Source organism: the organism of the source record quoted next, unplaced genomic scaffold, assembly GCF_019419815.1.
Source record: "Pyrus x bretschneideri cultivar Hongxiangsu unplaced genomic scaffold, Pyrus_bretschneideri_v1 Contig27, whole genome shotgun sequence".
NCBI classification, from domain to species: Eukaryota; Viridiplantae; Streptophyta; class Magnoliopsida; order Rosales; family Rosaceae; genus Pyrus; species Pyrus x bretschneideri.
This window is the reverse complement of record NW_025999579.1, coordinates 4558912-4703090: the sequence shown is the minus strand read 5'-3', so window position 1 is coordinate 4703090 and position 144179 is coordinate 4558912. Positions and strand designations below refer to the sequence as shown.

Genomic DNA, 144179 nt, shown 5'->3' with positions numbered 1-144179 from the left:
TGAAACCACTAAACTTATTAAGTAACGGAACGTAATTGCGTCCATTACAGGAGAGTATGTCTCCTCATAATCAATTCCAGGTCTTTGAGAAAAACCTTGTGCAACGAGTCGTGCTTTGTATCTTGCGATCTCATTTCTCTCATTGCGTTTCCTTGTGAATACCCATTTTGTAACCCACAGGGTTTACACTAGGCGGGGTTTGGACTACTGGTCCAAAAACATTCCGTCTTTCCAAGGAATTTAATTCTGCCTGGATTGCATCTTCCCACTTTGGCCAATCCTGTCTCTGTTTGCTTTCATCAACAGAGCGGGGCTCAATATCATTACTTAAGATGATTTCATTGGCTACTGCGAATGCAAACATATCATCGATGATTATTTCATTCCGATCCCACAATTCATTTGTACATGCATAATTTATAGAGATTTCTTTTGCTTTCATAGATTTCTGTCTCTTCAGGGACATATGTCTCATCAAGGACATTTTCTTTTTCTAGAAGTCCAGAATCATAAATTGTGGATGTATCATTTATTTTCTCTTCCTGAATGATTTTATTTGGATTCAGTTGTGCCCTCAACTTTCTCTTTCGAGGGGCTGAATCTTTTGAACCTTGGGGTCTACCATGCTTCAGGCGTGCACCAGATGAATCATTCGCTACCACTTTATTTTGTCCAACAGGGACATCAATTCTTGCAGGTGCATTTGCAGCTGGTATATGTGATTTTGTCACTTTCATAGTATCATTAAATGCATCTGGCATTTGATTGACAATGCTTTGAAGATGAATGATCATTCTCACTTCATTTTCACATTGAATGCTGCGAGGATCAAAATGAGACAAGGTGGGAACAATCCATGTCAGCTTTTTCCGTTCTTCTGGAACGGTCTTTTCTCCCTCTAACGACGGGAAAATTGTCTCATCAAAGTGACAATTAGCAAAATGAGCTGTAAACATATCACCTGTCAAGGGTTCCAAATATCTAATGATAGATGGTGAATCAAAACCCACGTAAATTCCCAGTCTATGCTGAGGTCCCATTTTAGTGCGTTGCGGCGGTGCAATAGGCACATAAACAGCACAACCAAAAACTAGTAAATGGGAAATGTTTGGCTGATGTCCAAACACGAGTTGTATTGAAGAGTATTGATGGTTGGCTATAGGTCTCAATCGAACCAATGATGCAGCATGTAAGATGGCATGTCCTCATGCAGAGACTGGCAATTTGGTTTTCATAAGCAGAGTGCCAGTTATTAACTGAAGCCGCTTGATCAATGCTTCTGCTAAACCATTCTGAGTATGGACATGAAGAACATGGTGTTCAACATCAATGCCCAATGTCATACAATAATCATCAAAGGTTTGAGACTTAAATTCACCAGCATTATCAAGTCGAATTGACTTAATGAGATAATATGGGAACTGTGCTCATAACTTAATTATCTGAGCAAGGAGTCTCGTAAAGGCTACATTCTGAGTAGACAAGAGACAAATATGTGACCATCGGGTAGATGCATCAACCAAAACCATAAAATATCGAAATGGTCCACATGATGGTTGAATAGGCCCACAAATATCCCCTTGAATTCATTGCAGAAATGATGGGGATTCAGCATCAACCTTTAGTTGTGATGGTCTAATTACCAACTTCCCTTGAGAACAAGCTTTGCAAGGGTTATCATTTGAGGTAGCAATGTGTCTGCTCATTAATGGATGTCCATTAGAGTTGGTAATTATCCTACGCATCATGGTAGATCCTGGATGACCCAGATGGTCATGCCAAAGTATGTAAACTTTTAAATCAATGAACTTCTGGTTCATGACAGTATGTTATTCAATTGTTCTTATGTATGTATAATACAATCCACTCGACATACCACGCAACTTCTCCAATATACGCTTCTGGGTATCATTGGAGGTAATGCATAGATACTCCACATTTTCTGCACTTTTTGTTTCAATATGGTATTCATTTAAACGTATGTCTTTGAAACTCAACAAATTTCGAGTAGATCGAGTAGCATACAATGCATTTTGTATGGAAAATATTGTTCCATTTGGTAACATAATCTGGGCTTGCCCTGAACCTTCAATTACATCCGAAGGTCCTGATATTGTTGTTACCCCTACTCTTGTAAGTATTAAGCTTGAGAAATACTTTCGATCACGAAGTATTGTATGTGTGGTTGCACTGTTTGCAAGACAAATATCTCTGCCACTTTTATTGAATCTGAAATACTATAAGTTCAGCATAATAAAAGTACATCAATGTTTTAATCGGACCGGTATACTTCATTTCCCCTTTCCACAATAAAGTCTGGAACATCTAGATGAGTTGTGTTCAACTGCCCTGATAAGTCAAACACTGGATCAGGTATATCCATTGGTCTAGCCTGGTCGAGAAAATTGGTCTCGATACCCTTCTCCTTGAGGGATGCTTGATACAGATCCACTAGATGTTTTGGGGTACGACAAGTACGCACCTAATGCCCATTGCCACCACACCTATGACAGACTCATTCAGAGTTTCTAAGAGCACTGTTCATATGAGCTTTGCCTTTGTGGTGATTCACATTTTTGAAGTTCGGGCCTGAATTATTCCTCGGAACCTGATTATGAAACTGAACTCCATGGTTTTTGCCTTTCCTATTCCATCGACCTCGCTTGTGGCCACATCGTCGTTTATGATTATCACCACCAGAGGATGTGGCGTTCACTTCGAGGGAAATGACATTCACTTTTGGGAATGGTGCAGATCCAGTAGGTCGGGAATGATGGTTTTTCATCAGGAGCTCATTATTTTGTTCAGCTACTAAGAGCACAGATATCAGTTGGTTGTATTCAGTGTAGCCTCGCGCTCTATACTGCTGCTGCAAAAGCACATTGGAGGCATGAAATGTGTTGAGAGTCTTTTCCAGCATATGTTTCTCAGTAATAATGTCCCCACAGAGCTTCATCTGAGAGGTAATTCTGAACAATGCAGAATTGTACTCTGCCACTGACTTGAAGTCTTGGATCCTCAGATGAGTCTACTCATAGCGGGCCCTTGGAAGAATCACCGTTGTCTGGTGATTTTATTTGTTTCTCAAGGCATTCCAGAGAGCTAACAAATCTTTAACCGTTAAGTACTCGCTCGTTAGCGCCTCATCAAGATGGCTGCAAATGCAAAAATTTTGGCTTTTGCCCGATCTTGAGAGGATGAGTTGCTCTCTTCCCTGATGGTATCTCCAAGATTCCCTGCTTCCAGATGGATCTTGGTATCCAGTACCCAGGTCAGGTAATTCTTCCCGGTAATATCCAGGGCAGCAAATTCAAGCTTCGCCAAGTTCGCCATTTTCTTTTTTGAAAGAAAATGAGATGTGTAAGAATTTGCAATAATATGTATTCCTGGAGGAATATGATGTTAGAACTTATGGTTCTTACAAATTTTTCATTTTGATCTTCAGGCCAAAATGATAAGCACTCGAAACTTCTGGCTCGAGATTTTCCGGGTGAATGAGAAGGACGATTGTACCGCACCATTCTCATTGAAATAATGTAATATAGAATGGGCGATTATTCCGTACCACTCAAGTAACAAGAAAATTAAATATGCAGAGCAGTGTGGGCGATTATACCGCACCACCTAAAATTGCAATGAAATTAAACAGCAGGTAAATTTATATATGCAGGGTAGGGTGAGCGATTATACCGCTTCACCTAAAATTTGAAGTAAAATTAAATTTGCAGTCCAAGATAGGCGATGATATCGCACCGTCTTGGATCGCAGTAAGAATAAATTTGCAGTTCAAGATGGGCAATTGTACCGTACCATTTTGGATTGCAGTAAAATTAACATAAATAAATAATGGGTTAGTAATCAATCTCTACTCCAAACAAGTAATCAAAGATGTATGTAACCGTTAGATTGAGAACTAAGAGCAGGCATGGAGCAAACAGTTCGTCGCGAAGGTATATCGCGTAGTTGAAGCAGAGGAAGAAGATGAATAGTAAAAACCTTAAAGGAAACATTTTTTTCTTTCTTTCTTTCGTTCGGCGAAGAGAGATGAGAGAATAATTATATTTAGAGACTCGTGCTGATAACGTGTTATAAAAATGTCAAAGTTAGAGGAATAACCTTTTTAATGGTAGGTGCAAGATAGATATAAAATGCCACACTAAAACTATAACACAAAAGGATAACAAATAGAAGGCAGAGAAATAGATGATGTTACTGATATTTTTCTCTCGTTCTCTTCTTCTTATATTTTCTGTAACTTGAAAACATACGGAGTGCTCTATTTATAGAGCAACTCCAAACTGATGCATTAAATGCATATTGAAACTTACGACACTTCCTTTGACAATACAATTTCTATGTATTTACATATTTAACTTTTACTTTGCATGGGCATTGAAAACTTCTGCCCATGCTGAAAATTTTTGCTAATATAATGTGGGCATTCATTACCCACCAGACTTTTCAACAAAAATCAAATTGTGTCACTATATGGTGATTGATTTTGCCTTCCTTGAAAGCAACGGGAGCAGGTAAACGTGTGTGAAAGTAGATGTCAACTCCATATTCTCTAAACATAAACCTTAATAATAATAATAATAATTATTATTATTATTATTATTATTATTATTATTGTGAAAGTTGATCATTAAATTAGGCATAATAATAATAATAATAATAATTATTATTATTATTATTGTAGTATGTTGCAATGTCATTTCGCAAGAAGTCTGCTTGCTTTCAGGATTTTCAATCTCTTTAAGTAGGAACACTGGATTCGCAAATAATTTCATACTGAAGGCTTCAACAAGTTCTTGTTCCTGCAATTTACAAAGATGAGCAGTTTTCTAGAAAAGTTGGTTTTAGTTGTTGCAGCATTGTATCTTCTTCTCTGTGTTTTTCCTGCAACCTCTTCATCACTTCCTCATGGTACTGATGTTTTTTTGTTGGTATTTTTCGGCTTTATTGTAAGTTTTAAAGGATAACTTTCTTGCGACTGACAATTTTCTTTCTTGCTGCGATTTTCTTGTGGCTGAAGGCAACGAGAAGAATACTTTATCGCACGTTGGCTGAGGAGATGGCTTGACGAACATAATTGGAAGAAAAGAAGTAAAGTGTGGATATCAAAGTGAGATTGTTAGCAAGAAAATTGTGCCCGTTCGGCGCAGCCTAAGATTAATCGTTACGTCGTCGCCGCCTTCACCCATTAAAAACGCACCAAAGTCACAGGACCGCTCTGCTTTTCCTCCACCTCTTATATGATGATGGCTATATATGTTTATAATCAGTGTTCTAAGCGTTAGGCAGTAAGGCACTGCCACGTATTCTATAGGCATTAAAAAATAAAAAAGAGTGTCTAGATCAGTCTAAACATCCGTCAAGGAAATAAAAATTTTATTTTTATTTGTTTAATAAATTGTAAGAGACTTATTGAATAATTGTTCTAGTATTTTATAATTTATATGTTATTTCATTTTGCAATTTATGTATATTAATACAACTATGTATTTTTTTAAGTATAAGTAGACATTTTTCTATATGTTATATAATAAACTTAGTTAAAATTAATAAAACTGCCTAGACGCTACCTCATGTTCGCAGTCCGACTAGCACCTATTAACCTATGGAAGTTTTATTTTCTTATTTTTTTGTCAAACGATAGATTTTATTATATTATATGTTAGATTAACCAACGATGGAGTTTGAACACACGTCGTTATGTAAGGGTAGTTAGTGTTTCAACTTGTTGCCTCATTTGCAAGTCCGTTTGGGTCTCAGACCATTCGCACGCCACTTTCGACTTAAACTTCAAAGCATGTCAATTTATTCAATTTAAACTTCAAAGCGTGTCATTGCGTTCGACTAATTTTTCGGTATATACTTTGTGTGCCGCCTCCTTTCTTTTTTTTTTTTTTTTTTTCTTTGAGAATCTTGACGGTACAAGAGAAATTTATTGATATAAAAAAAAAAGTTACATCTAGTTGAGGGGTCATAAACCTTACCCCTTATAAAGCAAGAAAAACCAAAAATACTTGATATGGAAAAACTAAGTTACATTTAGTCGGGGAACATAAACCTTACCCCCTATAAAGCAAGAAAAAAAAAAAACAAGAAAAGAGGGGGCTGGGAGGGGGGACAAACACCTTATCCCTCTTGAAATAAAAAGAGAGGGGGGACATACACCTTATCTCTTTTTGAAAAAAAAAATTACAAGAAAAATAGGGGTGGACATAGGACCAAACCCCTATAAGATAAAACCTTAAAGGTAAAAACCTACAAGATGAACTGCAAAACAAAAAAGGAAAATCCAAAAAATTAAGTCAAAAAAGAAAATCACATATCAAGAAGGAAAGACAAACCTGTAGGCCGGCATGCTCAAGAAATCTTAATACATAAAATGAAGAATCTCTATAAAATGAACGACATGCCAAACAAGTTCAGACGAAAGAAACTCTAAATTAGTGTGCCTTCTCTCATGTCAGTAGCTTTTTTCTTTCTCTAAATAAGGGATTGTTACTTTTTAGATTCTTCACTGTTGTTTAATCTCAAGAGTTTTCTCACATTTTTCTCACATTCCGGATACGTTTAAACTGAAATGTACCAACACATTCTATTTTCCGTATGCATTTAAATTGAAACTTAGCAAAACAATGTTATTTCCAAATTGGTCAATTTTTTTATTTTTTTAAGCTGGTACGTGACTTCGAACATCGGCCTGCGTTCTGGTGATTGAATCAAACTAAGGGGTACGATAGGGAACAATAAATATTGGGGTTAGGGATGGGCAACGGTTATGGCGGGCGGATAACTGCGATTATGCTCATACTTGTATAAATGTTTACTCGTTGGGTAATTGCCTAAACGGTTATACTCATACCTATAACCGTTTATAAATGGTTAACCATACTCATAACTGCATGCCCATTTAACCGTAACCGTTTAATACCTGTTTACCCATTTACCATTTTTAACCCGTTTATCATTTTATTTATTTTTTACCATTACCCCTTTTTCATCCGTCTACATGTTTTTTAAAAAATTGAAAATTAAAATAAAAAATTGAAAATTAAAAAAAAAATTGTCATATATATATATTTATTACAATTAAACACCGTTATAGGTACATTCATCATACATTTCCGTATTTTAATTTTTTAAGTTCTTATACCATTCCAATAATTAAAATAATAGTTTACGGACGATATTTTTAACTGTTACCAATTAAGGTGATATAATATTTGCTAAGTGTTCTTGGATTACGAAAACTGTTTAGAAGACAGTATTCTTGGGTTATTTAACCCATAATGTAAAGTATTAACATAATATATATAATTAGCTACATTATATAATAATAAACCTAAATGTTAATTTTACATATATAAAATAAATGGGTAAATGGTTACCCGTTTATAATAACGGTTAATACCTATAACTACCCATTTAAATTTCAAGGGTAAATGGTTATACCTATAACCGTTTATTTATCTAAATGGTTATCTATAACCGTAACTGTGAAGTTTAAATGGACGGATAATTGCATGTATTTTGCCCATCCCTAAGGCCTTCTCCAACCTTGGGCTAAAACTCAAATTTTCACTTCTATTCCCCTCAAAAACTCAACCTAACCCAAGGCTAAAATGTGGCCTAAAACCTAAAACTCAAATGAAAGCCAAATTTAGGGCTAGGATTAGTGGGGCCGGCCTACCATATATGTATATTTTATTTAATTTTATATTTATAAATTCATTGAATCCGACGGTTAAAATCTACTTTGATGAAATTCAACGGTAAAACTAAAAAAAAAGATAAAATTAACGGTCCAAATTTAAATCTAATGGCTAAAGTAATTAATTTGTTTTTTTTCATTTGTTTCATATTTTTTCATAGTGTTTAACGAGTTTCATGGTGTCGGTTAGTGATTTTTTTTCATTATTTGTCAGAATCTAAATATTTTTAGGTTAAAATGTTCATAAAATTAAATTAGGATACATAATTTTTTATTTTTAAAAAGTTACTTTAAGAAAAAAAAATAGTCTAAATTCATTCTTTAATAATTTGAGGCTAAAATTTTAGGCCAGAAGGGTTGAAGCAGAAAAGCTGTTTATAGGTTAAAACCTAAATTTTCTGGACTAAAAATTATTGATTTTAGGCCAACCCCTAATTGGGGGAAAAGAATCCATGATCCAAAGGTGGAAGACTAAAGTCAACCTTTTCAAAGTCCAAACAGAAACAGAATTGCAGCTAATTCTTCTTCTGCAAACCCCACTACTTCTAAGTCAAGTTTTTGATACTGTTATTCGCATTTATATAGGTGGCTAAATGTATTGCACATGGACTCCATAGACTTCGATGAGGGAAATGGATCATCTCCGGATCTCTTTCATCTAGCCTCATGATCCATGAATTCGGATTCTTGAAATTTGATCTAACGGCTAAAGTTATTATAACTTTAATGAGATCTCCTATTTATAACCGTTGGATCAAATTTCAAGAGTCTGGATTTGTGGGTCATAAGGCTCAGGTGAAAGAGACCCGGAGAGAATTGTTTTCCCTCGTCAAAGTCTATGGAGTCCTTGTGCAATGCATTTAGCCACCCATATAAATGCGAATAACAGTATCAAAAACTTGACTTAGAAGTAGTGGGGTTTGTAGAAGAAGAATTACCTGCAATTCTGTTTCTGTTTGGACTTTGAAAAGGTGGACTTTAGTCTTCGACGAGTGTAATTAAACCAAACTAATTTAACAATAGATAATGCTAGCAAGATCAAATTTTTGAATCAAATTTGCTAACTAAATGATGTGTCATCAATAGAAAATAAGAACGTTAATCAAGACTTAATAATTTAATCATCAACATCTACATTATATAGTTTCCAAAATTTGATTTATAAATTTGGTTTCTCTAACATTACCTTTTAATAACAATCAACTAGGGGTGGGGGTTGAGATCATAGTGCTTTAGTGGGGGTGAGCAAAAATACACTCCAATATGTATTAAAAATACATTACGAAATTTCTCAAATCTCTCAAAATCATTCACTTTTAAAGTTTTTTTATTTTTATTTTTATTTTTTATTTTTAATCAAGTGATCAATAAAATGATGTGGAAATAATTTGTAAAAAGATACAAAGAGGGTAAAGTCTCCACATGGCCACCACATGAACAAGAACAACTGGGAACCACCGGTATCAACCTACCACAATAGCGGCAGACAAGATAAACTAATACTGAGAAACACAAAAGTTATCACCAAAAAGTGAGAGCACTTCACTCGCTAAGCGGCATAAACAACTACACCAAACTAAACTGAAACCAATCTAAACCGAGAAACAACGAATCAACCATCAGCCCCATTTTATAATGAATGTAAAACAGCATCGTCATCACTTTTGGAGAGATTTGCAGTGACCAAACATACAGGACAGCTGAGCCGCCAAATATTGTCGCCCCGGGTGGCATTGCTGCCATATCTGGTTGAACAGGGTGGCAAAACTACCAGTTCTGAAAGTACAATGTGGCGTAGCAACAAAATTGGCTCGAGGACAGGATTACCACCATGAAATCAAGCTGACAATGGTGGCTTTGCCCACGAACAACCACAAATCCACCCCTAAGCTCGAATCAAGACCCAAAACAAAGAAGAGACCTTAAGATAGGTACGACCTTGATCTGGACACGGCTGATCACAAAATGGTGGAGGAGGAACCAGAAGAGGAGAGAAGGTGCTAAAAAAATCAGAGCAAGCCAAGAGAGACAAAGGGGAGGGAAGGCTGGGCGAGATGGGGAAGAGATGAAGAGCTAGTAGGAGAAGGGGAAGAGCTGCCACCTGCTAGTTTTTTGAGATGTAGAGCGACGGAGTCATTGAGAGATATTTTTCTCATTTTATGGACTTGTTTCCAAACAGAGCCTAATTCCTAATTGAATACACATATACTTTATAAATTCTTTCAAGTTCTAATTGAATACGTTCAAATTTCTGTGAGATTTTCATATACTCTGTTAAAATCAAGATTGGATACTTTTACAGTTTCAGAGAGTCATTTAATATCATGATTAATTCTGCCCCTAAAAAAAAATTAAAATTTAATATTTGTAAGGGAACATTTTTAAAATGTCATATGAATTTATACATTTTTTTTTCAATTTCAATTTGTCATATAAAAATTTTTTAAGCGATTTGTCATATCAACTTTTTTAAATCATTAATTTGTCATCTCACCCTAACTCCGTCAAATTTTCCATCTAAAATAAGTCACATGCTTTGCACATGACTTGTATTCAAGGTTATTTCTAACATTTCAACATTAAAATATCGTCTAACCTCACCATAGATTGGAGGCTTTGTAATGACTATATTTTTTTAGTCATCTTCACTTCGAAACACAAGAGAAGTGACTCCAGATTGTTCCCCTTTTTGAATGGCAAACCCTCAAACCCTCAAATCCTAGAATTATTTTCCTCAAAGGCAATTTATTACAAGGAGAGTAAGATGTTGAAATGTCTGAAATAACCTTGAACACAAGTCATGTACCTTGCACATGAATTGTTTTGGTTGCACACTTAACAGAGTTAAGGTGAGATGACAAATAATAATTTCGCAAGTTGATATGACAAATCACTTAATGTTTAGGTCATATGACAAGCTGAAAAAGTGTATAAGTTCATATGACAGATCAAAAAAAAATCCTACTTGTAAATAGTCAAATCCAAGACTAATAAGGTTCCACATGATCAGTTCTCTTTTAGGATATCATTGCAAGTGTGAAAGACAAATTCGTCAACTATTGAAAATATTAAAGCATGGAATTCTTCTTCATCCCAACCAACCATCCAAAGTCTATTAAAATCTTTGCTTCTCCCTGCGTTACGCAATGGACTTTTCTCGGTTATCGTTTTGGCTTCCAGTGATGAAGAATGGTTTCCCAGGAAAGTTGGTGGTAATTGCAGCACTAATGCTTCTTCTTTTGGCGGATCTCCGAGCAACTTGTGCATTAGTTCCTCATGGTAAATAATATTATCTTCCACTTCCACATGGTTATTTCTTTTTATGCTTCGCTATTTTCTCGACTGGATCATCTGGTAACAATTAGTTTCTTGCTTGCTTGGTGTGATTTTGTTGTGTTGTTGAAGGTGGTGATCCCCATTATAGTTTGATATCGCATGTTGACAATAAAGATGGCACGAGAAAGGTCACAAAAGAAGGTTGCTTTGGATGTCAAAATACGTTTAGCAAGACAACTACTATAATATTGCCCATCCGACGCAGCCTGAGACCAAACAACCTGCCAAAGCCACCTTCACCCACCAGAAATGGATTACACAGACATTTTGTTCCAGCACCGCCAGATGCTGTCCGCTGATGTTTAGTTGAGAAATCATGTGATGCTCTTCTTCCATTAATAAGTCAGTAGGTTAAGTGATTTGAATTTGAGATGCTTTTCTTCCATTAAGAAGTCAATAGGTTAAGTGATTTGAATATGAAGGTTTTTAATCCAAAGTGTAATGGTATCAAAGTGAACAATCTTTGGTTAGGCATTGCTTCTTGATGTGTTTCAGTGATTTGATTTGGATGGTGGATACTCCAAAGCGAACAATATTTGATGTTGTAAAAACTCAATCCAAGATATACAGTATGGAATAAATTCACCTAAGTCTCTCTTTTAGGATAGCTTTTAAGTGTGGAAAAGCTTATTGAGGTGGTACAGAGAATGAAAGTTTATTGGACTAAAAAGTCTAAGTTGAAGCCAAATGCGTTATTTTATTTTATTTTTTTAAATAAACGATCTTATTTATGTCAAGGGAAAGGAAGATGAGTTTAGATTCATAATGGACTAGCAATAATGTAGTTCAAATTCGTCTTTGGCGAGAATGAAACCTAAGACCTCTTAATTACAAGTGAAAGGGAATACCACTAGGCTGTTGTATCAATTGGCAATTCGTTAACCATTTTAGCCCCTCAAAAAAAACCGTCAACTTTTTGAGCAAGGGCCTCTTACATACCCTCTCAATTTTCGGCTGTTAGATTCAATGATTTGAAAAAGATCAATAGACAAAGTTAACAATGGTGTGTGAGAGGTAAAAAAGAGAGTGTGACTAACACTAATCTTGAAAAATCTAAACTAATTATTCAATCATGTAAAATTCTTCTTCATTCCCGAACCATGCAGAGTCTATAAAATGATCAACGTGAGAGGTCACACCTAATGTACATTGAGATCATTTGTGAAAAAAATCTCACACGTACAATATATAATTAAATTGAAAACAACATCAATGCTAAACTTAAAAATTTATCACATACATGTTGCGAGTTATATATTAGTTAAAAATATAAATAATAGTTTGTTGTCTCACATTAACGAAGTGCATATATAATATTAATTGTGACTCTTATATATTCCATTTTAAAGATTAATAAATATACAAGAAATTAGCAAATATTATCATATATATTTTTGATATTTACCATATTTAATTTGACTTGGTATACATTGTATGTACGAGTATTTTTGCTAGCGTTCTCTTTCTTGGAAATAGTGGTACCACGGCTACCAGTCGTGAGAATACTTAATTTCCATTGAAAATATGGTATCGACAAAGAAGCCTTTGTAGGGATTATCAATTTTACAGATTGTTGACTGTGGATTAATCTCAAGATTTTTCTCTCATTTTTTTGGGGTAAATTACACTCTATTATCTCAGGTTTGAAATCTATTACAACTTCATATAACATCTTCAAAAAATTTCACTTTCATACCTCACGTATTATTTTATTTTAATATAATACATCCGTTACATTTTTTATAGTCCGTTATGAACTGACGTGGCAGTAGTAGACCTCATTACACATCAGCCCACTCCCTCCAAAAATTGGACACGTCATCTGCCACGTCATAAAAAACTTAAATACAAAATTAAATTAAAACAAAATAAAAAAGGGCCCACCCCTTCTTCTTCCACCGCACAGGGCCTTCGTCTCCTCCAATCTCCATAACCACCAGCGCACCACCCCTCCTGAAAGCCCAAAAGCTCTGTTCTTCAACGAAGGTCGAACGGCCCAGAAGCTCCAAATGTTGCTCCGATCTACTACCTCATGACGTAGAATTCTCCGATAAATCACCTCTAATGCCATTTCCTGCGACATCACTTACTTCTCGTTGAGCGTCAAAATCTGCTTGGTGTCTGGTTTTGGATACCCCATTTCGGTGATATGAGTGGGGATAGACTGAAGGCTCGGAAAACCCCTTTGATTGAAACCAAATAAAAAACCCAATTGATTGAATCAAATAAAACCCCTCATTTGATTGAAACCAAATAAAAAACCCCCTTCGCACTCACTTGTATACAAATCAAACAACCCTAAATCAAAAACCCCATTTGATTGAAACCTAACCAAAAAAATTGAAAAATACAACCCAGATCAAGAACAACGGCAAAAATGATTAGTGGGTTTTATGGTTATGAAAATATGAAATAGTACCATGACCATCCGTACGGCCCTGAGTTCTTCCATGGAGCTTAGACTGGTCAGTTTGGTAGAAATAGCCGACTTTAATATGCTCGATAGCATCTGCAAAGTACCGAAAAGAAACAATCACATCTAAATAAATAAAAAATATACTGAAACGGAAATTATCAGAAGAAGAAGGAAGACGAAGAGATGAAGAGAAGGTGTTCGATGAAAGGAAGGGATGAAGGTGGCTGAAAAAAAAAAAAAAAACCAAAATTCCCAATCTTCATCCTCCCCACCCTAGCCCACCCCCTTCTTCCATCTCCCATCACCCACTCCTTCCCCCATTAATTCTGCACCTCCTTCTCTAACCCAAAATTCCAAATTCCTCGCTAGGGTTCTCGTGGACGCCTTTGTCGACAACAATGCTCCAGAAATTTCATGGATTTCGAAACCCAGGTCTAGGCGAGCACGATCATGACGTCGACTGAGAACCGGCCGATTGGGCCACAGACGGCAAACCTAGGTTTCCGAAAGACGAGATATTTGAGAGGCCGTCGCCGTGGAGGGAGTCGAGCTTGCAGCGGGTGTGAAGAGGAGAAAAGGGGTGGGGTGCAGAGGAGAAAGGGCTCGGGGAAGGAAGATGAGTTTTGTGTATTTTTAATTTTTGTTATTTTTTAATAGGGTAAATTATTATTATTAGATTTTAAATGCATAAAAAATTATTTTTTTGCCACATGATACAAATTTGACAGCCACGTCAGTACAAATATGGATCTCATATTTACCACATCATCACTTAACGGTTAACAGATTTTCTAACGGATGTATGAAATTGAAATAAAATGATAAGTAAATGTATGAAATTGAAATGTTTTAAAAATGTGTAAATAATTGAAATCCACTCCAAACCTGAGGGGCTAAAATGTAATTTACCCCACTTTTTAACATTCGGATTACGTTAATTAAATTGAAATATGGCAAAACAATCTGATTCATTTCCGAAATGGTTTTTATTTTTATTTTATATAAGCTGGGACATGAAACGTGAAATTTTTAGTCGAGGAAAATAAAATAAAATACAATGAAGCACCTAATGCAAGTGATGATTTATTCGTCCAGAGATGTCTCTCATATTTTAGTAGACTTGTGACAAGTGACTTCTCACACCAGTGCACTGGTGATAGGATTTTCAAAGTTACTTTTTCTGCTAGCTACCGGAAGTGGGTGGTTTTCCGGCTAAGTTGTCGGTGGTAATTGCAGCACTAGTACTATTACTTCTTGTGCAAGATTTTTGAACAACATGTATATTACTTCCTCATGATAATTAAGGAAAATAAATAATAAACATACACTCCTTTTATAGCCTTTCACACACTTATTTAATTATGTTCGTTGTCTTTATTTGATTTATTTAGTCTAATGACCAAAAGTTAAGAGGTGTGGTAAGAACCCATTTTAAATGTTTACAACCTGTCCTTGCCAGCCATCCCACCAAACGCCCCTTAGTGGATTTGTGAGTCAGTGAAAAGTTAGTTGTTACAACGCATATTGGTTGCACTAAATTGAGGAGCATGATAAGTGAGATTCTTTTATGTAATCAAGTTTTAGTTTGAGTGACATTAAATTTTTAAAGAATTAAAATGTACACTACCTTCAATGAACGTATGAAAAGAATGGAAGACTTAGAATAAATGAAAGCTAAATATGGGAAGAAAAGAATGGAAGACTTAAAGATCAACCTTTTGAAAGTTAACAGCATGTAATTCTCTTCCGAACCTCTGCAAGTTAAAGTCTATAAATATCATCGTTATTAACGTTTCGGTGACAGGATTTCCGAAGTTATTGTTTCTGCTTCCAATGATGAATGGTTCTTCAGCAAACCTGGTGGTCATTGCAACATTAGTGTTGCTTCTTATGGGGGATCACCTAGCAACTTGTGGACTTCTTCCTCACGGTAATTAATAATTATCTTCCTTATTTTTGAGATCTCTAAGTATTGGAAACTTTAATTGACTTTAGTTTAATTAAATTTAAATATCCTTCACCAAATTAATGCCTTGATTTTATTTGGTAACTAATTTCTTGCTTGTGATTTGCTCATATGGTTGAAGACGGTTGCTTTGAATATCAAAGTGATATTTTGGGCAATAAAGTAATACCCGTTCGCCGCAGCCTTAGGCCAATGACTGGGTCGAAGCCATCTTCACCTGATAGAAATCCAAGACCAGGAATGGGCCATTAGAATTTAGTGTTGTGTTGTAAGTTATCGGCCTAGTTTTACATTGTATTGGACTTGGGAGTCTTTGTACAAGCTACTTAGAGCTGGGTTTTATTTGTTAATTTAGTCAGTTTTTTCGTTTTCCTACGGGAGCTGAAAAAAATTGGGTTTCTTATGTTAAACAAAATTGAATATCCTTATTCAGTGTTTTCATGTTATCTCTCAATTATTCAAACCTGCAAAATTGGATATCCATATCGAGTGTTTTCATATTATGTACTTCACAGTTTTTGAACGTTTTGAATAAATAATATCAAGTTAAACTAAGAGCTAAAAGAAAAACTGTATATTATCAGAATTAATGGAACAAACCAACCAACCAACCAAGAAATTAAGAACACAAAATTAAGCCATAATATTCAAGCAAAATGACCAATATATATAATTGAAAAGCAAAAGGGCATGAAAATACAAGACTCAATCGACATGTTTATCAGTCTCTTACTTTCTCTGTTGTTTAGATTTGTCGTAGACACACTTCTTCTTGTAGTTTATGACTAAAAAGAAAAAAATTGTATTAAGCAGAGATTTCAATCGATAGGCACACTAAACACTTAACATTGAAACACATGTGCGCAAGCTCTCCTTCACATCGTATCACTTTACCCTAATATTTCTCTTGCGAGAAGGTTTGTAGTAATTATTTCTTCTTCTTCTTTTTCTCGCTCTACCTTCCTTGTCTTTTTTGGCCGGATCTCCTCCATCTTTTTCTTTGTTCGTCGGATTGATACCCTCCTCCTCCTCCTTCACATCATCACACGCCCTAATTACATCTCTCTTCCTTATTCTCTCTTTAACCACCACTATTGCTTCCTCCAAACTCCTCTTCAGCTTACACTCCCCACACCGATACATGTCATGGGATTTTCCTACATAAACGTACAACCCCGATACTTCTACATCCTTGATCCAAATCTTATGTTGCTCAGTTTCGCAACCCCGCTTCATAATCATATCCATTATATCATTGTGCAACTCACCATGCTCACCTGATCTTTCGATTCCAAATGACAAAACCGCATCCGAAAGAAGCTCCTCGTCAGAGCTCTTTAATTCCGTTCGGTCAAATTTGACTGGTTTCTCCTCTTGTTCATGATACTGGTCGATTAGGGTTCGACGACGGGTTCCAATATCGGCCGAGGAATGAACGTCGAAGTATGCGTGGTTGACATGGTAGTCAAACTTCACCACATACTGAACCGACGGCGAGGAAGGCTCGTAGCCACCTACGTTGTTGTAGTCAAGCGGTGTAATGTAAAAGTCCAAGCGACACTTTTCGTGATGGACTTCAATCCCTTCAATCCCTTTGACTGCCATGGCTGTACTCGACAAGCAGCTGTTAAATGAGCAATTGTATCTCTATTCAGAAGAATTGTGTAAACTAGGGTTTTATAGTTGTGTGGATCGGCTAACAAATATATATCGGGGACGGAAGAATTCAATTGTAATCCTACTTGTTTTAGGAAATAACTCCAGATAAGAGGGGATCTAGGTTATTTTCAAACTAATCAAAATACCATCCTAATTAGTTTAAAAGTTGTTCAGTCTCCAATCTAGTTTAGGATTCTAAAAATGTGGTAGTGGACAGCTTCATAGTTGATAGTTCATATCCCTTTGTTACGTCAACTTTGTATTATAAGAATATATAAATGGTGAACTCTTAGCTTTAATTAATTAATTAGCTTTTCGTCATGCGTGTGAAAGGCTTTTTTTAATCACGCACAACTTACAAACCCGAATGCTAAACGCAATTTATAAATTTAAAATCGCACACACTAGGTTAGGCGTAACTTACAAATTTTATTTCATTTTAGACATTTTTAGTAAATAATTTTTTTGTTGGACTTAGGTGCACATTAATTTGGGCCCAATAGAGGGGAGAACATGAATTACGTACGGTCGTGAAATTTTTCAGAGAGCTGACATCGCAGCCGCGATGTTGTAGTTTTAAAATGACATTTCAATGATTTGGTCAATCCTCAGTTTCAAACAATTCGTAGCGGGCTTTAAAGCACATTTTGTTGGAAGTAAGAATTAAAAATCCCATATAAGTTCCAAGTCATTTGCTGTAAATTTCCCTACTAATCTTCATTTTTTGAACAATTTCAACGTTTCTAAAAAGCACTTAACTTAATTGAGGGGGTAAAAGTAGAAACATAGACGAGTACACACACACACACACACCTATATATATATTTTAAAGACTACTTAGCTCAGATCTATAAGTCTTGCTTTTATAAGTTCTTGCTTTCCAAGATGAGCAGTTTTCTGGCAAAGTTGGTTTCAGCTGTTGTAACGGTATATCTTCTTCTTGGTGTTTTTCCTGCAACTTCTTCATCAGTAGTACTTCTTCATGGTAATGTTATCTTCCTTCTGTGATCAGATACGTATTTACATATTTACTTACTATTTTGGCTTGAATATATCAAAGTTTTCAGGGATCGAACTTTCTTGCTATTAACATTTCTTGATGTGATTTCATGTGGGTGAAGGTGCTGAGAAGGGTACTTTATTGAGTGTTGACTGAAGAGGTGGCTTGAGAAAGATAATTTGGAGAAAAGAAGGTAGCTTTGGATGTCTAAGCAAGATTGTTAGCAAGAAAACTGTGCCCACCCAGCGTAGCCTGAGAAAAATCGTTACATCCTCCCTTAAAAATCCACATAAATCACACCGTGGCTATGCACCTCCTCCACTTATTGCATGATGATGGCTATCTACGCTTATAATTTTGTCTATGTTTGTTGATCATTCCTTTGAAATTTATTGTTTCAACTTGTTGCCTCATTGCAAGTCCAATATTTGGCCTTGGGAGTCAATAGAAGATAGCTCCGTTGCTCTTACACGTACAGCTCGGGTGATATTCCTCCAAATCTCGAAGCTCGGAAGAAGATCATGCTGCCCTGTGCTTACATTAGGAAGTTTATTGGTGCTAATCCTTGTTTTTCATCTTTTTTCCTATTTGAATTTTTGCCTAATTGAATAAACATTGATGTATATCGGATTATTACAATATAAATTCATTGCAATTAGATGTTTATTTTAGTGGTTGCAGTAGTAGGTTTGAGATGTATTGTTGGCCTGTGTCCTCATTTTTATTTGATTATTAGCTAGGTAATTCGAGTGGAAGAATCCATCTCAAAATATATAACTTGTATTCTTCAATGGTTTGGTGCCCAATTTTGACGATGAATTTTGGATTTATCCATCTTCATATTGCGTATACTTTTTTTGAATAAAACAATGATGCACATTATCTTGACCAACTGACATAATTCAAATCTGCAATATCTAATTATCTTCATTCATCTTACTTTTCCCTTGTAAAGGTTCAAGATAGAGAGACAACGAGACTCCTTATTGAAAAAGGTGACAAAAGCAAAATTTTCAAAATCGACAGCTTTATTCATCATAAGCCTTTAGACCAGACCAACACTAGTCATAGTGCCCGCGCGTTGTTGCAGGTGTTATAAGTGTATAAAACATGTAAAAAGTTGGACATTAGACTACAAAATGAGGAGCAAAATTAGTGTCTTCAATATCTAAGTCTCTGCCAAAATGATCTTGGATCTTCAACTCATGTTGTAAACCTGGGTACTAAAACAATGAAAGTTATTGAAACAATGACAATAAATAATGTCACCTGAATTTCATCTAGGGTTTGATCTAGATTTGAACTACATGCTGATGATCTGAATTAAAGAAGGTAATGGTAACAGTAGAAATTGGTTTGAATTTCTGATGTCATGTGTCAGTGGGTTTTAATTTTGGGAGTTTTAACGAAAAATCCACGGTACTGTTCACTTTAACGAGAAACCACATTTTTACAATAAAAAATCAATCATAGTACTATTCACTTTATCCTTTATTTTGTCCTTATCATTAAAACTCAAAGTTTTCAAGTCATTTTCATTAGTTTTCCTTTTAATTTTTTAGACCACTATGCCTATTATATTTGTAGTAAGGAATGAACATTCACATATAACAAAAGGTTCAGGTTTTATCAAGACATTTTAACACAATAAACTATCTATGCAGAACTTTTAAATTAGTTTCCAAAAAGAAAAGTAACGCCTCGTTTCGAATTTTGTCATCTAAATCTTACCCTCAAGCAATTTTATAGTGATCCCCTGCAAAAGAAACCGGCAAACAAAGAAAAAAGAACAAACGATGAGCAATAAAACTCACAGACCATAATACACAAATTCCCTATAACGTAAATTGATAAAGCATTTTACCCAATCTAACGGCTAAAGTATTTATTTTTTATTTTTTTTTTCATTTGTTTCATATTTTTTCATAGTGTTTAACGAGTTTCATGGTGTCGGTTAGTGATTTTTTCATTATTTGTCAGAATCTAAACATTTTTAGGTTAAAATGTTCATAAAATTAAATTAGGATAGTCTACATAATTTTTTATTTTTAAAAAGTTAATTTAAGAAAAAAAAAATTAGTCTAAATTCATTCGTTAATAATCTGGGGCTAAAATTTTAGGCTAGAAAGATTAGAGCAGAAAAGCTGTTTATAGGTTAAAACCTAAATTTTATGGACTAAAAATTATTGGCTTTAGGCCAACCCCTAATTGGGGGAAAAGAATCCATGATCCAAAGGTGGAAGACTAAAGTCAACCTTTTCAAAGTCCAAACAGAAACAGAATTGCAGGTAATTCTTCTTCTGCAAACCCCACTACTTCTAAGTCAAGTTTTTGATACTGTTATTCGCATTTATATAGGTGGCTAAATGCATTGCACAAGGACTCCAAAGACTTCGATGAGGGAAAGGGAACCTCTCCGGATCCTTTCATCTCACAAAGGGGAGGGAAGGCTGGGCGAGATGGGGAAGAGATGAAGAGCTAGGAGGAGAAGGGGAAGAGCTGCCGCCTGCTACATTAGGTACATGTTTTTTGAGATGTAGAGCGACAGAGTCATTGAGAGATATTTTTCTCATTTTATGCACTTGTTTCCAAACAGAGCCTAATTCCTAATTGAATACACATATACTTTATAAATTCTTTTAAGTTCTAATTGAATACATTCATATTTATGTGAGTTTTTCATGTACTCTGTTAAAATCAAGATTGGATACTTTTAGAATTTCAGAGAGTCATTTAATATCATGATTAATTCCGCTCCTAAAAAATTAAAATTTAATATTTGTAAGGGAACATTTTTAAAATGTCACATGAACTTATACATTTTTTTTCAATTTCAATTTGTCATATAAAAAAATTTTAAGTGAATTGTCATATCAACTTTCTAAAATCATTAATTTGTTATCTCATCCGAACTCCTTCAAGTTTTCCATCTAAAATAAGTCACATGCTTTGCACATGATTTGTGTTCAGGGTTATTTCTAACATTTCAACATTAAAATATCATCTAACTCACCATAGATTGGAGGCTTTGTAATGACTATTTTTTTTAGTCAACTTCACTTTGAAACACAAGAGAAGTGACTCCAGGTCGTTCCCTTTTCTGAATGGCAAACCCTCAGATCCTAGAATTATTTTCCTCAAAGGCAATTTATTACAAGGAGAGTAAGATGTTGAAATGTCTGAAATAACCTTGAACACAAGTCATGTACGCTGCACATGAATTATTTTGGTTGGAAACTTAATAAAGTTAAGGTAAGATGACAAATAATAATTTTGCAAGTTGATATGACAAATCACTTAATGTTTAGGTCATATGACAAACTAAAAAAATGTATAAGTTCGTATGACAGATCAAAAAAAAATCCTACTTGTAAATAGTCAAATCCAAGACTAATAAGGTTCCACATGATCAGTCCTCTTTTAGGATATCCTTGCAAGTGTGAAAGACAAATTCGTCAACTATTGAAAATATTAAAGTATGGAATTCTTCTTCATCCCAACCAACCATCCAAAGTCTATTAAAATCTTTGCTTCTCCCTGCGTTCCGCAATGGACTTTTTCTAAGTTATCGTTTTGGCTTCCAGTGATGAAGAATGGTTTCCCAGGAAAGTTGGTGGTAATTGCAGCACTAATGCTTCTTCTTTTGGCGGATCTCCGAGCAACTTGTGCATTAGTTCCTCATGGTAAATAATATTATCTTCCACTTCTCATGGTTATTTCTTTTTATGCTTCGCTATTTTCTCGACTGGATCATCTGGTAACAATTAGTTTCTTGCTTGCTTGGTGTGATTTTGTTGTGTGGTTGAAGGTGGTGATCCCCATTATAGTTTGATATCGCATGTTGACAATAAAGATGGCACGAGAAAGGTCACAAAAGAAGGTTGCTTTGGATGTCAAAATATGTTTATCAAGACAACTACTATAATATTGCCCATCCGACGCAACCTGAGACCAAACAACCTGCCAAAGCCACCTTCACCCACCAGAAGTGGATTACACAGCCAGTTTGTTCCAGCACCGCCAGATGCTGTCCGTTGATGTTTAGTTGAGAAATCATATGATGCTCTTCTTCCATTAATAAGTCAGTAGGTTAAGTGATTTGAATTTGAGATGCTCTTCTTCCATTAATAAGTCAATAGGTTAAGTGATTTGAATTTGAAGGTTTTTAATCTAAAGTGTAATGGTATCAAAGTGAACAATCTTTGGTTCGGCATTGCTTCTTGATGTGTTTCAGTGATTTGATTTGGATGGTGGATATTCCAAGGCGAACAATATTTGATGTTGTAAAAACTCAATCCAAGATATACAATATGGAATAAATTCACCTAAGTCTCTCTTTTAGGATAGCTTTTAAGTGTGGAAAAGCTTATTGAGGTGGTACAACGAATGAAAGTTTATTGGACTAAAAAGTCTAGGTTGAAGCCAAATGCATTATTTTATTTTTTTTATTTTTTTTAACAAACGATCTTATTTATGTTAAGGGAGAGGAAGATGAGTTTAGATTTATAATGAACTAGCAATAATGTAGTTCAAATTCGTCTTTGATGAGAATCAAACCTAAAACCTCTCACTTACAAGTGAAAAAGAATACCAGTAGACCGTTGTATTAATTGGCAATTCGTTAACCATTTTAGCCCCTCAAAAAAAACCATCAACTTTTTAAGCAAGGGCCTCTTACATACCCTCTCAATTTTTTGCTGTTAGATCCAATGATTTGAAAAAGATCAATAGACAAAGTTAATAATGGTGTGTGAGAGATAAAAAAGATAGTGTAACTAACACTAATCTTGGAAAATCTAAATTAATTATTCAATCATGTAAAATTCTTCTTCATTCCCGAACCATGCAGGGTCCATAAAATGATCAACGTGAGAGGTCACACCTAATGTACACTGAGATCATTTGTGATAAAATCTCACACATACAATAGATAATTAAATTGAAAACAATATCAATGCTAAACTTAAAAATTTATCACATACATGTTGCGAGTTATATATTAGTTAAAAGTGTAAATAATAGTTTGCTGTCTCACATTGATGAAGTGCATATATAATATTAATTGTGACTCTTATATATTTCATTTTAAAGATTAATGAATATACAAGAAATTAGCAAATATTGTCATATATATTTTTGATATTTACCATATTTAATTTGACTTGGTATACATTGTACGTACGAGTATTTTTGCTAGCATTCTCTTTCTTGGAATTGGTGGCACCACGGCTACCAGTCGTGAGAATACTTAATTTCCATTGAAAATATGGTATCGACAGAGAAGCCTTTATAGGGATTATCAATTTTACAGATTCTTGATTGTGGATTAATCTCAAGATTTTTCTCTCATTTTTTTAGGGTAAAATACACTCTATTGTTTCAGGTTTGAAATTTATTACAACCTAATACAATATTTTAAAAAACTTTTACTTTCATACTTCAGGTATTATTTTATTTTAATATAATACAGTCGTTACATTTTTTATAGTCCGTTAAAAGTTGACGTGGCAGTAGTAGACCTCATTACACATCAGCCCACTCCCTCCAAAAATTGGACACGTCATAAAAAAACTTAAATACAAAATTAAATTAAAACAAAATAAAAAGGGGCCCACCCCCTCTTCTTCCACCCTACCACAGGGCCTTCGTCTCCTCCAATCTCCATAACCACTAGGCACCATCCTTCCTGACGGCCCAAAGGCTCCGTTCTTCAACGAAGGTCGAACGGCCCAGAAGCTCCAAAGGTTGCTTTGATCTACTACCTCATGACGTAGAATTCTCCGAGAAATCACCTCTAATGCCATTTCCGGCGACATCACTTACTTCTTGTTGAGCGTCAAAATCTGCTTGGCGTCTGGTTTTGGATACCCCATTTCGGTGATATGAGCGTGGATAGACTGAAGGCTCGGAAAACCCCTTTGCTTGAAACCAAATAAAAAACCCAATTGATTGAACCAAATAAAAACCCTCATTTGATTGAAACCAAATAAAAAACCCCCTTCGCACTCACTTGTATACAAATCAAACAACCCCAAATCAAAAACCCCATTTGATTGAAACCTAACCAAAAAATTTGAAAAATACAACCCAGATCAAGAACAACGGCGAAAATGATCAGTTGGTTTTATGGTTATGAAAATATGAAATAGTACCATGACCATCTATACGGCCCTGAGTTCTTCCATGGAGCTTAGACTGGTCGGTTTGGTAGAAATAGCCGACTTTAATCTGCTTGATAGCATCTGCAAAATACCGAAAAGAAACAAGCACATCTAAATAAATAAAAAATATACTGAAACGGAAATTATCAGAAGAAGAAGGAAGACGAGGATATGAAGAGAAGGTGTTCGATGAAAGGGAGGAAGGGATGAAGGTGGCTGAAAAAAAAAAAAAAAAAAAAAAAAAAAAAAAAAAAAAAAAAAAAAACCAAAATTCCCAATCTTCATCCTCCCCACCCGAGCCCACCCCCTTCTTCCATCTCCCATCACCCACTCTTTCCCCCATTAATTCTGCACCTCTTTCTCTAACCCAAAATTCCAAATTCCTCGCTAGGGTTCTCGTGGACGCCCTTGTCGACAACAATGCTCCAGAAATTTCATGGATTTCGAAACCCAGGTCTGGGCGAGGACGATCATGACGTCGACTGAGAACCGGCCGATTGGGCCACAGACGACAAACCCAGGTCGCCGAAAGACGAGATATTTGAGAGGCCGCCGCCGTGGAAGGAGTCGAGCTTGTGGCGGGTGTGAAGAGGAGAAAAAGGTTAGGGGGTGAAGAGGATAAAGGGCTCGGGGAAGGAATATGGGTTTGTGTATTTTTAATTTTGGTTATTTTTTTAAGGGTAAATTACACTTTCATATCTCAGGTTTGGGGTCTATTGCAATTCCTTATAACATCTTCAAAACATTTCACTTTCATACCTTAAGTACTATTTTATTTCAAAATAATACCTATATTACATTTTTCGTCAATTGATTCGTTAAATGCTGATGTGGCTGCCACATATATGCCACGTGGCTGCCAAATGTCTGCCACGTGGTAAAAATAATAAGTTTTTATTATTTTTTTAAACCTGAATTTTATCAACGGAAAAAAAAAAAAAAAAAAAAAAAACTGAAACCCGTCTTCTCCCCGCAACCTCCAAACCAATCTCCCCCATCTTTATCTTCTTCCCTATAACCCAGAAAGAAGAAAAAAAAAAGAAAAGAAAAAAAAAAAAAAAAAAAAGACCCGTCTTCCCTCTCTCTTTTTCCCCATCTTCATCTTCTTCTTCCTATCCCCCTACCTGCAACCCAGAAAAAAAAATCCACATCTTGTCTCGCCATCGCCGGGTTCTCGGAATGGATGTGGATTTAAGGAATGAGGGGTGTGTAGAGAAGGGAAGAGGATGGGTGCGGAGGGAGGGAGGGTCGCGGGTTGGGGGTGGGGTGCGCAGGGAGGGTTGCGGATGGGGGGGTGTTAATTATGTCTGGGTTTCTGGTTTTCGGGTGTTTCTGGTTTTAGGGTGAGGGAGATATGGGCGACAGGAAGGTTAACTTCAGTTTTTTTTTAATTAATATATTTAGAAGATTTAGGGTTTTCTTTAAAAAAATTAAAAAAGGTTTTTTTTTTTTTTTTTTTTTTTTTTTTTTGCCATGGGGCACACATTTGGCAGCCACATCAGCGCTTAACGGATCAATGGATGGAAAATGTAACGGATGTATTATTTTGAAATAAAATAATACTTAAGGTATGAAAGTGAAATGTTTTGAAGATGTTGTAAGGAATTGAAATAGACCTCAAATTTGAGGTATGAAAGTGTAATTCACATATTCATTTTCTACCGTATACCCCTCAATTTGGTTTTTATCACCAATGCGCTGGCCGGTGTTCGAAGTCACTTGTCACAAGTCTCGTAACATAGGAGAGACATCTTAATTTAGACGAAGAAGTAACCATCACTTGCATCAGGTGCCTCATTTTAAATTTCTTTTAGACTAAGGGCCAGTTTGAAATTGTTGTATTTAAAAAAAAAAATTGTTTTCTACTGTACTTTAAGAATAATTAGTTTTAAATGAACGTTTGGTTAATTGTATTTTAAAAGAGTGTTTCTGACTTTCACAATATTAAAGATTCGGCAGGTTCGTTTAATTGAGCGTTCCTTTAATTATATAAGGATTGTCGCTAGTCTCACAATTCATCCTATTGGAAGAAAAAGGTCACCCAAAGTTAAGGCTTGTATCCACCTACTGTGCACTGTGCAGCATGGCATCAGTGTTCAGGGCATGGCGTCCTTCTTTTTAGCTTGTAGGGATTCTTCTTGTTATTTGTTGCCCTTATTTCAAGGGATTGTATCTAGCTGTTTAGGTCTAGGAGTAAATTAAGGAGCCATAGGTTTCAGTTCTTTTTACTCTTGTACATATATTTTGTCTAGGTCACTTGTACCATTACGATTTGAGTGAATATCGAAACTCTCAATTTACAACATGGTATCAGAGCAGTGACCCTAATAGGCCTGTCTCTAAATATCTTTCTGATAGTTCTCTAAATTGTTCTTCATTCCACAACCATGGCTGAAGAAAGTTCTATAAACACTGAAGGAGACAATTCCCATGTTTCTCCACCTTTAGTTTTTTCTGATGTTGAGGGTAATCCAAACCAACGACTTAGTTCAATGCTTTTAAACGAGTTTAATTATCTTCCTTGGGAAATGGTTGTTACATTAGCTCTAGGGGGAAGGTCTAAACTCGGCTATGTCAATGGTACCATTCCAATGCCTGAAATCTCTTCTTCAAGCTATGAAGCTTGGTTGTGCAAGGACCAGCTTGTTATGTCGTGGCTGCTTAACTTAATGCAGTGGAAAATTGTTGAGATTTTCAGTTATGTTGAGTCATCCATGCATCTTTGGAAGAATCTCAAAGAAATGTATGGAAACCAGAACAACTTAGCTCATGTTTTCCAACTGAAGAAAGATATTTCTGGCTTGCAGCAGGAAGGACAATCCTTCGTGCAACATCTTGGGAAGCTAACAACCATATGGAATGAATTGAATGTTTATCATCCTCACACCATTGATGCTGCGGTGTTAATGAAGAGGGCTGAGGAAGACAAAATCTTCCAGCTTTTGACAAGTCTAAGTTCTGAGTTCGAAGCTCTTCGAAGCCATATTTTAATGAATCCTGATCTGCCCTTATTCTCCAGTGTTTGTGCTACTATTCAATGAGAGGAGGTGCGCAAAAAGGTCATGAACATAGAAGCCAAGCCTAATATACTAGAAGTGAGGGTCTATGCTTCTAATCATAAGGGTGTCGAGGAAAAGAGCTACAAGGGAAAAAAAGACTTAAAGTGCAGTTATTGTAATACGGGTAGACATTCAAATGGTTGGTGTTGGATTCTACATCTGGAATTAAGACCAAAGTTGCCAAGAGATCAAAAAGGCCCCTCAAAATTCTCTCACAATTCTCTTTTCAAATCCAATCATTCTCCTTTTAAAGCCAACCATGCAAGCCATGCAGATCATGCAAACCATGAAGATCATGCAGTTTCCTCATCTACAGATGGGATATCAAGCTTCACTTCCAATCCAACTGCATTAATCAATGAATTTGTAGCCTTTCTTCACAAGAAACAAGGAAGTAGTGACTATGAAGGGACAATCAACCATGGTGACAACAATCAGACTGCACTACTCGGACAATTTGCAGGTTTTTTGGCTGAAAATGAACGCATACCATCAAGAGACATCTCAGGTATCTTGAACTCATTTTCAACTGCTCTCAAAGTTGGTAGTATGCATGATTATTGGATTATAGATTTAGGTGTCACTGATCATATGACAAATAAATTTACAACCTTGCATGATTTTCAAAAACTGCCAAGTCCTTCTCATGTATCTGTTGCCAATGGCAAGGGTGCTTCAATTCTAGGAAAGGGAAAAGTGAATTTGATCTCTAACAACCTAGAGTCTGATGCTCTTTACGTCCCTTCCTTTCCCTTTCAACTTTTATCTGTTGGAAAAATCACAAAATTCACTAAAGTGTCTTGTTATCTTCTCTCATCACAATGTTATTTTTCAGGATCTAGCCACCAAGAAGACGATTGGTGAGGGTTTCTTTTTAAATGGTCTCTACTATTTACCCAAAGACACCCAAGTTCCCAAAGTTTTTCAAGTTAATTCAAGTATAGCACAAGAACAACAACTTTGGCACCAGCGACTAGCGCATCCCTCTGGAAGAGTTTTGTCCACTTTGTTCCCAAACCTATGTAAAATTACAAACCTTTGTGATGTTTGTCACTTGTCTAAGTTTGCTAGGTTACCATTTTCTTCCTCTATGTCAAGAGCTAGTAATCCTTTTGAAATCGTGCATTATGATATTTGAGGACCCATTTTGGAATCCTTTGATGGATACAAATATTTTGTAACCTTTGTGGATGATTTCACAAGGATTACTTGGTTGTATCTTTTGAAACTTTTGAAACTTAAAAGTGCAGTTGTGAATGTTTTTAAAGACTTTCATAAATTTGTCACCACTTATTTTTCTTCACACATTCATGTTTTAACATCAGACAACGGCACCGAGTATATGTCCTATAACATGTCACAATACTTGAGCAAGCATGGCATTCTACACCAAACAAGTTGTGTTGGAACACCCCAACAAAATGGGATAGCTGAAAGGAAAAATAGGGATCTTCTTGAGAAAACTAGAGCACTTATGTTCAATATGAATATCCCAAAGAAGTTTTGGTCCCAAAGAGTGCTCACAGCCACTTATCTTATTAATAGATTACTTAGTAAAGTTTTGGACTTCAAATCACCCTACGAAGTCTTGAAAGGAAGAAAAATCAATTTGGAGCATTTGAGGGTTTTTGGGTGTACATGCTTTGTTCATATTCAAGCTCTCATCCGTGACAAATTAGATCCCAGAGCTGCAAAATGTGTGTTTCTAGGCTATTCATCCACTTAGAAGGGGTATCGATGCTACAACCTCACAATTCAAAAACTGGTGGTTTCAAGGGATGTTAAGTTTGATGAAGGCACTCCCTATTTCTCATGACCTATAAACTATTCTTGGCAGGGGGAACACCTGTGTGACCTTTTTCGTATGTCATACTCTGGTTGTTATGAGCCAACTTTTTTTCCTAGTGCTCATGCATTGCCAATATCCTAACAAATGCAAGATGTCACCAATGCACAAGAAACACTTGAGGTTCCCGCCACTCCTATTAGTACTACCAATTCAAATCCTAAGGCTTCTTTAATAGTTCATTCCTTAGATCAACCCCAGGTTGTCCGTCGCAATCCTGCTCGAGAAAGGCACCCGCCACCTAGGTTACTTGATTATGTAACCTATACAGCCAAGTATCCCTTGACGAATGTCATTGATTATAATCAATTCTCACCTACTTATGCTGCATTTTTACGTACTATCACTGGGGCCCGTGAGCCACAAACTTTTCAAGAGGCTAATCTCCATATTAAGTGGAGAAAAGCCATGGCCGACGAACTTCAAGCTCTCCATGAGAATGGCACGTGGACGGTTGTCAAGCTTCCCAAGGGTAAGAAAGCAGTGGGAAGCCGTTGGGTCTACAAGACCAAGTTTAATTCAGATGGCACCATTGAGAGACACAAAGCACGCTTGGTGGCTTGTGGGTTCACTCAAACTTATGGTGTAGATTATAAGGAGACATTTGCTCCGGTTGCAAAAATGAACACAGTTAGGGTGTTGTTGTCAGTTGCCATTAATTATGCATGGCCTCTTTTTCAAATGGACGTCAAGAATGCCTTCTTGCATGGTGATCTTGAAGAAGAGGTTTATATGAAACTCCTTCTAGGTTATTCTCAATCCAATGACACAAATTTGGTGTGCAAACTTCACAAAGCAATCTATGGCCTAAAACAGTCTCCTCGAGCTTGGTACGTTAAGCTTAGTTTTGTTCTTGAACAAGTTGGGTTTCGTAGGAGTCATGTTGCTTCCTCAATGTTTGTTCGAACTAGCTTAGCGGGAAAATTGGTGGTGCTTATATATGTGGATGATCTTATTGTGACAGGTGATAACGTGTCAGAGATCACCTCCCTCAAAAAATATCTCAGCAACAAATTTGCCATTAAAGATCTTGGCAATCTCAAATATTTTTTGGGAATTGAAATGGCACACTCTCGTAAAGGTTTCTTCCTCAATCAGCACAAATATGTTCTTGATCTTCTTCAAGAAGGTGAAATGACAGATTGTAAGCTAGCTCGAACACCTTTGGATACCAATCTCAAGATAGAACCTTATGGTGATCAAGTTACTAATCTGAGCTACTATCAGAGAATGGTTGGCAAACTCATCTACCTGACCATTACACGTCCTGACATCTCTTATGTCATGAGTATTGGTAGCCAATTCATGCATTCTCCAACCATGGTTCATCTCAAAATTGTTCATCGCATCCTTCGTTATTTAAAGGGCTCTGTTGGATGCGGAATATTAATGAGAAATCATGGATATACACATATTTCTAGATATACCGATGCTGATTAGGCAGGCAACTCCACTGATTGTAAATCCACCACTGGTTTCTGCACCTTTGTGGGAGGTAATTTGGTAACCTGGATAAGCAAGAAGCAAAGTGTTGTTGCAAGGTCCAGCGCTGAGGCTGAGTATCGCGCCATGGCCTCTACAGCCTGCGAACTTATTTGGCTCAAGGGTCTTCTCCTGGATTTAGGCTTCTCCCATTGTCAACCAATGCCTATGTACAGTGATAATTAGGCCGCGATGCACATTGCATCAAATCTAGTTTTTCATGAACGCATGAAACATATAGAGGTTGACTGTCATTATGTTCGCACACAAGTTCAGTCCAAAGTCATCCACACATACTACACATGAAGACATGATCAGCTTGCGGATATTTTTACAAAGGGCTGTCTTTCACTGCATTTCAACACATATTGTTCAAGCTTGGATCAATCAATCCCTTTGATTCAGCTTGAGGGGGAGTATTGGAAGAAAAAGGTCACCTAAAGTTAAGGCTTGTATCCACCCACTGTGCACTGTGCAGCATGGCATCAGTGTTCAGGGCATGGCGTCCTCCTTTTTAGCTTGTAGGGATTCTTCTTTTTATCTGTTGCCCTTATTTCAAGGGATTGTATCTAGCTTTTTAGGTCTAGGAGTAAATTAAGAAGCCATAGGTTTCGGTTCCTTTTACTCTTGTACATATATTCTGTCTAGGTCACTTGTACCATTACAATTTGAGTGAATATCGAAACTCTCAATTTACAACAATCCCTAATTCCAATGCTAAACCATATTAACTAGTAAGAGCATTTAATTGTAGAGAGTAGAGGACAATCCTGAGATCAATCCCAACAATGTCTTAGAATTCAAGAGATTAGTTTTTTTTTTTTTTTTTTTTTTTTTTTTTTTAATCTTAGTTTATTCATCTGTGATCCTAATGTATTGTTAATATGTCGTACAGGTACCACATCTGATTTGTCTTAGCCTTTATTTCCAGCAAAACAATGCTAGCATAATAAAAACATATACTCGTAGTTTACAACGGATATGAGTATAGATGGTTACATATTTTGCCACAGTAAACCATGATGTCCTGGTCTTCCCTCCCCTGTTGCTCAGGAAATTCGATACGAGTTACGTACGTGTGTGAAAATTGCACCGATTAATTTACTATATACTGAAAATATTCTTGAACACAGTTACTTTTGAGTAGTTAGTAGCTTGTAGAAAGAACTCAAAGCCAAACGGACCTGCAAATGCGGAAACAAGCTAGTTGAAACATGTACTATAACTTCCCTAGAAGTCATCAACATCCATGGACTATATATAAATCAACATAGGTAGAGCCATCCATCGTCATATAATTGGTAGTGGAGGTGCATAACCACCCTTTGATTTTGGTAAAATACATAAAAACAAACAATAACTAAACTTCTACGCGTATCTGAATTTCTCATTAATATCACATATAAGTATAACTTTTCCATTTGATTGAGATATGGTCCATGTAACATTACTCATAATCTAGAGAATTAGGATCATCATATGGAAGTTCGGTGACGCAATAAAAAACAAAGGACGGGCAACAAAATTACTCACGTCCCTATTCGTGAATTTGCTTAACACGATTAAGCCTAACATTTGACTTAAGGAGGAGAAAACTCACTCTCTTTTTGGTTTAGAGCCCTTTAAATAGGGACATGAGCTATATAGATAGAATATATCTAATTATAAAGAGAAGAAATATTATAGTTACCAGGCAACCCCATTAATAAGAGAAGATGGCAAAGGTTTTAAGAGATGAGAAGTCATGAAAGCTTCAAATATATTTATTCCCAATGCATTGCATCATTCTCCTCTTCTCAAAAAGAGGAAAAAAAAAAAAAAAAGACACATGGATTTTTTTTTTTTTTTTTCACAATCTTTTGAATGACCTTTCAAATTTCTCCACAACAGCCACAATAGCAAAAGGAAATTCAGAGTTGTCAAGTTGTTCCATCCCATAAAATATTCATTTGAACTCCATTTCCACGTTATTAACAACTCGCAACTGTTCAAGGGTTGATTTCAACCTTAAGTAAGTTGAAATTAATCCACGGATTTTCTATGTTTCTGCTTCTACCCCTTCAATTAAGTTAAGTGCTTTTTAGAAACGTTGAAATTGTTCAAAAAATGAAGATTAGTAGGGAAATTTACAGCAAATGACTTGGAACTTTTATGGGATTTTTAATTCTTACTTCCAATAAAATGTGCTTTAAAGCCCGCTACGAATTGTTTGAAACTGAGGATTGACCAAATCATTGCAATGTCATTTTAAAACTACTACATCGCAGCTGCGATGTCAGCTATCTGAAATTTTTCACGACCGTACGTAATTCATCTTCTCCCCTCTATTGGCCCAAATTAATGCGCACCTAAGTCCAACAAAAAAATTGTTTACTAAAAATGTCTAAAATGAAATAAAATTTGTAAGTTACGTCAAACCTAGTGTGCGTAATTTTAAATTTATAAATTGCAGTTAGCATTCGTGTTTGTAAGTCGCTCGTGATTAAAAAAAAAATCTTTCACACGCATGACGAAAAGCTAATTAATTAATTAAAGCTAAGAGTTCACCATTTATATATTCTTATAATACAAAATTGAAGTAACAAAGGGATATGAACTATCAACTATGAAGCTGTCCGCTACCACATATTTTAGAATCCTAAACTAGATTGGAGACTGAACAACTTTTAAACTAATTAGGATGGTATTTTGATTAGTTTGAAAATAACCTAGATCCCCTCTTATCTGGAGTTATTTCCTAAAACAAGTAGGATTACAATTGAATTCTTCCGTCCCCGATATATATTTGTTAGCCGATCCACACAACTATAAAACCCTAGTTTACACAATTCTTCTGAATAGAGATACAATTGCTCATTTAACAGTACAGCCATGGCAGTCAAAGGGATTGAAGGGATTGAAGTCCATCACGAAAAGTATCGCTTGGACTTTTACATTACACCGCTTGACTACAACAACGTAGGTGGCTACGAGCCTTCCTCGCCGTCGGTTCAGTATGTAGTGAAGTTTGACTACCATGTCAACCACGCATACTTCGACGTTCATTCCTCGGCCGATATTGGAACCCGTCGTCGAACCCTAATCGACCAGTATCATGAACAAGAGGAGAAACCAGTCAAATTTGACCGAACGGAATTAAAGAGCTCTGACGAGGAGCTTCTTTCGGATGCGGTTTTGTCATTTGGAATCGAAAGATCAGGTGAGCATGGTGAGTTGCACAATGATATAATGGATATGATTATGAAGCGGGGTTGCGAAACTGAGCAACATAAGATTTGGATCAAGGATGTAGAGGTATCGGGGTTGTACGTTTATGTAGGAAAATCCCATGACACGTATCGGTGTGGGGAGTGTAAACTGAAGAGGCGTTTGGAGGAAGCAGTAGAGGTGGTTAAAGAGAGAATAAGGAAGAGAGATGTAATTAGGGCGTGTGATGATGTGAAGGAGGAGGAGGAGGGTATCAATCCGACGAACAAAGAAAAAGACGGAGGAGATCCGACCAAAAAAGAACAGGAAGGTAGAGCGAGAAAAAGAAGAAGAAATAAATACTACAAACCTGCTCGCAAGAGAAATATTAGGGTAAAGTGATGATGTGAAGGAGAGCTTGCGCACGTGTTTCAATGTTAAGTGTTTAGTGTGCCTATCGATTGAAATCTCTGCTTAGTACAATTTTTTTCTTTTTTGTCATAAACTACAAGAAGAAGTGTGTCTACGACAAATCTAGACAAATCTAAACAACAAAGAAAGTAAGAAACTGATAAACATGTTTATTGAGTCTTGTATTTTCATGCCCTTTTGCTTTTCAATTATATATATTGGTCATTTTGCTTGAATATTATGGCTTAATTTTGTGTTCTTAATTTCTTGGTTGGTTGGTTGGTTTGTTCTATTAATTCTGATAATGTACAGTTTTTCTTTTAGCTCTTAGTTTAAACGTTCAAAAACTATGAAGTACATAATATGAAAACACTCGATATGGATATCCAATTTTGCAGGTTTGAATAATTGAGAGATAACATGAAAACATTGAATAAGGATATTCAATTTTGTTTAACATAAGAAACCCAATTTTTTTCAGCTCCCGTAGGAAAACGAAAAAACTGACTAAATTAAAAAATAAAACCCAGCTCTAAGTAGCTTGTACAAAGACTCCCAAGTCCAATACAATGTAAAACTAGGCCAATACCTTACAACACTACACTAGATTCTAATGGCCTCTTAACTGGTCCTGGATTTCTATTAGGTGAAGATGGCTTCAACCCAGTCTCTGGCCTAAGGCTGCGGCGAACGGGTTTTACTTTGTTGCTCAAAATATCACTTTGACATTCAAAGCAACCGTCTTCAACCATATGAGCAAATCACAAGCAAGAAATTAGGTACCAAATAAAATCAAGGCAATAATTTGGTGAAGGATACTTAAATTTAATTAAACTAAAGTCAATTAAAGTTTACAATACTTAGAGATCTCAAAAATAAGGAAGGTAATTATTAATTACCGTGAGGAAGAAGTCCACAAGTTGCTAGGCTATCCCCCATAAAAAGCAACACTAATGTTGCAATGACCACCAGGTTTGCTGAAGAACCATTCATCATTAGAAGCAGAAACAATAACTTCGAAAATCCTGTCACTGCAATGTTAATAACGATGATATTTATAGACTTTAACTTGCAGGGGTTCGGAAGAGAATTACATGCTGTTAGCTTTCAAAAGGTTGACCTCTAAGTCTTCCATTCTTTTCGTCCCACATTTAGCTTTCATTTATTCTAATACCATATTCTTTCATATTTCATTGACGGTAGTGTACATTTTAATTCTTTAAAAATTTAATGTCACTCAGACTAAAACTTGATTACATAAAAAGAATCTTACTTATTATGCTCCTCAATTTAGTGCAATCACCAATATGCGTTGTGGCAACTAACTTGTCACAGACTCACAAGTCCCCTAAAAAATAAAAAAAATAAAAGTCTAAATTGAAGCCAAATTAGTTAATTTTTTTTTTTTTAAACAAACAATATTATTTACACTAAGGGAGATGAAGATAAGCTTAGTCTCACAATGGGCTAGTAATAATGTAATTCAAATTCGCCTTATATAATTAAAGGAGCGCGCCGACTCTCTAATATAGTGGAAGTCAAAAAAACTTTTTTAAAATACAGTTAACCAAACACTCATCTACTTTATTTCACGGCTGATTATTCAAAAAAGCACAGTAAAAAACAATTTTTCAAAAAAGCACAACAATTCCAAATTGACCCCTAGTGTGAAGAAATTTAAAATGAGTCACCTAATGAAGTGATGGTTACTTATTCGTCCAAATTAAGATGTCTCTCCTATTTTACGAGACTTGTGACAAGTGAATTCAAACATCGGCCGGCGCACTAGTTATTGAACCAAATTGAGGGGTATATGGTAGAAAATGAATGGAATGAATATTGGGCTTAGAGAATCCGTGTTCCAAAGGTGGAAGACTTTTGAACCGAATTGAGGGGTATATGGTAGAAAATGAATGGAACGAAAATTGGGCTAAAGAATCCGTGTTCCAAAGGTGGAAGACTTTTGAACCAAATTGAGGGGTATATGGTAGAAAATGAATGGAACGAAAATTGGGCTAAAAAATCCGTGTTCCGAAGGTGGAAGACTTTTGAACCAAATTGAGGGGTATATGGTAGAAAATGAATGGAATGAACATTGGGCTAAAGAATCCGTGTTCCAAAGGAGGAAGACTTTTGAACCAAATTGAGGGGTATATGGTAGAAAATGAATGGAATGAACGTTGGGCTAACCATTTGAAAGTCCAAACAAAAACCGGATTGCACGTAATTCTTGTGCAAATGCCAGTACGTTGAAGTCAACCTCTTGATACTGTTATTCGAATTTATATAGGGAACAGGATATTTATCGAATTCTCTTCGTGAGGATCCAAATAATCAATTAATAAAGTTCGTTTATCGTACATCATGTAATGTAATTAGAAATTATTTTAAATTTTTTATTTAAAATGAATATAAATATTACTTAACGAAAACTAACTGCACGATGTACGATAAACGAACAAAATTAATTGATTCCCATATCCTTACAAAAAAGATCCATAGAGGATCCTCGTCCTTTATATAGGTGGCTAAATGCACAAGTACTCCATAAATTTTGATGGCTGTATTTAATTGAGATTTTAAGGCATTTAAATATATTTATAAATTAATGGATTTTTCATTGGCAAGTGGCTTAGTGGAAAGGAATTGACCCATTACATGACGGTGTGGATTCAAACTCGGTCGATGGCTAATACTTTATAATCAATATGTCATTTTATTATGCACTAGTACTATTATTTCTTGATGTGTTTTTTAAGTGATTTGATTTGGGTGGCGGATATTCTAAAGTGATCTATGTTTGATATTGTAAATACACAATCCAAGATATAATATGAAATAAATTCACAATAGACTCTCTTTTAGGATAACCTTTAGGTGTGCAAACGCTTAGTGAGGGTAACAGAATGAAAGTTATGGGACTAAAATGCCTAAGTTGAAGCCAAATTTGTTAACCACTTTTAGCCCAAAATTCGTCAACCTTTTGAATAAGGGTCTCTCACATGCTCCTCTTAATTTTCGATCGTCAGATCATATAAAACTTTTTTTAAAAAAATCAATGGACAAAACTACCAAAAATGTGTGGAAGATAAAAAAGAATGATCCATTGAATAATCTAAACCAATTATTCAAGCACATAAAATTCTTCATCCCCCGAACCATTGAAAGGCTATAAAATGATCAATGTGGGAGGTTCACGCTTACTATACACTAAAAATTTAATTTTACACGTAATAATAAATAATCAAATTAAAGACAATCTCGATGATGTTAATGTCGGATCATGCCAGACTTAAAAATTTATCACATCCATTGTATCTACGAGTACTTTTGCTAGCATTCTCTTTCGTGGAAATAGAGACTACCACTGGTGAGAATACTTAATTTCCATTTGAAAATATAATATCAACAATGAATAAATTGATATCAATCACTTCACAACTTTTGGCTGGTCAACTATGGTATATGGCCTTTATAGGGATTATCATATTTTCAGATTCTTGATTGTGGATTAATCTCAAGATTTTTCTCTCATTTTTTTTTAACATTCCGAATATGTTAAAATCACTATTCTAAAAATCTCCGCTTAGCACCGTCTACGACCCGTCCTAGAGGGTTGATCACAGCCCCGATTAGTCCCTAGGCGTTCGAAAATTAAGTAAGTGTGCCTAGACCTGCTTAGGAGTCTGCCTAGGCGCATACCTAGCTCGCTTAAACCCACCTAGGCATCCATTTAGGTCACGACTCTCACTTAGACAGAAAATCGATAACTTTCATTTTGCACTTTAATTTTTCAAGAAAATGTAAAAGACTATTAAATACTTGGATGAACGCTTATTATATGCTTGTTCCCCGTGTTTTCAATATGTTATAATACTTTATAACCTATATGTCATTTTATTTTGCAATTTATGTATCTCAATACAATTATGTATGTTTTTTTTTAAGTATAAATACACTTATTTATACAAAATATAATAAGTTTACTTAAATCCGTCTAGTCTGCATATACCCCCGCCTAACCACCTAGGTGTTAGGCCCCATCCCGCCAAAGAATATCTTGTATGGCAGAGAATAAATGAAAGCTACATAAGTATGGGACGAAAAGAATGGAAGACTTAGGGGTCAACCTTTTGAAAGTTCAAAACACATAATTCTTTTCCGAACCCCTGCAAGTTAAAAGTCCATAAATCTTATCATCATTCATATTATGGTGATACGATTGTCGAAGTTATTGTTTCTGCTTCCGATGATGAATAGTTCTTCGGCAAACCTGGTGGTCATTGCAATATTAGTGTTGCTTCTTATGGGGGAATGCCGAGCAACTTGTGGACTTCCTCATGGTAATTAATGATTATCTTCCTAGTATGAGATCTCTAAGCACTGACCACTTATAGTGATTTTAGTTTTATTAATTTATATATCCTTCATTAATTTATTGATTTGATTATTTGGTAACTAATTTCTTGCTTGTGGTTTTCTCATATGGTTGAAGACGGTTGCTTTGAATATCAAAATGATATTTTGAGCAAGAAAGTAATGCCTGTTCGCCGCAGCCTTGGATTCAATCCGTGGAGTCCACCACCTCCACCTACTAAAGCTACACCACACCAACATGGCCGCTAAAGGAAGTTAGTGTTGTGTTGTAAGTTATTTGCCAAGTTTTAAGTTGTATTGGGGTTGGAGTCTTTGTACAGTCTACTTAGAGCTCGGTTTTATTTATTTAGTCAGTTTTTTCGTTTTCTTACGCGAGTTGAAAAATATTGGGTTTAGTATGTTAAACAAAATTGAATATCCTTGTCACCGAAAAAAAAAAATTGAATATCCTTATCAAGTGTTTTCATGTTATCTCTCAATTATTCAAACCTGCAAAATTTTATATCCTTATCGAGTGTTTTCATATTAAGTCCTTGTTTGGGCTCAAAATATTATTTTGGGCTGAGCTAGGAGTTGTTTTCGGCCCAGTAGTCTTCTAGAATTATCATGGGCCGTCTAGTCATCGTAGATCGACCAGTCAGGGTCAGCCAAATCCTACTAAAGGATGGATTGATTTAGATAAGGATGGAGTAGTCGAGACCTAGTGCAATGAGGAGACTTAAGATGTTGAGACTTAGGAGATGATCCTTGTAACGCCCCACCCCGAAATATTAATTTCGAGAAATGATATTGGTGACGGCCCAAAATAAACTTCGCTTTATTTAGTTAATTTTAAATCACGATTCTTTATTTAAAATTCCTTAATTCCTTCTCATTAAACATAAACATGTCTTAATTACCAAGGCATATGCTTAGATTTTCTTTTAAATCTAAAATTTCTTCTACTAACTCAACTTCTCAACAGAAATTAATTTTTGATTATCAAATTATGAGTTACCCACAAAGTCTATAACCCATCTCATTTTCCAAGAACATAAGGTATACGTTGTAAATTAATCTCCCAATTACTCTTCTTAGACAAATTCCAACGTATGATTAATCTCGGTTATTTAAGGCGGCATCTAACACTATTAGATTGCCTACGTACCCTTGAGCGGGATCAAGCCTTTCGTAGTTCACATTCCACTTTCTACTCATTATCGTCGACATTTCAATTATTAACAATCACAAATTCGATCCAAACAACTGATTCACATTAAATGTATTTTAAATATAGAGTCAGAACATTGAAATTTGCAAGAAAAAGGCAACGTCAGCCCACTGGCCACGCGCCGCCGCGTGTGGCAGTCGGCCGTGCCGAATCGCCGGAAAATCTCAATTATTTCCAAAAATTACTAAATTTTACAAGAAAGTAGATTTCAGTGAGGGGAACAATTTTCATACCTGCGGCCAAGTCCAATTTGGCCTGAAAAGCCTCAATTCCATTGAAATCCGTCAGAACCCTAGTAATGGTTCCACTTCAATTCGATATTTCTAGTGTTTTGTCGCCCCAAATTATGTTTGGGGTTTGTTCCTGGGACCAAAACAAGTTGACTGATGGTGGTACTCGATGGCGGTACCTGCAAAATTGACTGATCAATGCCACACCCCAAACGAACTCGTCGGTAAGCTCTAAGAGAAATCAAGGCCTATGTCACTAAATTTATGGGTGAAAAAGGAAGAAAAGGGATCAGGGGTGTTTCCCCAATATTTCCCCCGATGAAATTTCACCGGAAAAAGGGGCCGAAGGGACTGATTTGATCGTCGGGGTACACAGGTCGAAACAGACCCGATCCATTTCCCTCCTTTTCTTTCTCTCATTTCCTTCATTTCTTTTCCCTCTGATTATTCCCCCTCTCCCAATTCATTCCTTCATTTTCTCTTTTCTATTCTTTTCTATTAATCACAGTCGTCCATCATTTTTTTTTCATCACAGCCATACACATGGCACAACTCATTGCTCCAGATTTTCTGGAGCATTCTAAATGAAAGTAAAATTACCAAAACATCCTTGACTTTAAATGTTAATAACTTCTTTGTTATAACTCCGTTTTGTTGACTTTTGTGTTTTAGGTAGGATCCCTGATTGATATGTAATTTCGTGTATTCTCATGTAATTAGTTCTCTTTCCATTTATGTTAGGGTTATACACCTATAAGTACCTCTTATTGAGAAGACTACAATATAATTGAAAGCATTCTCTTCTCGTTTCACGAACGGTTTGCGCCTACGCGTTCGTGAGATCAGGCTCTATTTAAATATATAATTTCTGACCTCGAAAGGTATATGGATTTTAAATAATTAATTTCAGTAAGGGGAACAATTTTCATACCTGCGACTAAGTCCAATTTGGCCTGAAAAGCCTCAATTCCACTGAAATCCGTCAGAAGCCTAGTAATGGTTCCACTTCAATTTGATATTTCCAGTGTTCTGTCGCCCCAAATTATGTTTGGGGTTTGTTCCTGGGACCAAAACAAGTTGATTGATGGTGGTACTCGATGGTGGTACCTGCAAAATTGACCGATCGATGCCACACCCCAAGCAAACCCGTTGGCAAGCTCTAAGAGAAATCAAGGCCAATGTCACTAAATTTATGGGTGAAAATGGAAGAAAAGGGATCAGGATATTTCCCTCGATGAAATTTCACCCGAAAAAAGGGGTCGGAGGGACTGATTTGGTCGTCGGGGTACACGGGTCGAAACAGACCCAATCTTTTTCCCCCATTTTCTTTCTCTCATTTCCCTCCTTTCTTTTCCCTCTGATTATTCCCCATCTCCTAATTCCTTCCTTCATTTTCTCATTTCTATTCTTTTCTATCAATCACAGTCGTCCATCATTTTTTTTTTTCATCACAACCACACACATGACACAACTCATTGCTCCAGATTTTATGGAGCCTTCTAAATGAAAGCAAAATTACCAAAATATCCTTGACTTTAAACGTTAATAACTTCTTCGTTATAACTCCGTTTTGTTGACTTTTGTGTTTTAGGTAGGATCCCTGATTGATATGTAATTCCGTGTATTCTCATGTAATCACTTGTAATTAGTTCTCTTTCCATTTATGTTAGGATTGTACACCCATAAGTACCTCTTATTGAGAAGAATACAATATAATTGAAAGCATTCTCTTCTCGTTTCATGAATGGTTTGCGTCTAAGCGTTTGTGAGATCAGGCTCTATTTAAAAATATAATTTCTGACCTCGAAAGGTCTACGGATTTTAAATAATTAATTTCCAAACTTCAAACTTCAGAACTAGTTTAATTTAAAACTAAACTCAAATAAATTAATATAATTTATTGAAAAATTGTGACATCCCACATCGCCCAGGGGAGTGATCCTTATATGTATATTATCATCCCTACCTAGCACGAGGCCTTTTGAGAGCTCACTGGCTTCGGATTCCGTAGGAACTCCGAAGTTAAGCGAGAAGGGGGCTAGAGCAATCCTATGATGGGTGACCCACTGGGAAGTTGCTCGTGAGTTCCCAAAAACAAAACCGTGAGGGAATGGTAAGCCCAAAGCGGACAATATCGTGCTACAGTGGTGGAGCGGGCCCGGGAAGTGATCCGTCCCGGGCCGAGATGTGACAAAAATAACGTAAAATCTCAATAACACAAATACGTAAATTATAATAATTCCTGGAAACAAAACTTTAAAAGTTCCCAATTCAATTTTTCCACAACCATAAATCGATTTATTTTCGATTTTCTCCACATATGCATAATTATGAATATATAATTCATATATTTAAATTTTCATGGTATTACAAACCTGGTTTTTAAATTGGTTCAGTTTAAAGTCGTAAGGGAAATAGGATTGGCCGAGACCTTGAGAAGTTATAATCGAAGCATGATTATGGCCCGGCTATGAAGGGTTTTGCTGCTATAAATATAAAAGGTTGCATACATTCAAAGCCTCTCCAATTCAACACATAAACTGCCCTGCACAAACTCTCGCTCTACGCGAAACTTCTCAACAACCCTTGAGATTCTATCCTTCTCCTCTTTCTTCTGCCAACACATCTTTAGTAAGGATAAACAGCAATATGAAAGCAACCAGAGACATCTTCAATTTGGATAAACAACATTGGAGCCGTAGAATCAACCGATCAAGGAGCACCTTCAGTTTGGATAAATAGCACTGCTTCGAGACCAACTGGTTATTTATCCAAGTCTCAGTCGACAAGGATTTTCGAGTCCTTGTTGGTAGAGGTCATCTCATTTGCCTTTTCGGCAAAGTAAGTGATTGATGTTTTCCTTCTTCGTGCTAGAATATGTTTAGTATAATGGCACAAGTAAGGGTGTCGAATCCACAGGGACTAATTGGACCTATACAACTACTTGTTTTGCAAGAACTCTATAAGAGAAATAAAACTAATCAACTTAGGCAGATTTGTTGTTGTAACTTGAAAGCACAAGAAAATGAAGTAGACACAAATAAATGAATCAACAACTAATAAAATGAGATAGCACAAATGGAGATGAAGCTAGGGATTCGGTTTCACCATTGCTAAGCCAAGTCCATGCTTGTTGAATCAGATTATACTCATCCATCTACCTATTTCTTGGGTTTGTTTCACTTAGATATGATCAACCATATGATGTGTGGACTTGATCAAATGTTCCTAATCATGAACCTAAGTGTGATGTGCAACTTTGGTCCCTAATCAAGAACATGACACGCACAAGAAACTTTCATAAAACCAAAGGAAACACTCGGCAGGTTGTTTGCAAAGCATTCCCTTCATTCATTCACATATCCACCAAGAGTATGCATGATGTGTGCTTTACTCTTGGCTAAACAACCTGTGGTTAAATCAAATGGTGATCAAACATTAAAATCAACACACAAAGTCACAATTAAATCAGAGAATGAAACAAGAAATAGATGGATCAACTGAGCATTCTGAAATAACTACATGGCAATCTTGCAAGGCTACATCGAATCCCTAGAAAGAAATTAGTTACACTTCATGTTTACAGAATGTTTGATATAAAAATATACAACATGAATGAACATAGAATTAAGGAGAAAGAAGCTTTGAAGCAAAACTGATGTCGAAATCCCTTAAGAGTTGCCTTCGGTGTTGGTGCTCCAAGTGTGTTGTAAATGAAGGTGGAGCGGCTAAGGTTGAATGGTTTCTGCGAATGGGAGAGTGTATGGACAGTTTCTGCGAATGGGAGAGTGTATGAAATGGAAGGGGATTTGCGGCAGATTGGATGTGTTTGTGGTATCTTGTGTATGAAAATGAGATGTGTTTAGGTAATGGGAATGCAAGGGTATTTATAGGAGGAGTGGAGGTGTATATGGCTGTTTGTTTAAGGTGTTTGTGGCTGGTTAATGATGGAAAAACAGCTAGAAAAGCATGTGAAAGCTGGAATTGCATGTGGCAAAGTGTGTATGTGCTGGAATGGTGTGTGTATGCACGGGTTTGGGAAGCTTTCTTGCTGATTTTCTGGCTGCATGATGAAGAGTTAATAAATAATGCATGTAGGTGGCTGCAATGATAAAGAATGAGAGCTGGAAATGAAAGGGAAAGCTGGAAAGACATGTGAAGATGCTGGAATTTCAATGTGAAGTGCACGGCAAGGATTTTCAGGATGGGTCTTTGTGTTGTTTTGCATGCCAAGGGATGTGTGATGAATGATGAAGTTTTGCATGTGCTTAATGATTAAAGGGTGAGAGGATGCAACTGCAATAATGTAGTGGGAAGGCTGGAAGTTTGAATGAGGAATGCACATGCAAACAGCTAGGAAAAATTGTGGATTAGGTTAGAAATGTCAAGGTTATGCACGGCAAAGGGTGAATGGGAAGAGAAATGGGAGTGCATGTGTGTGAATGTGTGGCTGAAATGATGAAGTAGGAAGGTGGAAATGCATGTGGAATAAAGATGGAGAAGGTGGTGTAATGATGAAGTGGAATGGCTGAAAATGCAAGGGGGAGTGCAAGGCACGGCAATGGGTGTTTCTTGATGGTTTTGGGGTTGTGATGCATGTGAATGCATGTGGCTAAGGGTTGTTGATTGGGCTAGAGGTTTTGCATGGCTCAAAGGATTGTTTGATTGGGCTAGGCCCTTTGTTTTATGTCCAAAGTGCATACAAGGCTTTCAAATTCGTCCAACACTTTGGCTCCAAGCATATGCTATCCATTCCAAGCCTAATTTTGCTCCAAAATGCTCCAAAATGCATCTTTTTGCTTCCTTAGCCATATGAACCTAAAAACACACGAAAATGGCTTAAACTACTAAAACAACTATGAATTAACAACATAGATGCACGAAAACAAGCTAAGTAAGTCGCCTAAATATGCTCCTATCAGTAAGGTGTTACAAGTTACTACATTCGGCACATTGAAAGCCGAATTTGATATTTGAACTTTGCAGAACTAGCAGCCTTGTCTTTAGCCTCTAGAACCTGAAGGCCGAGACGTGTTCTTTCCTCGGTCGTAGTTGCGAGATCAAGAAGTCAGCAGCGCGCCTAACGCACACCAACATATTTTACTCCTCGATTGAGCTCGGCCGACAAGTTGGCACGCCTAGCTCATTAGTTACTCGGCCTACGCACCACGTAAACTTGGTAGTTTTTAGGGTCAACAGTACTTCACAGTTTCTGGATATATAATACGATGTTAAACTAAAGGCTAATTAAAAAGAAACTGTATATTATCAGAATTATTGGAACAAACCAACCAACTAAGAAATTAAGCCATAATGTTCAAGCAAGATGACCAAGAGATATAATTGAAAAGAAAAAGGGCATGAGCGAAACTTTGTCCACGTTGCATTCATGCAATCAGCATGTTTATCGATGTTTCTTACTATCTCTATTGTTTAGATTGCTGGTAGACATGCTTCTTGTTGTAGTTTATGATCAAGAAAATATTTATTAAGCAAAGATTTCAATCAATAGGCACAGTAAAAGTTGCCATTGAAACACATGCGAGCAAGCTTTCCTTCACGTCATCACTTTACCCTAATATTTCTCTTGCGAGCAGGTTTGTAGTACTTATTTCTTTTTCTTCTTTTTCTTGCACTACCTTCCTTTTCTTTTTTGGTCGGATCTCCTTCCTCTTTTTCTTTGTTCGTCAGATCGCTACCCGTCTCCTCCTCCTTCACCACATCCTCACTTGCCATAATTGCATCTCCCTTTCTTATTCTCTCTTTAACCACCTCAATTGCATCCTCCAAACGCCTCTTCAGCTTACACTCCCCACACCGATACATATCACAGGATTTTCCAACATAAACGTACAACCCCGATACCTCTACATCCGCGATCGAAATCTTATGTTGCTCAGTTTCGTAACCCCGCTTCCTAATCATATCCCATTATATCATTGTGCAACTGACCATGCTCACCTGATCTTTCGATTCCAAATGAGGAAACTACATCGGAAAGAAGCTCCTTGTCAGAGCTCTTTAATTCTATTCGGTCAAATTCAACTGGTTTCTCCTCTTGTTCATGATACTGATCGATTAGGTTTTGACGATGTGTTCTGATATCAGCCAAGGAATGAACATCGAAGTATGCGTGGTTGGCATGCTAGTCAAACTTCACTACATACTGAACCGACGGCAGGGAAGGCTCGTAGCCACCTAGGTTGTTGTAGTCAAGAGGTGTTATGTAAAAGTCCAAGCGATCCTTTTCGTGATGGACTTCAATCCCTTCAATCCCTTTGACTGCCATGGCTGTACTCGAAAAGCCACTGTTAAATGAATAGTTGTATCTCTATTCAGAAGAAGTGCAAACTAGGGTTTTATAGTTGTGTGGATTGGCTAACAAATATATATCGGGACGAAAGAATTCAATTGTAATCCTACTTGTTTTAGGAAATAACTCTAGATAAGAGGAGATCTAGATTATTTTCAAACTAATCAAAATATAATCCTGATTAGTTTAAAAGTTGGTCAGTCTCCAATCCAGTTAGGATTCTAAAAGATGTGGTAGTGGATAGCTTCATAGTTGATAGTTCGTATCCCTTTGTTACCTCAACTTTGTATTATTTGAATATATAAATAGGGACAATACTTGAGTCCTGAACAGTGAAAACTCTTTATACTGCCCAATCTATGTATCATAATAGAATTTCAACACGGTGTGAGAAAGGCAAAAGCGACTTTATGAGGATAAAAATCCGCTTTAACGTTAAGGAACCACTAATGCGAGGAAGGTTTATACAATTCCCTGATGAGGGGAAGGTCTGGGTGGAGTTTAAATATGAGTGCTTGCCAAACTACTGCCTGATCTGTGGAATTTTGGGGCACTCGACTAGGGCTTGCAAGGATAACACGGTGAGGGCTGGTATAGGGGTTGGCAACGGGATGAATGGGGATCACATATATGCTTTTAAAGGTCTTGATGCGATGTCCAACTTGCAAGGCAATATGCTTCATCCTGTTAATCGTAAAGTCTAGGGGTCGGGGGAAAGTAAAGGTAGCAGAAGCTTTAAAATGAAACAAAAACGCAAAGAGACTGATAGCGTTACAACGGGGAGTGAAGCCCATTGCGGCAAATCTCATCGAGGAGTCGAGGGGGATGATGCAACGGAAGATACTGCTAGCTCGCCAATAAAGAAGAAATCTAGTGATGTCATTGATAGTAATGGGTTGATGCTAGCGGAGAAGATCCGAGCAAGGAAGGAGCGGAAGGAAGAGGAGAGAAGGGCTAGGGAGAAAGCCCTTGATGAGGGATTGATTGGGCTAAGGGGAAAGGTGGTGCCGAGTATCGAGAATGTGGTGCTACTTAGCTTGGAGGAGGTGGAGGAGGGAAGTCCGGAAGTGGTGGAGACTGCAAGGGCTAGGGTGGAGATTGACCTAAACCTCATGCCGAGGGAGGGAGATCAAATCAGTGAGGAAAAGAAGGTTTGCCAGGCACCTGTGGGAAAACTGAACGATGGGGGGATGAGCGATCCGAGGCTTTGACACACCCCGATTCCGATATTTCCCAAACACCAGGATAGGCACATGTTGGCCGACACTCGAAGGTGACGAAAGCCATTTATTGAATGCAAATGTTGAGAAAAAGAAATAAATAAGACTTATAAATTTAAATATAATTAATATACGAATGAGGAACATGTTCAGAGCACATATCTAATCTAGAACACTAAAAGAAATAATATTAAAAATTGAATGAGCAAGGAATGGGTCCTACACCAAGAGGACTCGAAAATGCCGATGCGAATGTACCTTGACGCGAGAATTGTACACCTCAAATCTAAGTCCTGAGGGGGCGCAAAACAAACATGAGTGGACAAAGTTGATATATATATATATATATATACATATATATATATATATATATATATATATATAATACTGAAACAGTTATCAACATATTAACCCCCAAAGTTTAATGAAAACTAATAGCATAATATGTAATAGGTTTTACAAAAACCTTAGCATGCCATAAAACGTATCTCGTATATAGTGTGCTAATTAGTGGTATCAGTATCGCCTAAAGGCATATAGAACTCTTCCTTCATAAACTTCTTTCACAAGTATCAATCGCCCGTAGGCTCCTACAGCACCCAACCTGAAGGTCAATATAAGTATCAATCGCTCAAAGGCTCCTACAGCACCCAACCTAAAGGTCAATATAAGTATCATCGCCTGCAGGCTCCTACAACACCCAATCCAAAGGTTAATATAAGTGACCATTAGATAAGCACAAAACCATTGAAAATAATCTTTCGAAATGTAAGTACATATATCTCAAAAGCATCTTCATAGTATAAAGTCATCCATCATCTATACTATAAAGAAGTGTGAAAACATGTTCTAATAGTATATCGTCATCCATCAGATACCCTACAAAAACATGGGTTCAATAGAAAATATGGTATTCCAAAATAAGCTCAGTATAGCATAATAATCAATTTCTCATAAAACGTTCACAAAACGTATTCAGTAAATCATGATTTTCATGTATGTATTTCTATTAATAAAACATGCATTGGACACTCATAGATACTTAGCTGCCGAAGAGCTACGCAAACTAACGAAGACGGAAACGCCACAAAAAAAACACCTAAGCACATAAAGGGTCCAATTAATAAAAGTATACTCAAACAATTGAATTTGGGAAAACGGACATCAAAAATGGATTTAGGACATCGAATTACCCTAAGAAGGGTTCTAGGTAAATTTCGTAAAAGTCAACATAAGAATATTCTCTAATGGAATATTCCCTAACGAAATATTCCACATAAAGGGTTTGGGCCAGCTAGGGTATAGGGTTTTGGACTTGGGTTACAAGGATTTGGGTCATAGGGGTATACGGCTCAAGGCCTAGAAAAGGTTTTGGGTTTAAAAAGCTATAGGGTTGGGCTGCCCAAAAGGGCTGGGTTTTAAGCGTTTCTGATGGGTTGGGTTGGAGGGCAGCTAGGCTTGGGCCTGGTCTGCTGGGTTGGGTCTAGAGTTTAAGGGTTAATAGGTTTAGGCTTTAGGCTAATGGGTTTGGGTTTCATTTGCTTGGGCTTAGGGAATTGGTTTAGGTTAGGCTCGGCTCTAGTTTGGACTGGGCTACATTCGGCCAGTTCTTTAGCTCGTTTGTTATGTGGGTCGTCGGAACCAATTAAAGGAGAAAGCTAGATTCCGGCTGGGAGATTTCTCCAAGCTCCATTCAAGCTTGAAACTCAACTAAAGGTTGCCATTTTAGAACCAAAATAAAGGTAAAAAGGCGTAGGTTCGAAATATACCCAAAGGAGGCTGTGACACAGCTGGAGTTGGCCGTGAATCCTCACAAAATTCGCCTGGTTTTCTTACTAGGAACTGGGAAGTTCTTTCCCAAGCCATTTATGTGTTCAACAAGCAAGTATGACTTAAAATTTACCCCAAACAATCCTTAAAATACAACCTAGAGGATTCTAGGCACTTACTTACATTTGGGAGGGTGAGAGCCCACCGGGGAAAAGGATGTAGAGTGGCGTAGCCACTGTCGAGGCATTGAGACTTCACAGTCTTAGCTTGGGATCAAGATTATGTCTATGAGGATTTTCAGATGGTGATGCTGATGTGATCATTGTTGTATGTCTATGTGTGTGCGCGTCAAGCTCGGAATGAGAGGTGAAAGGGAGGTCCGAGAGAGAGACATGGGAGAGTGAGGAAAGAAAGAGATAACTGAGAGAGAAAAGAGATGAGAGGCTCGGGGAATAAAAATCAGGGGGTGGGCCGCTTGGGCTCACCAATTAAGATCCAAAAACAATTTTTAAATAAAAACCCAAAACTTAGTAAAATTACAAACTAAATTTGGGGAGGGGTTTTACAGGCTTGAGAGATGGTATCGGTGATGGGCACCCAAGATTCTGATCCCTTCAATTTGGGGCCAATTATTAAGGCTATCTCTCTCGAGAGGAAGGTGAAGAATAGGGGATTAACAGAGGTAGAAGGTTTCGAAGATTTAATGGCAATGAAGTCTAGGATTGTTCGACACTGATTGGTAAACGATATTATAGAGGCGGAGGAGACCAGCCTTGAGGAGTCTCCCAAGTCCCTATGAAGCTAATAGCATGGAACTGTCAGGGTATTAGGGATGACCTGACAGTTGACAATTTGTTGGAGCAGAATAGGCTCCATACCCCCAACATAGTGATCCTGTTTGAAACTAAGAATAAAAGCAAACGCTATGGTTAACTAAAAAAGAAGCTAGGAATGGAGTTTATGCATGCAGTGGAACCTAGAGGGATTGGTGGTGGTTTGTGCTTGTTTTGGAGAGATGATTCACATGTACTATTGGTGAAATATGCGGACTTTATGATTGAGGTTAAAATATGGGATGATAATCAACGGTGCTTTTTGAGGTTGTTTGTTATTTATGCTAGCACTGATGGAAAAAAAAAAAAACGGTGGAACCAATGGATGATGTTGAGTAAAAGGCTAAAGAAGGAAAGTGATACGTGCCTTTTAATAGGGGATTTTAATGATATTCTAAGCAACGAAGAAAAAGAAGGTGGCAACTACAGAACGAGGGCTAGAATGAGGGATTTTAGAGAGTTTGTGATGCTGAATGTGTGACATCCCGTCCCCAAAATTAGTATTTTATTTTATTCTTGACGTATTTCGGAGATTTAATTGAAACTAGTTCGTTAATTCTCCAAATTTCAGAAAATCAAAGTGAGGGCTACCTTAGTTATTTCTAATTTTCTCGACCTTTTCGTTCAACTCTTGAGTTGGTTAGGTAGAGTTTGATTTCATGAGCACGTAGGCGTAACAGATCCTAATTCCAAGTCAGAACGAAGAAGTTAGAGTCGTTTGAAGTTGGTGACATTTTGGTAATTTTACCAAAATGCTATAATTGGAGTGAAACCTCTAGAAAAGGAGGGAGTTTTTCTGAAAAATGAAGAGGGGCTGCTACTCACCCGTTTTAGGGGCTAATTGGACCTATTAACCCACAAACTTGACCCGCTTGTATCTCCATCTTGGTGTCCATGGAAAGTTCTTGACGAGCCCTATATCTCTGAAGTGTTAGATTTCCCCTTCTTTTTTTTTTGTTTTTTTTTTCCATCTTTGCAGTTCGAAGGCACAAAGCCCACGACTTTTCCTGCAATTTTATCATTTTTTCGGTGATTCCGACAACCATTTCATTCGAGTGACGTATGAAACTTCATCTACTCTTCATAATCTTCAAGTTGGTATGCTTAGTTTGTGCTTTCATATTCATTTTAGAGTTAGGTGTTTAGAACCTTAGAAATCCAGTATTCTCCGGTGAATTTGGATGGTTTCCAGTTAGAATTTATTGTCGGCCTAGTTGTGAAAAGTGTTTCCCTTGTTGAGCTCTAGCTACCACATAAAATTGAGCTCATCTAGTTAATGATAAAATTCGAGGTTTCTAAACCCTCTACCATGGCTACCAGCAAGTGTGGCGGTGCGTGGGACCGTCCATGATTGTTGTCTAAGTACCAAATACCTTCTAGTGACCTTATGAACCTATATCTAGCTCGGTTTCTCGAAATTCAATTGTTTGGTGTGGTGATCAAAATGGACCACCACTTGTTTGTGTGTTTGACGACAATCCGATCGTTGGATCGTCGTACAATTTTGTGAGCATCCTAGTTATCAATTGTTGGACCTTTAAGAACTTACGGATCGGAAATCCGATGTGTGGATCTTTTGGATTGAATAACCTTATATTGTTGACCCTAATGGACCTACCTTATCGACGGTTGATGTTCTAGTCAACAGCTTCTACTCTAGAGTGTCGTTTGTCTCTAGTTTGTTGTTGAAGCTTGATGGAGCTTAGTTGGCTCATCATGATGATGTGTAATACCCAATTGACATGTGTCTCATTATATGTATTGTGGCACCATATTGAGTTATACTTGTTTATTAAATGTGCTTTCTATTGAAGTGTTATTTTTATTTTTGGCCATCGATCTATTTTTATTAAGTATGATTTGACTTGTGCATTGGAAATATGGTTTGTATTGTATGATTGGATTGATGTGATGAAATGTAAAGGCTAGTAGTGGACTGTTAACCCATTGGCATGGGGTTTGTTGCTTCGAAACATGTTTCACCCCTCGTGTCATTATTTCATTTCTTGTTTTAATGAGTCTTTGTAACTTGAGTAACCTAACTTGATCCATGTCATGTTTCATTGATTGGTGTTATACATTCTACTCCGCGATTCCGTTGAGTGGTGGTTCGGAATCGTATCCTGGTTTGGATTCAATTGAGTGATGGTCCAGAATCCCTTCTACTCTACTCCGCAATTCCGTTGAGTGATGGTTCGGAATTGTATCCTGGTTTGGATTTCGTTGAATGATGGTCCGGAATCCCCTTTGGTGTCTTGGTTTTGTTGGGTGGTCCGAAATCCCCTTTTTCCAGAAATGTAGTCTTCAGCCGAACTGCGTTCCTTTAGCCCTAGTTTTTAATGTATATATGAACGATATTTTTTGGGAATCTTGTGGTTTGAATTGGAAAAACTGTTGGATGTCTGAGTGACTTCTACGGAGTTTTCAGCGACTTGATTATGATTCCATAAAGTATAATTCTATACTTGATATTTATAGATTGTGATCGTTGGTTTGTTTTTATTGAATATCACATACTCGTATTATTGTCACTCACATGAGCCTCGCAGTTTATATGAGTGCCTGATTTGCCAATGTACCATTCATATAATGTAGGCAATGATTTTATATGTGACAGGTCTGGGTAGATTACAAAAAACCGCTTGATATTTTGCTTCCGTTGAGTGGTTTGGAACCTGATGTTGTTGGATTCCGTTGAGTGGTCCGAAATCCTTGCTCTTGTTCATTTCCGTAAGGTTATCTTAGAATCCTAAATTCGAGTGGATGGGAATTACCCACAATAGATATTGTGAATATAAATTAGAATTACCATTGACACGCCCCGACCCCGATATTCCCCAAATATCAGGGTAGGCACGTGCTGGCCGACACCCGAGGGTGACGAAAGCCATTTATTGAGTGCAAATGCTGAAAACAAGGGATAAATAAGGTTTATAAATATAAAAGAATAATTAATATGCCAAAAAGGACCGTGTTCAGAGCACACCACTAATCTAGAACACTAAAAGAAAATAATAATAAAATTGAATGAACCAAGGAGTGGGTCCTACACCGAGAGGACTCGAAGATGCCGATGCGGAAGTGCCTGGACATCGGGATTGTATGCCTCGATTCTAAGTCCTGAAGGGGGCGCAAAACAAACATGAGTGGACCAAGTTGATATATATATAATGAAACAGTTATCAACGTACTAACCCCCAGGTTTTATGAAAACACATATATATAATGATAAACATAGGTTTTCCGAAACCTAGCATGTCGTGCAAGATCTCAAATCATCATTCGCATAAAATAATAATCACTAGTGAATGTCCAATATAACACTTCAGGCCCCATGCCGGTTCCCCGTCTCTGAGCACACAGTCAGAGGAAAATGCACTTCAGGCCCCTTGCCGGCTCCCCGTCTCTGAGCAGACAGTCAGAGGAAAACACACTCCAGGCCCTATGCCAACACCAAACCGTCGCCCGGGACCGACCGGATCTATCCCTACGTCCCGTAGCGGAAAAGACCACTAGGTAAGTACAAAACCAGTGAACATACATATATTGAAAATCAACTTCATAGTATAAAGTCATCCATCATCTATACTATAAAAAGGTGTTCTAAACATGTTCTAAATATCATATCGTCATCCATCAGATATGCTATAAGAACATGGGTTATAGGAAAAATAGTAATAATTCAAACTAGCCTCAGTAAGCATGTTATCTCGTAAAACGTTCATAAAACATAATCATCAAATCATGCTTTTCATGTATGCATTTCTACTATCAAAACATACATTTTTAGAAGGGGTCCACTCACAGTACTTCGCTGTCGAAAAGCCACGCCACTAGCGAAGACGGAAACGCCACAATTAAACGCCCCTAAGCACATAAAGGGTACATTTAGTCAAACTCTATTCAAACGATTGAATTTGGAAAAACGGACATCGGAAACGGGTTCAGGACGTCGAAATTAGCCTAGGAGGGGTCCCGCACGAAAACCCAAAAGTCAACGGTCAAAGGCAACGTTGACCGTTGACCGATCAAAGTCAAAGCTGACCGTTGACCGGGTCAACGGTCAGACCGGGTTCGGGTCAACGGGTCAAACGGGTCAACGGGTCAACGGGTCACGGGTCAACGGGTCACGGGTCACGGGTCGATGGGTTTTGGGTTAGGGTTTTGGGCTTTGGGTTTTGGGTTAGGGTTTTAAATGGGTTGGGTTTGGGTACAAACAGAAAATGGGTTTGGGCTTGGGTTGGATCCGGGTTTAGGCCTAAGGGTTTGTGACTAATGGGTTTAGGGTTAACGGGCCAAAAGCCCTAAATGAAACGGCCCAAAGGCCTTAAAATTAACAAAACAAAAAAATAAAAAAAAATAAAAGGCTTGGGTTGGGCTGCCCAGGTTTTGGGCTTGGCAGGAAAGGCCCAAAGGCCTTGGGTTTGGAGTTCGCCGGATTCCAAGGAGGGAGAAGGCCGGATTTCGGCCGGAGATTTCCCAAGCTCCGTTGGAGCTCAAAACTCAACCAAAACATGTCGTTCAATATACCAAATTGAAGCCCCGAAGGTAAGGAATCGAAATATACCCTTGGTTCTCGTCATCGTGGTCGGAGTTGGCCGGAAAACAGCCTGGAAGCCACGGGTATCCGCCGGAAACTGGGTAAGATTCAAATGAGTATAACTTCTTCAATACTCAATAAAATTAGGTGAAACAAAAAGGAAAGTTGTAGTACTCAGCGAGACGAAGAGACTGATACCTCGCACGCCGGCCAACTCGCCGTGGTTTGGCCGGAAATTGCCTCGAAAGGTGCGGTGCTCGCCGGAAAACTAGGAAATGTCTCCGAGGTGATTTCTTCGTGGTTTGACGTCCAAAACACAACCACAGGGTTCGAAAAGAGCTATAGGTGTGGGCATGGGTGTGTGTGTGTGTGTGTTCTTGTCGGAGGAAAGAGCACCGAGAGGAGGAGAAAGGAGAGAGAGCACGGGAAGAAAGAGAGAAGAGAGAAGAGAAGACTTTTCAGAAAAAGAAGAAAAGAAAGGGAAAGGGAAAGGGAACGGGGAACAAAAACAGGGGGTGGGCCCCTTGGGCTCACCAATTAAGGCTAAAAAAACAATTTTAAAAAGGAAGGTATCCCCCAAACTTAGTGAAAATACAAAAATACCTATTTTCCTACGTAAATCCCGGGACGGGTTATTACAACCATGTTTATTACTCATAATCCAAGTGGGGAATTATATAGAGTTCCTTGGTTAATTCGTGAAATGTTTTGTTATCGCATTGTTTGATTAACGTAATTAAATGCTAAGATTGTGCATCTTTGATTCACGAATCGATTAATTGACAGGATTGTGGAATGACGTTGGATATGAGTGTTGTTATTATGATTATTTTAGTTGATTAATGTTTCTAGAGAATAATATTGTGCATTGTTAATTCTTTAATATGTTACACGCTATGAATTGTGATTTTATGTGGGAAATGTGATGATTTATGTGATGGATGAAGTGGAAATGTTATTTGTCATGTGGGATTATTATGTTGGATATCATTGTTATTGTTATGATTAGACTTGTTGATAAATATGGCGAGAGAATATGATTGTGCTTCGTCGTTTGTTCTTTGAAATATTGCTTGATATGCATTGTGGTATTTTGTTGGGAGATAATGACTTATGTGATGAATGTTCGAGTGTAGTGAAGTAATGAACTACGAATGGCTTGATCCCTATTTAGGGTATGTAGACAGTCTAACGAGGATGTTAGATGCAGCCATAAAGTCTACGAAGAATTATTGCGCAGTTGGATCTTAAGTTATGTTTTACCTTTTTCCGGAGGCAGGGTATGTTAGAGACGGGTATTTGGTGATGTCACATGTCGATCCTAAACGTATGTCGAGATTAGGACGTGACAGAATGAACTTATGGATCTGGGCTATTCGTTTACTTGGAGGAATAATAGGGAGGCCAAACCAATTCAACAGAGGCTCGATCGAGGGTTGGTCAGTGTGGGGTGGCATGATCTTTATCCGGATACAAAAATCCTGCGTGTGGTGTTGGAAGGGTCCGACCATGCAATGTTTGTTCTCTCTACGGAAAAGATAAGGGCTAGGAGGGGGAGAAGATTTATGTATGATGCGCGATGGGGGAAGCTAGCTGAATGCCGTGACTTGGTGGCTGATGAATGGCATGATAAGGCTAGGGGCTCACATGCTTATTGGTTTTGCGAGAAATCGAAATCTCTGAGGGGGAGTCTCAAGGTCTGGTATAAAGAGAGGGGAAGGAACTCAAAAAAGGCTATTGACCAACTCAAATGAGAGATCAGGATGGCTTATCAATCCCCTCGGTTTGCCACGGATGAGGTGTACCTAAAGGAAAGGGAGCTTAGGAAAGCGTATAAGGAAGAAGAGACTTATTGGCGAGTGAAGTCGAGGGTCCAATGGCTTAATGAGGGTGAGAACACGAAGTTTTTTCATGCGCAAACGATGAAACGGTGAAGGTTTAACTAAGTTTGGGGGTTGGAGGATTCGAATGGGGTGTGGCAAGAGAGCGAGACTGCCATAGGTTCCATCGCGGTATCCTATTTTTCAAATTCCTCCTACGAGAGCTCTGGGACCTGACGGGTTTTCGGGTAGTTTTTATCAGGACCATTGGGAGGTGGTGGGGAAGGATGTGGTGAATATTGTTAAAGCTTTCTGGCACTCTGGCTCGCTTTTACAGAAACTTAATCATACAAATCTGGTACTCATTCCAAAGGTGACGTGTCCGAAGAGTATGACCCAGTATTGGCCTATTGCTCTATGTAATGTACGCTATAAGGTCCTTGCGAAGGTTCTCACCATATATTAAAACAGGTTGTCGGGATAGGTTGGTGTGGCACCACACTACAAGTGGGGTGTACACGGTCAAGTCTGGCTATGGGGTGGCTTTGGGGCTTATGGAAAATGGTGTGCTGGGGAGGAAAGGGAGGGGTGTGCCAAGTGCGACACTGAAGAACAACCAAGTGTGGAATAGGATATGGAGTCTGGAGGTTCCTAATAAAATGAAATTCTTTATATGGCGGTGCTGCAATAATGCGTTGGCCGTAAGACGAAATCTGCTGCGGAGACATATGAGGGTTGATAACGTATGTGGGGTGTGTAGCCAGATCGATGAGACGGAAAACCATCTATTTTTCCGATGCGAACTCAGTCACCTATTCTGGTTTTGTTCTTCGCTCCAATTGAACTTTTTTGATATTTTTTTAGAAAGTTGGGAGAAATTCTGGAATCGTGTTAAGGGAAACGAAAATGCAGGCGAGATCATACAAGTTTATCTTTGGTTTATGGAGATTATGGAAAAATAGAAATGAGGTGGTTTTCAACGGTGTTTATCGACATCCTTAAGAGGTTTTGGAAGCATGGAGGAGGAGTATTTCTGAATTCAAAGACGCGAAGGTACAGGGTGCTGAAGGTGTGTGCCCAAAAATCGGGATGTCGACTGTGGATTTGGGATGAAAGACTGATCGGTGGCAGAAACCAGGATTTGTTGCGTGTGGGAGTGGGTTGGGTTGCTCGTGATGTCGCAGGCGTGTTGCAGGCAGCGGGAGGCTCGGGAGAGATGCACTGTCACTCTGCATTAGCGGCGGAAGCGGTAGCAATTCGGCAAGCTTTGGAGGTATGTGGTGACAATGGTTTTGACAATGTGATTGTTGAGTCTGATGCAAAGGTGCTTATTCAAATGATTAGGAAGGAGTTGATGCATGATTACAGTCTTGAATGTATCCTTGGCGAGTGCAATCGTGCTGCGCATTCAGTGGCTAAGTATGTGTTCAAGGAACCGCGGTATTTTGTATGGAATTGTATTGGTCTTGATTTCCAGTTTAATATCCTGGTACACGATGTCAAACTGTCTATTTGATTATAATAATAAATTTTATCCTTTGAGAAGAAGAAAAAAAAAAAAAAAAAAAGAAAAGGAATTTCAACACGTGTATTTCCTGAACTCATTATCACTTAACTAAAATTGATTACGAAACATTCACTATTCTATTGTCCAACCTCACTGCATTACTTCCCAAACCAGCAAGAACTTTTAGGTCTCCCATCCCATCTCCTCCTCTAACCTTTCGTCGTCGATCCCACACCCAATTAGCATCTTCTTTTCCGAGGAATTCATGGAAGCTCCAACAGAATACTTGGAGAATCGCTGCCACCTTTCTCCTCTAAACCCTGCCACCATGGCTGCCTAGGGATAGAAAAGGGTGGATTGAGGGTGGGGTCGTCGTCGGAGAGAGATTGGGGGAGAAAATGGGGTGGGTGGCCTGAGGGAAAGCTTGGAGGAGGAGAGGAGGTGGGTTCGGCGGGAAGAGGTTAGTAGAGAAGACGAGGGTGGGGTTGCAGGAGAGTAGAGGTTGCAGGAGGTGAGGGTTGGTCAGCCATGGCTCGTGGGTTTATGGGAGGAAGAAGAGTGTTGTTTGGTTATCAGGTTATGGGAGCAAGAAAGATGTTTGGTTATCAAAATAGCAAGAGTTTGGGGCAATTAAATGAAAGGAAAACTAATGAAAATAACTTAAAAACTTTGAGTAAGAGTTTGAAAACTTTGAGTTTTAACGATATAGACAAAATAAAGGGTAAAATGAATAGTACTAGGATTGACTTTTTAGTGTAAAAATATGATTTTTCATTAAAGTGAACAAATGTAACATTTCTATTGTAAAAATGTGTCTTTCGTTAAAATTCCTTTAAATGAACAGATGAAACATTTTTATTGGACCGTGCAAATGATCAATGAAAATTGGATACTGACTTGTCAATACCCAAGTATGAGAGACTTTTTTTAATCACGAGCAACTTACGAACATGAACGCCAAGTGTAATTTATAAATTTGTGGTCGCGCACCCTAGGCTAGGCGCAACTTACAAATTTAATTTTATTTTAGACATTTTTAGTAAACAGTTTTTTTTTTTTTTTGGACTTAGGTGAACATTAATTTGGGCCCCATTTTAAGTTCACATTCTTTTTTTATCCATAACCATTATTCCTTAAAAAGTAATGAGGAGTGAAACGCCATCGTTCCACTGAAAATGAAAAAGTAGGGCCACAACCCTCTTCTTCTTAGTCGCTATATTTTTACGAACGCAGTGACCTCCTACCAAGGTCTCCTGTCCCCTAAGTACGTGTCTCCTACATGTCTCATCTCTAACTATGTGTCTCCTACAATTGTTGGGTTGCTTTCGGGTTTATCGGATTCGAGCTTGATAAGTATTGGACAGGAATACATGGTCTTTGTTTGAAATGGCATTTAGATTCTAATGATCACGGGAGCTGTGTGCTTGTCAGCATGTATTCGATATGTATGTGTGTGAATTCTGCACATAGAGTTTTTAGTGGTTTGTTCGAGCCAGATTTAGTTACATGGTCTGCTTTGATAACTGGGTTTTCGCAGATTGGAGATTATGATAAGGCCTTGTTCTTCTTCAAGAATTTGAACATGGAAGGTAAGAAGCCGGATTCAGTTTTGATTTCTAGTGTGTTGGCTGCTGCTGCTCATCAGATGGCGCATGTAGGACCTGGTTACATGCTTGTGTTCTTTGACATGGACTCCAATCGATGTCATGATTTCCTCTGCACTTATAGCCATGCATTCAAAATGTGGCTTCTTGGCAATGGGGACTCGTGTTTTTTAGATCATGCTAGAGAAGAGTATTGTTTCCTACAATTCTTTAATATTGGGTCTTGGTTTGCTGGACTTGCCTCCGAGTAGGGCTGGGCAAACGGATCCTGGACCCGCGGGTAGGGGCGGGTACCCGTTGTTTGGGGCGGGTAAGGGCCGGGTCCAAAATTTCTAAACACAAAACGGGGCGGGGCGGTTCGGGTATACCATATTAACGGGGCGGGGTGGATCTTGAAATAGAAGTGGACGGGCCCCCGGCCCGGCCCGTTTCTAGAATGAATAATAGAAGAAATTGTTTCCTCTTCCTAGTCTTCTCGAACTCTCCTCCCGACTCCTCTCATTTCACTCAGACCTCTCTCCTCCTAACTCTCTCTGATCATCCTAGCTCCATACACCACCGCTACCATCATCACTCAGACCTCTCTCATCCTGATTTGCTTCTATCTTCCTCCCTCCGTCCGCTGCCATCATCATCAAGCTTCGATCTATTTTCCTGACTCACTCTCTGGAAATCAGTTTCTCTCCCTCTGACAAACTTAAAGGGACGAACAATGAAGTCGAACAACTCGTGTACCCAGCAAGGTAAATATTTTCTTCTGCTTCCTTTCATTTGCTGCGATTTTCACATGGATCTTGCTTGTTTTTTGGTTGTGATTTGATTGAAATGGTCATCTGGGTCTGTTTTTATTTGATTTTTGGAGCAAATGGAACTTCCAACTGTGTCACCGACTCCTCTGTCTTCAGCAAATGGACGGCAAACCAGAGGAGTCCGTACGGACGAAGATGGAGTCGCTACGGATGGCCTGCGAGAGTGAGATTCCGATCCACCAGCAGGATTTGGATGCCTTCGCGGCGTCGTTTCGGGACTCCCTGGCTTCCGCTCGCGCCACCGCACAAGAAACCCTCCGGTCCCAAGGTCCAGCTTGTCATTTAACTCTTTTATTTACTTGATTTTTTCATAAATTTACTTCGATTTAGGGTTTATATCTGCGTTTTCTTGTAATTTGTGCATAAATTTGGGTTCTTGAGTCGAGTGAGGATGCGTGGTTCGTGCGAAATTAGGGTTTCAGATTTAAATTTTTGTAAATCTCATTTGGCTGAAGTTTGTTTTCTTTCGAATAATTGCAGGTAAGTTAGGAGAGGCTAAAGCTAAATTGAGGGAAGCTGAGGATGATTTGTTTAAAGCCCTGGCAGGTATATACTCTGCATTTTGTATTTATAATTTGGATGGAAATTAGAAATTACTTGGAAAATTTGAAGTTAAAATTGCAAAGAAATTACACTAATTTTATTGTTTAGTAGTAATATCCCTGAAAGCTAATCAATTTAATTGCTGCTTTTGCTGTGATTAGCTGAAATCTTTTTTCTTTTAAGATATATTTTTCCTTCTTCAAATTAATCTGTGTTAGTTTATATTTCTTATTGTTCTTTGTAGTGAAGACCCGTAAAGAGGCCAAGCGAATGGCATTGATGGAGGCCATTGAAGCTAGGAAAGCTAGGATTGAAGTACTTAAGAGAACAGTGCAAGATCAAAGGGCTAAGAGGGATGAATATGCTGCAATCCTTTCTCAGCAATCTTTTGGTAATTTCCTCTGATTATTTCAGTTATTGGCACCATCGCTGATTTGTTGTTATAGCTTTCTATCATTATATGTACTTATTAATAGTTAAACTTTTGCTCTTTGTTTGATTGCATTCTGGCTTTTTATTGGAGGGGGACTCGGTTTTTCAAAGGACATCGTATATGATTGTGATTGTGATTCCAAATTTCAAACAACCAAAAAAAAAAAAAAAAGGGACCCGTGGAGCCGGCTCGAACCGGCCCGTTTCAACCGGGCCGGGTAATGTCCGGTTCTTATATTAGAAAATGTAATCCCCGGCCCGGCCCGCCCCGTTTCCTTTGAACCTAGGTCCGGTCCGGTCCCTTCAAAATTGGGCCCGGCCCGGCCCGTGCCCAGCCCTACCTCCGAGGCCTTTAGTGAAGAGACTAATAGAGAGTCAAAAGTTAGTTAGTGTTAGTCAGAGTTAGTGTAGTAATAATTCTTTTACCTTTCTTCTGTGGTAACTTTAATTAGGTATTGTTATATATACTCCGTAAAATTATTATCTTGAGTTAATGAGAAAATATTTCATTTCCTTAATATGGTATCTTTCGCCTCAGTCTAACAACCTTGATCCTTTTCCCAAATTTTCCCACCTACCAAACAGTAATTTTCTCACTTACCAAACAGCTCTACTTCTACTTTCCTCTTCTCGATTCTTGCTCAGAATTTTGTATCTCTGATCTTTAACGGCGGCATACTCTTCCAGCTCATCTTCTCCGGTGATCGCACCTCCTCAATCTCCTCATGTGATCGTAAATCCTAATTATTCTCCGCTTATCTCAAACCCTAATTCTTCATTTCAGGCTTCGATCAACTCGATTACAATCCAAAATATTGGTAGTATGGTTCAAACAAAGCTTAAACGCCACAATTATCTTGTCTGGAAATCTCTTTTTGATCCGATCTTCCATCGCTACAAGCTTACCAACATCATTGATGGATCTGAGCCACCACCGCCTCAATTTCTTACTGATCCATCTAATTAATAATCTCACCTCTCTTCCAAATCCAGCCTTCGAGCAATGGTATGAGAAAGACCAGAACATTATTATCTGGATAAATTCTACTCTCTCAGAAGATCTCATTTCCTTCATTGTTGGAGTCCAATCTGCCCGGCAGAATCTTGAACTTCGTTTTGGTGGAGTCTCTCAATCACACATTCATCAACTCCGCTCCATCCTTCAATATGTGACAAAAGGATCCTCTTCAATCTCTGAATATTTACAGCATATCAAGGAAGTTACAAATGCTCTTGCTACTGCTGGAGCGCCAGTTGATGACAATCATCTTCTCCTCATTATTCTCAATGGCCTTCCTGATGAATATGACTCATTTGTGGACTCTGTTCAATTCCATTTGGCTAATACCACCATTGATGATCTTAATGGCTTTCTTCTTAATAAAGAGATGGATCTTTCGAGAAATAAGCAAAATCAAGGTTCCTCTTCTAATGAACCGTATCAAGCTTTCAATTCCATCCAGGCATCCAATAAACCTCCACTGCTGCCTACACCAAATGTTCCTCAAGTGCAAGCTTACAATGCTCAAACTCAGCCAAACAAGAATAATTTTTAGAGGAATAATTCACAGCGCAATTATTCCAATCGCACCAAATTCAATCGCTACAACAATAACAATTGCGGAGGAAATCGTGGTGGACATTACTACAAAAATAATTACAATTCTCCACACCCTGTTCCTTGTCAAATTTGTGAGGATCCTGGTCATCCTGCTATCGATTGTGTTAATCGTATGAATCCAAACTTCCAATGGCGCATTCCACCTGCCAAACTTGCAATGTGTGCAAATACCACTACCTCTTCTTCCCCGCCATGGTTGCTTAACTCTGGTGCAAGCTCTCACATGACAAACAATGTTCATAATCTGCAACATCCTCAGCCATACACTGGTTCTGACAAAGTCTACATTAGAAATGGCCAAGGTTTGTCAATTCTTCACTCAGGCTCTTCATTTATTCAAACACCATCTGCTACTTTTAAGTTGAACAATGTTTTGCATGTTCCCCATCTGCAACATGATCTCATCTCTGCAAATATGTTTCTTTTGGGTAATTGGTGCTCTTTAACCCAAAATCCTTTTGACTTTAATGTGAAGGATCTTGCTACAAGGAGGATGCTTTTTAGAGGTCCTGTTCGTAGTGGTCTTTATCCCTTCTCTGTGTCTTCTCCCTCAACAAGAAGGTTTTCTGCCAATCCTGCAATAAAAGCAACTACTCAAATCTGGCATCAACGATTGGGGCACCCAATGTTCAAGACTTTTCGATCTATTGTATCAAAGTCTACTTTGCCTATTACTAATAATGTCACTCAATTTCATTGTTCAAATTACATCTTGGGCAAATGTGCCAGATTACCTTTTCATGATTCTATTTGTACTACTTCTAGAGCTTTAGAATTGGTATATGCTGATGTTTGGGGACCAGCACCCTTACTCTCTGTGAGTGAATATCGGTTCTATGTAATTTTTGTTGATGATTTCACGAAATATACTTTGATGTATCCTTTGAAGCATAAATCAGATGTCTTTCATACATTTATACAGTTTCAGCCTCTTGTTGAAAACTTGTGCGGAACCAAAATTGGTACTTTACGCTCTAATTCAGGAGATGAATTCTTCAGTTCTGCCTTTAAGACACATCTTGCTCAACATGGTATTCAACAACATCTTAGTTATCCCTACACCCCTCAGCAAAATGGATGTGCTGAAAGGAAGCACATACAAGTTGTAAAGACAGCTAGAACCTTATTGGTTGCATCAAATGTTCTTCATCAATTCCTTTCTAACTGCAGTCTATCTGATCAATAGACTCCTACCTGTCTCCAAGCCTTCACCATGGGAACAACTCTTTCACAAGTCACCAAATTACACTCACCTTAAGGTTTTTGGGTATACATGCTACCCTTGGTTAAAGCCTTATACCAACTCCAAACTTGAGGCTAAGAGCAAGGTATGTGTGTTTATTGGTCATAGTCTAGTCCACAAAGGATATAGATGTCTAGATCAGTCTACATTTCTCGACATGTTTGTTTGATAAAAGCTCATTCCCTTTTCATCAATCTACATTTATGTCACTGCCTACAATCCCTTCCACAACCACCACTTCATCATCTTCCTTTTCTCTTACTTTTCCAAATTTATATCCTTCATCAACCTCTGAGTCTCCATCCTCTTCCAATTTAGTCTTGTCCCCATTACCATCACATTTTGTATCCTTACCTATACCATCCCCACAAGTCACTCATGTTCCTTCACCCTCCATTAATATTTCCCCTACAATACCCTTACCATCACATCCACCAATTCCCATTACCTCTACTCATCCTATGCAAACTAGATCCAAATCTAGAATTTATAAACCAAAAGCATACACTGCAACCAAACATCCCTTGCCATCTACCCTGAATCTTAAGTATGTCCCTTCGACCTATTTGCAAGCCTCTAAATTTCCCCATTGAAGGACAGCAATGCAAGAAGAATTTAACGCCTTGCAAAGTGCTGGAACTTGAGCACTAGTTCCATCTAACCCATCTCAAAATCTAGTTGGGTGTAAGTGGGTATTTCGAATTAAAAGAAAGCTTAATGGCTTTGTCGACAGGTACAAGGCCAGATTAATGGCCAAGGGGTATAATCAGCAGGAAGGAATCGATTACAGTGATACTTTTTGTCCAATGACAAAGCCAATTACCATCAGAATCCTACTCACTTTGGCAGTTCAGTCTAATTGGTTTTTGCATCAACTGGATGTTAGTAATACTTTCTTACATGGCCATTTGAAGGAAAATATGTTCATGACTCAACCATCTGGTTTCATTGATCAAGATCACCCCAATCATGTATGTCATTTAAAGAAATCTCTCTATGGATTGAAACAAGCTCCAAGAGCTTGGTTTGAGAAGCTACATTCTGCATTACTTTCTATAGGATTTCAGGTATTTCAATCAGATCACAGTTTATTTGTCATTCACAAACTAGTTCTAGTCCTTATACTTGTCTATGTGGATGATATCCTTGTGACTGGACCTTTTTCAATTGCTTGCAGTGATGTGATATCTCAGTTAAGTGCTCAATTTCCTGTCAAAGACTTAAGAGATCTTCATTACTTTCTTGGGTTAGAAGTACAAAGGCCTTCTGCAAGCATTTTTATTCATCAGTCTAAATATGTGTTAGACTTGCTTAAAAGGACAAAAATGGATGGAGCAAAGCCATGTGTTACTCCTCTAGGCTCTGCCAAACTTGACCATACTAGTGCATTGCTTGAAGATCCTGCAGAATATAGACAAATTGTTGGGGCTCTTCAATATCTCACTTAGACAAGGCCTAATCTGTAATAACCCGTCCCGGGATTTACGTAGGAAAATAGGTATTTTTGTATTTTCACTAAGTTTGGGGGATATGATAGGAGCATATTCATGCGACTTAAATGGCTTGTTCTCGTGCATTTACGTTATGTTTCTTTAGTTATTTTAGTACTTTAAGCTATTTTCGTGTGTTTATAGGTCCAAAGGGCTAAAGGAGCAAAAAGATGCATTTTGGAGACTTTTGGAGCACTTTTGGGCTAAGGATGGATAGCTTATGCTTGGAGCCAAAGTGTTGGACGAAATTGAAGACCTAATTGAAGACCAAAGTGTTGGAACCTTGTTCTCTTTAGTTTTAGGACATTTAAAACCTTTCCTAATCCCAATCATGCCATGCATAACACACATCCATTCTAACACATTGTCATTGCACATGCATTTCCTTCATTAGTTAATTCACATGCTCCATACTTATCATCACCACTCATTACTTATCACATATCATCACCACTTATCACTTATCATTCACCACTTATCATATCATACATTCATTTATCACTTATCATAATCATTCACTTATCACTTAACATATCATACACTTATCACTTATCACTCATAATCACCTACAACATCCACCTACTTCACCTACAACATCCACCTAATTCACCTACAACATCCACCTACTTCACCTACAACACCCACCTACTTCACCTACAAATGACATAGCCATATGTTCCCTCCACTACTCCTATAAATACCCTTGCATTCATTCATTCATGGACATCTCATTTTCATACACAACACATTACAAACACATTCTCCCTTCCCTTTCTCCTCCATTTCTTCCATTTCCATAATCCCCCAATCCATTCAACACACCAACAACATCCCTTAGTCCTTGTGCTACAACGAAGACGAAGAGAAGAGGGCCTAAACGTTCATACAATTCACGTTTGAGTTGTTGGAATGTTTACGCGTTTCTTTGATTTCAATGTTTAAATTCAATTCTCTTTGTTTTGTAATATGAGGAATGGAAGAGAAGAGTGCCTAAACGTTCATACAATTCAAGTTTGAGTTGTTGGAATGTTTAGGTGTTTCTTTGATTTCAAAGTTATGAGGAACTAAACCCTTTTTGGCTAGGGGTGATTTCAATACCATGATTATTTATGTGATATGAATTGATGAATTCCGGTTATGAACTCTTGATTCGTGAATGCAATTGGCTTAACTATTTGATGATTAACTTATTTGTGTTTGTTGATTGAGGGTCGACACTTAATTAGCATGCATAAATATGTGGCTAAAGTTTAAGGAGATTTCACATAATCGTTACTAACTTATACTTGAAAGTAGTAAAAGGTCGCTTGTCACGATCGCGTTAAGTTTAATTCTTAGCATGAGTAACATGATGTCATAGTTGCAAATGCTTTGTCAATGCTTATGGTTTTCATTATTCTTAATGATCTTCGATTGTATCTCTATTATGATGACATGTAGGGAACTTTTGAGAATGTTTTGGGTTGTCGAATGATGCCATCCAATCCAATAATATAAGGAAAATCTGAGGGTTAACTAGTGATGTCACGGTTAATTTGGGGCATTGTCGTTCATAATTCAATGAAGGAATAACTGGAAATTGATTCATATGCATAAATATCATGTGTAGAGAAAGAACCCTTAGCTAGCTTCCCATCCATTCATTTCCGTCAAATCCATATTTACAATTTGTTTTGTTTCCAAGTATTCATTTTAGTTTAAATTCGTCCAAATCCAATTCCCCCCTATTTCGTTGAAGTCTTAGTCTTAATCTTCCTTATTTTTAGTTTTGCTTTCTTCGAGCATTAAATAGTGTTTTATATTGTGTTTTTATGTTTTTAAGTCAATTTAGAAGGTTTTAGCAAGCCCTCCTAATCCCCGGTCTAGAACGATCCCTCACTTATCCATTCTACTACAATTGTCAAACGAAGGTTTAATTTATGCGCGTATAATTCTCGCATCAGGATACCTTCCTTTTTAAAATTGTTTTTGAGCCTTAATTGGTGAGCCCAAGGGGCCCACCCCCTGTTTTGTCCCCCGGTTCTTTCCCTTTCCCTTCTTTTCTTTTCTTTTTCTGAAAAGTCTTCTCTTCTCTCTTTCTTCCCGTGCTCTCTCTCCTTTCTCTCCCTCTCGGTGCTCCTTCCTCCGACAAGAATACACACACACACACACCCATGCCCACACCTATAACTCTTTTCTAACCCCGTAGTTGTGTTTTGGACGTCAAACCACGAAGAAACCACCTCGGAGACATTTCCCAGTTTTCCGGCGAGCACCGCCCCTTTCGAGGCAATTTCCGGCCAAACCACGGCGAGTTGGCCGGCGTGCGAGGTATCAATCTCTTCGTCTCGCTGAGTACTACAACTTTCCTTTTTGTTTCACCTAATTTCATTGAGTATTGAAGAAGTTATGCTCATTTGAATCTTACGTAGTTCCGGCGGACACCCGTGGCTTCCAGGCTGTTTTCCGGCCAACTCCGACCACGATGACGGGAACCAAGGGTATATTTCGATTCCTTACCTTCGGGGCTTCAATTTGGTATATTGAATGACATGTTTTGGTTGAGTTGTGAGCTCCAACGGAGCTTGGGAACTTTCCGGCCGAACCCCGGTGGTCTTCTCCGGGCACCCAGGCCTTCGGGCCATTCTGTTTCCCCGCGGGCCTTAGGCCTGACTTGGGTCTTTGGCCCAATACCCTTACCCTTTCTTTTTTTTATTTTTAGTTATTTCATTTTAAAACCCAAAAGGCCTTAGGGCCTTGGTTGCAGCCCAAACCCATTTCCCCTTTTTACCCAAACCCATTTTCTGTTAGCCCAAAACCCAAAACCCAAAACCCTAAAGCCTGACCCGTACCCGTTGACCCGTGACCCTGACCCGTCTGAGCTGTTGACCCGGTCAACGGTCGTGCGGGACCCCTCCTAGGCTAATTTCGACGTCCTGAACCCGTTTCTGATGTCCGTTTTCCCAAATTCAATCGTTTGAGTAGAGTTTGACTAAATGTATCGTTTATGTGCTTAGGGACGATTATCTGTGGCGTTTCATTCTTCGCTAGATGGCGTGGCTTTTCGACGGCGAAGTACTGTGAGTGGACCCCTTCTAAAAATGCATGTTTTAATGGTAGAATTGCATACACAGAAAAGCATGACTTTACGATTATGTTTTATGAAACGTTTTACGAGATAACATGCTTACTAAGGCTAGTTTGAATTATTACTATTTTTCCTATAACCCATGTTCTTATAGCATATCTGATGGATGACGATATGAGATTTAGAACATGTTTAGAACACCTCTTTATAGTATAGATGATGGATGACTTTATACTATGAAGTTGATTTTCAATATATGTATGTTCACTGGTTTTGTACTTACCTAGTGGTCCTTTCCGCTACGGGACGTAGGGATAGATCCGGTCCGTCCCGGGCGACGGTTTGATGTTGGCATAGGGCCTGAAGTGTGTTTTCCTCTGACTGTCTGCTCAGAGACGGGGAGCCGGCAAGGGGCCTGAAGTGCATTTTCCTCTGACTGTGTGCTCAGAGACGGGGAGCCGGCATGGGGCCTGAAGTGTTATATTGGACATTCACTAGTGATTATTATTTTATGCGATTGATGATTTGAGACACTGCACGACATGTTAGATTAAGGAACAATCTATATTTCTCATTATATATGTGTTTTCATAAAACCTGGGGGTTAGTACGTTGATAACTATTTTATTATATATATTTATCAACTTGGTCCACTCATGTTTGTTTTGCGCCCCCTTCAGGACTTAGAATCGAGGCATACAATCCCGACGTCCAGGCACTTCCGCATCGGCATCTTCGAGTCCTCTCGGTGTGGGACCCACTCTTTTATTTCATTCAATTTTATATTATTTTCTTTTAGTATTCTAGATTAGAGGTGTGCTCTGAACACGGTCCGTATTTGCATATTAATTATTCTTTTATATTTATAAACCTTATTTATCCTTTGTTTTCAGCATTTGCACTTGATAAATGGCTTTCGTCACCCTCGGGTGTCGGCCAGCACGTGCCTACCCTGATATTTGGGGAATATCGGGGTCGGGGCGTGTCATAATCTTTCATTTGTTGTTAACCTTGTCTGCCAATTCATGCATTCTCCAAGAGATCAACATCTTCAAGTTGTCAAACGAATACTGAGATATCTCAAAGGTTCTTTTGGTCATGGTTTATGGTTTCCAAAGGTTTCATCCTCTCTTACACTCAAAGCCTTTTCTAATGTTGACTAGGCTGATTGCTCTTGGGATAGACGATCAACTGGGGTTTCTGTATCTTTCTTGGCCCTTCACTTTAGCTAGAGTGTAAAGAAGCAACACACTGTTGACCGTTCATCCACAGAAGCTGAATATAGGTCTTTAGCTCATACAACTGCCAAAATCACTTGGATATGTCAATTGTTTACTGATATTGGTTTTCAGTTATCTGGATTACCTCAATATTTAGAATGTTTGATGAGATACTCAGAAACGGATTGAAACCTGATGAATCTACATTTTCTGCTCTCCTTTGTGCATGCTGCCATGAAGGCCTTGTCGAAGATGGCCACAAAGTTTTCAGAAGAATGAAAGATGAGTTTGGCATTCAAGCTAGAACGGAGCATTATGTTCATATGGTGAAACTTATTGGGATGGAAGGAACGTTGGAAGAGGCTTACTATCTAATCTTGTCCTTATCTGAACCAGTGGACAGTGGCATATGGGGAGCCCTTTTATTGTGCTGTGATGTCTCTGGAAATTCTGAGCTGGCAGAAATTGTAGCCCAAAGGCTCTTTGAAAGTAGCTCTGGGAAAAGTGCTTACAGAGTCATGCTCTCTAATATATCTGCTGGTGAATTTTTGTTTTCAACTACACGGCGAAATGACAAACAAGCTTCCAAGTTTATCTTTTCCAAAATATACAAGAACAGATAAGAGAAGAATCCCACCCGTGCAAATGAATTATTGAGCTTGGAATAAATGATGGAACATAAGTTCAATGAAATTTTAAGTGTTAAAAGTACACTTTTTCACCTTAGCCACCATGTAAGACAGATAAGCCATTAGAACCACTACGGAAATCTCGCGGATGCTTGAAATAAAATAAGATTTGTACAGGTACCATCTGATATTTCATTTCCTACGACATCTATCACAAATGTCTTTGCCCTGAGGGATCTGTGAATATGATACTAACCTTCCGAAGCATAAGGTTTTAAGGGCATATGCTGCCACAAGTCCAAACTGAAAATAAAACACGAAACCAATTTGAGGCCACAGATAAGTGAGCTTAGTATTCTGAATAATACTTGAGCGATATTATATCACCATTATCGGTCCCATGGTAAACTTACTGCAATTCCGAGAGCAGTGATTGTAAAGAATAAGTGTAGGAAATCTCCAACGACACGAAGTTCAGTCGTGCCCTTAAGCTTACTAACGTCAATCTTTTGAACTGCATTGAACAAGACAACTGATGTCGCATCAATCAACACTCCTTCCCCAAGGACTAGGCTGTACATTAAAGGAGTTTCATCTTGATGAAGAATCTACATAAAGTGGATATAATATCTCAGCAAATCCAAGTACAGGAGCGGCTTGCCCAAGTTTAATGAAAAAGAAAATCAAGCATTTGATACAGTGAAGGATTCAGGAAATAATATTAACAAATTTTTTTTTATCATAAATAGTATGCATATCGCTATTTTATCGAATCTTGACAGATCCAGAAAATAATATAATCCTATTAATATTTAAAAATTTAAACATTTGATGCCCACCCAAAAAACCAAGACCCTACTCTCTCTCTCTCTCTGATTTTTTTTTTTTTTTTTTTTTTTTTGAACTAAAAAATCTTCATTGATGGAATTGGAAGCTCTGATTGGAATTACAAATTCAACAAGAAAATTCCTCGGATCATAAAAGGTTTTAAAAGCTGATTGGACAGAAGCTGCCCTGCAAAGAAAGTTGAGGTTCATCACCATGCAAGTTCATCCTTCCATCAATGCAGGACTCATTCTCAATACGTACCCTCTCGTATGATAAGTTTTTAAGCTTAACATGTGAACAATAAAACGGAGTGAGTGGATCCCAGAATTTTATGTATCTGGAACACAAGGAGAAAAAATAATTAATATCTGGAACACAAGGAGAAAAAATAATTAAGTGGACATTAAAAATTTTAATTCTCTCTCTAGGGATGATGCAAAGAAGTTGAGGGATTATATTTATATAACAGAAGGCAAACTGAAGAAAGTGCCCGGGCTCAAGTGGATTAAGGCCTGGTTTGATACTGAGGTGATTCTAAAAAAAGCTGGTATCAAAAAAAGCTGGGAGCTGTTTTTGTGTTTGGTAAACATTCAGCTTCAGCTTTTTTTCACAGTTTTGGGTGAAAAAAAAAGCCAAAAACAAGAAGCTGCAAAAGCCAGCTTTGAAAAACCGGCTTTTTTTCATATATGTTCTACATAAAAGTTTACCAAACACTATAATACTGTTTTCTTTTTTTCAAAAGCACTTTTACAAAAAAGTTTACCAAATACTCTACTGCTTTATTTCATAGCTGCTTATTCTCACAGCACAGCAGAATCAACTTTTTTTAAAGCACATCAATACCAAACCAATCCTAAAGGTAGTGAAATCCTTGTAGTAGGATTTTAAAATCAGTGACAAAACAAGCAATCTGTACTAGGAACCGTAGATTTTTTTTTTTTTTTTTTTTTTTTTTTTTAAATTATGGAAATCTCAAAAGGCTATTACTTTCTGTGTTAATCGAACGCTATAATTCATCACAAAAATAAAAATCGAACGCTACAAAATCTCGGATCGGTTTTGCTTGTACAATCAACTTCTCCGTTCGCTTCGAAGTTTTTGTTTTATTCCTTGTCTCCTTCGATGGTTTTTGAACTAGCCATATAGTGCTCTACAAATGTGTTTTGCATAGAAGAAAAAGATAGCTATATTGTACAATCAACGAGAATGTGACGACCCAAATTATTATTTTCTTAATTAGTTGCAATACCAAAACAATAGGAAAATTTACAAAGCTATTGTGTGATGAGTCCATATTATATCATATATTTTAGTATTAATTTATTACTTATTTTGGTAAAATTTTGATATTTTGCTTTATATTTTCAAAATAGGATATTCGACTTCCTCTAGAGCAAAAAGTATTCAAATAGATGAATTTTGGAGTGATTCCAATTGAAAGATATTCGTGTGCCTTTCAAGATGATTGTATCAAAATTCCAGATTTTTCTACCAAGCCATTTGACCGTGACGATGAAATAAAGGCCCAGCGCGCAACTTTCCCAGATTGACGTTTCTAGACGTTTTGGGTATTTTGGGGGAACGTCTGTGGAGAATTTAGCTAAACTTTTACAATTTGGTTTTCAAAACGTTTTCTTTTGTTTTCTTTACTTTACTAATTTCTTTAACCTTTTTAATTAAATTCGTTTTTATTATTTTTAAATTCAAAATCAACTTTTTACAATACTTGTTTTTAAATAATTAACTAAGAATTTGATTTTGCATAAATTATTCATTCAATCCCTGCGAAAAACAATATTACTTGAGCTGTTTATACTACAACTACCTTGTTCTCTTGTAAGTATTTTTAAGTGTTTTTATCTCTACTTTTGCAGGTGGTAAAACCTCTATCAAGAAATTAGTGCCGTCACCAGGGATTGTTTTAAATAATTTGTGTTTATCAACTCGTTAATTATTTTGTATATATCTTTTCATTTACTTGATTTTAATTTATTTTTTTATTTGTTTTGGAAAACTAATGAAAATGACTTAAAAACTTTAAGTTTTAATGATAAAGACAAAATAAAAGGTAAAATAAATAGTACTAGAATTGACTTTTTAGTGTAAAAATATGATTTTTCGTTAAAATGAATAGTACTGTGAGTTTTTCGTTAAAACTTCCTTTTTTTTTTTTTTTTTTTTTTTTTAGTTTCAATTTGTGCAACAATGAAATTTGTTCCTTCTCCTGAATTCAATATACAACCAGGAAGACTGCCCTTATGGGTCAACTCTGCAGAATGGGGTTTTTATGGATTTAAACCTACAATTTGAGCACTTTGCTGTTTGAAGACCCATAATATTTTACAATGTCCTCCGAAGGAATATTTTCCAGATTATGTCCAGGAGCATATCAATATGAGAAACAACTCAAAGAAATTGGAACAATCCATATTCAGAGCTCTACACCCCAAGTTTGCAAAAGCATCTTGAACACTATTTTGGGCAGTTTAATGTGTCACAGGAGCTTCCGGTAGAGGACAAACTCTGTAAATTGTTGGAATTATCTGAATTGTACATTGAAATAACCAATCAAGGATTTCTGATTCAAGCATTAAACTGTGGGACAAGCTATGATGATCGAGAGGTTTGTGTAGGAACTGAGGAGCCATCTGCCCGTTATTCACGTCCAGGGGAGAGAGCAGCACATGCTGATCCTATAATCCCACCAGAACCGAGTCCTACCCATGTTTATGTGCCACCAAGACCTTTCCCACACAGCCTGCAGGAAGACACGAGTGTTAACATGTTAGGGGAGGTTCACACAAATTTAACATCCAATATGTCGCATGATCAGCTCTCAAACACATTGATCGATTTGGATACAGGGCAGATGACTACTGATACAATTTATGTTGCTGAATTGGACGGTCCAGCAGTATAAGCATTCAAATTTAAAGAAAATCTAGGCGAGTCCTACGAGCAAGCTAAGATCTACAAGGGAAGGAAGAAAAAGCTTAGTGGCAGCCCAATTCTTCGTCACAAAACTCGGCCAATGCAAAAGTTGTGGGTGTTAAATACTAGATTGAAGCCAGTTCAAGGGAGACACAAGACTCGCTAGAGGGGACTTTATTTGGTTTCAAAGACTAATTCACACAAAAGGGTGGACAAGAAAGATTCAACCAATGAATTCAAATGCACAGTTCAAGTCAATCCCCACCTACTATTGCTCTATCATGCGGTAAAGGCATGGTTGACTCTAAAGGAGCAAGTGACGTGATCACCAACCTCATTCAAATACGTCTAGCTATAGACGTTAACGAATATGCTAATTGGCAGGCAACCCAATTTTTCTAAACTCTTTTCTTTTTATTTTCTTCCTTCTAGTCTTTATCACAAAACAAAATCAAAACAAAAAAAACAAAAAAAACAAAAACAAAACAAAACAAAAAAACAAAAGAACAAAAAAAATCAGACAATTGAAAAACACAAAAACAGCAATTGTTTTTAGTTAATCAGTATTTTTATTTTGGGTTTTATTCTAATTAGATTTTTAATGTGTGATCTTTGCAGGTTGCATTCATTCACCCCAGCACATTCATCATCCATTCTTCTACATTCATGGGATTAGGCAGTGCCGATACGGGAAAAAAAAAAATAAAAAATTGAGTTGAGATTCAGCAATGCGTACAGTGGGGTTTGCTTGGAAGCTTCTACATTACTTGGATCCACTTACTTCACAGTCTCTCCCATGAACACGGTTCTACAATCGGCGATCCAAGTGTGCAGAAGGGTCCGCATATCGCAGATCAAATTTCATGCAAAATTTTGCTCAACATTCATCATCAGGAAACATGCACAAACACAAAGGAAAATTACGAGCATGCAGAGATCATATTCATACACGGATACACAGGCCCAAATCATACAGTTCATTATGTTCAGCAATTTAAAACCAACATACGCATATAGCACATTCACAGATCAAGCTGGTTCCCGCTCGAATGTAAAACAAAAAAGGGGCATACATACACCTTATAATCTCGGATCCGCAGGTCTTTCATATCTCCGCTCCCAATTTTGACCGTTGAATCTATGATTTTCCGTCATTCCTTCATTTTTCACGTTCTCTTCCTTTACCAAACGAGGTTCCTACCACATGACACAAACATGCAAGAGATTAGTATCGATTTTACTCTGATTCTAAGTCACAAGAAGATATTGAGAAGAAATGGCGTCGGAATGGTAAAGGAAATCTGCTGAGAAGATGAACGAAGATGAGAGAACAGGGGCTGGGGAGGAGTCGATATTAAGTTTGGGCGTTGTGGCTCGGATCTGGGAGTTCTAGAGAGAAAGCTTGGTTTTGACTGCAGCAACCAAGGTTTTTATGCAAGGAAGAGCAATGAAAGAAAATGGGTGGAGGAGCGTTTGGTTCTGGGCTCGAGGTGACAAGTGCAGACATCGGAAGGGAATCCAAAGTTTTTCACAAGCCCGTGCGCGTGTGAGGTGTACGGATGCATTCCGTGTGTCTCCATTTCTTTTGTTTTCTTCTTGGACCTTTGAGTTGGAGGATTGGGTTCAAACCCAAACGTTTTTCAATGGGCCTTCGTGTCATCTTTCCTCTGCCCAACGCTTGTCCTGCACAATGGTTTCAAATTCCAACCCAAGATGCTAAGTCTATCATTTTATTGTTTGTTTTGCTTGTCTTTTGTTTTATTTTCTATTTTCTTTTTCGTTTTTCTATTTCTTGATATTTAAGGAGATTATTTATTTTTATTTTGTTATGTTAGTTTATTTTTTTCATTTTCTTTTATTTTTCACACCTTGAGGACAGTGTGTGATTTAAGTTTGGGGGTGGGAATTAGAATTTTTAATTTTTATTTTTGAAGAACCATGGAGTCTAGGGTTTCTAATCTCGAATCCAATATCGATGAATTCCAAGCGACACAGGAAAAATTCAGCATTTCACAAGAGGAATTTAAGTCAACACAATATTTGATTCTTCATCAGCTTCAATCCCTTATGGCGCTGCAATGGTTGTTCGATAGAAGAATCTTTCGAAGCGACTCTCGGCGACAATCAATTTCGTGACAAAATGAATGCGAATGTCAATCACCAAGATTTGGGGCAAAATTACAACCAGCAGCCAAGACAACCATTCTTGAAGATGGAATTTCCAAGATTCATGGAGGGTGATGATCCATTGGGATGGATTTACAAGGCAGAACACTACTTTGAATTTTTCAACATTAACGATTCGAGGAAAGTGAAACTGGCATCATTCCACATGGAAGGCGAAGCATTACAATGTTTTTAGTGGGCAATGTGTTTGGAGAATTATCCTTGGTGGGAACAATTCTCGAAAATTTTATGTCAAGAATTTGGACCATCGAAATGGGAAGACACAGCTGAAAGCTTAGTGAAACTAAGACAAACTGGAACTTTACGCGACTATGTGATCGAATTCAGGCGATTAGCTAATCGAACGAGAGAAATTAGTCCAACTCTTCTCAAATCTTGCTTTATTGGGGGTTTGAAACCAGAATTCAGACACGATGTTAAGATCTTGAAGCCTAAAGATGTATTGGAAGCTTCAGCCATTGCGCAGTAGTTGGATGCCAAATGATCAAACTTAAAGGTGAAATCTTTCTCTAAGAATTCTGCAATTCAATCCACTTTTCATTCACCTTTACAAACGTTGAATTCCAATGCTATGCCTGAGAATAAACCTAGAGTTCCTAGTGTGAGAAGATTAACTCCTGATGAGGTAGATTTCTATAGGAAAAATGGTTTATGTTTTCACTGCAAGGAGAAATACTTTAAGGGGCATACTTGTGATAAGAAACAGCTGCTTTTGATTGATGTCCAAGATTTTGATTCTTGTGTTAGTGAAGATTTGGATAATGAAGAGTTAGAAATCACAACTTGTGCATTATTTGGAATACCTGCACCACCAACCATTAAAAATATGAAGGTCAATGGGTTTATCAAGAACTATCCTATTACTATTCTTATTGATTCTGGAACTTCCCATCACTTTGTAGATTTTGGTTTGGTCAAAAGGGTGAAGGGACACAGGGCATACTTTTAATGTGAAAATAGCTGATTAGGGTAAGGTTTCGACTCATGGTACATTGACTCAGATTTCAATGAAGATTCAAAACTATACTTGTATCGCAGACTTGTATGCCATTCACTTGGGAGGTTGTGATGTTGTGCTTGGAGTACAGTGGTTGAGAACCTTGGGTCCAATTCTCTAGGACTTTGAAAAACTGTATATGAAGTTCCAAAAAAGGGCAATGATGTGATATCATGTCCCCAAAATTATTATTTATTTTATTTTTGATGTATTACGAAGATTTAATTAAAGTTAGTTCGTTAATTCTCCGATTTTGAGAAAAGCAAAGTGAGGGTTACTTTAGTTATTTTACATTTTCTCGACCTTTTCGGTCAACTCTTGAGTTGTTTAGGTAGAGTTTAATTCCATGAGCATGAACGCGCAAATGGATCTTAATTCCAAGTTAGAACGGAGAAGTTACGAATCTCGGAAGTAGTGGGACCTTTTAGACATGTGTACTTACTATTTGTAGTAAGTTTCCAAACCTAATCTACCCAAATTAGCAGGTTTCCATTTCAGGAACCCTGATCCAAAGCCCAGAAACCCACCCAAATTGACCCCCACGACCTCCCATTTTCCGACGCCGATTTCGGCCAACTCCGGTGGTATTTTTCGACGCCACCATCACCATCTTGAAGTTCTCACTCCTCTCTACAAAATCCAACTAAGATCCACCTTGATTAACCACCGAATGTGGCCGTGCAAGGCCACAAAAACCTACGAAAATCAACAGTGCTCCGGCCATCCTTTTCATTTTTCTGGCAAATCGGCAAAGTGATGGCCTACTCCACCACTTGAAACTTGTAGCCCATCATCCCAAGAGTAAATCCCGACCATCCTTGACCCCGTTGGACCACCGTAGGCGACAAATCAACACCGGGAAGCTTTAAGCACACCCCAGCTTTATTGGGAAAATTGACCCTCTTTCGTCCACTTTTGGACTTCATGGCAGGTATAAAAGTTGTTCCTCTTGTTGAGTTCTATCTTCCTGTAAATTTTGGTAGAATTTGGAGTTAGTCAAAAAAATAAGTTTCTGGTCGCCAGAAACCATCACTCGCGGTGGCGCGTGGGAATAATCAAAATTTATGGATTTTGGACAGCAAGACGTTCTCAATGTCCTGAGCCCATATCCAAAGTCCGTTCATTGAAATTTGATACAATGGTTCAATTATTCAATTTTTCGGATAATTGTACCACCGTACGATTTTCGTAATTGACGACAATCTAACCGTTGGATCGTCATGCCATTTTATGAGCACCCTAGTTATTAGTTTTTGGACCTTTGAGAACCTACAGATCGGAAATCCTATGTGCAGATCTTGCAAATTGAATAACCTAGGTTTATTAACCTTTAGTCGACCTACCTTATCAACGGTTGATGCTCTAGTCAACGTTCTCTATTCTAGAGTGTCGTTTATTTTTAGAATGTTATTGAGGCTTGATGGAGCTTAGTTGACTTATCTTGAGGATGTGTCGTTCTCCGTTGACGTGCGTCTCAACTTACGTGCAAGTGGCACTTGCCTCATTTTACGTGTCGGTTTTGTTAAGTTTCCTAAGTGGGATTTGTGTGTTGTATTAGGTCCCTTGAGGTGAAGTTAGTGAATCTAGAAGTGCAAATAACCCAGGTGAGTGACACTAATGTTATATGATATGGTTATTACCCATGAAAATCCTTATTATATATTATGTGGATATGACATGGATTTCCAAATGATTATATAGAATTGTGTGCTACTATGCTATGTTTGCTTGATGGTGCTATCGGAAATGTATGTATATGCTATGCATGAAATGATTGTGAGGGCTAATAGAGGACCACCAACCCAGTCCATGGGGTAATGTGGGATAAAATCAGAATCTGCCCCATGTAGCAATGGTACATGGATGGTCCTGCTTGGTTAATCGGTAATGGGGGACCATACTTTAGGATCATGCTTGGTTAGTCTGCGATGGGTGATCCTTGTTACTTAAGTATGGCCATACATACATATTTAGGGGTGATCATGCTTGGTTAATCCGTGATGGGTGATCACTACCTATAGTATTCGTAGGAGTGACTCTGCTTCCCTAATGTGGGCTTTGGCCGAACTATGTCTCTCTATAGCCCTTGTGTGGCTCAATCTAGAAAGTGATGATTGAATGAAATAATTTACATGATGGTTTTGCCTAAAAGATAACGGATTCAACTGTGACTCATTCCTACTCGTAATGAAGAGATGCAATGAGGAAAAGATATCAATCTCATTCCTACACGTGATTGTATTATTGATGTTGTGTCATTCCTACATAACTTCGGGTTATGTGATGATTAAGAATGTTATTGGAAGACGTGTGGTGAGATTGAGAATTGAATAACCATTCCTATACGTAATAATGAGGCGTATAGTGGTTATATTATGAAATATGTGGCAATTGGACCCTTGTGAATATTTGGAAAATGATGAAAGGCAAGTGGTGAGTCACAATTCGAAGAGAATGATGGAATGATATTGACGGTGATGATATTGGCAGTGGATACGATATATAGAAGAAATATCCTGTGTGGACATAGCACTACTTTGACATTTAATCATTTGTTTTTATTTATATTTACATATGTTGTATTATTGTCACTCACACGAGCTTCGTAGCTTATCCGGGTTTTGATTTACCCGGTGCGCCATTCCCACGGCGTAGGGTTATTTTGCATAGTAATGGGTGTAGCGATTAGAGAAGAGATTTCACGTGGTGTAGCTATGAGAGCAATGCACTTGAGAGTAGGTATTTCCATCATTTGTTGTAAGTTATTCTGCTGATGCTCTGATGTATACTATATGTATGAGTCTTAGCGACTCTATGTATTTTATATTGTACTGTTACAGTCCTTCTGTCGCGCGTCGATTCCAGGTGTTTCTCGGGATCAGGGCGTGACAAGTGACTTATTGCATTGCTAGTCCAGAGGCACCATCCAAGCAACTGGAAAATATATCAGCCTTGCAAATGAGTAAACTGTTGCAGCAAGAAACCACTATAAGAGTAGTTTTATGTCATATTGCAGCAGAAAAAGTCAATACCTAACAAATGAATCCTACAATGGTGACTGCTAACTCGGATAATTTGTACATGGATCAACTTCAGCAATTACATCAAATTTTGAAGGAATATGAAGCTATCTTTGCCACTCTAAGTAGTTCACCCCCTCACAGAATTCAAGATCACAGGATCCCATTAATTGAAGGTAGTAAGCCACTTAATAGTAGGCCCTATGGATATGGTCTAGTGTAGAAAAGTGAGATAAAGAAATGTGTTAAAGAGTTACTACAAGCTAGGTTTATTAGAGTTAGCAATAGCCCCTATTCTTTTCTAGTTATATTCTTACGGAATAAAGAAGGAACATGGTGCATGTGCATGGATTATAGAGGCCTCAATGACATCACTGTTAAGGACAAATTTCCAATTCCTCTTATGGATGAATTATTAGATGAATTGTTTGGTGCACATTTTTTTTTCCAAATTAGATATGAGAGCTGGTTATCATCAAATCCGAATGCACCCTAGCTTTTCAAACACAGGACGGGCACTATGAATTCTTGGTGATGCCATTTGGCTTAACTAATGCCCTGGCCACATTTTAGTGCTTTATGAATGAGCTTTTTAGACCATATCTCAGGAAGTTCATCCTAGTTTTCTTTGATGACATTTTGCTGTATAGTTCTTCTTGGTCTCTCCATTTGTCTCATTTGAAGACAGTATTTGATACATTGAAGAAGCTTATATGTCAAACAATCAAAGTGTGCATTTGGCAAGTTTCAGATAGAATATTTGGGACATATTGTTTCCAAGGAAGGTGTTGCTGCAGATCCTAGCAAATTAGAAGCCATTGCTAAGTGGCCTATTCCAACATCTGTTAAAGCTTTGAGAGGGTTCCTTGGGTTAACTGGTTACTACATGAAGTTTATTCCTAATTTTGGTAAGATCACTGGGCCTTTGACTGCATTAACCAAGAAAGACAACTTTTCTTGGACCCAAGATGCTACTGATGCCTTTCACACTTTGAAACAAGCCATGCTCACTCCTCAAGTGCTTACATTACCAAATTTCACTAAGCCTTTCATTATTGAAAGTGATGCATCTAGTACAGGTATTGGTGCAGTGCTTCAATAAAGAAGGGAGACCAATTGCTTTTACTAGCAAGGCTTTGTGCCCAAGAAATCAATCATTGTATGCCTACGAAAAAGAAATGCTTGCCATTATCCATGCTATTCACAAATGGCAATCATATTTAGTGGGGAATCATTTTATCATACAAACAGACCACCATAGTTTGAAGTATTTCCTTCAAGGAAGAGCACATACACCGTTTCAGCAGAAGTAGGTAACTAAGCTATTAGGATTTGATTATGAAATCCAGTTCAAACAGGGAAAGGACAACCAAGTTGCTGATGCTCTATTTAGGTCTCCTCTCAACACTAGTTCTTCATCTCTACAATTGTTGGAAGAAGTTCAGTTGAATGCAATTTTATATCCATACTCTGCATGGATAAATGATCTTCACAAGCATAATGAGGTGGATCCTTGGGTGATTACTAAAAGGCAATTGATTTGTTCAATGGACGATGATGCAGTTCCTACTGCAAATTATAAATTTCAATTTGATAATGGTTTTTTGAAGTATAAAGGCAGAATTGTGCTAAGCTCCATTAGCTTCTTAAAGGGAAAGAATCTTCAATGAGCATCACTCAAGCCTAACTGCAGGCCATAAAGGGTTTTTAAAGACATATAAAAGGATCACTAGGTCATTTTATTGGGAGGGAATGAAGAAGGATATCAAGGAGAGAGTTGCAACTTGCTCAGTTTGCCAAAGGAATAAATATGAGACATTATCGCCTCCAGGTTTATTACAACCCTTACCAATTCCATCTAAGGCATGGGTAGATGTCTCCAATGTTTTAAAAAATAGGCTACGTGTCGGCAATGGTATTAGGCGACCGACTAGGCAGGTTAGGCGGCCTCAGCGGCCAACTAGACGGTTTTGTTAAAAAATGTATATACATATCGTTGTTTCACAGCATCACCTAAAAGAGGAAGCGTTCACATAATGTTGAAGAAAGAGAGTGAGAGAGCATGAGGTAAGAGAGAGCGATGTTGAATTAGAATAATAGATCTGTAATTGCAGGGATAAACAAGAAATTGACCTGGACAATTAGGATTTCTTTGATCAAGCATGCAATTTTCTTCGATGCGCTTGAGGTTTTGGGAAATTTTACAAATGAAAAAGAAGATGGGTGGAGCAGGGAAATTTTACAAAGGAAGAAGAAGATGGGCAGAGCAATCGAAGACAAGGAAGAGGAAACGGAAAAGATAAGGGCTTTCACGTTTTCCAAGGCCTCAATAACCCATCCCCTCTCTTTGACCGGTGTCCACTACTTTATACTATTAATTATCCACCTTTAGTCTCCAATTAATTACTCACTACCAACTTATAATTATAATAAAATAAAATAAAAATAGTTACCCTCTCCATTAGTAAATATGTTGTATATGGGTAATGTTAGTTTTGTTAGAGAGACTAAATCTTATCTATGGATTTCATACAAGTATAATTTTTTGTAAATATTAATATGCACTTATTTACAAGATATACAAGAAAATTACCTAAATCTGCCTAGGCCGCTTAGGCACCCGCCTAGATCCTGCCTAGCTGCCTAGGCGCTAGACGCCAGCCGCCGCCCGACTAGCGCCTAGCATTTTTAGAACCTTGGACATCTCTATGGACTTTATTGTTGGATTGCCTCCTTACAAGGGAAAGTCAATAATATGGGTAGTTGTTGACAGGTTTTGCGAAATATGCTCATTTTGTGGCATTATCACATCCATACTTTGCATCAATTGTGGCTCAATACGTCATTGATCACATCTTTAAACTGCATGGTATGCCACGATTGATAATCAGTGACAGGGATCCAGTTTTCCTGAGCAAATTCTGGAAGGAATTTTTTCAACATCAAGGCTCTGCATTATGTTTCAATTCAGGTTATCATCCTCAAATAGATGGCCAAACTGAAGTCCTTAATTGATGTCTCGAGACCTACCTCAGGTGTTTCTGTAGCTTACAACCTAAGAAATGGGCATTATGGCTTCCTTGGGCTGAGTATAGCTACAATACAAGCTTTCATACTTCCACTAAGATTTATGAGATATTATATGGTTAAGCCCCACCAGCCATTATTGCATATGAGAGTGGTACTACTAAGGTGGACTCTTTGGATCAAGCTCTAAGAGAAAGAAATAGAATTTTATCCTTGTTGAAATCTAATCTGGAAGCTGCTCAATGTAGGATGAAGGTCCAAGCTAACAAGTATAGAACCGAGAGGGAATTTGTAGTAGGTGATTGGGTTTATTTGAGGTTGATTTCGTACCAAACCAAATCCTTGGCTTCACATTCCTTCCATAAACTACAACCCAGGTTCTACGATCCTTTTCAAATCATCTCTAAGCTTGGAGCTGTGGTTTATAAGCTCCAACTTCCACCAAACACTAAACTGCATCCTGTGTTCCATGTTTCTTGCTTGAAAAAGCATTTGGGACCACAAACTCAGACCCCAGTGCCCTTGCCAGTCATTACAGATGCAGGAATTTTGCAAGATGCACCAGTTGCAATCTTGGATGGAAGACTGATCAAGAAGGGCAATACAGCAGCTACAGAAGTCCTAGTCCAATGGCAGAACCACTCCAAAGATGATGCTACATGGGAACCTTACCATGAATTGGAGCTTAAATTTCCAGAAATTGTGAATCTTTGATGAGTTGTGTTGATTGTGATGTTTACTGGTTTTACTGGTTTCCCTTGTTGATTTTACTGGAATCTTGTTCAATTGTCAATTTTTGCAAGAATAGTTTTAAGGGGGGGTATTGTTACATGTGTATAAGGTTGTTAGTAGTTAGTTGCTTGTTAGTAGAATAAATAACAGATTTGTAGAGGATGGAAAGTTAATGAAAAAGTTGTTGTATTTCTGTTGTTACTCTCTGTGCAATTAGGAAGAAGTGGAGAAGGGTTTAACAATCATACAACTTAGAAAGGGTTCAAGGCATTCATCAAGTAGTCGTTGCATATAATAGAAAACATAAACTTCTTTCATAGCTTGATAAACAGCGAAATGTGTGCAGAAACACAGTTTATTTGAATCCTTGTAACTTTATTTCTTTCACTCACATTGGCTCCCCTCTCTCTTGGCTTGAGCATATTCTTTCACCATCGAGTTAGTCATAATTGTTACCTCTGGAATGCGCCTAATTTTGTAGTTTTCCTCTCCGCCATCAGGTTTCAGCCGTTCTGCAAGATCATCCGACAAAGGCAACAAATCCAACAGCTCAAGGTTGGTGAGAAACTGCAGACCTTCAGGAAGAATCCGCAGACGCAAACAATTGCGCACATGGAGATATTTCAAGCTCAGTAGTGCTCCCTCTTCAATTTCTATCCACTCCTCAAGAACACGTGAAGCAATGGTTAGAACCTGTAGCTTTGGAAACCCACCAATGCAACAGAATTCTTTCCCTATTTTCTTAGCATCATAAGCATTCCAAAGGCTAAGATTTTCCAAGTTGGGTAGCTGTTGAAGCACCAATAATGAGTCCTCAGATATATGAGAGTTTCCTAATCTTAGATTTGTAAGCCTTTCCAAGGAACCGAACCAAGTAGGTAGCTTTCCTCCAACGCCTTCCAGGCGAAGCTTTTGGAGAAATGGTGGGGGAGAGAATGAATCCGGGAGGATAAGATTTCCCCCGCAGAAGGTCATAAGATTTCCCCAGCTGAAGGTGTCTTTTCCTTCTAGAGACAAGGAAAGGAGGTCTGACATCTTCGTTATAGAGGCAAGTAGCTCACTGATATTCTCTTCAGCAACATCCATCACTCCAAGTTTTCTGAGCCGTATTAGATTACCTAGATCTTCTGCAATTCCACCACCAGCATGTATACCTGTAAGGGTCAGAAGATCATTCAAGCTTCCTATTCCGGCAGGTAGCTTCATCCCATGAACATCTTGGAACATGCTCTTGAACATTTTGAGGTGCCTCAGCCTAACAAGACTGAGTACATCATTTGGCAAGGCGGTTAAATGTCTAGACCATCTGATATCAAAAGTTTGTAGAGCTTTTAATCTACCTAGCCCCTCTGGAAGCTCTTCTATATCAGTGTGGTTCAAGCCAAGATACAGGAGGTTTATCATGTCTCCCACTTCATCTGGTAACATTTTGATTTTGGTACGCTCCAGATCCAGCACTCTTAAAGAGTTTGCACCATTATACTGTAACCAGTTACCTTCATGTTGAGAAAGATTTTGCCCAAGAAGGAACAAAGAAGAAACTTGATGATTGTTCAAGTGGGATATGAGTTGTGTGATGTCTGAACAAATGAAAACCCGAAAGACTTTAAATTTACCTTCCTCCATTTGACAAACACAGAATTCTCGTACAGGGGAGGAGACCTGAAATCTTGTCCCTCTTGAGTCAGAGTGATGCTCCTTGAGTTGAAGCATTCCTAGACTGATCAATTCATATAAATTTTCTTCTGCCACATCCTCCATAATCCGCCCTGCTTTTTCTTGTACCAGTCCCTGGGCCACAAGTAACCGAATAAGTTTTCCTTTTGGAATCCCATGGTAGTCAGGGAGGATGGAGCAATACATTAAGCACTGCTGAAGATAATCCGGTAAGGTTCCATAGCAAGTTTCCAATGTAAGAGATGAAGAAGAACAAGATATCGCAACTTCTTCACTCTCTTCGGAGTTTCTATTTTCCTCCATCTCTCCTTCAGTGGTGTTTGAACTAGCCATTGAGTTCTACAAACTGTGTTTGCATATTCAGAAGAGAAAGATAGCAATATATAGGTGACAGATGCAAAGCATCCTAATTTCTTACTAATTTCTCAGAAGCTTCGAGGAGAGCAAACAAGGTGAGGGACAAAGCATATACGGATACCACAAGGCATATGCAGCATGACGGATACCACAAAGCATAGACAGCGTTTCAAACCAACTAGTTTGAAGAAACTTTCAGCCATGTTACTTGATGTGACTTTGAGATAGTAACAGATGCAAATTTGTGATGGTTGAGCTTTGCAAAATTAGATTTAAATATAAAGTGTATGAATAATATAAAATTAAACATGATTATAATGAATTTGGGACAAGGATGGAGAGGATAATGATAGTATGTACTGCCAAAAATACTCTCGCTATTTATTTATTTTTTATTAATTACTCTTGTTTTTTTATAGTATTATTAACTACTCTTGTTACTTTGTGCTTGGTTCATATGGAAATATAATGTGAACACCATTTTCTTCACATTAGACCATTTTCAAACTAGAATTGATGACTCACATCCATAAATTACATTTGGTTTGATTGGAAACAGTGAGGGCCCGTTCGGTTCAATGTGTTTTGCATACCCATGTTTGATGAATTAATATGGTCGTGAATTTTTAGAGCAGACAAGGGAGCGGCGACGGAGTAGTTTTAAAATGACATTGCAATGACATGAGGGCGATATGCCATATGTTATTGGAGAGAAAAAAAAATTTCTAATATCCCTCTACTTGTATAATGACATATGACGTATGTGCCCATGTTTCAACTAAACTGAAAAACCTATCGACCACAACCATGACAGTTAATTACCTTCCCAAATCACCACCTCCGCCACCGTTCAAGCATACTGCTACTCCCCTTGAGTAATGTCACATGGACCATTATATTAATGGCAAAGTATATGTATTTACTCTGTAACTGAGTGCCAATTCCATTTGGCTTTGCAGTCGTACAAGGCTACTAAGTCCATTTACCTCTGCAATTTTCACATGGAACTAAAAAGTCCGTATCAAGTTTCTTGAGCAAACTTTTTATATTTAGAAAGAAATAAAAAATACTCTTATAAAATCTGTAAAATGAGTTTTTTTTAAGCTCCAATAATAGCGGCTAAGCCCATTCCCTTCTCTTTTAGTATAAATAATATCGTTTATTTAAAAAAAACAAAATAGCATCCTAAATTTTATTCTAATAATGCCTCCGCCAAATTGCCTTTATCCTCAAAGATATGACCGTCGGGGGGACAGCTTCATACCTTGCCTTGTGTTGTTCCTCAGATTTTTGAAGAGAATATTCTAAAGATTGCAACTGAGCAATCATCTGCTGGAGACCCCGAAAGTCGCTAGGCAGGGAGAACTCCCATTTTTTGACAAAAATATCGGAACCCTTTTGTCAAATTTATGTTCCAAGGTTACCAATCTTTATCAAGAACCAAGCAAAAGCGAAATGTTCTTCCTGTCCATTTGCTTTACTAGAATCATTAGATTTTATGTCGTTATGGTGACTTCATTCTGCTTGTAAGTTAACCGAGGAAAAGTTCCCGCCGAAGCATCTAACTTTGGAATTCCTTGATTTGAAGCATTCCCTGGCTGATCAATTCTTATAAATTTTCTTCTGCCACATCCTCCATAAACCGCCCTAATTTTTCTTGTACCAGTCCTTGGGCCACAAGTAATCGAATAAGTTTGCCTTTCGGAATCCCACAGTGGCCGGAGAGGATGGAGCAATACATTATGCAGTGTTGAAGAAATCTGGTAAGCCTCCGTAACATGTTTGCAATGGAAGAGAGGAAGAAGAAGCGGACGCGTGTCTCAACTTCTTCGCAGTTACATTTTTTTTTTTTTTCAGTTTCTCATTCAGTGGTATTTGAAGTAGCCATAGAGCTCTGCAAATTGTATTTGCATATACAGAAGACAAAGATAGCAATATATATAGGTGTGGAAAATATGGAAGAGAATGCTTTTTCTCATTATTTTTCTCTACAAGATTACAAGGATATATATACATGATACAAGTGTGTAGGTAGGACAAGTTAGGACGGCTGTAGGACGGCTAGTGTGTAGGTAGGACGGCTGTAGGACGGCTAGTGTGTAGGTAGGACAAGGTAGGACGGCTGTAGGACGGCTTGACGGCTGTAGGACGGCGGCTGTAGGACGGCTTGACGGCTGTAGGACGGCTTGACGGCTGTAGGACGGCTTATTCTTCCAATAATAGGTGATAGATGCAAATCGTGCTAATTTCTACTAATTTCTCAGAAAGCTTCAAGGAGAGCAAACAAGTTGACGGATACTACAGAGCATATACATCGATCCAAACTGTTTTGATGAAACTTTCGGAGATGCCATGATGTAACGGATGCAAATTTGTGATGGTTGAGCTTTGTAAACTTAGATTTAATATAAAATTTTCTATACAATATAAGTTAAAACATGATTAATTAATTTGGGACAAGGATGGAGTAGGACAACAAAGAGCCCGTTCGTTCAATGTTTAGAAGTATGAGAATAGTAATCAAATTGAATACCCATGCATGTTTGGTAAGCACATTCTTAAAAATATGCTACATTTTTTGTTTTTTTTTTAACAAAAAACGATAGCAATTTTTCATTACTAAATCATAACAGTTACAGGGGTTGCTATATGAGTCCAATCTCTAGTAACCAAATATTTTATCTAAAGGTAATTTGCACAAACAAACAATAATAATAATTCTCTAATTAGCTACTACAAGCTCACACACACACTATCACAAGAATCTGCTACATCAGTACGAACTTCCCACATAGGAAGGAATTTCATACCCAACTCCCCTTTGAGAAATTAGTAGTCCCCTCCAAAGGATACCACTTAATGCATTGCCTGTTGACTAATTTACAATTTTTTGTAATTAACATACAATCTAATTCATACAAGGGTGTTCTTAGAAAACTAAACAAATGTTTGTTCCCATTACGATGTAAACTAAAACTTGGGTATGCAACATTTTCAAACACGAAAACAGATATTTTTCATTCTCATTTTTGGATGATAGACTTAATTCGACCCTGATAATTAAATGGCCTTCCTACCGACCTGCCTCCTATCTTAGGTTAGTTGGGCCCTTCAATTTGGGAGGAAAAACTGACCAAACAAAAAAATTTGGGACGAAAAACTGCCTTCTATTTAGGAGAGAGATTTTTGATATATATTGAATATGTAAAAAATAAGTCATCAAGAAAATTACCAAAAAAAAAAAAATTGGGGGCATGTGACTGCAAAACAAAGAATCAAAAAGATAGGAGTAAACATTACACATCAAAGTGAATACCTATCCTCACAGCGTTTGGGGCATCATATTTTTTCTACACGAAGCTTCATGCTATGAATTTTTGTTGGAGTTGACTCACATGCTAGGTTGAAAATACCATGGTTTGAAAGGGACTCTTCTAGTGTGATATCTTACTTTGCTTTTGGTTTTTTTTCTCCTCCTTGATTGCTCCGAACTCTCTAGAAAAATTGTCTTTCTTATTTGAAGTACATGGTTTCCGTTGCTCTCATATATTTCAGGAAGAAAAGCAATCCGACCCTAACAAAATAGCCAATTTATGACTGCTCTCATCTTCACTATTTTGGCATGGGGCTCCACCCTTAACCTACGTTGTTGTTGCTGCTGTTGTTTTCAAAAACAGTTTTGGATGAACAGGCCTCCCATGTTCCACAATAGTTTATAGAGATTCATGGTCATAGATCGATGAATTCCCTTTTGAATATAAATCTGCGATCATTTCAATAAGAGTGAACCAACCTTCTCTCACCAATCTAGTATCATCTTTACGATTCAAGTTTACCTAGCCCTTCAAGGACTTAAAAAATAAAAACCCTTCAACTCAAACTCTTCATATTCATGAGTAAAACTTAAATGTAATTGAGAGTATATTTCTTTTTTGTTATTATTTTTTAAGCAATTGTACGATATTTATTGATAATGAAATTAAATACATACAGATAAAAAAAAAGGCAAACACAATATATATATTGTTTCTCTTCATATTGATGCACCTTACACTGACTAAATTTATATTTTCCTTTAAATCCATCTCTTCCTTCTATCTTTGTCGACAGAATGTGCAAACCCTAGCTACATACCTTTTTTGGGGTGATAGCTACCTATTTGACCACAGCCATCATCATACAAATACCACCCTTTTCAGAGCTCTTCCAAAACTCCCCGTTGCTTCCGTTTCAGGTGAGCCTCACGGTCATAAATACTAAAGCTACTATTTGGGTTTTTGGTTCTTTCTTTATTTCTTTCAAATTTGAATTGCAATTAAACAGAGTATGTTTAATTTGATTAAACATATTGAATTTGTTCGTTCACAGTGTATGGTTGGGTTGTTTTGAGTGAAGGATAAAACTGAAATTCAGCTACTTTAGTTGAGAGAATTTGGCAATTTGGTCAAAAGTGGTGTTTTATTTTAATAATCGTTTTCAATTGGATTGAGCTTTAATATGAATAATCTTTTGAATTAGGGTATGTATTTGACTATATGATTTCATTGAGAATAAATCTCATATTGATGAGATGAGGCATTGTGCATGTGCTTATAAGTAGTTGGGCTACTCCCATATTGTAAATTGGTTTTATGGTAGAACCTCAACTTTTTTCATGGTATCAGAGCAGGTTGTCCCACGTATGAAATTCAACAATCACACGCACTCAGCGTTACCCTGCTGTGTTGTCCACGTGTTAGGCTTGAATCACATTAATGAGAGGATGAACCTTGCATGTGCTTATAAGTAGTTGAGCTACTTACCATATAGCCAATTACTTTTATGGTAGAATCTTAACTTTAAAAGAATTGGAAAGGGTTTATGGGCAGTCAGTATTTTCCTATCATAAAAGAAGCATATGTATAATGTTTAAACCTAATGTAAAAATCAACGAATGAGAGAACGAATTAAGCACTAGCCAGTAAGCTCTCCCTAATCATTATGGTTCCATTTTTAATTATTAATTATAATAACCAAAAAATAAAAAGGATCATGATAAGGAGATCAAAATTTTAAATCAAATTTGCAAACCAAATATTATATCATAAATAGGAAATAAGCACATTAATTAACACTCAATTAATAATTCAATCTCATTTGATTTACAAAATTTAATTTAAAATTTTGGTCTTCTAGCATTACCCGATAAAAATATTCCAGTTAGGTATTACACCCTCTCCATCAGTCCATTGGCCCCATGAGCCACATGCATGTTTGAATATCGAGAAACCGCGGCAGGCTTTCAAAACCGATTTTCACCCTTATAAAAAGGAACAAATTAACAAAAACAAAGTTTCAGATAATACAATTAGTTAAAGAATATTGAGAAAAAGAAACATGAGAAAGATCAAGAGACAAAAATTGGAAATTGTCAAATTGATGGGGACTAACAACAAGGATAGTCCGAAAAACATTTCACTCTAAGGCCCCCGCCAATTTGGAGAGGCTACAAGCCTGTCTACATGTCCTTTTTCTTTGTGGCATACAGTCCTTTTATGGTACGTAATTTGCATACTAAACTAATTCCATATAGCAACCCTCACCGTTTGACCTATATTATTTACAGGGACACATGCAAGTTACTGCAGAAGAAGAATGAAGTGTGGGGGGGGGAGAGAAATGTGAGACTGAATAGTTAATAATCATGTCATTTTTACTTTGATGAGAGTGATAGAGAAGAAATGTATAAGAAAAAACGTACAAAATGAAAACAAAAAATAAAAAACTATTTTGAGTTGTTTTCACTTTTAAGATTTGTTTTCATTCATCGTTTTTTTTCTTTCTTCCTCTCTCTCCCGTCATCGGTGGCGGAGCCAATAGGGATCATTGGTTACTCATGACCCCAATAACTTCATAACTTCAATGTACATTTATCTGTATATTTTTGTATGAACTCTATTCATAATTGCGACAAACAAAAAGAATGAGTAAAAAACACTGAATTACAAACTGATGCTTCTTTTATGCAACCCCATGTATTGTTATTTGTAGATTTTCTTCTTCTTTCCTTTGTCTTTCTTCTCCTATTTCTCATGTTCAATAAAAAACTTCACTCGATAAGCCCTCGGCAAAATCAACATAATGCGGCATAACTTGGTATGTACTCACCAGAAGCTCGACGAAATGATCCAATGAATTTTTTTTTTTTTTTTTGCTATAATTATATGACCACATTGTCATGAAATTCTAGCTGCGCCACTGACTTCACTCAATAAGCATTGGCAAAATAGACATAATGCGACATAAATTGATGTGTACTCACTAGAAGCTCGACAAAATGATACAATGAAGTTTTTTATGTTAAAATTAGATGACCCCATTTTCATAAAATTTTGGCTCCACCTCTCCGCCACTGCCCATCATTCTTATTTATATCCTTCATTTCTACCTATGTTTTCATCATATCTCAATCTCAAAAACTAAGAATAAATTAATTACTAAACGAGCTCTAATAAGTAAATTACTAAGATCACTTAATCTTAGATATTGATTGTCTGATCCTGTTTGAAAAGTGCACATTCTAGCCACAATGGAGTGCATGACTAAAGTCAGACTTCTTCTTAATTTCAACATATGAAGACCACTTGTAAAACTACCATTTTAACCTAGTCAAAGGTATGACTGAACCTTCAAGCACCCAATATAGATTTAGCTAAGGTATATGCATGCATGTTACCTTAGGGTTAAAGCAAATTGGGTTGTACTCGTCACAATCATGTGGTCACGTCCATTGTCACAAATCTGGATCGATCGATCTCCTGCAGAAAGCAACCAGTCTGCAAACCTTGGACCATCCTATTTCGCTTAGAGCTGTAGATTTTCAAGACATATATATTCATGTTCAGTACTCAATTACATGCATGAATCTCAATGGATGAGGCAACTGAACTCGTGCCATACAATATTAAAGGACCGTCATTAGTCCATTGACTATTGGGAAGTACATATTTTTCTTCCTTTTTGTTTTTGGCATCTTTGAAAAATACGCAGAAAAATTTGATGAAATGTTTAATCTCGAGCTACATAAATTTGAAGGGAGTACTAGTGTATTAGTGGCAGTTATATTGAGAAGGAGATCCCCACAATTCGTTGAAAATGACGAACAAGTGTAATTAAGGTACCGTAGACAATATAATCTGATTGTAATTTATTTTTTTAGCTTTGATACCTTTAATAATAGAATAATGACTGCAATTTCAATTGAAGAAGAAGTAATTAATTAAAAATATGGTTAGCAGCAATTATGATAATTATTTTTTCCGGAGAAAGAAGTGAATAAGGGCGAAGTAAGGATGGCGGAAAAAATGTGTATGAGTAATATTATTCCAAATGCTTTCACTTTCAAAGTTGTTTCAAACTTTCACTTTCAAGTTTTAATTTCTCATTTCTTCCAAATGCTTTCCTTTTCTTTCTAACACAAAAAATGAAAACTAAAAACTAAAAATAGAATTGGCATCAAACAAGCTCTATATATTTCTAATTCGGGCTGAAGCTATATGATTAATATTATTCAGTTAACTGCCGCATATTTAATGAGTGTTTGAGTTATAAACTTAGTTAAGAATGTGCACAATTATTATACTTGTGAGTATCATGCATGCAGCTGTGTTATGACATTGGATAGGACTGAGGGAGATGTGATATTCAAGAAATATTTAAAATTGCAGTGGGAGTGGCCTTATTGCTTACAAAAACCATTTTGTTGGACTCACTATTGTACTGTTTGTTGGTGATGTTCGATATATATCAGATGTTCAAACAAAGAAAAGTTACATTAATTGGACTATTTTTTGCTCTTATCTAACCCTAAATATATCTCCAAGACATTTATATACACCAATGAATATGGTTCTTTTAAAGATCAATCTTGATGCTGAAGAGTTTTTACTATATGCTTTGACCTCTTGTCAAAATTACACACATATATACACTTCTCCTTTTAATTAGTATATGAAATAAATTTAATTAATTGTGCAGTGGGTATTAGCCAATTAGGGATATATGTGTGCGTTATGTATACACTACATAATAGCAATATAATATCACCAAACCAAAAAGCAAGTGTATATAAGTATATATACATACATAGATTATCTTCGGTGATCATCAATATTAGTATACATGGCTTAAGGTACTAATCATGCAAGATTATTATGGTATAGTTTCAATGTTTGTTTGCAACTACCCTCCTATTAGAGTCATGTTCCTCATTTGTAATAAATATTTTGTCTGCTTCTTTCATGAATGAAATATATCTTATTCTAATAAGAAAAGAAACAGATCATTGCTTAGTTATGATAATCATTTTTATATTTCTCCAAACGTAATAACTGAAATATTTCCTTTCTTGTCTCTGTATGTGTCTGTATATTTTGTATGTGTGTGTTGTGACTGTTGTCTGAATGAATGAGATTAAAAGATGGGGTGGAATGAGATAGAGAGGAATTGGAGACATCCTCACATCCTTTGATATTATTATTAGATGCAAGGTCATAGTCATTCTTTTTTAGTGTACCTCCCATTTATTACTTTGTTTTTTGCCTTCATTCCTTCTCACATCCACTAAATACTCTACTCTTTGCCTCTTACTCCTAGCCTCTCCCCCCATTACCTTTTGTCACTACATTTTCAGCTGCTCTCTCTCTCTCTCTCTCTCTCTCTCTCTCTCTCTGTTCCCTCCAATTAGGGCTTCCTCTTTCAGGTATATCTCGCCTCCAGTAACAAATCTTTTATGCTTTCCCCTTCAATTGGCTAAGTCTAGCTAGCTAGTAGATATATTTCCTGGAAGGAGCAAAGAACACATACAGCTAGCTCTTAATTACTTGCAAGAGCTCCACAAGGGAAAGAAAAAAGGTATAAATTTCCCTTTTTATTATTCCTTTCATCAGAAGAAACACATGTAGATCCAGAAAGGTAAACATGTGTAGCTTGCCCTTTACATGTTAATTATATATATTCTACATAATTCCATACTGTGGTTTCTATTTCTTTTGGAGGGCCTGCGGAGCCTGAAGGCTAATTAAAAAGATATATAACTAGATCGATCTTAATTTTGGGTTTAGCTTAAATTAGATCTTAATTTCCATGTTCTTGGACCTTAACTCTAAGATGTGTAAACATATAACTATGATGGGTGAGTTTGCACTAGTCAGATCCCAGTTTAACTGATTAATTTGGAAATTAAGGATTTATGATATCATATGCTGATGACCCTATATAATTTGCTCACGCATTTCAGTTCTGCGTCTAATGAAGTGGCTGAGTGGATGGTGGGAGAAGAGAGAGGGGGTAAAACTAATAATTAGAAAAGACAAATTTGGAAAACGAAATTAAGGAAACATGAAGATGGCCCTGCAGGTAGAGCGATCAAGGCAGCTATCACATGTACGAAACTAAGAATTAACTAAACTACCTTAATTCTATTATTAAAAAAATGGAAAAGACTAGATGATGAGAGCCAAGAGAAATTAATTGAGAATTTCCAGATTCAAGAGATAGCTAAGTTGCATGAATTAGTAGAATATATATATATATATATAGAGAGAGAGAGAGAGAGAGAGAGAGAGAGTAAACTGAGAAAAGGGAGACGGTGGTGGTGTGGTGGGTTGGATGAGATGGATTTTTTTATTTCTTTCATATTAGTGTTTCATTAAACTCTAGTAAGCAAATAGATTATATACACACCTATTTTTGTTGTTGTTCTGATCGTCCTTGATGCATCTAACGGATCAATTATACACAAAAAGGGAAGTTAAAACTCAGAAAAATAAAGGAAAATTATATAGTAAAAGTTTCAACTGAGTTAGATTTCTAATCTAGTTGTTATAAACAAAACGTTCACACAAAAATAAGAAAGAATGAAATAAATAGTTCTTTGGTATTAAAATAGAGAAATGTTCAGTAAAATAAAATGCATACATGTTTTTTTTTTTTTTTTCGTTATCCTAAGAAATAATGGTGTACGGTGTTAATTGTTTAGAGATTAGTTTTGGTGTGCAGTGAAATATTTTAAAATGGCATCCTCCAGCTCCTCCTATAACTCTCCATGCGCTGCCTGCAAGTTCTTGAGAAGGAAATGCATGCCGGGCTGCATTTTTGCACCGTATTTCCCACCAGAGGAGCCCCAAAAATTTGCAAACGTCCACAAGATCTTCGGGGCTAGCAATGTCACCAAACTTCTTAACGAGCTCCTGCCTCACCAGCGTGAGGACGCCGTGAACTCCCTGGCCTATGAGGCCGAGGCACGTGTCAGGGACCCGGTCTATGGCTGTGTTGGTGCCATTTCTTTCCTCCAAAGACAGGTCCAGAGGCTCCAGAAGGAGCTCGATGCCGCTAATGCTGATCTTATTCACTATGCCTGCAATGAACTCACAACAACTGTGTTGCCTCCTCCTACTACTGCATCAATGGCCGGGACATATTCGGTAATTCAGCCGAATATGGATCCTCAGAGAAGGTTGGTTGATCAACCTCATCATCATCATCAGTATTACCAACAAACTAGTACCACAACTAGTAATGCTCCTGGAGTCGGTTTCCCAGTACCTTATCTTCCATGGAATGGAGGAGGAGGAGGAGGTAGTGGTGATGGAGGAGGAGAGGGCAGAATGTGATTTGAGATTTGGGGTTTTGAGGTTTTGAGGTTTGAGACCCTAGCTATAGCTCATCAAAATAATTGACAGAGGTAAATAAAATCCAATTTAGCTAGGGTTTGGTGGTGTCAGTCATGTGTGGTATACTATAGATATATGTTTATAATTTGTTGTAGTAGAACTCAGCAGGGTCTCTATGCCTAGCCTCACGTGTAGTAGTACTGCTACTGTGATCTTCTATATTTATAGCCAAATAGATGGCTTTAGTAGTTTCATTGTTTCCCAAGCATAACTTGGTGGGTTCGTTGCTAGCTGTATACCTGAATTATATATTCTTCTACCTAAATAAGGCTTTGCTTAAATCAATAATATTGGATCATCTAAATATGGCAATTGTGTCATTATAGTAGTGCAACTATACATATATGTGCAGATGCGCATGGCATGCAGGGTTGACATTCTCTGTCACAAATGAAGTGTTTATATGTACTTAATTATAACCAACAATACAAGTTTGTATAAACATTAATTAGTATTGATAATTCTTTTAATAAAACCATTGATGATCATACGGATTAAAGAGGATTATCTTGTGTGTGTGCCTAAGTATATAGATGGGGTTAGTTCTCTTTTCACCCTATATATTCTTACCATTATTTCTGCTGCTCCTTTAATTGCATGTTGTGATGAGGACCACTTCACATGTTTAAATAATTTGAGTAGCTCTCACTCATGCCGCTGGTTTTTCAATATTAAATATAATTAACCTAACTAAGCTAATCATGGTCCTATTTATCTTTTGATCACAAGTTTCATTTCATGGAGTGTGTGTGTGTCTGTAGTGTGCATTTGGCGAAGCTAGTTGAAACTTCTTAAAAGCATTAGCCTTTTGGATATTTGAAAGAGGAACAGTGTGAAATTCAACCTTTTGTGCGTGCATATTCCAACTTGTTTGAATTGTAGTGTTTATCATGTAATTGACAATGTGAATCTGTTCCTCCTCCAAATATCAATTCAATACATTATTTATTTTGTATATAGTATAAGTATAGTTGCAGAGATATCTTAAACACTAGCACGTACAGTCTCTCCCTCATTGGATCCGATACATAAATCACTGTAGTTGTTGTCTTCCAAGTACCAACTGGTACTGACTCTTTCCCTCACTCATCTGCCCCCAAAGATTACCAGACATAACAGTAAAACCTTTGATATAAAAAAGTCTCAACACGGTACTAACATTATCATACCTCTCTCTCTCTCTCTCTCTCTCTCTCTCTCTCTCTCTCTTAATATAATGATTAGGTTAATTACACTAAGCAAATGTCTAATTTTCCAGTAGGAAGCAAAAATCAAAAAATATTTATAAACCCTTCAAAGCTGCTGTTGAAACCCTGCAAAGCAATCAGGTTTTCTTTTCAAAGCAGAAATTGGGGTTAGGGTTTAAAACGAATTAACTGACGAAGTCAACGAGCAGCATATTCTATCCTTTACTCAGTAAATTAAGGGTATGGCAACAATTGATCAACTAGTGCAAAATAAGGCATCATCATATTACGATTAAACTTTCTGAGATTCGACCAAATATTGTATGATATCTGATGGAGAGAGAGAGAGAAAAAGAGAGAGACATTGATTTGAATTTCCTTATATTCTTGGACTACTACTGTGAAATTCTTTTCATTCCATTCTCTCTCTCTCTCTCTCTTTCTCTCACATGCATACATTGATATGTTTTTCGTATTCTGTAGCGGCACCAAACTTTCATCATAAAAAACACGCACACCATCTTTTTTTTCTCTCCACTTTTCTCGGTCCTCTCTCTCTCTCTCTCCCCCCTCTCTAGAACAAACAAACCCACAGGAATTTACACTCATTAAAATCAAGAAAAGTTAAACGTGTCATCTCTCTCTCTCTCTCTCTCTCTCTCTCACACATACAAAACACACATGTACACGAACAAACACAAACAGAGAGTCTGAATGAATGAACCATCTGGAGGTGGGTCAGCAGTGGTTCCAGTGAGAGTCACGTCCATTGTCCTCCAACTATAGTCGTCGCCTCACCTTTTTCTTCCTTGGAAATTTTGGGCCAACCAAATCCAATCTTCTCATCTCAATTCCACATACCCCATATTCAATAATTATTTATACTTCAACAGATGAGTAATTGGCTGGTAACCTGGTAGCCTGATACCAATATCAAGTTACAATACGTTAGAGAAAAACTTGGGTAAAGGTATCAATATCACATGATTAGTGAGTGACTTTGTCCACTGAAATAACAGAAGTAGAAGAAGAAAAAATCAAGTATATTGTATGTCACGTGGTGTTACTAGCTAATTCATTATGCGTGCCTGTTATCTTTTAACTAAGCAATGACTTGGACAACTAATCTTTCTATGTGATAGACAGGGAAGTTCTTACACTCAGGTGTTTCTTGACTAGTATACTAGTTTATTGACCAAATATAGTCAAAAGATCAATAAAAGATCAACTAAATATATATCTAACTGTTACCAGCTTCTGAGTTTGGTAAAGTAATCATCAAAACACTTTCTTACCATTTTAAATCATCTCCCAAATAACAGATTTGCAACGTAGGTATGATACTTGATCGATATAGCTACTGTCAACTGTGGGTTGAGAGGACCCCTCCGCTGTGGGGAACAAGTATGGCTTTCTGAAATCGTTGTTTGCCTTTTTTTTTATTGGGTTGGAGTTTTTTGGGTGCAATAATTATTATTTCAGAATCCATCAACCCATCAATCTTCTTCTCTGCAAAGACGTGGAAAAGAAGCAAGGAGCTGGTGAAATATGGCAGGAGAGGCTTTTTACTATTAGCTATAAAGGACAAGGAAGACAACAGGACGTGGAGCTCCTATTTTCTGCCCCCACCAAAAATTCTGCATGTTCCTACCGTTCGATTCATGAGTTTTACCGAAGAAAGTACTGGTACAGCGCTATAAATATACTCGGCGTATGTATCTTTTAACTTAGGTTGTAACTTCTTTTTCACCTTAAGGACGGCATACACAATTACAAATTACCAAATCTTGAATGTTTTGCAGATATATATAAGTTATTGATTAAAGGGTCAAGAATGATTATTAGATTAAAGAGATCGTGAACGATTTCTCTTAGAAGATTATGGAATATTAGAAGTTTGAAAGAAATTCTCAACTTTTAATGAATAATGATGATAAGATCATTAAAATACGACAATGTTGTTTAAATAGTCATAATAATATGAGAAATTTCCAGACCTTCCAAGAATTCAGAAGTTAGCGGAAAATTTTAAAAGCTAATTCTGACCTATTAAACGTAACTAAAACCTAAAAATCCATCTCATATTGTAGTAATACAACGAGTTGGAATTGTCTCGTCGTGCCCTCTAAAAGCTATCATCGGCTAGAAACGGATACCAAAAATTCAAAATATAATATTCCCGGCCCGTACAATCACTGTTAGCGTCAAAATTTGCCACGTCAATATCGATTTCTAGAGTCACAAAACAAAATGACCTTGTCAAAATCAACAATTATTAATAGGGTTGGGATTGGTGAACACTTAATTTTTTTACAACACCTTGTACTGCTTATTTCGTAATTTCATTTTAAACATATGCCTATATTTCAGTTTATCATTTATGAATTATTTTTATAAAAAAAAATTAGATAAATTAATATCTAATTAGGCATTCTTTTGTAGTGCAAAAAATGGATAAATACGATTTTGCAAAGAAACATTATAATGATTATCATTCAATCTAACGGTAATATGATTTCAGATTTAAACGATTTTTGGTATACATGATTTTTAAGAGAATACTTAAAAGATAGACGATTGGATCAATGAAATACATTACAAAAAACAAAGAGTGTTACTATTGCCACCCCTCTATCTTATTCCTACACCCACTCTTTATTAAAAAATTTAATTACCAATTTATACTCACGTAAAATGTCAAATAAGGACTAAGGGAAAACAACATCATATTGTTCACTTCCACCCACACTCCCAGCAACTCGTAATCTCAATTCCCAAACGTGTCGTCGTCACTTTATTCCTTCTAAATTTTAATTTATGTTTATTGGATCCTAAATTATTGAATCACGAATTGATCTGTGTATTCGTCGAGTTCGTCATAATACAAATCCCAAGCACACTGAATGCATCAAGCCTTATATGGATGTCATCACAGTTTCTTTCTCTACCGATTTCACTTCTTATTCTTTCGGCTTTGATTCTATGATTGGTTGAGCAACTGATTCTTCGTTCTATTGTTGCATCGCCTTCGTAGTCAACCATGGGGATCGTCGGGATGGTGGTAAAAAGTGCAGAAGGGTGGTTTGTTTTACTTCCCTCTATTTCAATCACATAAATATAATCATTTTCCTTATATTAAAATATTATTTAAATAATTAAAAAAATAGATGAGAGAACAGCCTAGAGAAGCAAAATGGATGTCGGTTTCTGTGCTTCTCATCGGTCAATAATGGCTATGGGAAGGGGTAGGATGCGGTGGTGAACGGTGTCAAGGGTGGAGATTGGAAGGGTACTTTGGGGATAATGGTGGGCGGGAAGATAGTAGGTTATTTTTCTTATTTTTTATGGTGGGTGGGATTATAACGTCGGTGTAGAAATAGGACAATGGGATGAGCCTAATATGGGTGTCAAAAATTGTGTGTTCCCCATCCTAACCCTTATTATTGAATATATGACTGCCATACACGAACACAGTGAATTATATTTCATTTCCGTTGTCAACTCATCATCTTCATTGGCACTTCTCTATTCACAAAATGTTGAATACTTATTTCTTTTCTTCATTTTAATCAGAAAAATGCCATTAGTAAAATGCAATAAATAAAGGTAGAAAAATGCCATTAAGTGAGTCAAGCTTCACTTTTGATCATGAAAGGGTGGCCCATGCAAATAATCATAGCCAATCCTATTTTCCATGCTCAATTATCCCGGTAGCCACTGTACCTAGCCATATGAACATGATGGAGAAGCTCAAAATCAAATATTATTGTAAAGATATATACCGGCGTTTTCCAGAGGCCGACATGCATATTTGCATCCTATTAAAAAAAAAATTATATATTTTGCATGCTTTCCCTTTCTTTCACTTTTTCAGTTAAAGCAGTTGATCCAACAAATATAATTAATTTCTATGGTCTTACCTAATTTTTCAAACTTATATCAGCAGCAATCAACTGGTTTGAATCTCACTTTTTCTAAATTTTCCACTAATTAAGCAATTATATGGAATGCTTCTGTCGACAGAACCATATTCAATATCTAACAGGGATGCAGAAATCGTTTTAAATTCAAAATCAAAACAAAAAAAAAGAAAAAACCAAAGGAAAAGTAAAGAAACAAGAACTAAGAGACGTGAGACCCAAATACAGTTAACATAATATCACAATTTCCAAGTTGATATATGGGATGCTTGGTTTTTACCCGTGCATCTCGAGTTTGAAACTCCCCACTCTTCCAAATTATTGAAAAAGTTTCGAACTATCTTCCCTCTCCTTAATAAAAAAAAAATGGTAATCATACACATATTTAGAGCCGCGAGTGCATCATGGCCTGAATCTAATGGATAATATATAACTACGATATTTAAGAAATTTTTTAAAATTAATCTACTAACTTTTCTAGCTAAAATAAATAAAATTGATCATAGACACACACACACGCATATATATATATATATGTATGTATATATATAGTACTACTCAATCATAGAAGTGTATTTAGGAATTTGGATACATATATCACAACACATGCACGAGGTTCTAGAAGAGGTGTGTGTATGTGGCTAACAACCACTGAATTGTAAGCACATCGATCGATCTTTACATTATTCCCTACAATGCTGGTGTTTATTTTATATGAATATTATAGGATGAAAAGTGCTTCTTGTTTCAGATTACCAATGATGGCAACCATGATCATATGGTGGCCTTCAAAGCGATTATAAACAAATAAACCCAAGATTGTGGGTTCAAGAAAAATTACACTTTCTTTGGGTACATATTCTGCCCTTGAGCAATCATTTTATCAAGTCAAACCGTAATCTTATGCCTAGATATTACACAAGAATCCCAGCTGATATATCTTCATATCTTAATCAAGAATATAAGTATATATTTCGTTATTCCAAAGTATATAACACATATCAAGTAGTGCTGACCCCTTTATAATTTATTGTTAATTAAGGGGAATTAGGAATACTAGCTCTAGACTCTAGTCGTACGTTAAGTGTTACTTTCGAATAGCTATGGATCAAATTTTGACTACGGAAAGAAACACCATTTGTAATAAAAATTGCATCAATCTAATAATATTTGAATTGTGTAGAGATTTACAAGTTTAATAGTAGATCCAACATAGTCCATATTAATAACAATAATTACTAGTTGTGAGAATGTGAGGATAAAGTCTTATATCGGTGAGGAACCAAATTATGTAAGAACTTATAAGAAGTTGGGTTGGACCCCATATTGCCAAGTGATTTTATAGTGAAACCTCAACTTTCTCCATGGTATCAGAGCAAGTTGTCACATATGTGAAACCCAACGACTACATGTGCTCCACATCACCGATTTATGTTTTTTACGTGCTAGGCTTGAAAATTCACCACATGTGAGGGGGCGTGTTGAGAATGAATCTCACATTAATAGGAGGAAGGACCATGCATAAGTTTACAAGTAAGTTAGGCTACTTCCATATTGCCAATTGATTTTATGGTAAAACCTCAACTTTTTCAGTAGCCGTTATATTCCCATTATAAAAAGAAAACACAGTAATAATTTGAGTGGTACATGAATATATTTTCGATCTTAAGGAGAATAATGTGATGCAATTTGATGTCATCAAAAGGAGAACAATGTTTTTTGACATTAAAAAAAAATAAAAAAAAATAAAAAAAGAACTATGCAAAGGTCAAGGCATGTACTGAGGGCCAAGCAGTATCTGTTTATGGATTATGCTTAAACTTGGATAATAAGTACATTGCCAAACGCAGCCCACCTACGGACTTGTGTTGAAGTAGGATCCGACCCAAATTGTATTTTCTCCACTGTGTAGCCTTCATAACAAGGAAGCGTAACTAGGGCATAACGATGATCTATCAATTCACATTTCAATAGTTGAAGGAGAGATTAAAATCCAAATTTGTGTGTTTCTAAATTGTTTTTAGATTTGAACCCAATGCTAGCAAACTTCACATATCTGAACACAATTTTATGTGCTTTCACATTTTTTTATAAACAGGTCCATCTCGTATCGATATCTAATATGAGATTCGGAAATGAAAGAGAATATGAAGTGTAGGTATTGGATTCTAAGAGATGAGAGAAGGACAACGCCGGCAATGAACAATTTTGTTTGTTTGTTTGTTTTTTTTTTTTTTTCCATTCCAATTCGTGTTTTAGGTTTTAAAACTGGGTGCTTTCGATCTGGTTAGACAACAACATCCAATGACTCATAAATCATAATATATTAACATATGAGTATTATACTAGGCTTACCATTGTTTTTTTTTTCGTTTGAAAATGAGGCTTGTTGATTTTAAATAAAACCAATTTGATGAAAATTATGGGATTTTTTTTTCCTTTTTACAAGAGATTAAAAATCATCGGTTATCGGACCATGTTTCGATATTCTTTGCAATTTCACACCAAGCTCAAAAACATGCAAGTTCCAAATGCACACTCTACAATTCCAATCCCCAATTTCACACCAGCAAATTGGAGCCTTCATACGTTCCAATTTTCTTTGGGGCTTAGGATCCTTAAGACGCCCGCTTTTTTATATATTTGGCACGTATTTTATAGGTCTTCTTCATAATGTATTTTAACGATTCGAATTACTATGTTTTAGTACATCATTCATCGATCGTCCTTACAAAAATTAGAAAAATCCAAAACCATTAGACATTCATTTATAGTGAAAAAAATATACAAATATGGTTCTACTAAGAAACACTAAATTTAATCTGACAATCATATGATTTTGGATTCGAATGATTTTTGGTAGATATGATCTTTGAAGTAAGACATAAAAGATAAACAGTTGGATCGTTAAAATACACTGTGGAGTAGGTCCACACAAACGTGTGTCAAAATATATGTCAAAAGCACGTATCCCCGAATCCTAACCCTTTTCTAGAAGACTTGAATTATTTATTTTTTAAAATAATAAGCATTCAAATGTAAATACACCTAATGTAGCAAACCTAAAAACATCAACAACCTATCAAGGCATCAATGCATCATAATGTGAATAAAATTTGGTTAGACAAACTATGTAATTCATACAGCACCTCTCTCAAAAATATAAGATTCATCCATTTTGGTCTTACTCAATCTCTGATTTTTATTAAATGTAAAATCTATCTAATTAGGGAACTTAACAGAAGTTTTTCTCTGTAATATAACACCATTTGCATGTCATTTAAAGTTAATTAAGTATGAGCACTAACTGAATTTAACTTGATTACTATGCTTACCATTGTTGAAAATAAACCAATCGGTTCATCAAACCCTATTAGATTTGGGTGTTCCTTGCCAAAAACGCACATTTCCATTTGCACCAGACCACATTATCGATCCGTCACAAATTAAAATTCTAAAAAGCAGAAACCAACGAAAGATTGATGACATATCACCGAACACTCCAGCTCCTCTCTCACCATGCAAAGCCTCACTCTCCATGCATCCAACAAGTGTCCCCCACTCCCTCCACGTGCCCCCCTCCACAGATGTCTTTCTGTTCCTTTAAAATCCAAACCCTCCTCCTTATCTTCCTCTCAGTCTCTCATTTCACATCCTCCACCGATCAACCAAACCCAGCAAACCCTAGCTCTCTCAATATCTCATACAATGGCTGATCAGCACCACTACCGCCAGCAGCAACCACAGCACCAAGGTTACCAAAGTCGCATCCAGTTCGACAACCCACAACACCAAGGTTACCAAACTCACTACCAGTATGACCAACAACAACGCTACCCCTTCGAAGTCGGGAAAAGCTTCCGTCCACAAAATGGCTCCTCAGCTTCAAATCTTTTGACAATTGCCACCCTGGTTCCAGTAGGGGGAACTCTGCTCTTGCTTGCAGGGCTCACACTGGCCGGGACCATCATTGGGCTGGCAGTGACCACCCCGCTTTTTGTTATCTTTAGTCCGGTTTTGGTCCCGGCTGTTGTGGTCGTATTCCTATCTGTGACGGGGATATTGACTTCGGGGGCTTTAGGGGTCACGGCCCTATCGTCTTTCTCTTGGTTGGCCCATTACTTGAGCCGGTCTCATCTGCCCCAGACGATGGGCCAAAAGTTGCAGGAGACAACGGGATATTTGGGCCAGAAGGTGCAGGAGACGACGGGGTACTTGGGCCAGAAGGTGCAAGAGACAGGAGACTTTGTGGGCCATAAGATGCAGGAGACTGGAGGTCAGGTGGGCCAGATGACTCAGGATGTGGGCGAGACTATCCGGAACAAAGGCCGAGGAAGTTGAAATGACCCAGGAAGCCAGGAAGGTGGCAGGGATCTAATAAACAGAAACTGGCAGGGCAAAAGAAGGCGGCCGGAGCCGCGACGGTGCTAATGTTACAGTCAGGACATGAAGATGGAGAGTTGATCATGCATATATATTATGTATATGGGTCTCAATGGCTAGTGTCTCTCTCTCTTTTGTACGTGTTTATTCTTTGGTGTCTGTGTTTGTATGTGTATATCTTTTTGGTACTTGTGTTACCTGGTACCGGTATGTACTAACCGTTTGGAGTCGATAGTTGTGGTTCTATGGATTTATGATGTAATAAATGGCCGTGCTCTTTTTTTCAGCGCTTGGTTCTTTTGTTTTGGTTGGATTATGAATTTCCAATTCTTCCTTGTCACTTGCTAATGGATTTTGATGCAACTAATTTTTGGCTTGTATCTCAAGTCATGTTTGGTGATGTTAACGTTACTCTTATTAATCCCAAGTCTATGTCTTAAGACATTCTTTATCTTCAACTACTTGCTGTTGGACATATCTTAAAAATATTTCGTGAGTAAGATTTAGCTCTGAGTACTTATCAAACAGACATTAAGATGTTGCCAATCCTCAGACTGCAGCCTATCATCATTTGAACACTTGTTCAAGTTTACAGTTCTTTATTAATGGTTTTTATTACCTAATATCTTTGGAACTTTTTTGTTGGATGTGCTTGTTATAAAATACTTTTTAAGGTGTGAGGTCATTTTGAAAAGGAGACACCACGTTTGATTTTTATTTTATTTTTTTTCATTACCATCTAAACAATTAAAAATTTAGCAATTCAAGTCATTTTTGTTTTCGGTAAAAATCCGCGCAAAAAATATAATTGGTCTGTGGTGTGGCCGGATTGCCTTTCGAAGTTGGCCTCCCACCTGCCACACTGCTACGTGGTAGTGTGAATGTCATTCTTGTGTAAATTGCTGAATACTTTAAGTAGTAATGCAAAGAAACACAAAATTGCTTTTTCGTTTTTCTTTTATACGAGCGATATTTTACACTAATTTATTTAAACGATGAGAAGGAAAATTCAAACTTAGGTGATTGAATCGTCTTTACATTTCATTTAAAATTGACCTCAAACATAGTATAAAATGACAAAGCATGTAAAGCCAAAACCAGAAGCTATTCTTACTCACCTCATTTCCAATGCCAAAGATCATTATTTCAGCGTGGAAATGGCTCCTTCAAACCAAAAGTTCCATTTTTTCTCAATTCTCCTGACCACTTTGTTCCACACAAATGTTCTCTCAGACAACACTACTGGAATAAGTTCACTCTATTTGTACCCTTTTCCTTGCTCTACTTCTCACCACACCCAGACTTGCAATTCCTCTCTATACCACGTCTCAAAAGGCCACACAACGGAGGAAATAGCCACCTTTTACTCAGTAAACCCATCCAACATCCACCCAATTGTTCATGACAACCAACACCCACAAGACTATCTTCTTTCTGTTCCTTGCACTTGCAAGAACATAAGGGGCACCCAAATTTACCTCTATGATACAAATTACAAATTACCTAGTGAAAGAAGGAGACACTGTTGGAAATGTGGTAAGTGAGTTTTACAGTGGGCAGGTAGTGAAAATTGGGGGAGAGGAGCAGCTATTTACTGTGGGAAACATGACTACTTTTCACCTTGTTTGTGGGTGTGTAGAGAAAAAATCACAGGAGGTTGTGACATACACAGTTCAAGATCATGACACTTTATCAGATATTGAAAAACTTCTCTCTGCATATGAGAGTGAGATTCAGAATTTGAACAAAAACTTCATCAATCCCCTAATTTTATAGATGTTGGGTGGGTTTTGTTTGTGCCAATGGAGCTCAATGGACTTCAAGCCCAGCAACAAGGTAGTGCCTCTTTTTTTTGCTTCAAAATCGTAACGAAATCGCTATTGACACACCAAAATAGTCATACTTCACTCTTTGTTCTTCGATATTTCTATTAGGGGGAAGTGAATGATGACTATTTTGAAGTGTCAATTACAACTTCTTGTCATAAATGCTCATTTTCTTTAAATGAAGTACGATAAATTGACCAATTTTCTCGGTCAAACCAGGGAAGACACTCAGTTTGGCTGCAATTATAGGCATAGTGTCAGCTGTTGGGTTTCTTTTGGTGGCGACATTCTTCATATTTCTTCTCATAAGATACAGAAAAGGTAAGAACACAGAAGAAGAAGAAGAAGAAGAAGAAGAAGAAGAAGAAGAAGAAGATGTGAACCAAAATGCCAAAAAGCGCTTTTCAATGAAGCAACAGTTTTTCAAAAGGCAAATGGAAGGTAAGACAAATATCTCAACTCCATCAGAAAACAATTTTATTGGGTTCACTGTTAGAAGTTGGTATAGAATCCGAGAAGGGTTCCTAACTGGTGTGGGAGTTCTAATTGTAATAGGTATGGGAAACTTGGACGCAAGTTTCAGATAGGTTTAGGATTCCAACTCAGTTTGGATTAGGTTTGATTTAGTATAAAAAGGGTCCTTAACGTTAGGGTAGAGTTAGAGTGGATATAGTGTGTGAGAGACTTATGTGACAAGAAAACTATTTGTATGTGTGAGTTTTCTTGTAGTCCTTTATTCAATCAATAAAGAGTGCTTCCGTTGTTCATGTTTTCTGTTATTGGTTTGGTTTGATCGAAGAGTAAGTTTCAACAAGTGGTATCAAGAGCCTTAGGTTGCGTGGTCAAATCAAAACGATGACAAAAACTGAAAGTGGAGATGATAGGGGTACTGAGGTAACCAAGACTTCGGTGCAAAGTGCTCGGTTTGAGATCGAGAAATTCATTGGGACAAATAACTTCGCTATGTGGCAGTGCGAAGTAAAGGATGTACTGATTCAACAAGGTTTACTGGTGGTGCTTGATGACATGCCTATAACAATGAAGAAGGAGGAATGGCAGCGGCTGAATGCACATGCATGTTCCACGATTAGACTATGTCTTGGAAAAGCACAAAAATATGGTGTAATGAATATCTCATCAGCTAGAGAACTATGGGATACGTTGGAATCAAAGTACTTGAAGAAGAGTGCAGAAAACAGACTTTATCTTAAGAGTAAATTGTATCGTTTTCAGTACAAGGAAGGAACTAAGATGATTGACCATCTTGAAGAATTTAACAAGATGATTGCTGAACTTCTGAACCTAGAAGAGACGATCAAAGATGAAGATAAAGCGTTGATTCTGATGAATTCCCTACCTGAATCTTACGAGTCGTTTGTTACGACATGGATTTATGGTAGAGAAACTCTTAAGTTTGATGAAATCTCAAGCGCAGTGATGAATCATGAAGTCCGCAATTTAGACAGACAAGAGAGAAGCAATTCCGAAGCACTAATGGTAAGAGGAAGATCAAAGGAAAGAAAACCAGCATTTAAGAAGAAAGGCAAGTCTCGTTCGAGAGGTGCCTCAAGCAACAGAAAGTTTCTCGATAAAGATGAGTGCGCCTTCTGTCATGAGAAAGGGCACTGGAAAAAGGATTGTCCCAAAATCAGATCCAAGAACAAAGAGAAGAAATATGAAGACTCAGAGGCAAACATTGTCGAGGCTAATAATGAAGATTTCGTCTGTGCCCTAACTGCATCAGACGGAATAAATTATATGAATCACTGGGTGCTTGATACTGGATGCACGCATCATATGACCTCTCAACGTCATTGGTTTTCTTCGTTTAAGACCCTCACTGGAATGGTATATATGGGGGATGATAATCCATGTGCAACGAAAGGAATTGGTAGTGTTAAAATCAGACACCATGATGGTGTAGTCCGAGAGCTACAAGGGGTGAGATATGTCCCAAATCTTAAGAAGAATTTAATCTCGCTTGGAACTCTTGAAGATCAAGGTTGTAAATTCTACTCAGAAAAACAAACATTAAAGGTTGCAAGAGGAGCATTAGTGATAATGAAAGCGCCAAGAAGGGGTTTGCTTTATTTGTTAGAAGGCACCACTATTGAATCTCCGATGGCTATGGCAGCAGCAAGTGATCAATCAGATACATCTTGTCTATGGCATATGAGGCTAGGGCACGTGGGAAACAAGGTATTGCAAGGATTGATTAAACAAGGGGTCCTAGAGGGAGCCAAAAGTGGGAAGATCGATTTTTGTGAACATTGTATCCTTGGCAAACAAACCAAAGTAAGTTTTGGCACGGCAATACATCAAACGGAGGGTATCCTGGATTATGTACACTCAGATGTCTGGGGGCCTGCGAAGAATGAATCCCTAGGAGGAAAGAGATGGTTCGTATCCTTCATTGATGATTATTCACGAAGAGCATGGATTTATATGATGAAGCACAAACATGAGGTGCTGGATATTTTCTTAGAATGGAAAAACACAGTCGAAAGGAAGACTGAGAAAAAATTGAAAGTCTTAAGAAGTGATAATGGGGGAGAGTATACGTCTGATCCCTTCTTTGAAACCTGCAAAAGGGAAGGTATAACACGACATTTCAGTGTTAGAGAAACTCCTCAACAGAACGGAATTGCAGAACGGTTGAATCGAACACTGTTAGAAAAGGTCAGATGTATGCTGTCACAAGCAAAACTGCATAAACGTTTTTGGGCAGAAGCATTGAGTTATGCATGTCACATTCTAAATCGTCTTCCTTCTTCAGCCTTAAACGGAAAAACTCCAATGGAAGTATGGTCAGGACAAATTGCTCAAGATTATGACAGACTAAGGGTATTCGGGTGTGATGCGTATTACCATGTGAAAGAAAATAAATTAGACCCGAGAGCAAGGAAGGCTATCTTTCTAGGGTTTAACAGTGGCGTCAAGGGATTCAGGTTGTGGAGTACAGAACTCAAGAAGGTTGTAGTAAGCAGAAATGTGACATTTAATGAAACCCATATGCAACTAAGAGAAGATCGGAAGATTGTGCAAGAGGTGGAGCTAGCAAAAGAACAAACTGAACATTCAAGAGATGAAGACAAACTCGACAATGAGGATCAAATCAATGTCGATCAAGAAGAAAAACAAGAAGAGGACAGTATGATTACTGATGTACCAGATCAAGAAGAGTGTATCGCCAAGAGAAAAGGAAAAAGGGAGGTTGGGCTTCCTGCTAAATTCAAAGATTGCGTCTCCTGTATAGCCTATGCATTGACAGTAATCGAAGTAGACATCCCTATATATTTCACAGAAGCATCAAGGAGTAAAGAAGCTAAAAATTGGCATGAAGCTATGGATGATGAGATGTTGTCACTAAAGAAGAACAAAACTTGGGATCTGGTGGAGCTACCTAAGGGAAGAAAGGCCATTGGATGCAAATGGGTGTATGCAAAGAAAGATGGAATAAATAATGCAAGTTCAGTAAGGTTTAAAGCCAGATTAGTAGCAAAAGGCTACGCTCAGAAAGAGGGAATAGATTACAATGAAATCTTCTCTCCCGTGGTGAAACATTCATCCATTCGAATCCTCCTAGCACTGGTGGCACAGTTCGATCTCGAATTAGTACAATTGGACGTAAAAACTGCGTTTTTGCATGGAAATTTGTCTGAAGAAATTTACATATGTCAACCAGAAGGATACAAAGAGAAAGGAAAGGAGAATCTAGTATGCAAGCTCAACAAATCTCTATATGGTTTGAAGCAATCACCGAGGCAATGGTACTTGAGATTCGACAAGGTTATGAAGGATTTTGGCTACAATAGGAGCCAATACGATCACTGTGTATATCACAAGAAAACAAGGGAAGGAACGTATGTATATTTACTGATTTATGTAGATGATATGCTCATTGCCTCTAGTGATCAAACAGAAATCTCAAAACTCAAAACTCAGATGCAAAATGAGTTTGAGATGAAAGATCTTGGCGAAGCAAAGAAAATTTTGGGGATGGAAATCACACGGGATAGAAAGAAAGGGCTGGTGTGTTTATCACAGAAACAGTATGTGGAAAAATTGCTACACAAGTTTGGCATCCGTGATGAAACAAAACCTGTAAGTACACCTCTGGCCTCTCACTTCAAGATGAGCACGCAGTTATGCCCTAAGTCTGATGAAGAAAGGACTATGATGAAGGACATTCCTTATTCTAGTTTGGTTGGAGGGTTGATGTATGCCATGGTGTGTACTCGACCTGATATTGCTCATGCAGTTGGATTAGTAAGTAGATTTATGCATAATCCTGGAAAAATGCATTGGGAAGCTGCTCGATGGATACTGCGATATTTGCATGGAACAAGGAGCACGGGAATTTGTTTTGAGCGGGATGATAAAGGAATTGAGAAGTTCTCTATTGGATATGTAGATTCTGATTTTGCTAGTGACTTAGACAAAAGAAGATCTACCACAGGATATGTGTTTACCATGGCGAATGGTCCTATATGTTGGAGATCAATTCTACAACCGACTGTTGCTTTATCAACAACAGAAGCTGAATATATGGCAATGGCAGAAGCGATTAAAGAAGCTATTTGGACACTGGGATTAATAGCAGATTTGGGAGTTAAACAGCGCAAGATAGATGTGCATTGTGATAGTCAAAGTGCTATTTACTTGGCGAAGTATCAAGTGCATCATGCAAGAACCAAACATATAGATGTAAGATATCATTTTGTTCGGGAGATTATAGCTGAAGGCGAGATTCTTGTAAAGAAAATTGCTTCAGCTGATAATCCTGCAGATATGTTAACAAAGGTGGTTGGTGCATCAAAATTCAGTCATTGTCTGGGTTTGGTGCATGTAAGACAGGTTTGATACTTGAAAATGGTGGAGCGATGGAAGCAGATGAAGTCTCGAGGCGGAGTTCTTACCAAGGTGGAGTTTGTTAGAAGTTGGTATAGAATCCGAGAAGGGTTCCTAACTGGTGTGGGAGTTCTAATTGTAATAGGTATGGGAAACTTGGACGCAAGTTTCAGATAGGTTTAGGATTCCAACTCAGTTTGGATTAGGTTTGATTTAGTATAAAAAGGGTCCTTAACGTTAGGGTAGAGTTAGAGTGGATATAGTGTGTGAGAGACTTATGTGACAAGAAAACTATTTGTATGTGTGAGTTTTCTTGTAGTCCTTTATTCAATCAATAAAGAGTGCTTCCGTTGTTCATGTTTTCTGTTATTGGTTTGGTTTGATCGAAGAGTAAGTTTCAACATTCACTCATATCAATTTCTAGATTAATATATTAGCATAAGAATGTGACACAATATTTGTGCTTGCTACAGAAACTTTTGAGAATGAAAGGCCAGTTATATATACGATGGAGGAAATCGAGCAGGCTACAATTAACTTTGACGACACCAGGAAGATTGGAGAGGGCGGATATGGCAGTGTTTATTTCGGTGTATTAGGAGAACTGGAGGTAGCAATTAAGAAGATGAGATCTAGCAGAACAAAGGAGTTCTTTTCTGAGCTCAAGGTTTTATGCAAGATCCATCATAACAATGTGGTAAGAAGAAGAAAAAAGAATGTAAAAGATTTTGGTCCCATTTGGGTCTACTTCCATAGGATGCACTTTTGGAAAGAAAAAGAAAATGATTGTGAGTAGAAGTGCTTCCTAGGTGCTTCTCCAAACACGCTTCTAACTCCGAAGCACTTTTAAGTTTTTCTGCCAAACATAGTCAGAAACGCTATTAACCGTTTCAAAAAAATTTGTAAAAGGAAAAGTATGTAACCGAATCTTTATTCTTAGGTGGAACTGCTGGGATATGCTAGTGGAAGTGAGCATCTATGTTTGGTATATGAGTTTCTTCAGAATGGCTCTCTCAATGATCATCTCCATGATCCATTGCTGAAAGGAAACCAACCGCTTTCATGGACAGCAAGAGCACAGATAGCACTGGATACTGCAAGAGGAATTGAGTACATTCATGATCACACGAAGAAGCGCTATGTTCACCGTGACATAAAAACGAGCAACATTTTACTTGATCAGGGACTCAGAGCAAAGGTAGCAGATTTTGGCCTAGCAAGGTTAGTAGAACGGTCAAACGAAGAAGATATGCTTGGTTGGGACGCCGGGTTACATTCCTCCAGAGTAAGTAATGCAGGCTAGTGGTCGTAGTTTTAATTATGTACTTACTTGTCAAGGGATTAAACCTATGAACTCACCCTAAACCACTACTTTTTTTTTTCTGCAAGATCTGTGCGGGAGCTACAAATGACTGCAAAAACTGATGTTTATGCATTCGGAGTGGTGGTAGCAGAGCTAATAACCGGTCAGCGTGCAATTTTTTGTGACAACCGAGAACCGAAAAGGATGAAGTCACTCATCTCAGTTGTAAGTCAGCTAATTAAATTCTTAATCAAAGAACCAATCTTTGTTCCAAGTGACTCGGAATTAGCAACATTTTTCTGCTTTTTATGAAGATATACGCAGTTTTCAAAGAAGAAGATCCAGAAGATGCTTTGGAAGCTCAAATAGATGGTAACATGAAAGGAAGTTACCCTATGGAAGAAGTCTACAAGGTTTGTGCAACAGAAAAACAAAAACTAAAAACTTATAACGAAATAGTTAACAAACGGACTCCAAGTTTATGATACGTCTATTGTATATGTCAGATGGCGGAAATAGCGTTGAGGTGTGCGAGTGAAGATCCAGTAAATAGACCAGAGATGAAAGACATTGTGCAAACACTCTCCCAAATATTGACGTTCTCAATTGAATGGGAAGCATTGCTTGGAGGGAAGAGCCAGGTCTTCAGTGGCTTACTCATGAGTGGAAGATAGTACTTGAAGGTCAAGTAAAAATTGACTATTTGAGCAAAGGAGGTGTACAAGTGTTTAAAGGTCGTTCATGTTCAAACATGCCAAAATCTTCAATTGATATGTTGAAAGTATCGTTCTTTTTTTTCAACGGTCCAAGGAAAACTGAAATGCTAACGTCACATCCAGTTTAACAAAAATGTAATACTTGTCTCGTTCCTTTGAGAGTAGTCAGTGTTACTTATATGTCAATCACAATTTGACATAATTTTTGCATAAGTGCCAAAACAATGATTTGTTGGAAGAGAAAACAACTCGTTCTAGAGAATGAGCCGAGTAGTGTTCTTATTAGCATCCAGAAATGAAAACTTCAAATTAGAAAAAAACACCAAGTCCATTAAACAAAAAAAATGGTGTCTGCATCTTATATAAAAAATTAAAATAAAAAAAAAAAACACAAAATTTCGCCATAAATTTGTTACTCAAATAGTTAAAAATAAAGATGGTTTGACCATTGTTGCTGGAGCTAGAAATCTGGAAGAGAACAACATCTCTGTAGCTGAGGCTTTAGCTTTAAGGGATGCTCTTTGGTTGGCCAAAGTAAAGGGCTTCAAGAACGTTTGTGTGGAAGGTGACTCTAAACTAGTCATTGATTAAAGGCTTCTGCTCAACCCCTTTCCGATTGAAAAACATTGTTGAAGACATCAAGTGGTTGGCAACCGCTTTTGACTTCATTTCGTTGAACCATGTTTACAGGGAGACAAATTTTGTTACGAATGCAGTCACTAACATTGCTTTTAATTTTAATAATTTCCATGTTTGGGATATGACTTTACCTTTAGTAGCAAGAAAAGCTTTCTTATTTGATTGTTTTGAAATTGGATGTGATTCCCGTCATACTATCTAGTAATTTATTTTTCCATGTAAAAAAGTTAACACAAAACTTTTGCATAAACCCACTATAAAAGCCCACATAATTTGCTAAGTTGGGCAAAAGAGAAACCAGTTTCATTGGGCTTTTCTATATATGGCTATTCAGAAGACTGAAATATGAAAAGTATGACTAGCGGCAAGATCCATTGAATTTCATCACCAACAGCTCAAATTTGCCCGACTTTTATTTTAATTGATTAATTACATTGCTCTTGATTAATTCAAGCTTCAAAAATTCATATCCAAAATTTCATTGCTCTTGATATGTATAGTGTTTATGCCATAGAAATCAGAACCAGAGAACAAGATAGATTGGTTTGAATGATCCTTGGGTGGTGGTGAGTACTGGGTCGGATCCAAATCTCTCGATCTTCAATCCGATGGCCGGCGCCGCCTCGGCGCTTTTTCTGTTGGACATCAAAGGACGAGTTTTGATTTGGCGCGACTACCGTGGCGATGTCTCTGCTGCTCAGGCTGAACGCTTCTTCACCAAGTTCATCGAAAAAGAGGTAATCTTTTATATGTATATATACACACGCATATATATCTATATCTATATATATATATATATGCACACACGCATATATTCAGCTGCAATTGCAATTGGGTTGGCATCAATTTCTCAATCGGAATAAAAAGTTTCAAACTTTGGCAAAAAGTAGCTGAATCGTTTGCGTTTACTGGAAAATTTGTATTTTTTCAGGGCGATCCGCAGTCGCAAGATCCAGTGGTGTACGACAATGGAGTCAGCTACATGTTTATACAGCACAACAATATCTACTTGATGATTGCATCGAGGCAGAACTGCAATGCTGCTAGCTTGCTGCTGTTTCTGCACTGTGTAATCGATGTAAGCACTCTTCAAACTCTCTCTTGCTATATTTTTTAGCTGTATTTGGTGTAATGTCGCCGCCATTCGTCATAGATTATTGCCCGTGTGGAGGTTTTCATGTGTTTCGATATGTTTGTTCATGTTTTCAGGTGTTTAAGCACTATTTTGAAGAGCTTGAAGAAGAATCGCTAAGAGACAACTTTGTCGTTGTGGTAATTGACTTGTAAGGTGTTTATAGGTAGAATGATGCATAGAATTTTGATGGTGGTATGCGAAATTTCTAATAATACCCTTGTCTGTTGACAGTATGAGTTGCTCGATGAGATTATGGACTTTGGTTTCCCGCAATTCACTGAAGCGAAGATTCTTAGTGAGTTTATCAAGACTGATGCTTACAGGATGGAGGTGACACAACGTCCTCCCATGGCTGTTACAAATGCGGTGTCTTGGCGCAGTGAAGGGATACAGTTCAAGAAGAACGAAGTAGGTTGATCCTCTTTTCATGTTTACCGTTGATTTATTAAATTGCAACTGCAGTGTCATGAATCTCCGTTCATTTTCTATCAGGTCTTTTTGGATGTGGTGGAAAGTGTGAACATACTTGTCAACAGCAACGGACAAATTATACGGTCAGATGTCGTAGGAGCCCTAAAGATGAGAACATATTTGAGGTGCAGTAACTGCATTTGCTACAAAGCCCACTGAATGAAATGTGCTTAGGATTTGGAGATTGCAGCTCCAGCATAATTATTAGCATGTTCCTTCTTGAGTTCGTCACTTGATTGACCTTTTTTTACATACGTCACTTGATTGACCTAGATCGCACCTAATTATAAGGCTAGTGATGCTAACTTGAGCCTGGAAAATGAGTAATTATTGAAAAGTAACCTAAAAATTTGTAAAGATTATTGGATTTTTCCCTGGGATAGTGTAATGTTTACTAACGTCATGTCGGAAACTGACTGGTTAAACTTTCTCCATTTTTTTTAGTGGTATGCCCGAGTGTAAGCTGGGATTGAATGATAGAGTGCTGCTAGAGGCACAAGGTCGAACAACGAAAGGAAAAGCAATTGATCTGGATGATATTAAGTTCCATCAGTATGTTGCCTAACTTGCTTTGTATTGCTAATTCATGTCTCTATTGCTTCATTCATAAGCCATGTTACATGCTTGCAACCTTTTTTATTTACTTTACTTTTTCCCACCCTATTAGGTGTGTGCGTTTGGCTCGATTTGAGAATGACCGGACTATATCCTTCATACCCCCTGATGGAGCATTTGATCTGATGACATACAGACTCAGTACTCAGGTACATTTCATGTTATATTCACCGCTAGTAATATACTTATTTCCCCATGTTTATGGATTCTTGTTAAGTTTTTGGTAACTAAAGGGAGCATAAGTTAATCAATTGCGGAGATCCAACCCCTAATTACATGCACGTTTACATTTGCTCAAAATATGAAGCAGAAACGACCATTTGTTCCTTCGATGATTTCAGGTGAAGCCTCTTATCTGGGTGGAAGCACAAGTTGAAAATCATTCTAGAAGTCGTATTGAATTCACGGTAAAAGCAAGGAGCCAGTACAAGGAGCGCAGGTAAAAAGAACATTTGTTGGGTTTTCCAGCATAATGAAAACTAACATTTTTACACATTCAAAAGTTCATTCTCGAGTGCCACTATCCGGTTCTCACTGTAAGCTATGGTTACTTCGTACAGCACGGCTTCAAATGTCGAAATTGAGTTGCCTGTGCCCGCTGATGCTACAAATCCTAATGTCCGGACATCAATGGGATCTGCTGCATATGCTCCTGAAAGAGATGCTTTGGTCTGGAAAATTAAGTCTTTTCCCGGTAATAAGGTAACAATTCGTCTAAACCTCCATATGCTTTCTCCTCCCCTTATGTGTATTATTGATTGCAAAAACGCTCGCAAAGATAATTTTGACCTTGTTTCTGTATTAAATTGCTTAGGAATACATGTTGAGAGCTGAGTTTATGCTCCCTAGTATAACCGCTGAAGAAGCGGTTCCCGAAAGAAGAGCTCCTATTCGAGTGAAGTTTGAGATACCGTACTTTACTGTCTCAGGAATTCAGGTACGATATGAGTTTCATTATTGTCTCAAATGGGTTCCATGGTGTGATTGGTTCAAACTAATGTGCCTATCCCCCCCGTTTGAATCTTTTAGGTCCGATACCTAAAGATCATCGAGAAAAGTGGCTACCAGGCTCTTCCATGGGTGAGGTACATAACAATGGCTGGCGAGTACGAACTGAGACTGATGTAAACGCAACTTACATATCTTGCTGCATTCAATCGCGTAAATAGAATACATTGCGTGGAGAGTTTTCTTTCGATACTTCTACTGTTACCGGTACAGTCCCCTATCCGGTGATCTTTCTTCCAAAAATACACAGCATCGATGTACTAGTTTCTTCAATCAAATTTGTTACAATCGATAGCAGGAGATTTTGTTTCGGACCCAAAACTTGCTTTCCTAAAGTAGGTTATACGTCGTGTCGAAGAGTTGTGTTTTTGACTCAGTAATTTTGTTATTGTCATGCTTGAATTATAAATGAAAAGCTCTTATTTACTTTCATGTGAAGCTGTTTTTGGTTATGCTTACTTGGAATACAAGCTACATGATGTACCATTCCACGTGTTTTCAGCGGAATAGTAACCCCATTAAGCCGCGTTATGGACACACCGAAAATTTGCTCTGAGAGAGAGAGAGAGAGGAAAAAGAGAGGCATTTCAATATTAATTGGCAAACCTACAAATATCATTTAGGGTCAGTAGTTTAGCTACTTATCATAGCACTCCAAAGCTACAGGATGAGGAAGGTCCGCACAGGCTCAAACCCATTACAAAAACTGAAACAATATGCAAGCCAGCAGCATTCCTCAAAGTCACATCTAATAAACCTGCAACACGAAAAAAAACACGAACAATGGGTTCAAGTGACCTTCCAAGCAAGAAGAGAATGAAAGATCAATCTGACAAAAAAAATGTAATTTTCATAAATGAAAGTGGCAACAGCAGCAATTCTTTAAATAGATAGTAGAAATAATGAGATGATCTTACAAAATCATGATTGTAATGGTAACATAAGTTATACAATCGCGCTTCTTTACTTCAACTGATTTCTCCAATTAAAAGAGATTGTTTGAAAAAAAAAAATGTAAAGCTAAAAGAAGCAAAACGTCTAATCTAATAAAATCGTTTGACAAAAAACAAAAAAAAAAAAAAAAAAAAAAAAAAAAAAAAACGTCCTAACCTCAACTCCTATGTAAAAATAAAGATTCACAAGAATTTTATATAAACCTAAAAACTAAATGCTGAAGTTTGTTATGACTATTACAACTGCAATTTTAGTGCCCGAATCTTGAGTTAAAAAGGATAAGAAGTTGTGAGGGTCGTGTGTTTTGACTCTTGAACGATGACATATTGGGGGTTACTAAGAATCAGGATATTTGTATCATGATTTATTTTTGTTTGTTCGGGTGTTTCACCCCCACCCCCATTTTACCAAGACTGGACATTCTTACAGCAAATAGAGGGACAATTGTACAGCAATGTTCGCTAAACATGACATCCAACAGCTATTCTATTTTCTAATCACTTAAAAGTTAAGATGAACAAGCCCAAGACTTAAAAACAGGATGTACTAACTGGTTCTACAAAAAAGGAGAGTAAAATTAGCATCTAAACTTTACAGTGACAACTAGAGGGAGAGTAAAATAACATACCAAGACTACTACACATTGATGTTGGACAATGACACAACTTTTTGCAACAGCAATACGACCAATACCATGCGATCATACCCCATTTATATAGACTATAATATGACAAATCCTTTATATATGTTACGCATATAAGTGCAATTTTCCCATTAGTGGACATCAAAGGTTGTCAACTTGTGAGTATTTAGACTAGAACAGTGATATAGGATGGAAGATCGAGTTCCAGATGAGTTGTGTGCAGCAGAATATAACATCATACTATTTCATAACAATACATTATGGCATTCACAACACAAAGAATAGGCTTGCAGGTCTTGAGATTTGGTGTTAAAGAGGAGAAAGAAATCTCCTTCAACAAACAACATAGAATTCGGCAGCAGAACTAAAACAAGAATAGTCTTGGTAGTTCTCAATGGTCCCTCTCGTCGCAATGTCATAAGGTTCCATTCAATAACTGAAATTGCTATAGAAACCATTAACTTTAAAGACTGCCAATGACACACATAGCATATGCCAAACATCCAACACCATAACAGGAGATTATTTATATCATCATTCAGAAACAGATGCCAAATCCAACGGTTCAGAATTGAAACAAAACAAATGAAGTGAGGAAGTACCAATCACTGTTGCTGCTGATTTTGCTGCTGGTTCTGAGGGTTGGGTGGAGGTGGCATTCCAGGACGAGGCGGTCCAAACATATGCATTCCACCGCCAGGTGGAGGAGGCATTCCGGGACGGGGTGGGGGAGCTTGCATTCCCGGGCGAGGTGGAGGCGGTGGACCCCTCATCATCTGCCCAGGCGGCGGAGGTCCCATAGGCCTCTGCCCAAACTGCATCTGTGGCGGGCCAGGGAATTGCTGAGGTGGACCCCCACCAGGAGGCCTAGCAAACTGAGGGGGCGGAACACCAGGAGGTGGACCACGACCCATCGGAGGTTGCCCGGGATATCCAGGCATCTGCCCGGGTGGACGAATCACTGGAGCGGCCGGGTACGACATAGGCGGCGCGGAGAGGTTCGGAACTGGCGGACGCGAGATCTGGGGCTGCATCATACCTGGGGCTGGTCCACCGACGCCGCGAACCGGGCCAGAGAGACCGGGCTGGGCCTGGGCGAGAGGAGCAGTGGGGATACCTCGTCCAGCGGCGCGGCCCAATCCTGGACCAGCCAAAGCGGCGGCACTGGCTGCCTTAGCTCGAGACTCTTCCTGAGGAGGCGGGCCCTCGACGGTCATTGACACGACCTCTTCGCCCCGGAGGAGGACGAGGCCTAGTGTCCGGCGGTCGTCGCGCTCCTCGTTGGTCTTCTTGCCTTTCAGTGGTGGCAACTTCCGGAACTCCTCGCAGTCGCCGAGGACGAGGTTCATGTGGCGATCGAAGGCCATGAACTTGCCGACGAGCTGCCTGCCGTCTTGGATCGTCACTCGCATCCGATAGTTTATGAATTGCAGCATCTTGGAGCTCTTTGACATCGACATTGTGGCGGCGGGTGGTGGCCTCTGCCGTCCTCCGCGCTCAGGGCTTCTCGGGGTTTTGGAGACGGAGAGGAAGAAAAGAGGATTTGAAAACCCTAGGGTTTTGGATTTGTGTTTTTTTTTTTAAATTGAATTTAGATTTAATCCAAGATTGGAATGGATTTAAAATTCAAGTTAATTGTGCAGGTGGTTGACCCACGATAAGGATTTGGGCCTACAACCGGCCCAGGATTTGGGCCTACAAACCCCAACTCTTTTAGTTGAGAGAAAATATTTGTGGATTTGGATTTATCTTTATTGAATTTACATTGCTTATTTTTAGGGGGTAAATTACATAATATTCCCTCAGGTTGGAGATCTATTACAACCTTATACAATATATTTAAAACATTTCACTTTCATACCTCACGTACTATTTTATTTCAAAATAATACTTCTGTTACATTTTCCATCCATTGGTATGTTAAATACTGACGTGGCATTAGTGGACCCCCGTTACAGGTCAGCCCACTCCCTCCAAAACTTGCACACGTGGATATCCATCTGCCACGTCATGCCAACTCAGCAAAAGTGCCACATGGCCAAAATTTCAAATTTCAAAATTTTCCCACCATTTTTATATAATTCCTATTTCTTTATGGGTTTTAGCGGCTAAATTATGAACAATTGCATCAAATGCAATCCAAAATGCAGAAAAGCATATTCCCACATAATTGAACCTAGTAATCAATGAATAGGCAAAAATGTATTTCAATATCCAAACAGGCAACTAAAGTAGCAATATATTTCACTTTCTTGGTAACCAAATAACAAGCATGTTCCATATATTGGCAACCAAAGCTAACATCTAGGAGTTCAATTGGAAATAACAATTCTGAACCCCAACAAGCTAGCATGTTCCCGAAAGGATATCCAGCTAGTAGCAAAATAATAGTTCCTACTAAGCTACAAATCCAATTGGGAGCAAAATAACAATTCATAACTAAGCAAAAAAACAGTTCCTAGCTGCTGCCAACATTCACAAAAAATTCCAGCCACTAGCAAAAAATTCCAACATCAAAAAACCCAGTTTGTTCTTGTATAGCAACACTTTTCACTTTCTTGGTTGCCTTTTCTTTCTCTTCTTCACTCCTCCATCTGTTTGAACCTCTGAATTACCTCATCCAGCTATGCTTGATGCCTACATCCAATGTTCAGTACAACATATCCAAATCAACAACAATATAGGCCACAAGTTATCACAAAAGAATATGCACATCCAATGCTCACAAAAGAATATGCACATCCAATGCATACAAAAGAATCCCTAAGTTATCACAATATAGGCCACAAATTCATTTACAAACCCTAAGTAAATAAAACAAGTGAAACAGTGCTTACCTTAGGTTTCATTCCCCTCTTTCTTGGTACACCACCTGGATTACTAGATGCTTCATGTGCAGAACTTGATGCCTAAAACAAATTAAAGGATTTCAGGATTAATAAAGTCTTAAATCAACTTAGAAATCATATAACTTTGTACAAGGTTATATATCACCTCTTGTCTTGTAGGAAAATGCCTATAATGAGTCCTGGTATTGTGGCCCTCTTTTTTACATATTCCACATTTGACGGTCCCTTGGCCTTTCCTTGAGAGCTGTTGTGACTGTGGAATATCTCCACTTATGTTAGTGGCCTCATTTTGTGTAGGATTAGCTTCTTTCTCCTTTTCTGCAGCCTCTTTGTTTCTCTTCTTCTTGGGTCTTCCAAGTTGTCTAGTATATAGAAGAGGCTGGATAGGTGGATTTTCAATGACCTCCCACATTGACATCCTATTCATTGGCTAGATCAAGTGTCCATATATTTCTAAGTACATAACCTTGGGATAACAAACATCCACACAGTCTTCAACAACTACTCCATCACCCCTTTCATCAGGCACTTCTTCAACAGCTTGAGTCACACATTGGGAAGGCACACTGCATTCACCACCAAGGCCACTGACTGGATATTCTATGGCTAACTTGGCCTTTCCTCTATTCACTTGCACTGGCCTTTCCGCTATCAAATTGCACTTGTCATCCTCATTACCATCAAGTTCTTCAATAACCACCCTACTCTGAGCAACCGGTTCAAATGACTTCATAAACTCCATCTCTTAAGAGACATATTCTTCATGTGTTATCTTCTCAATACACACATCAATCAAAGTGTGGTTTGGCACAAATGTGCACATGTTGATAACATCTGAATCTGTCATCAAAGGCTTCAACCCATTTCGAATTTCCATCCCTGGGATCCGATACTGGTAACTCATGAAGACATTTCCATATCCCAGCTCCTCAACCATATTGTCAACCTCGAGCAATGACATGAAATCTTTGTCACAATTATCAAAGAAATCCACATTCGCTCCAACATAGAAGTCTTCACTAAGTTATCCACCGTGATACATTTTGATTGTGAATAGTTCATTAGTCCCTGAAATTGTAGCATAAAAAACCTTATTATAAACTGATGAAATCCCAATTTCTACATAAAAAATTCCTATTTTAAAGTGATGAAACCTAAAATTCAAGACCTAAGACCACAAAACAATTCACAGATAAAGACACACCACAAATGACAATGTGGTGTCCCAAATAAAGGCATAGCTAAATGCATAGATAAAGGCATAAATAAAGCATCATACACACAAGACACAGATAAAGGTATAAACAAAGCACTGCCAAACATACATAACCCACAAGCTTTTTTCCAACATGATTAAACAAAGACAAAAGTCCTCCATTAACCGACAACACCAAACAATTTTTAGTTCCCCTCCATTTTCGAACAAAGCAATTTAAAATTAGGAAGTATAGATCAAAATTACAAAGTACACACAATTTCATATCCCCAACATTTTCGAACACTCCAACCATTTTTGAATAGTCCAAGCATTATAGAACAACACAAAATAAAGAAACCAAAAAGCACTAACCGTATGTTAGGAATGGATCCAAAGGATCCTCCCTCCTTTCCTAGATCATTTTCAACCTTCAACTTCGAAGCACTTGATTATCGTTGCAATCGGGAGTTGGTTCTGGGTTGTGGATTGTGGGTTGTGGGTTGCAGGTCGCGGGTTAAGGGTTGTTATGGGTAGTGAGTACGACGCCAATAGGACATCGACGGGTAAAGAGTGATGGAAATAGGGTTTCGCAATGGAAGTAGGGTTTCACTACCGGGGGCTAGGGTTACCAGAACTTTATCCTTCTCGATTATGGGTTTGGGAATGGTGGTGTGCTTGATGATAGTGGGGTTGTGTTGGTTATTGGGATGGGAATAGTGGGTTAGAGATTCAAGAAACTTTTTAATTTTAAACTTACCATGTTGTCAATCCATGTGGCTCCATGTGTGCAAGTTTTGGAGGGAGAGGGCTAACGTGTAACAAGGTCCACTAATGTCATGTCAGCATTTAACGGACCAATGGATGAAAAATGTAACGGAGGTGTTATTCTGAAATAAAATGGTATGGGATGTATGAAAGTGAAATGTTTTAAAGATGTTGTACGGGGTTGTAATAGACCTTAAACCTGAGGAGGTATTATGTAATTTACCCTATTTTTAGCTACAATACTTAGAACTCCATTTTAATCTCATTTTACACTATAATTCAAAAATTACCGTTGTACTCCTTGAAATTCAAAATTTGTCCCCCCTTGCGGACTCTCTCTTCTACTTGAAATTTATAGGTTGTCTCATAAAACATATATGAGACCCAACACCCAGTAAAACTATATCACATATACAATAAATTTGATTATAAATTTTCATTATGCATCAATATTCAACCATCAGAGAATAATAAATTTAAGGAAACAACATTAGGTTGAAGAAATCAAATGAAAGCCAACAAGATAAAGATGAGCATGTATCACTTGCCTTAATATAAATATAATTTTCATTTCTAAAGGTGTTTTTCAACAACTTTTACTTGGAGGATTCCATCACGTGAAAGTGACATAAAAATAAATTTTATTATCAATTACCATAATTCATTTCGATTAATTATCGTATTGGAATTTTGTAACTATTATATACAGTGTAATCTCTTCTGTCATTTTATGTGAAGCTGCTGATTCTTTTTTTTGTAGCCAAATTAACTTTATTATTAACGTCAAATGAATTGATAAGAAAATTAATACGTGTATCAAAAACTGTTTCGGTTAACTTTTACTTATATAACTATTGCTTGCCTTCTATGTATGTACACGTGAAACAAGTTAATGATATTTAAATTTTGTAACTGTTACATGCATGTGTCACCTCTTCTGTCAGTTCACGTGAAACTGTTGACGCTTCTTTTGTCGTCAAACAAACTCTATTATCAATATCACGTGAACTAGCAAGAAAATTAATACGTGTCTCATAAACTGTTTCGTTTAACTTTTACTTTATGTAGCTACTGCCTGCCTTCTATGTATCTTCACGTGAAGAAAGTGAATGATATTTAAAAGTTGTAACTGTTATATGCATGTGTCACTTCCTCTATCATTTCACCTAAAATTGTTGATGCTTCTTTTGTCACCAAACTAATTTTATTATCAACATCACATGAACTAACAAAAAAATTAATACGTGTGTAAAAAATTATGTCAATTAGCTTTTACTTTCTGACACTATTGCCTGACTTCTCAGTATGTTCACCTAAAACAAGTGAATGCTATTTAAATTTTGTGATTGTTATACCCTTTCATGACCTTCTCTGTCATTTCACGTGAAACTGGTGAATGTGCTTGTCTGTGAGTAAATCAATTTTATAACCAACATCACGTGAACTGACAAGAAAATTAATACATGTGTCATAAACTGTCTCGATTAGCTTTTACGTTTTGTAACCATCGTTTGCCTTCTCAGTATGTTCACGTGAAACATGTAAAAAGAATTAATTAGCTCATAGCTAAACAAGTTTTGACCCCGTATAGGTTTCATCGTCCAATTTTCTGTAAGTACCTCTCAACTTTCTTTATGAATGTGATAAATATACTGTTCACAACTAGTCTTTTCATTTTATCATGGTCGTCAACTTAGAGAGTAGGTGTTTAGGTTTTTGAGGGAGAAGGAGAGGGAGAGAGGTGAGAATAGTTGAGAAAGAGATATATTTGAGAAAAGTAATGGAAACGTACTTTCACTATAGAAATGAGTGGCATGGGAGAAATTTGACCAAGTTTGCCATGGCAGTTTTCATTCCCCGGCAGAATTCGTGAACCATGATTCAGTTGGTGGAAGTACTGAAGTGGCAAACCGTTGAGGCACATCATTCTTTGCTCTTCGATCGCCTGATTATGTTAACCGCGGTGACTCCGTCGCGTTAACAATGCAAGCAGATTTTCGATCATCCAACTTCCAACAGGAAAGTGTATGATACTTATGACTAGAAGCTGCTAACAAGCAGCCCAAGCTGGTGATGTGTGCTCATGAATTTACTTATCTAAATTGAATTCTTCTAAATTGGGGTAAGAGGATACGCAGACTTGTGGTAAATGCTAAAAGAGTTTTGCTTTAGACAGGTGAAGCCTGGGAGGGTGATTTTCAATCTGTAGTAGCTGCCAGGCTTCAATTGTATGAAGCATCTTGCTGTTATTGTTGATGATGAATATGAATAACTGGAGAAAGGCCAAGCAATATGATATCCTATCACCAAGATATAAGCGGCATGCATCACTCAGTGCATGCTTGACTTCATGGAGTCAGACTAGAGATGTGCAACGGTTATGGCGAGCGGATAACGTCTAAAATGAGGAGGGAGACGTAGGACATGGACCAGATAATTATCGAGATTTTTTTTGTATCTCTATTCAGTTTGATATTTACGTAAGCAACATGAAATTAAAATTGGTGAAATATTCGTCTCTGCATGTATCGTAATCTCATTTAAAGAATTTATCCCCAAATCATTTTACATAATTTTGATAAAGATAAAAGATAAAAATAAATAAAAAATAAAAAACAAACAAACAAACATTTACACAATATTCATTAGTTCCCAGTTATCACTTTCTAGTAGTGTTTTAAAATATAAAGAACAAAAGGGAGTTGTAATTCAACCACACTGATTGAACACAATCAACAATTGTTTATACATGTGTGATTTCTGATTTCACGTGAAATCAGTAAAATTTTTGTCTGTAGCTGATTAAGTTTGATTTCACCATCGTTTTTATCGGTCGAACTTTTGTCATGGTTGCCAACTTAGAACTTTGAGTCGATTTCTAGGTTTTAGTGGAAGAAAGAGAGGGAAGGAAAAGCCTAAAGAGAGGAAAACTTGAGGGAGTTGAAGTTGGGAATGTAGAAATGAGTGGCATGGGAGAGTGGGAACGCGCTCTGAATCTGATGGTGGGCATGTAAGGAGCTACAACCTCCCCCTTGGCTGGAAGGTATATTCATTTACTTATTCATGGACTTCTTGCTTAAGTTTTTCTGCAAACTTAGTCCAAAAACTTCATTCTTCGAAGGACCGATGAATTTGGACTCGAAAATTTCATTGAAAAATCATATCATTTAAATAGATGAATACAGTTTGTATTACTTTCCGTTACTACTCTACATATGAACGAATATGTGACACTCCCCTCTCCTTCCTCTGCAACAGGTCCACATCAATATGTGACACTCCCCTCTCCTTCCTCTGCAACAGGTCCACATCAATATGTGACACTGCCCTCACCTTCCTCTGCAACAGGTCCACATCCACCTTTGCGCCAAAAGATAGAACATGATGAGGAAGAACATAGCGTTCCATTCTGTCATGACTGGATCGTGGACAGTCGCTTAACAAATAAGTCGAAGTTGTTGTCCCGATCCAACATGCTTATGCGGACGTACTTTGGACCAACTCCAAAGTGCCTTCCTCCTCTTGTTAATATCTTGTATCCTCTTAGGAAGCTCTCACAATCTTCCACGTGATCGTCCTCACATTTTAGCCATGCGAAAGCTGCAAAAGAGGTAAACAGTAAAGTTCACTTTAAACGCTTCAGAAATGTTTACAAGGTTATGTATGGTGACTCTTAATTAATCGTTTCATGATTTTTCACTTACCAGGTTGAGGCTGGGAGTCCTGGTTGAGGAAGTGGCAGAACCCTGGTGTAAAGTCGGGCAGACTAAACTCTCTGCTCCTGTTCACCACCGCTCTAAGTAGCTGCCACCTCTCTGCCATGAGGTGGTAGCTAATCTTGAAGAAGGATTCGTGGGAATCAAAGCTGCCAAGGTTTTCAGAGGTGTTGGTCATCACCTCTAAAATCTTGGCAGCTCGGAGCTGCGAATCCCTGGACACGCCAATGGTGTTGAGCTCTATGAATTTGATCATCTTTTTTGCAACTTCCAGATCTTTAACAAGAGCCCACCTGGAAGAGAAATTCAAGTAGAGATCATTTTTTCGTAATGCGAAAACTAGTGTTCGTAGAGCAAAACAACCAGGACACAAGAACTAAGACTCTGTGATTACAGCATTGAGCTTACCCAATGCGTGTCCCTGCATGGCCAGTAGCTTTGGAGACTGTGAACAGGGTCAGATCATGGTCTGCGGGAGAAGAAATCGGGGTATATTGTGGCCAGTAGTAGGCCAAGTCATGAACCAATATACCCCCTGTTCGATTGACCATGGAATGCCTGACGAATCCATCAGGGTTGTTTGGGGAGGTCACTAGCTCTATATAAGGCACCTCTTTGTTGAAGCTTCGGGCATCACCGGCCCATTTGTACAAGCCAGACTTCAAGCAGTCTGTCATAGAGGGGTAAGACTGCAAAGAAACCATCAACAGCCACCTTACATCTTAGAAACATTTACAAACGAGCAGCAAAGAATGCAATTTCAAATTATCGCCAGCACGCGATGAATTATCTTTCTAGTTTCCAAGGAAAAAATGAAGTGTGATCTTCGCTAAAACTAGACACGCTAAAATGTTACGGATTTGAATTGATAGCAGACTGTAAAATGTGATGTAAATTTAAAACAAAAAAAAAAATATATATATATATATATGAAAGCTTAAGATTCCAAAAAATATATATCTGAAATGTTAAGCTGAAATTAGAAAAATATTTAAGATTGCAAAAATCAAAAGCTTCAAAAGCAAGGCAGGCAAATTAAATACCATATTATTAATGTCACACAAGTGAACTAACTCAAGCCTTCTAGGGATGAATATTCGTAACTAACTAAAGGGGGTGTAGTCAAATTAGGATCTGATAGGATTTTAATAGACTCTAAAATCTGAATGTAGTCAATTAAAATTTTAAAAAGGATTTTAAAGGACTTTGAAATCAGGATGTAGTCAAGTTAGGATTTAGCAGGATTTTAAATAATACATTCAAATCCATAGGTAGTCAATTACGTTTTAAAAAAGTTCATCCAAATCTAGGTGTAGTGAGAATACTAAAGATTTACTAGGATTTTAAGGAATGGGGGATTTCAATGGATTTGAAGATGGGTAATTTAAATACCAAATGCTATCAACAATCCAACCCTCCCCCCCTCCCCCCCCCCCCCCCTCTGATTTCTTTCACGCCAGACAACAGAAGAGGAAGAGTCATGCTCGCAAACTGAAGATACATCATCCTGAATCCACACCTGCAAGTACGTTTTTCTTACCCATTTCTCATCTACTTGGATTATTCTTTGCATTCTGTTTGTTTGCCGAGAAAGTTCAGGAACCCATACAGAATATTGAAATTTCAACAATAACAAGAAACCAATTGGAATTCAGTGCTAATAAAGCAGAAATTTCAATACCATGATCTAAGTCAGTACCAAGGTCTGTTAGCTTTCAGCGCTAATAAAGCAGAAATTTCCAACCCTCCCCCCTTGAATGTATGTGTAGAAAATGTAGTGCAGAGATAAAGGAACAATGTTATCAAAATGAGAATTTGTGGAAGACTTTCTTTCTTCACTGATACTCACGGTACATGTAGATTTCAAAGGATGAGTCCTAGACAAAGTGATACATATCTAAACTGAATTATCTACAATTACAGTTAAATGCAAAGCTGTTAAGTAATTGAATAGGACTTTCATGTTGACTTGGTTTCTTGTTTAACAGTATGATCCACTTGGATTATTCTTCGGTTTATGTTTGGTTGCCGAGAAAATTCAAGATATAATAACGGTCATGGTTGAATTGGTTTGCCTGGAATAGCTCGCAGGCCTTGAGCGATGGTATTGAGTTTCTGCTTTATTTGGCTACCAAATTAGATCATGTTTTCGATATGAAAAATTCAAGGTTGAATTGGTCTTTGGGTGTTTTATGAATTTGGTTATTATGATTAGCATTTTTTCATGAATACAAAATGACGTGTTTTTAGCTCCTTAAAATTGATAATTGGTTTAATTGTGGTTTGTGTTTTTAGATGGTAAGAATAATGGGAAAGAAGAATTACTAGGGCTTACTGTATTTATGGTCGGCTGGAGCAACTGAGGTTTCTTACTGTTCTTAATTTTTTGTGTCTTTGACGTTATCTATATTTCTTTATCTCTTATAGTTGATATTATATATATGGTTTTCAGTTTGTTAACTTCTTTATGGTTTTGTTTATTTGATTGGGTAGTTTATGTAATGTCTCAAACAAGCACAAAAGCCAAAGGTGGGGAAGAAATGGAAGTGGACGAAGTGGATGAAGAAATGGAAGTGGAGCAAATGGTGGAAGAACAAATTGAAGAAGAAGAAGAAACTGATGAAGAACAAATTGAGGAAGAAGAACTTTATGAAACCATTAAATATTCATTGATGGCAATTCAAGTTGTAGTCCACGTGCTAAAAGAGCTTATAATTACATTTGGACAACCTATTGAACGTCCTTTAAATCGACGATCAATTACTATGGAATGATACAATTATATACATAAAGTATTGAGAGAGGACCGCCCAGAGGATTTCCGACAAAGGTATAGAATGTATCCTGATGTGTTTGTGAAGTTGTTTGGATCCAAAATTACACCATCGGTTCAAATAATCGAGGTCGTCGGATGATTAGAGATTTTTCTTAACATTACTATTGTTTTTTTTTTAATCATAGTAATTATCTTGAAAATATCCTTAAAGTGTACAAAGTTGTGATACGCATAAAGCTCCATGCAGAAGAGGTTATGTAAAATGCCGTGCAACATTAGAGTCCTATCTTGCATGCAGAACCACGTGGAACAATACCACAAAGATGCAATTAATATTGGATGATCAGCATGTGGATATGCCTTTTGGATTAGTTAAAATAAGGTGATGTGATGGGATTAGGATGGTTTTGCAGATAATGCAAAACTATCCACAATGGTATTTTAATTATCATGCATGCACGGTTGCACTTGGACCAATATAGTGGAGAAAGAGAAGTTTCGGTTGGAATAGGATGCATTCATTTGGTCAGGCCACGTATGTGGGAAGATATATTTAATCTTTTCAAGGAAAATTAAGAGATAGCCTTTATCATATCTTGAAGATATTGGACGGCTAAGGTGATGGGACACAAGTTTGAGTCAAGTGATGTTCTACAAAGTTATAGCGACAATTGGACTCTACCAAGCTATCAAGCCATGCCAAGCAAAAGACAGCTACTATAAATATAGAGTCGCAGACAACATTTGAGGGCCCCTCCAATTCTACACACAAGTTGCACTGCGTAAACCTTTCAAACATCTTAAGATTTTTTATTTTCTTTTTCCGCCAACACACATTCAGTTTGGATAAACAACACTGTTGCCGTAGAATCAGCCGACCAAGCAACACCTTTAGTTTGGATAAACAGCACTGCGTCGAGGCTGACTGGTTACCTATCCAAGTCTTGGTCAATAAGGATTTCTGAATCCTTATTGGCAAAGGTTATCTTATTAGCCTTCTCGACGAAATAAGATGTTACAAGTTACTACATTCGACACATTGAACGTCGGGTAATTTTATGATTAGATACTCACAAGTGAGTTTCAGAGTTCGCCATTCTGACGGCCGAACCACATTTACCATCAAAACATACATCTTTTTTGAGTACCTATGTCCGTATAGTTTGGAGTCAGTTCAACGTGCTTATACTCTTACGAATATAATCACCGCGACCAAATCCGGATTCGACGATTCGTGAACTTTGCAAACTAGCAGCCTTGTCTTCAGGCTTGAGAACACAAAGGCCGAGACGTGTTCCTTCCTTGTTCACAGTTGCAAGATCAAGAAGTCAGTAGCGCATTCAACACAACATCAACAAATTTTACTCCTCGACCGACGAGTTGGCACGCCCCGCATCAACCGAATGACGTAGTTATCTCATTAGCTACTCGGCCTGCGCGCCGCGTAGGCTTTGTAGTTTTTAAGGTCAACATTTTAGCACGCCCAGTGGGACCCAATGCTAAAACTACGAAGTTCATATGATATATCAAAATTCCAATCTGGCTCAACGTAGCCGATTGTACAAGCTCCTAGAGTAATTGAAAAAACACAATGAGAAACGAAAAAGACCTTTGGAAGTGGAAAAAGTTTTTCATGGCCATAGAGAGATGCAAAAGTCATTCACTTACATGTTGAGAATAAGAGCAATGGTTAAATGAAGACAAGACTCGATTTAATACCTGGCTAGATGGAGAATATTTTCCTTACGTTTTCGACTACAAATCGATTCCATTTGAGGAATGGTTGGTTGAAAAGACCGGGGGACAATTTTTCGCTCCGGCCGTAATCAGACATCGGCCTAAGAAAATTGTTAATTTGGCCGAAAAACAAAGGCCACCTTATTTTTCAGTCAAGACTGAAAGTGTGGTAGGCCTAAAAGAAAATGTTCAAGTTTCTAAGCCAAAAATTGACTCAAAAAATGATTCGTCGTATAAGTGTTCAAATGAATAACAAGACCAATACACGACTTTAGACCATAAAACCACATCAATTGATATGGTAATTGGAGACATGATTTTAGACGCTGAAACTACACCAATCAATATGATTATTGGTGATAAAGCCGATACAGAGAAATCCCGTTCGGCTAAATTGTTCGAGTTGAAAGCCGAAATTGGCGAAGAAATTATTCCTGGGGGCATAATAATTGTTCAACACATTCAACGGCTGAAAATGAAAAATATTTCATCAAGTTAAAAATATTTATAGAAAATTCTTTTTTTGGTCTAAGATCTCAGCTTGGAATAAAGCATCGTTGGCCTCCTCCTCTTTATTAGTTCGGCCACTTTCGTTGTCTTTTATTAATAAAAGGAATAAATTATTTTCCTAATCATATGGCTAATTAAGCCAATGCATAAGAAAATAGGGGGGGCAATGCCTCGTACACAGACTATATATATATAAAACTTTCAACCTTCTAGGCCGAGGCCGAGAGTCGAGAAGATGCTATGGTGGCCATATAGACGTTGGCAGATTCAAGGTCTTGTATTGTCAAGCTCGGCAAGATTGGTTTTGGCTCTGATTAGTAAAAAAGAAAACAAAAGTGGTTTTACCATCCAGCTTGACAATGATTGGGACAGGTGGGTTCGGTTGCTAATGTTGCAAGCCCTTGGATGCGTGCATGTAAAATTTTTCCTGGTGATGGCAAACTTCTTCTTCAGCAAAAGTGGTTTTACTATTTTCTTTTGGTAGAAGTGAAAAAGGGAAAAAGAAGGATATTTAATTAGATATAGGCTTCAGCCTATGGACATGTTGTAGCGTGAGGAATCATGATTTGCTTCCAAGTTGTCAGAATCCCTTGGAAAGACGAAAGTTTTTTGGCTGAGTTCGGCCAACACGTCGAGGTATATATATACACACACACACATAAAAGTAGGCCAAGCTACCAAGAAAGATTTTTCTCGACCTCGACCCGCCTTTCACGGAGGATCTACCACGGCTCGAAGTGACCAATTTTTACTACACGCTGGAAGACATATTGTTTAAGGAGGTCGAGAAAAAATCGGGCCTGATTGTTTATCACTTCTCGTCGACCATGGGTTGTTCTTTGGTCAAAAGAAGCCATGACTATGTTCTCCCAACAAGTTACTAAGAATCAAGTGCACAGCAATAGGTTCCTCTCGGCCTGATAAGTAGACGGTCAAAGTACTCCTGATTGGTTGGAGAAACTTAATTTCCTTAACCATTTGGCTTGTGAGCCGAAGTTCAAGGAAACTGGAGGGCAATGTTTGGACCCAAAATTACATCATTGGCTCAAATAATCGAGGTCGTCGGATGATTAGAGATTTTTCTTAACATTACTATTGTTGTTTTTATCATAGTAATTATCTTGAAAATATTTTTAAAGTGTACATAGTTGTGATACACGTAAAGTTCCATGCAAAAGAGGTTATGTGAAATGCTGTGCAGCATTAAAATCCTATCTTGCATGCAGAACCACATGGAATAATACCACAAGGATGCAATTAATATTGGATGATCAGCATGTGGATATGCCTTTTGGATTAGTCAAAATGAGGTGATGTGATGGGATCAGGGTGGTTTTGCAGATAATGCAAAACTATCAACCATGATATGTTAATTATCATGCATGCATGGTTGCACTTGGACTAATATAGTGGAGAAAAAGAAGTTTCGGTTGGAATAGGATGCATTCATTTGGTCAGGCCTCGTAAGTGGGAAGATATTTTTAATCTTTTCAAGGAAAATTACGAGATAGCCTTTATCATATCTTAGAGATATTAGACGGCTAAGGTGATGGGACACAAGTTTGAGTCAAGTGATGTTCTACAAAGTTAGAGCAACAATTGGACTCTATAAATCTATCAAGCCATGTCAAGCAAAAGACAGCTACTATAAATACAACGTCGCAGACAACATTTGAGGACCCCTCCAATTCAACACACAAATTACCCTGCGCAAGCCTCTCAAACATCTTGAAATTTTTTATTTTCTTTTTCCGCCAACACACTTTCAGTTTGGATAAACAGCACTGTAAAGGCAACCGGCGAACATCTTCAGTTTGGATAAACAACATTGTTGCTGTAAAATCAACCGACCAAGGAGCACCTTCAGTTTGGATAAACACTGCATCGAGGCCGACTAGTTACCTATCCAAGTCTCAATCGAGAAGGGTTTCCGAATCCTTATTAGCAGAGGTCATCTTATTAGCCTTCTCGGCAAAGTAAGGTGTTACAAGTCACTACATTCAACACATTGAATGCCAAGTGATTTTATAATTGGATACTCACAAGTAAATTTCAGAGTTCGGTATTCTGATGGCCAAACCACATTTACCATCAAGACATACATCTCTTTTGAGTACCTATGTCCGTATAGTTTGGAGCCGGTTCGACGTGCTTATACTTTTACGAATATAATCACCGTGACCGAACTCGACGCCGACAATTCGTGAACTTCGCAGAACTACCAACCTTGTCTTCAAGCTCGAGAACTCGAAGGCTGAGACGTATTCCTTCCTCGGTCACAGTTGCAAGATCAAGAAGTCAATAGTGCGTTCAACGCAACATCAACAAATTTTACTCCTCGGTCAGGCTCAGCCGACGAGTTGACATGCCCCGCATTAACCGAATGATGTAGTTAGCTCATTAGCTACTCGGCCTATGCGCCATGTAGGCTTTGTAGTTTTTAAGGTCAACAGAAGTTATGCACTATTATTAGAGAAAAAACACTCTTACGAGATACAAGATTCATTTACATAGAAGAAATGCTTGCAACATTTTTGCTTATTGTTGGACACAATAGGAGATATTGTCTACTACGTGATACGTTTGGCCGATCACATTAGACTGTTAGTAGAAATTTTAACAAAGTTTTGAAGGCCTTTAACACAAACCGGAAATGATGGCCAAACATGGATTAGCAGTGCCTTCTAAAATAAGGGAAAGTACAGGATTTTACCCTTACAAAAAGAGGTTGTATTAGCTTGTGCAGCAGTGCACAATTTTCTTCACAAGAAGTGCAGATTGGATGAGTTTCCTGTTGCACCAAATGATGAATCTTCTTCGTCTCCACTATTATCAGTTTCTAAAAGGGATATTGACCAAGATTTTCAAACACAAGAACAACGGAATATTGCTAATGAATATAGATATAATATAGCTTTGGACATGTGGAGAGATGCCCATAATGATAACAATGTGAATGGAGGATAATGAGTCACAAATAATTCTAGTGTGGTAGTGATGAATTTCTGATGATGTTCTTGTAATATTAGATTGTGTGGCTGGGTTCGAGAAAGCGAAAAAGAAAGAAGAAAATATTACATGTAATGATGAATTTCTGATTAATATAAGGTTTTGTGGTTGTGTTTGAAACTTGGAATTTGGAATTTCATCTTATTGCTTAGCTACTACGATTACATTATTATTCTGTGTATTTGAGTTCATGATTGTGCTTGCTAAACACTTCAAATTTATTGTTAATTGATCTCCTTTGATTCAAAGGTTTATGTTTCTTGTGCATTATTTCATTTTATGTTATAAGATTCAACTAATAAATCCTAAGAAATTCACGAAAGAAATCCATACAATTCCATAGAAATCTATAATAGAAATCCATATAGAATTGAGAATCTTTTAAAATCCTTTGAAATCTGTCACTTAAAAAAAAGTCTATTAAAATCCCATGAAATCCAAATTGACTACACCCTCTAACTTACAAGCTTCTTGCAGATGCTCTTTATTATGCACAAGAAGCCGAAAGATTAAGCAAGATGACGCCATCACTTTCACACTAAATATCTGACTTATGGTAATTAATTTTCTAATTAAAGTGGACGCCATTGAAAAAAAGCATGTCCACAAACAAAAGTGATTATATAAACAAACAAAAAATTAGGAGAATAAACAATGTGGCTTCATCACTGATGCATTTGACTTTGCGTTGATTTGCCAGCAAGTGAACAAGTTCCTAGTGACCTTAAAGAATTCGAAAATCTAAAAGTCTAAAGCACCAAACAAAGCAAAACGCGGTTAAACACAAAGTAACAAACAAGCTCACCGAGTAATATGGGGCTGCCGAAACCACACTCATTGGCTCGGATCCATCTTTTGGAGCTAGGGCATAGAGGGCAGCTAAAAACAGCTGGGATGAACCTGTCCCGACCACGATTTGGCGGCCGTCAGTGACGGCGTTGCCAACCACATTGTGTAGTCTCACAACTTGTCTGGCAAACTCTGGCTCCAAAAACCAGCAAGGGTTTTTGACATCTGAAAAATAGCTCATTGACTGCCATCCAGGGATCACAACCGTGGTTCTTTCACCCATCTGCTGCCAGTAATTTTCGTACATTGTTGGGTCACCACTGCATTCACCAAAAGTTAAAAACATAGTAACATGTAAACTCATGGTTACAAAATAAAATTACTACAAACTACAAAGCTGGCAGTTTGATGTGGGATCACTGTAAAGTCTTCAATTTTTTTCTAAAATTCACCTTTTTCCATGTCAAAAGGTTGAAAAAAACACATAATGAAAGTCACAAAAAGCAAAATATTGCGCGTAACTGTTGTAATATCTCTTCTATAGAATGATATCTATCACTGTCACATGATGAGATACATAAAAATAGAAGATACTTCAACAATTATATGGTAAAATCTCTCCTCATAAAACCGACAAAAGAGTAGAAACAATGATCATAAACATAATGTCCCAAAAATTAAAGTCTGTCACACTGCAATGAGATTCTCTAAAATTGCAAGGAGCCAAGGAGGTAGATCAGCAGCAGCAGATCAATGATTAGTGTATCCATCTAACGTCAGACCTTAATCAGATGGGTTAAATCTTTTGTGGGTCCCAGAGGGTGGTAAGATCCAGACAATCTTGATATGGGGACTAAAATGAAAGGCCATGAAAAGTAGATTTACAACTTGGGCGGCCAAAAGTTTTAAAGATCTCAGACAGCCCACGGCGCACTTTAGTCTTTTATGCACTTCCCAGAAGGCCTAAAGGCAGCCCCATATAGTGCCTCATGCCAACATGCACTTGGGGTAAGAGTTGCCATAAAAAACATGCACATTGGGGACTCCAACTTTGGCAGCTTTGCTATAAACTCTAAAAAAATTTGGTGAGAAGAACTTGGGTGAAACAAGTCGGTATTTTAAATTACTCAAACATGCTATTTGAAAAGTTATAACACATGATATTACGTGATTAACTTTAGATATCAATACAGTGATATTCCGACAATCCGATAATCAACATGAATTTGTCTCAATTACCACCATCTTTAAAAGGATTCTTTAGATATAGACCCTTGCAACTCTTATTTCCTATATAAAAACTCACATAATTATAAACATCCAAATAAAACCCAAATTTAAAAGTGATTGTTATGTAGGAAAGTAATTTATCTATTAATACAAAATATTTACAACTTGTACCACAATATTCAAAATAAATTAATAAATATTATTGCTCACCTTAATTACAATGAACAAATAATTTATTGCATATTATTACCCCTAACACACATATATATACATATATACGTTCAAATGTATATAGTACTACCATAAGCTCAATATATATATATAGTTTACCTATATATATACACACACACACACACACACACGTTCAAATATATATATATATATATGTATGCACAGTACTACATATATGATCAAACATATTATACTAATTAATCTACCTATATGTAAATTTATGATGAGCAAATAACATATATTTTGTAGGTATTTTATTTTGTATGCATCATCATATATATTGAGCACATTTTATTATTATATGTACAAAATAATGGGTACAATAGTATTGAATAAAATTTTTTGTTTATGTAGGTACATTATTTTGCATGTATTTTGCATGCATTGGGTTTGCTTTATTATGTAGGTAAATTATTTTGCATGTATTTTACATATAGTGGGGAAATTATTTTGCTTTTTTTTAAGCAATCTAACATTTTAAAATTCGAATAGTAGGTCCACTGAATCAAATAACATTTTCTGTAGGTAAATTATTTTGCATGAATTTTTACGTATACCAACCATGTTTTTTTTTGTTATATATATGTGTGTGAAATAATTTACCTACATTTATATGTAAAATATAATTTGTAGACTTAACTAAGCATATATTATTACATATATTAGGCATGTTTTGTTGTTATTATATATTAGGCAATAAATTTATTGTTTTTTTATTTTCGTTAAACCATTAATTCTCCCCCTTACAATCGGTATGGAACTAATTGTGTACATCAAACATTCAAATAGGAGTGTTTTGGGCATCAAAAATTTTTAAACGTGTAAAGTCAAATATAATTAATGAATTTGCTAATGCGGAATCTAATCAATGAGTTTTATTTAAGTAAAATACTTATGACAGATTTTATGTAAAAAAAATTAAATTTCAGGGTTAAAGTTATATTTTGAGATCTTTAAAATACAAAAGAACTACCACCCCTATAGCTTGGGAACAGGAAAATGACTGACAGAAAAACAATGATCGAGTACAAAAGGGTTGGCCAACTCTAACATGCGCCATGGGAAATCTCAACCCGAAACAAGGACCTCTCCTGCCTTTTCCTATCCTAGCCCTAAATTGTCAGCACAGTACACAGTAAGCAAAAAATAATCAGAAAAAAAAAAAATGAAGAAAGCAATAATATTTGAGTCAAAAACTGAAAATTGCTAATGTTTGAGGTCTTTTTCGCAAAAATATCAGTGACGTCAAGTGAGGTTTCTGACATAATATTCCATTATTTTGACCCCCACCCCTTTATTAGATTTCATATGCCATCACACACTTGCTATACCTGACACTTCCCCATGCCTCCCATTTTATCACGAAATTCAAAATAACAATTTTGCCCCTGGTCGAGCTATTCATTTTGACCCGAATTTGGAAATGAAGTGTTATACATCCAATTTTTTTTTTTTATTTCTTACACATCTTTATTAATTTATGTTCATTGACTTTTTTTAATTCATCTAATACGACAATCAAAAATTAAAAAAGCACTTGAAGTAAAAGGTGAGTATAGATATCACATCCCAATTTGTAATGTGCTTAATCATAGTGTTAATCTTAATTGTTACTTAATTAAACACCCTCACAACCGTACAGAGGTCATACACTCGAAACAAGTATGACGTAAGTTGAGTTGATTATGACGCAATTTTGCTATTAAAGACTAAATTAGTGAAAAGATATTTAGAATAGGATTCTCTCCGAATCCTTTTTGTAGAATTCGAGAGATCAATTAATCATGTATATTTATTATATATTGTACGTTTATTATACATTATACAATTAAAAATTATTTTAAATTTTATATTTAAAATTAAATATAAATATTACTTAATGAAAACTGATTACCCCACAATAAACAGTCAAGAATGATTCATCTCTCGGATTCGGAGAGAATCCTTGTCCCTTAGAATATGGACCCCTGTTTGTTTGTGGTCTCGAATTTTTACAATTTAAAATGCTCGAATAAATAGAATTGTGCATGAGAAGAAAACGCGTATGTAAAAATCACTTCACAACTTTAAAACATACTTAAGAAATCTTAGTGGAGGGATTAGATGATATAATTGAAAACAAATTTAAGGGTGTGTGGATTTTTATTTCTTCCATACTCCTAGTTAATTTTTATCCGTTGATCTTCTTCAATTCATCCAATCAGACGATCAAAAAATAAAAAAAATATGAGAAAAAAAAAAAAAATATATGCGTAGATATCACATCCTCAAATTTAAAAAGTTAAAAAAGAAAACTGAGTCTTGAAGCACTTACTGGTCGAGATTGATAACTTTCTCCATGACATCTTGATCAGAAGATGAAAAAACAGACAGACGCGTCCTCTGCGTCGCCTGAGCTTCCTTCCCAAAACCCATGTCCGCCATTGACGGCACTCTCTGCTCCTCCACAGAGAACCCATGTGGGCCCCCATCCTTCCCGCCCTCGTAAACCACCCTCAGAACCAAGCTCAGATTAAGAGCTAGAGACAGCACGAGCAAGTTCCTCATTGTAAAAATCCCCAGAAAGCTGGCCATTTTTGCAAAAACAAAGAAACTGGAGGACCGCAAAAAAAAAAAAAACAAAGTGAGTGAGTGAGTGTGTGTGAAGAACTCAAACACTCGAGGACGGATTTATAGCAGAACCCAGATGAAGAAAACCGAGTTTGATCGCCAGATGGACGGTGAAGATTGAAGCTTTAACGCAGAGGCCCCGGGTTGTCAGGGTTGCGGTTCAAATCGAACAGAACAGATGAATTAACAAAGGACGGTTTTGGAGATTTGGAAGGACTTTGAAAACGTTAATTAAAGTCGCGGGTTCAAAGGTTGTAACTTTTGCTGAAAATTTGATGGAAGTGGTCGAAAGTTTTTTTTCTCAGAAAACGAGAAATCCCAGAACGATTTTCCACGAAAATTGCAGGTTTCCGATGCTAGATCTCGAACATAATGAAAACCCACCAAGACTGGATTTTTATAGTTCCATGTTTGCGCGTGCGTGTATATATATAGATAGATAGATAGATATACGGGTTAATAAGGAATCATAAAAGCTGCTCTTACTTCATGCTCTGTCTCCATCTTTCTGTTTGCTTTTAATCTGCACTTCTTTTGATTTTCTAATTTTTTAATTTTTTAATTTGATTTTGTTTTTATTTTAGTTTTATTGATTTGATTTTGAGGATTTTGTTTTTAAATCTGCTTTGTTAAGTAGTTTAATAAATAAAGTGTTGTTTGAGTTGGTAACAATTCGGAGTTAAGATTTGGACTGGGAACTAGAAGACATGGTGGTGACCACTCAGAGACTGAGAAAATTTGGTATCCATTTCGGATTTTTGCTAATTACGTTTGAAAGTGAAATGGTGCTTTTTCTTTTTCTTATTTTCCTGCTTTTGTTTTATTTTTTCATTGAAGTGGGTTTTTATCTTTCTTTTTTTTTTTTTAATGATCAGTTGGTAGTTTTACTAATAACCTTCATGGCCATCATGTAATTCATTAACATCAATAATCGAATTTATAATGTGTCGTGTGAAATACGGATCTAAAATTTATCCACAACAAATAAGTCACCTCATGTTGATTATTTAAGTGAGTTTTTATGTTTACATAGATTATGATTTTTCATGTTTAAAATATTATAGAGTGAGTATTTTATCTATGAATCATGTGTTCTTAACTTCTTAGATTACATTAGCATAATCTTACAATTAACCATATAGTATCATTGTCACATACAAACATTTTGGGCAACTCTTACAAAAACATTGTAGCTTGCAATCGTAAAATTCCAACTTCCAAGAGAATTTGTTATATATAGGTCAATCATTTACAAAATATCGAAATAAAAAGTTGTCTTACCTGTATTATGCTTTCGTATCCTTTGAGTTTTTTTTTTTTTCCTTTAAAGTACATCTATTTTTTTACACTAAGAGAGGGAAAGTTCGGAAAAATCACACAATGGACAATTTAATTTGGTATCGAATTCGCCATTCATGAGATTCGAACTTAAGACCTTTCACTTTCAAGTGAAGTAGAATACCATCAAATCATACATCATGCAGCCAATTTTCGTCAGGTACTATTTATATTCAATTTTAAATAAAAAAATTACAATGATTTCTCACCGCACGATGCATGATAAACGGATGTAGTTTGAGAATCTTCAGAATCCTCACAAAAACGATTCGATGAAGATCCTCAATCTGAAAAATTAGATTAGATGGAAAACTTATGTCATGTCATGCTTACATACTAAAAATCGATAACTTAAATAAGAAGAAAGCTTTTCAAAATTTATAAACAAGGACAAGATTTCACTAAGAAAAGTTGATTCCTATCAAAAATATTTTTCAGTGTTATAAAATCATATAAAATTGGAATGCAATAAGCAAAACTACGCAAGAAAATGACGCGAACTGAGCTGAAAATTGGTTGACCAACCCTTGGGAAATGCCGTCAAAATCCTAAGTCAAATGTTTGCCATGACCATCATAA

At 37.3% G+C, this 144179-nt stretch overlaps 9 protein-coding genes, 4 long non-coding RNA genes and 1 pseudogene across 16 annotated transcripts; 10 read left to right on the top strand and 4 right to left on the bottom strand.

Moving 5' to 3' along the window:
- Positions 1 to 10845: 10845 nt before the first annotated feature.
- On the top strand, positions 10846 to 11752 carry LOC125479026. Its single transcript, XM_048588032.1, has 2 exons — positions 10846 to 11002; positions 11129 to 11752. Exons 1-2 carry the CDS (start codon positions 10870 to 10872, stop codon positions 11356 to 11358), a joined length of 363 nt encoding a protein of 120 aa, XP_048443989.1. The 5' UTR covers positions 10846 to 10869; the 3' UTR covers positions 11359 to 11752.
- Positions 11753 to 17947: 6195 nt separating this feature from the next.
- Positions 17948 to 18327, top strand: LOC125479028. Its single transcript, XR_007259750.1, has 2 exons — positions 17948 to 18085; positions 18222 to 18327. It is a non-coding gene; the product is annotated as an uncharacterized LOC125479028 (long non-coding RNA).
- Positions 18328 to 21670: 3343 nt separating this feature from the next.
- On the top strand, positions 21671 to 22424 carry LOC125479027. The gene is made up of 2 exons (XM_048588033.1): positions 21671 to 21783; positions 21909 to 22424. Exons 1-2 carry the CDS (start codon positions 21687 to 21689, stop codon positions 22136 to 22138), a joined length of 327 nt encoding a protein of 108 aa, XP_048443990.1. The 5' UTR covers positions 21671 to 21686; the 3' UTR covers positions 22139 to 22424.
- A 15940-nt stretch (positions 22425 to 38364) lies between these two features.
- On the top strand, positions 38365 to 39080 carry LOC125479030. The gene is made up of 2 exons (XR_007259752.1): positions 38365 to 38588; positions 38741 to 39080. It is a non-coding gene; the product is annotated as an uncharacterized LOC125479030 (long non-coding RNA).
- A 19513-nt stretch (positions 39081 to 58593) lies between these two features.
- Positions 58594 to 73452, top strand: LOC103937559 (annotated as a pseudogene).
- On the top strand, positions 60569 to 61441 carry LOC125479025 (kinetochore protein SPC25 homolog). Its single transcript, XM_048588031.1, has 3 exons — positions 60569 to 60746; positions 60959 to 61024; positions 61266 to 61441. Exons 1-3 carry the CDS (start codon positions 60578 to 60580, stop codon positions 61424 to 61426), a joined length of 396 nt encoding a protein of 131 aa, XP_048443988.1. The 5' UTR covers positions 60569 to 60577; the 3' UTR covers positions 61427 to 61441.
- A 476-nt stretch (positions 73453 to 73928) lies between the features above and the next one.
- LOC108866435 lies at positions 73929 to 75685 on the bottom strand. Of its 2 annotated transcripts, none has more exons than XR_007259754.1 (2): positions 75219 to 75679; positions 73929 to 74309 (listed from the first exon to the last, which is right to left on the bottom strand). It is a non-coding gene; the product is annotated as an uncharacterized LOC108866435 (long non-coding RNA). The 2 variants fall into 2 exon arrangements; XR_007259753.1 differs by having other exon boundaries at positions 73960 to 74309; positions 75562 to 75685.
- A 9030-nt stretch (positions 75686 to 84715) lies between these two features.
- On the bottom strand, positions 84716 to 86675 carry LOC103953050 (disease resistance protein RPM1). The gene has a single exon (XM_048588028.1). It carries the CDS (start codon positions 86453 to 86455, stop codon positions 84830 to 84832), a length of 1626 nt encoding a protein of 541 aa, XP_048443985.1. The 5' UTR covers positions 86456 to 86675; the 3' UTR covers positions 84716 to 84829.
- An 8413-nt stretch (positions 86676 to 95088) lies between these two features.
- On the top strand, positions 95089 to 97503 carry LOC103952969 (protein LATERAL ORGAN BOUNDARIES). Of its 2 annotated transcripts, none has more exons than XM_018648861.2 (2): positions 95089 to 95371; positions 96518 to 97503. In XM_018648861.2, exon 2 carries the CDS (start codon positions 96532 to 96534, stop codon positions 97129 to 97131), a length of 600 nt encoding a protein of 199 aa, XP_018504377.2. In that variant the 5' UTR covers positions 95089 to 95371; positions 96518 to 96531; the 3' UTR covers positions 97132 to 97503. The 2 variants fall into 2 exon arrangements, with proteins under 2 accessions (XP_018504377.2, XP_048443987.1); XM_048588030.1 differs by having other exon boundaries at positions 96505 to 97503.
- Positions 97504 to 105623: 8120 nt separating this feature from the next.
- LOC103952970 (oleosin Ara h 10.0101) lies at positions 105624 to 106950 on the top strand. The gene has a single exon (XM_018648862.2). It carries the CDS (start codon positions 105818 to 105820, stop codon positions 106637 to 106639), a length of 822 nt encoding a protein of 273 aa, XP_018504378.2. The 5' UTR covers positions 105624 to 105817; the 3' UTR covers positions 106640 to 106950.
- A 9404-nt stretch (positions 106951 to 116354) lies between these two features.
- LOC103952972 (AP-1 complex subunit mu-2) lies at positions 116355 to 119677 on the top strand. Its single transcript, XM_018648867.2, has 11 exons — positions 116355 to 116753; positions 116948 to 117094; positions 117226 to 117288; positions 117383 to 117559; positions 117644 to 117747; positions 118067 to 118174; positions 118290 to 118386; positions 118579 to 118676; positions 118798 to 118939; positions 119052 to 119174; positions 119267 to 119677. The coding sequence occupies exons 1-11, from the start codon at positions 116625 to 116627 to the stop codon at positions 119363 to 119365; spliced, it is 1287 nt and encodes a 428-aa protein (XP_018504383.2). The 5' UTR covers positions 116355 to 116624; the 3' UTR covers positions 119366 to 119677.
- Positions 119678 to 119811: 134 nt separating this feature from the next.
- Positions 119812 to 122430, bottom strand: LOC103952971 (small nuclear ribonucleoprotein-associated protein B'). Its single transcript, XM_009364680.3, has 2 exons — positions 121445 to 122430; positions 119812 to 120002 (listed from the first exon to the last, which is right to left on the bottom strand). Exon 1 carries the CDS (start codon positions 122300 to 122302, stop codon positions 121448 to 121450), a length of 855 nt encoding a protein of 284 aa, XP_009362955.2. The 5' UTR covers positions 122303 to 122430; the 3' UTR covers positions 119812 to 120002; positions 121445 to 121447.
- Positions 122431 to 128765: 6335 nt separating this feature from the next.
- On the bottom strand, positions 128766 to 142815 carry LOC103952975 (tryptophan aminotransferase-related protein 2). 2 transcript variants are annotated; one of them, XR_007259761.1, is made up of 6 exons: positions 141967 to 142815; positions 138208 to 138511; positions 129779 to 130059; positions 129359 to 129663; positions 128988 to 129254; positions 128766 to 128942 (listed from the first exon to the last, which is right to left on the bottom strand). XR_007259761.1 is itself a non-coding variant. In XM_009364682.3 (5 exons), exons 1-5 carry the CDS (start codon positions 142224 to 142226, stop codon positions 129067 to 129069), a joined length of 1338 nt encoding a protein of 445 aa, XP_009362957.2. In that variant the 5' UTR covers positions 142227 to 142812; the 3' UTR covers positions 128766 to 129066. The 2 variants fall into 2 exon arrangements, 1 of the variants encoding a protein (XP_009362957.2); XM_009364682.3 differs by having other exon boundaries at positions 128766 to 129254; positions 141967 to 142812.
- LOC125479042 lies at positions 130066 to 132290 on the top strand. The gene is made up of 3 exons (XR_007259762.1): positions 130066 to 130895; positions 131666 to 131734; positions 131864 to 132290. It is a non-coding gene; the product is annotated as an uncharacterized LOC125479042 (long non-coding RNA).
- Positions 142816 to 144179: the final 1364 nt, after the last annotated feature.

What these genes read in the sequence shown, in the direction of transcription:
- LOC125479026 (XM_048588032.1), top strand. Translation starts at nt 10,870, where the DNA reads ATGGACTTTTCTCGGTTATCGTTTTGGCTTCCAGTGATGAAGAATGGT. An exon ending in TTGTGCATTAGTTCCTCATG is followed by an intron (nt 11,003 to 11,128) that starts GTAAATAATATT and finishes GTGTTGTTGAAG; the next exon opens with GTGGTGATCCCCATTATAGT.
- LOC125479027 (XM_048588033.1), top strand. Translation starts at nt 21,687, where the DNA reads ATGAAGAATGGTTTCCCAGGAAAGTTGGTGGTAATTGCAGCACTAATG. An exon ending in TTGTGCATTAGTTCCTCATG is followed by an intron (nt 21,784 to 21,908) that starts GTAAATAATATT and finishes GTGTGGTTGAAG; the next exon opens with GTGGTGATCCCCATTATAGT.
- LOC125479025 (XM_048588031.1), top strand. Translation starts at nt 60,578, where the DNA reads ATGGACGGCAAACCAGAGGAGTCCGTACGGACGAAGATGGAGTCGCTA. An exon ending in AGAAACCCTCCGGTCCCAAG is followed by an intron (nt 60,747 to 60,958) that starts GTCCAGCTTGTC and finishes GAATAATTGCAG; the next exon opens with GTAAGTTAGGAGAGGCTAAA. An exon ending in TTTGTTTAAAGCCCTGGCAG is followed by an intron (nt 61,025 to 61,265) that starts GTATATACTCTG and finishes TGTTCTTTGTAG; the next exon opens with TGAAGACCCGTAAAGAGGCC.
- LOC103953050 (XM_048588028.1), bottom strand. Translation starts at nt 86,455, where the DNA reads ATGGCTAGTTCAAACACCACTGAAGGAGAGATGGAGGAAAATAGAAAC.
- LOC103952969 (XM_018648861.2), top strand. Translation starts at nt 96,532, where the DNA reads ATGGCATCCTCCAGCTCCTCCTATAACTCTCCATGCGCTGCCTGCAAG.
- LOC103952970 (XM_018648862.2), top strand. Translation starts at nt 105,818, where the DNA reads ATGCAAAGCCTCACTCTCCATGCATCCAACAAGTGTCCCCCACTCCCT.
- LOC103952972 (XM_018648867.2), top strand. Translation starts at nt 116,625, where the DNA reads ATGGCCGGCGCCGCCTCGGCGCTTTTTCTGTTGGACATCAAAGGACGA. An exon ending in CCAAGTTCATCGAAAAAGAG is followed by an intron (nt 116,754 to 116,947) that starts GTAATCTTTTAT and finishes GTATTTTTTCAG; the next exon opens with GGCGATCCGCAGTCGCAAGA. An exon ending in GAGACAACTTTGTCGTTGTG is followed by an intron (nt 117,289 to 117,382) that starts GTAATTGACTTG and finishes GTCTGTTGACAG; the next exon opens with TATGAGTTGCTCGATGAGAT.
- LOC103952971 (XM_009364680.3), bottom strand. Translation starts at nt 122,302, where the DNA reads ATGTCGATGTCAAAGAGCTCCAAGATGCTGCAATTCATAAACTATCGG.
- LOC103952975 (XM_009364682.3), bottom strand. Translation starts at nt 142,226, where the DNA reads ATGGCCAGCTTTCTGGGGATTTTTACAATGAGGAACTTGCTCGTGCTG. An exon ending in CGGCAGCCCCATATTACTCG is followed by an intron (nt 130,060 to 138,207) that starts GTGAGCTTGTTT and finishes GTTTCTTTGCAG; the next exon opens with TCTTACCCCTCTATGACAGA. An exon ending in CATGCAGGGACACGCATTGG is followed by an intron (nt 129,664 to 129,778) that starts GTAAGCTCAATG and finishes TTTCTCTTCCAG; the next exon opens with GTGGGCTCTTGTTAAAGATC.